The sequence below is a fragment of the Magnolia sinica genome, chromosome 17, assembly GCF_029962835.1.
Source record: "Magnolia sinica isolate HGM2019 chromosome 17, MsV1, whole genome shotgun sequence".
In the NCBI taxonomy this organism is placed as follows: Eukaryota; Viridiplantae; Streptophyta; class Magnoliopsida; order Magnoliales; family Magnoliaceae; genus Magnolia; species Magnolia sinica.
The window spans coordinates 72,486,627-72,625,365 of record NC_080589.1 but is presented as its reverse complement, the minus strand read 5'-3'; the positions used below and the strand labels follow the sequence as shown (position 1 = coordinate 72,625,365).

General features: G+C 41.5%; 4 protein-coding genes and 1 long non-coding RNA gene across 10 annotated transcripts; 1 reads left to right on the top strand and 4 right to left on the bottom strand.

Annotated features, from left to right (window-relative positions):
* The first annotated feature begins 31,546 nt into the window (after nucleotides 1-31,546).
* On the top strand, nucleotides 31,547-37,895 carry LOC131231398 (uncharacterized). The gene is made up of 6 exons (XM_058227563.1): nucleotides 31,547-32,123; nucleotides 33,586-33,688; nucleotides 33,791-33,856; nucleotides 34,836-35,003; nucleotides 35,982-36,078; nucleotides 37,694-37,895. Exons 1-6 carry the CDS (start codon nucleotides 31,619-31,621, stop codon nucleotides 37,814-37,816), a joined length of 1,062 nt encoding a protein of 353 aa, XP_058083546.1. The 5' UTR covers nucleotides 31,547-31,618; the 3' UTR covers nucleotides 37,817-37,895.
* A 2,681-nt stretch (nucleotides 37,896-40,576) lies between these two features.
* Nucleotides 40,577-42,112, bottom strand: LOC131231014 (uncharacterized). The gene is made up of 3 exons (XR_009164164.1): nucleotides 41,955-42,112; nucleotides 41,722-41,817; nucleotides 40,577-40,749 (listed from the first exon to the last, which is right to left on the bottom strand). It is a non-coding gene; the product is annotated as an uncharacterized LOC131231014 (long non-coding RNA).
* An 8,096-nt stretch (nucleotides 42,113-50,208) lies between these two features.
* On the bottom strand, nucleotides 50,209-79,657 carry LOC131230352 (uncharacterized). Of its 4 annotated transcripts, XM_058226233.1 has the most exons (19): nucleotides 79,540-79,657; nucleotides 78,907-79,204; nucleotides 76,257-76,466; nucleotides 75,884-75,942; nucleotides 75,559-75,696; nucleotides 64,998-65,072; nucleotides 64,781-64,864; nucleotides 64,575-64,636; nucleotides 64,351-64,420; nucleotides 62,276-62,351; nucleotides 62,021-62,151; nucleotides 54,817-54,876; nucleotides 54,642-54,716; nucleotides 54,070-54,174; nucleotides 53,686-53,781; nucleotides 53,125-53,205; nucleotides 52,080-52,181; nucleotides 50,509-50,606; nucleotides 50,209-50,474 (listed from the first exon to the last, which is right to left on the bottom strand). In XM_058226233.1, the coding sequence occupies exons 1-18, from the start codon at nucleotides 79,576-79,578 to the stop codon at nucleotides 50,538-50,540; spliced, it is 1,830 nt and encodes a 609-aa protein (XP_058082216.1). In that variant the 5' UTR covers nucleotides 79,579-79,657; the 3' UTR covers nucleotides 50,209-50,474; nucleotides 50,509-50,537. The 4 variants fall into 4 exon arrangements, with proteins under 4 accessions (XP_058082216.1, XP_058082215.1, XP_058082218.1 ...); XM_058226232.1 differs by having other exon boundaries at nucleotides 50,209-50,606; XM_058226235.1 differs by lacking the exon at nucleotides 79,540-79,657 and having other exon boundaries at nucleotides 50,209-50,606; nucleotides 76,257-76,473; nucleotides 78,907-79,047.
* Nucleotides 79,658-82,494: 2,837 nt separating this feature from the next.
* LOC131230837 (acyl-CoA-binding domain-containing protein 1-like) lies at nucleotides 82,495-101,370 on the bottom strand. The gene is made up of 6 exons (XM_058226845.1): nucleotides 100,198-101,370; nucleotides 98,230-98,335; nucleotides 98,011-98,114; nucleotides 92,094-92,185; nucleotides 84,168-84,265; nucleotides 82,495-82,998 (listed from the first exon to the last, which is right to left on the bottom strand). Exons 1-6 carry the CDS (start codon nucleotides 100,746-100,748, stop codon nucleotides 82,828-82,830), a joined length of 1,122 nt encoding a protein of 373 aa, XP_058082828.1. The 5' UTR covers nucleotides 100,749-101,370; the 3' UTR covers nucleotides 82,495-82,827.
* Nucleotides 101,371-117,709: 16,339 nt separating this feature from the next.
* On the bottom strand, nucleotides 117,710-125,451 carry LOC131231701 (glucan endo-1,3-beta-glucosidase). Of its 3 annotated transcripts, none has more exons than XM_058227987.1 (4): nucleotides 125,355-125,451; nucleotides 121,532-122,511; nucleotides 120,277-120,353; nucleotides 117,710-118,013 (listed from the first exon to the last, which is right to left on the bottom strand). In XM_058227987.1, exons 1-4 carry the CDS (start codon nucleotides 125,440-125,442, stop codon nucleotides 117,965-117,967), a joined length of 1,194 nt encoding a protein of 397 aa, XP_058083970.1. In that variant the 5' UTR covers nucleotides 125,443-125,451; the 3' UTR covers nucleotides 117,710-117,964. The 3 variants fall into 3 exon arrangements, with proteins under 3 accessions (XP_058083970.1, XP_058083969.1, XP_058083968.1); XM_058227985.1 differs by having other exon boundaries at nucleotides 117,871-118,013; nucleotides 120,047-120,353; XM_058227986.1 differs by lacking the exon at nucleotides 120,277-120,353.
* Nucleotides 125,452-138,739: the final 13,288 nt, after the last annotated feature.

The window sequence follows — 138,739 nt, the reverse complement described above, 5'->3', positions numbered from 1 at the left end:
TATCCATCTAATGGTCTCAGTCAGGTGTGGCACGCCAAACGAGTGGATTGGCCTGATTTCTGACATGGGATTTTCATGGTGGGCCCACCGTTTACATGGCTGGAAGCCCTGCACAAGTGACAATTTTGGCAGCAAAGGTTGGGATGCACGCTCAATCAATCAGCTGTATATGGTCAATTTGCAACCGTTACCATTTGACACTGGCAGCCCCTCAAATACATGACAAAAGCCAAAACATCACGGACCATCTGCAAACACTGACGACCACTCTCATGCTTGAGGTTTGCAACCAATCTGCACCGTTCATCAGGCAGGCTCTGCGATGAATTTGGCCTAGCACAAAAATAAGCCGATTCCATATACTCAACACATGTATGGCTCACCTTACGAGCCAACATGGGTACACTCAGCACAGGTCCACCTGATGAACGGGCCAAATCTCACACGCACTAGAGCAAGCACCACATTCACATGCGTGATATGGTTCATACACAGGCTCTTGGCACGAGAGAAGCTGGACAAAGATTAAAATCGGATCATTTGATCTGAGTGATCTTTTGAGCTAGAGACCCCACATGACAGGGGCCTACCTGATGAACGATCATGATTTGAAGTCTGGGGTATTCGGTTGATAGAAGAGAAAAAGGCACGGTCTTATGGAATTCTGCCAGTCCTCGGGTTGAGAAGGAGACAAAAGAAGAAACAAAACGCAAAAGGCCAACAAGCCAGGCAAAGCTTATCAGCATACTGGAATTCATTGCACGGCACTTTGGCCACCTTCTTGGACAGTATACAAGGGTTTTAAATTCTCACAAGTGGGGCCTATGGTTAGGTAATCCAGATGAAGTCCCACCAAACCATTACTCAATTTGAAGATGCCAACTGCCTGGACCTTTTCAACTGAAGGATCTTTTCTTAGTCATCCATACGTGGGCCACTGGTTGAAAGGTCAAGATCGTACATATTCCAGTATTGTTTTTTAGGCATGGCCCATTCATGAATGTCTAAGTTTAGATGCATAATGACCAAAAAAAAAAAGAAGCCTATTTGATTATCTGATAACCGATTTGTGGCCATTTATGGGACGGTTAAAAATGAAAAATACCCAATGGCCTTATTTCAACAAACATGTGTCCAGAAATCAGAGGTTAGGATTGGGCAATCAATCTGATTTTGGGACCGTGACTCATCGACAGTATTTCCCACCGTTCATCCATAGTCTGGCCCACCTGATGAGTGGACCTACCTAACTTTAGGCTTTGGGGACACACAATGGGGTCAGCCCCTACTTTATAGTTTCAAAGACCCCTTTTTACCTCCTCTGGAATGGTTCAAAGACAGGTTGTAAATATCAGTTTCCCATTCTAAAATAAGGAAAAGGACAGAAGGCAGGAAGTAAAACTGAAGCCCGCCAAGTGGGAATGTGTATCAGTGTAAAACCTTAGGCCCCACCAGTGACAGACAATGGACGGTCCCCTTCTCCCGGAAGATGATCCTAACCCTTAAAAAAAAGGATTGGATTCTAAAATTTTGACCGCTCTATATTTTTATTGTTCCTTAGATCTAATGGTCTGGATAGGCTGTGGCTGAACAAACTCTGCTCCTAGCCTACTTAGGGTGGGCCCACTTCTTGGACGGTTCCGATCATCGCTGCGCAGAGCCCAACTTGCAGACTACGAAACCGCACTGGTACTCTGCAGACTACAAGACGGATTGGGATGTAAACAGATGGCCGTTCTATGATTTTATTGGCCCTCAGATCGGATGTCACGGATAGTATGTTGCTAATCAAGCTCTACCCCGAGCCTAATCAAGGCTAGGTCCACCTCTTGAACGGTTCGGATCATCACAACGCACGGCCTAACTTGCAGACTAAAAATCTACATTGGTGCTCCGCGGACTACAAGACGGCCTCGTAGTTGTAACAAAGGGCCATAAAAAAAAAAAAAAAAAAAAGAAAGAAAAAAAAAAGAGAGAGGGATTTTCACGCTGGAAAATCAAATTTAAAAAGAAAAGAAAAGAAAAGAAAAAAGAAATTCTCGCCATTGAATCGAGGATTCTCGCCATTGAATGGAGGAGAAATTATTAAAATAATGAAAAAGAAAAGGACAATCGAAGAAAGGGAAAACGTCATTGGATTGATCCCCCTTCGAAATAATTCAGAAGAAACGCATCGGGGAAAATGACAATTTCACCCTCCTCTCGAAGACGCCGTGGATGCCGGCCAAACGGGAAAATCGAAAGAAGATAGACGGGGTTTCCAACAAGGTTGGGAAAATCGCCATCGAATCTCGACTCATGCAAGCTGGCCGTCGCAGATCGGCCGAGCTGAACTTGTGACACGGGCGAATCGATTTTTCTATAAATCGCCTGAGCCAAACGATCCATCCAATTAATCGTTTGAAACTGAGATTTATAGCCGGTTCGATTCAAACGTATTGAACAAACGAGTCATAGCTCGACACGCTTCTGTGGGCGAATAGATCAATGTCGTTAATATATGGTTTCCGGTTTTGGAAAATCTCAACCGTCCAGTTTCTTTATGACGATCAGACCGAGTCTAACTATTCATCTTTTAAAAACCAATTGATTTACGCCCCTTTCAACACATCTCCTTTATAAAAAAAACGAGTCACTACTTCTCATGACTCGTTTTCAGGACGATCCGGCTGTTTTTTTCTAATCTTGGATTCATCCAAATCAAAGAACGGAAAACAGAGAAAGGGAAGAAGATAAGAGATCGAATCCGGACCGTCCAATGAAGATCGGAGAAAACGCATGCGAGATCCAACCGTTCACTTCCAAAAAGGATCTTACAGCAACAGAAGTGAAAAATCGGCGGACTTCGTAGATTCTCGCGGAATAAAAGAGTAATAGAGAAGATTTTCGATTCACGTACCGAGAATTTGACGCTAGAAGACCAAATCCTCGCCTCTCGAAGCTTCGTTTTGTGGATCGGATTCTCTGTTCTTCGCTTCGGAACTTCGTTTCAGAGCTACAATGGCGGAAGATAGCGAGAGAGATAGAGAGGAAATGGTGGAAAAGCGAGCGACGTACTGGCCTTTTATAAATGGAACCGGATTAACACGGCGCACCGGCTGACGTGGCACGTGAGTGGTATACCGTGTATTTCCTCTTGAGAAACGATCCGGTGCTCGTGGAGTACTACAAGTCACCCTGCTCCGAGTTGTATCCGGAAATTTTTACAGTTCAACAAACAGATCTGGACCGTCCATTTGTTTAGATCCATGTTTTAATAAATTTGAACCGATGAAACGATCTTATGGACCTCATTTTTTTACCTTATTCTTTTTATACATTCATTTATAGAATTGATTGAATGCTTAGGTGGCAATTCTAAATTTTCATTGGGCGTAAATTTCTGTAATCAATCGTAGTCGTCCATAATATGCAACTTGGACCATTTTTAAAACCGTCCGATCTAATTGATCTTCACATGGATTCTCATGGAACATGATATGAAACTATTGAACGGTCCAGATTGATCGATTTGATGGCTTGTGTCTAACTATACAACTAAGAAACTATCATGTCTCAACCGCTTCCGAAGAGACCGGACAGCTACGCAGGTGCGTAAAAATATCCAGCTAGGTCGGGCCCACCATGCTGTACGTATAAATCCAGTCCGTCCATAATGTGGGGAATCTTTATTGAAACCTATAAATAAAATATTTTAAAAGAAATACACTGCATTGGACCACAACAATATAATACCTTTATATTATTTGCGAAGCACTATAAGTTATAGTGCTCCTAGTTGCATTGGTTCACATGGACGATCCAAATGATCAATCCAAACCGTCCATTATGTTTGGAACACATTTCATTTTCTTTGATACAAAAATTGTAGGGATTGGATGACCTTATCCATCCTCAATTTGGCCTTATTTTCTATAGCCATGCTTTTTCCAAGCTATGGGTGGAATGGTTGGATTGCCTCACAAAGTCCCTTCTTTAAAATCATAAGCAGTTCATGGTGGTCCCTAACACATGGATAAATCAAAATCTTTCCAAGACTTAATTTATGTAAATGACCTTGACCGGTCATTATTTAGGCCATTAATCCAACGGTTAATATTTGTTAGATTAGATGTTCCAGTGCAACTAGCGGGACCATGGCTTTCGTGCTTTAAAGTTGTGTGGCTTGCTTTAGTTTTGGATAGGCTGATCTCTTTATCTACCCTTTATGCAGGTGTACCATGGTGACCGTATATGCAAGGGAAGCAGTACTTCTGAGTTGTTATGCCACATAGACTGAGGGTGACAGAGATATTTTTCATAAATAGATTTAAGATATTTTTCATAAATAGTTTTAAAATTTAAGGTGTGGTAATTTGATTGGATTACGGACGCTATCAAAGTTTTAAAATTTAAAGCAAAGTAATTTGATTGGATGACGAGACGCTGTCAAACCTACATAATTGAGCACTGGATTAAGTCATGTACAGCCCACGATCCACCGGGTTAGGTGTGACACTTTAGATAGTGAGCCTAAGTCCGTGACTACATCCACATCATCCATATGTATTTAAAGCTCATTTTAGGACATGATCTAGAAACAGAAGTGGGTCCAAATTGGATGGCAAATAAGCATCCTGGTGGCTCCTATGAAGTTTTCAGTGGGGGGATTCAATCACTAATGCTCCCTGAGGTATGGTTCACATAAGATATGGATTTGCTTCATTTTTTGAGATCATGCCCTAAAAGGGTCTTTAAAAATAGTGGAATGGTGTGGATTTAAGGCACATATATCACTGTGAGCTGCACAATCAGTGGGTTCTACCCACCTCGGTGGACTGGGGTCACCTAATTCAGCCAGGGTCGCACCCACCTCGGTAATCTAACTAATTTGCTCCCATTAAGCACAAGTAACTTAGCCTATTATAGGCATGGGTAAACTTTTAAGGGCCACTATGATGCATGTGTTTTATCTAAGTTGTCCATTGAATTTTTATCTCATTTTAGGGTATGCTTGATTTACGAGGGAATAGGTAATTACTTGGTAAATAAGTAATAATTACTTACAAAGTAATTACTGCATCATTTCTTGGGTCGACGTTAATGGCTTAACTTTTTGACATTAAAACTTAAGATGACTGCCAAATGAATATAGGGCCCAATGTGATGTACATGATGTATTAAAACCGTTCATCCTATATATCAGCCTCATTTAGGCCATGAACCCAAAAACGAGGGAGATCCAAAGCTCCAGTGGACCACACCACAAGAAACAGTGGAAATTGGATGCTTGCCGTATAAAAATTTATGTGGCCCTCAGATGTTTTGGATGAAGCTGATATTTGTGTTTATCCCTTATCAATGTTTTTTAAACTTCATGAACAGATTAGATTGACAAATAAACATTAATGTGAGCCCAATAAATAAAATAACTTTCAATGGCGGACGTTTAAGGCCATTGTTTCCTATGGTATGGGCCACTTGAGCATTGCATTTGTCTCAATTTTGGAATTAGGCCCTAAAATCTTCTGATAAAACAGATGGATGATGTAAATATGTCATGCACATCATAGTGGGGTCTACTGATGTAAGTTAGATTTTTTGGACTAAGTCTGAAGACGAAAATTTCAAACACGGTAAAAAGGTATTAATGACCTTCTTCAAGGGTATTTCCCTGGTACACAAGAATCAAACACACCCTTAAAGCACAAGGTTTAGATTTAAGCATATCCAAAGCTCAAGTGGACTACAATATAAGAAATGGAGGGCATTAAATGTCTATGATTGAAAACTTCCAGCGACTATCATAGTTTTAGATCAAAATGAGATATATATATTTTTTCTCATTCAGGTCTCGTGACCTAATGAACAAGTTGGATGACAAAATAAATATCATGATGGGCCAATTCTACCCTTTCAGTTTGTTGCTTGCAACAATTTACTTTAGGCTAAAAGAAATGTGAAAGATGATGCATATGATCTTCCTTGTATGTGTTAGGCGTGCCAAAGTCATATACAATTTGAATTGAACTAAATGTAATGTGTCCTGTGCGTTTAAATAGACAAATTAAGATTAGAGAAGATTAGTTATCTACCTAACTAACAATTATAAGGAATCAAGCAATTTGAAAAGGAGTCTTAATCCTTTAGATTAGTTCTTTTTACCTTAAAAGTAAGGACTTTTTATCACAACCGTGATGGGTTGTATCGTTTAATAACAATGACACTCTCTTATTACCACTGCATGTGGTGGTCCCTGTAATGACATGAAGATAGATATTGACTTACAAGTTACATATTGGGAAAATGCCATTACAATGTAACGTGCACGCATCAAATGCGAGCCCCACAATGAAAAGGACAAGGTCATCATCTCAAAGAGAAGAACCTTTGCTTTTCACTTTTGGCCCTACATGTAACATGGGTGTGTGATACCTCTTCATTAGGGCACATTCGGGGTTAAGGGGTCCCTTTAACTAAGGGTTATTGGCAATTCGCATTCCTTGCACCTCACATGTAGACAACAAACCGCATGTGCCATTGTAACATATGTACCTTTGTCCATGTTCACTTGCTACATATATGCCATATGTGCCAATATGCGCAAGTGTTATTCTACCCAACATGTCAAATGTTGCAATGTATCTCTTGTGCCACATGTGCCACCTTATAACTTCAAGCACCTCACATGTTGCGTGTCGGAAAATCAATTTCAAACACCCTATATATGTTGCATATTTCACATGTACAAACTATTCATATTTCAGCATTCCATATGTGTCAAATGTATTGTTGCCATCGGAATCTAGCAATCATATAAAGTTAATGTAGAGTTGCACCCTCTAATGGATCTGCAAAAGTTATGGAAAATATGGTCACTCAAAATCAGAAAGAGAGAAAACAATGTAACATCTAGGCCTTAATCCACATATTTGCAATAATCTTCTATAAGCTTGGCTTATGCATCAGATGGTCCACAACCAACCACAAACATCTCCCCATTGCTCATATTTTCCATAACTTTTGCAGATCCATCAAAGGGTGCAACTCTACATTAACTTTATATGATTGCTAGATTCCGATGGCAACAATACATTTGACACATATGGAATGCCTCTATATCCTAATGTGCTACGTTAGTGAGTCATTGTTCTGACGGGATTCTTATCCCAAATATGTCGGAGTGATATTCGGACGAGATCAAGCTGGATTCTTATCTCTTTCGGATCCGAGATGAGATTCATTATGGATTTCTCATACCACCTCTCTAGTAGTGGTCAACTTGGTCAGCTTGGGTTATTGCGGAACTTGAAGCTCGGAGCCCGAGCTCCTTCCCCGTGAGTTCCTTACTTATATTATAGACATTTCTAGCGAGGTAAGTCCTTTTTCTTACGTAAGTTATGTTCTATAATAGCTCAACTTGGTAGCTTATCTCTGAGTTAAAGGAACTGCTTGTCCTATGTTAATGGCCATTATGCTTGGACCACTCCACTTTAGAGGGATATCATTTAAAGATAATTATTACTCATCCCGTGTAAGGGACCAGTTCGGTTTTCCACACAACATGTATGAATCTAGTATGTCCAAATTGTTAGGGAACCGCAGAAGCACACATAAATGAATCAAGTAAAGTACTATCAATCGCAAAACCAAGTCCAAACAAAAACAATTCAAATTTTACTGGAAAAAACTCTTTCGAAAAAAAACCATGGCACAAAGCAACGATAATGCACTATGAAAGCATAAATTACAAAAGATATTATCGATCTGAACAAGCTTCAAATTTATTACTCAAGCCCAAGCTATGCCCTTGAAACCCGTAGGAACGAATTCTCAATGACATCGACAAACCCTGTTATTTACAAATTTAAGACATCAACAATACAAATAGCTATTATGATATTTTTTTCAAGATAATTTTTGTATTTCCAAATAACTTTTAAAATAGGTCCAAATTTAAAAAAAAAAAAAAAAAAATTCTAGTAGAAAAACAAGCAAGAAAACTATGTTTCCTTCCTCACAAGTCCAAGATTTTCCAAAAAATCCTAGTGAAAAAACAAACAAGAAAACTATGTTTCCTTCCCCACATCCCAAGAAATAAAGTTTCTTGGGAAACCTTCCCATACTTCTTACAAATCCGAAAAGCCCTAAAAGTTAATGCGGTCCCATCAAGTAAGCTTTTTAGGCATGGTCCGTTTGAATTGGGACACAATGACCAATGATTTGGATGGCCCACTCCACTAATTAAAATTGAAAGGACCATCTTAAAATTCTCTATTAAGGAATAAACAAGGGAGAAATTGTTATATAATACTTAGACAACATATGAGACTTGATATGAAGGCACTTAAGAAATGTAAATGTAAAACGTTTATTTTTTATTTTTTATTTTTAATCATCCAATAAATGTCTAGCATTTTGATTGTCAGATAAACACATAAGTAAATTTTTGCTTCCCCATACATCGAAACTAGGAACTATATTCTGGAAGGTTAACTTGCATAACACATGCAATTCGTAATTTATTTTTTAGTACCTACATATCATCCATCATGCATATCATCCATCATACTTTGCCGGAGTAATAAAGTTTTTCTCGTAACCAAATACTACCCTATGTGCCATATGTATTAGTATTGCCTATGAATTATGTGGCTGTACCAGCCCAGGTTGGCCTAAAACCGCCCGATAAAAGGCCGTTGCAACTCATATCAGTTGTGATCGATATGGTATATTGAAACTAATTTAGGAACCTTGTGAATAAAATAAGTGGACCATGCAAAAGGTCTTATTCACACAAAGATGCCCACCAAAATCTTAGGTTTAGGTGGGGCGCTAGCGAAATTGATGAATGGCCAAGAAAACTAATGCATGATTGTAGGCACCTAATGAGTCGATTGATCCATTGATTGTACTTACGTATTTTGACCATAAAAACAATAAGCTTACATAACTAGGTTGATTTCCCTTCTACATCCACTCAATGAGAGTTCAGGCCAAACTAATTATAAATATCACTTTTAAAGCTGTCTACCTAAGTTGATTTACTCAAAGGGGGGAAAAAACCTCCACCAAGGCGCCATTTAAATCATGGTGACAAGACTTGGTGACTCCAATAGGCTCATCCAGTCTTGAGTTAAGTCATGACTCAGCTGAGTCTAAGTGACTTGCTGATGACAAGCAATCTTCATCAAGATAAATAGTTTGTGATTTCTTGGATGGGCTATCTTGTTTGTTGCTTGGCAAACGCTACAGAACAATTCATATTAAATAAATGTAGTATATGTGAGGAGCTTAAGATGGATGATGGCAAATGTATAACTTTCTAGTGCATGTACACATGTGGCATATGTAAGGTGCTTAAATGCAGATGGTGGCATATGAAGTGCATTTGGCATGAGTGATGCATGTGTACATAACATTCAAGTAGCATGGTGAATGTAGGTTCCATTGTAGAAAAACATTTGCATCTAATCAATGCAGCCGAAGCCAAAGCCATAAAGGAAATGACCAAACTAAAAACAAGATGCAAGAAGTATAAGCTATATGATTTGACAATATACTTACTTTACATGAAAATAATATAGAATTTTTTTCTTCACTAAAATAAGAAAAACAGAAGTATAAATTAAAATTATGTCTCGCAATAATATAGGAATTTCTCACCAAAGAATACACCGGAAGATAGATTAATAAAATACCTATCTACTTATATAAATCACATAAGAGGAAGCACAGTGAAACCTAATACAACTAGGCTTCACTATATAATAGTTGTACATAGGGACATGCATAGGAGAGGGAAAGACATCACCATTGACAAGTTCATATATCCTCCCTACGAGGCAAGGAACTAATGTAGGATGGCTCCAAAAGAGGTCATTCGATGCATCGATTATCTATTTTACCATATGTAGGAAGATTCCCACCTAGCTAGGTTGCTTTTTGTGCCCACCACCGCCTTTTTACAATATGTTCGTAGATTCCAACCTAGGTTTGCTTCATGTGCCCACCATCTTTCCTTTATTGAAAAGGACATGCATGGCACATGACCAAGACTTTCATTGATGTGGATGGAGGACTTCATGTAAATGAGATTTAACCCTATGCTATTCTCTTACCCCCTCCACATTAATCCAAAAGTCATTTGGGCCCATTGTAGGAAAGTGTAAAACCCACCTTCCTCTAAATTCACGTGATGTAGTTAATTTTAATTTTATAATACTATAATTTTTAGAGAGTACATTCATCTTGGTGGGAAGAGTCACATCAATGGTTCGAATGGCATTTATAAACCATAGTGGGCCCAATTGTCAACATTTCATCTTAATTAATGACTTTAATGGTGAGAAGAATCGCATCAATGGTTCAAATGGCATTTATAAACCATGGTAAACCCAATTGTCAACATTTCATCTTAATTAATAACTATAAGTAGTGAACCTAAGACCATGCAGTGGTTTTGAATTGTGATGGGATGTGATTGGGCCACATGCAGCTGCCAAACATATATGCGAAATATATTTGAGAAGAAGGGCTGATTTGGTGAGGTGGGTAATGAACAACTTATGCAATAAAGCCCTATTAGTGGGGGCCACCTTGATGCATGTGTTGTATATTCACATTCACAATAGCTATCTGTTTTGTCATTTTAGGTATGGTCCAACAAATGAGGCATATCTAAATCTCATGTGGACCACACATAAGTGATTGAATTCACAGCTCTATAAACTTTTTGGAGCACAGAAGTTTTGATCAAGCTACTATTTTTTTTTTCCCTATCCTGGACTGTTTGGCGGATAAACATTGCAGTGAGCCTTATTAAGTTTTTAACTGTGGGTGTTTAACCACCACCTTCTTCTTGTAGTGTGATACACCTGAGATTTGGATCAGTCTCATGTTTTGGATCCTACACTAAAATGAGTTTCCAGGAAGAATAAAATGTGTGGATATACAACAAAAACTTCAAGGTGGGGCTCTATGGGATCCATCATGATATACAATTTTTTATTCAGATTGTCCATTTAAATAATGGATCGTTTTAAGGGTCCGGATGGCAAATAAAGATAAAGGTGGCCCACAATGGGTAGTCGATCCCAAGTGAACACGATACCATGAATGGCCTAGATATCATGCATCTTCCAATAATCCAGACCGTTCGCGTGACGACTCTTACTCTGTACAATTCAACAGACGGAAGTTATTAATTGAATCATTTCCGCACTTTGATACTTTTGCTATTTTGCTTTGATCACGAACGTCCATCAAATAAACGGTTTTGTGTCATTAGAAAAACCCAAATCCAACGGATATAGAGTCTCGACTTCAATCGAATAGGTGGGATGTAGTCCCGCAAACTGCTTATGGATCCTGGCAACTGAAAACTCCTGTCGAATGCGACTGACAGTCTGTCGCCACTACATTGCGCCCATAGGGTGATTGAAGTTTTCCGGCGCCCACCGCTACTGTTCCTTCGGCTTAAAAACCATGTGCTGGACTCGCTGCGCACGCAGCCCAAGATAGCACTGACGAGATCGCGTGGTGCATCGGGACTCGGATTCGGTAGTGATCCCTTCATGGCCACGTTGGTACTGGTTGGTGCTCTCGGGGTCCACCATGATGTATATGTTCCATCCACGCCGTCCATCCATCTTTTCAGATTATTTTAGTGCATGAGCCCAAATACGAGACAGATCCAAATCTAAGTTGGACCACGATACTTGAAACAGTGACGATTAAACGCACGCCGTTAAAAACACCTTGGGGGACACAAAACTGGATCACACTTAGATTTATTTTCTTCCTTTCATCCACGTTATTAACGGTTTGGATTGACAAACAAGGACCCGGATTGCGTCCTACCCTGCCCGTCTCCAGCTGGGAACGGGCAGTGGCTTTGAGTAGCGACCCTAATTTATGGGTCTTATCTACTCCGTCCATCCTTTTTTTTATTCCTATCATTTTATATTAAATCGGCAGATCCAAAGCTCAAGTGGACCACACCAAAGGATGCAGCGGTGATAATGATTCTCACCGTTGAAACTTTTCTAGGGGCCCACCGTGATGTTTGTTTGCCCTTCAACCTATTCATAAAGTTATATATACCTGGCTGGAGAGAAAACAGACAAACACAAATGTCAGCTTTATTCGGTACTCTTTGAGCTTTTGATCCACGTCATTTTTGGGCTTTTACCCTAAAATGATATTAAACAATGAATGGGCGGTGTGGATAAGACCCATACATCACGGTAGCCGCTCAAAGCTATTGTCCGGCAAATAAAGGTTACGGTAAACCTGAGGAAGTTTTGAACGTAGACGTTCAATCACTACTTCTTTTATTGTGGTGTGGTCTACCTGAGTTTTAGATCTGCTTTATTTTTCACTCATGCCTTAGAATGAGCTGAAAAAAAAAATAGAAAAAAAAAAAGGAGCACGGATTCATCCACCCAAGTTGTTGCCCAGATACACCGAAATCGAGTCCACGGAAAATAGGTAATTTTTTTATATTATAGATGCAACTTGGCATTCACTTTTCTTTTTGAATCCGAACAAAACCTATCTTACTAATTTAGACTCCTACCTAGATGCATAGGCTTAAAAAAAGCTTATAAAGATGAAAATACTCTTACCCTTTTAGTTACATTTACTTGAAAGTTAGAGGCATTTTTATCCAAATTTTATTTTTAATACTTGAAAATTTTACTTTCATGACATAAGTTTTCAAACGTTAAAAAAAAAAAAAAAGAAGGCATAAAAGGCAAGCGTCTACCGTGCTAATTTTTTCACGGAAAACCGGTCTTCCAGACCGACATCAGGCCACCTAGATACTTTGAACCTGCGCCCCTTTCGAGTAAAAATAGATATTCTGGCAGCCTATGATCGTAAGCGTCCAAATAGTGGTCACCCATGCGGATTGTCCATGACAGCAAAATAAATATGGTTTCACGTTCACCTTTGACCGTCCATTTCATGCCCAACCATCGGCCAATCACGAGATAATATCAAAGTAATATTTTATTCATGACCCATCCAATGTAGGGTCCACTATCTGTACGGATTAAATGGAAAAAAAATAATATAGGGAGCGGATTAGGTGTTATCCCGGTCAACGCTTAGTGGATGTTTCCCGTACTGTGGGGCCCACCTGCATGATGCGTTGTATATCACGCCTTCTATCCGGCTTTTCAGCCCATGTTATGACGTGGTTCCAAAAATTAAGTATGTCCAAATCGTAGTTGGACCACGGAGATTGGTTATTGAACACCTACCGTTAAAAATTCCCAGTGCCCACTGGAAATAGATTCGTAATGTTTATATGCCATCCAAACCGTTGATAAGGTCAAGAAGACATGGATGAAGGGAAATTACAATCACTAGATTGATCCAAAACTTTTAAGGCTACAAAACGTTTTTAATGTTTAGATACCACTTTTTACCATGCTCTGGCCCATCTGAGATTTGGATCTGCTTAAATTTTAGTACAATGTTCTAAAATGATCTTAAAAGACGGATGGACGGTGTGGATATACAACAAATTCATCAAGATGAGCCCCACATAGTAATGGTAACACCCACTAAGGTGTTACCCGGGTAACAGCTAATCCACTCCCATAAATCAGGAAACGGATTGGCTACTCCCCCTGACACCCACCTATGGCTGGTGGTTGGTGCTCTGTGGGCCCCACCATGATGTGTGTGTTTCATCCATGCCATTCATCTTTTTTTACCGATCATTTTACGTTTGGAGACCAAAAATGAGGTATATAATAATCTCAAGTGGACCACATTATAGGAAACAATGTTGAATGAGCGTCAACCATTAAAAACATTTTGGGGGCCCTAAAAGTTTTGGATCAAGCTGATTTTTGTTTGTTCCCTTCATCTAGGCCTGTATGACCTAATCAACATATTGGAAGTCAAATAAAAAGTACAATGAACCTTAGGAGGATTTTAATGGTGGATATTCAATCGCTATTGTTTTCATGTGGTGTGGTCCACTTGATATTTATATCCTTCTCAAGCTATAAAATTATCTATAAAACTGGATGAACGAAATGGATGAAATACATACATCATGGTGAGGCCCACAGATCACCGACCACCAGCCACGGGGCTAGTGGTAAGGAGAGTAGCCAATCTGTTTGAAATTGGATATTATGTTGAATAAGTATGCTAAGGGGTATTGAGTTGACATGTCATGAGCCAATTGGCTATAAAATATGGGGTTGCTTCCCTTCTCCAAATGACAAAACAAACGCTATTAGCTTCTCTCTCTTTCTCTCTCTTCAGTGTAAGGAGGAAACGAAGAAGGATCTACCGCGAGGTTTTAATGGTATTGAGTAAACCTTGTTGGGCCCACTATAAATGGATGTAGTCTATCCACGCTGTCTATCCATTTTTCAAGTGCATTTTAATGGTTGAGACCAAAATTGAATAATTTTCAATGCTTAAGTGGACAATGGAACAAGAAACATTGGGAATAATAATTTCCTTGAAACATCACAGTGGGCCTTAGAGAGGTTTCAATGGTGGATTTCATTATCACCGCTGCTTCCTTCGGTGTGGTCCACTGGAGATTTGAATCTGCTTAATTTTCTGGTTCATGCAATAAAATTATTTGAAAAAAGTTATTAACAGCGTGGATAAAATCCAAAGTTCAAATGTACCACACCACAGAAACAGTGTGAATTGAATGTCTACCATTGAAAAATTCCTAGGGCCACAAAAGTTTTGCATCAAGCTTATATCTTGGTTTTCCCTTCATCCATGTCTTCATGATATCTTAAATAGGTTGGATGACAAATAAAAATCACTATAGAGCCTAGCAAGGTTTCAACGGTGGAAATTATTACTCATAGTGTTCTTGTAGTATGATCCACTTGATCTTTGGATATGCTTAAATTTTGAATTGAACATCTTAAATTAACTGTAAAAACTAATGGATGGTGTGAATAGACCACATACATTTACGGTGGGCCCAACTAAGTTTACTCCTTACGATAAAACTGTATTGAGTAAATCGGTATGCAGTCCGATTTCTGAGGAGCGGGAAGCGGATTGCGTAGTAACTTACAACATTTATTGAACTGAGTAAACTCCGAAGGTCAACCATGATTTATGTATTTTATCAGTTCCATCCATCCATTTTTCCGGATAATTTTAGGGCTTTAGCTCAAAAATGAAACATATACAATGTTCAAATGAATCACACTATAGGAAACAATTAAATTGAACTTCTACTGTTGAAAATCTCTTAGGGGCCACAGAAGTTTTCGATCAAGCTTATATTTGTGTTTTCAGTTCATCCATGTCTGTATGATCTTATTAACAGGTTTGATGACAAATAAGCATCACTGTGGGGCCTATCAAGGTTTCATCGGTGGAAATCATTATCCCCATTGTTTCTTGTGGTATAATCCACTTGATCTTTGGATATGCTTGAATTTTGGACTAGACCCTTTAAATTAGATGGAAAAACAAATGGACGGCATAGATAGACCACATACATTCAAGGTGGGCCCAACTAAATTTACTCAATACAATAAGAGCCTACTAAATAACTCAATGCAATCCAATGTCATATAGGAGCAGTAGATCCTACTAAGTTTCCTCTTTGCACGGAAAAGAGAGAAAGAAATACAGGCTAATGGAGTTTGTTTTTATGGGGACGGCGTATGTCCCGGAGCTAATAAGCCTGTGACATGTCAACTCCGTGCCTCTTAGCATGCTGAAGTTGCTCACTACACAATCCGATTCCGATAAATCAATGCCACGTGTACAACATTTTAATGCGGTGCAGGGAGTATAAAAAATTCTGCGAAAGTATCACAACATTTCTGTTGGCGGGTTTCTAGAAACTTCATCCCACGTGGGTGCTGTACACCTGTACCGAAAGAAGAGAGCAGTTATTTACATGCGATCTTATGAAAAACGTGCCCTATTTGTTTGTAATAAAAATCTGTGCTTTTATATCGCTAAATGTGAAAAATCGAATTTATTAATACTCGGGCTGTGTATAACGCTTGATACGCAGGCACTCAAAAACATATTAATTCAAATAAGCTGACTAAACTGTGTATCCGAATGACGTAACGATACAACCCCACGGCCAGATTGTTTAAAAGCAACCCTTACCTATTATTTGTGTTGGATTTATTATTATTTTTCATTTTAACCATTCAATAAATATTAACCATCCAATAGTTAAATAACTAAATAAGCTTAATTTTATTTATGACACTTATTAGCGGTGTACATGAGTCTAAGTCTACCTTTGCCTAGTTGGACTTGGCTCGGCCTGCAAGATACCTCAACTTGAGCTTGGTTTAACTCAATCCTCGAGCTTAACTGGCCAGCTCCACTCGATTCAATTGGTAGCTCGAGACTGTTTGAGCCGAGTTCGCCTGTACAATATTTTGGCAAATATACATATTATACCTTCAAAATTTTACTATATGTAGTTTTATATGTATTTCATCCAGCACTTTGTAAGTAACATAAAAATTAAGAAAAAAAAATATTTGTTTCATATACATACTTTGCTTGCCACAAACCACACTTCGTTGAGTCATTTCATCAAACACTTGGTGAGCAACATCAATACAAAAGTAACCAAGTCACCTTTCGATTTGAGTTGGGTTTGATCCGAGTTGAGTTGAGTCGAGCTCAGGCAAGCTCGAGCTCGATTCAAAATTTTTTCAAGTTAAAAAAATCAACTTGACTTGCTCAAACTTAGTTTTGAACGGGGCCAAATCATGCTTTTTAGATTTGAGTCAAGCTACCTAACCGGGCTAACTGGGTTCATGTACAGCCCTAGCACTCATACAGTGGGTAACATTATTTGGACGGTTTATTTAATTGCCGCATGTTGCAATTTCAAAATCGATTTCATAACCGGCCGGAGTATCCAACTTTTTCTTCTATAAAATAAAATAATAGACTCATTGAAAAATGTTAGTCAGAATATAAAAATGGTTGGTTCATCTTCCATTCTTTCTCATATATGGCATTGACGTACTGTTATCCATACCATCGAAATTGTGGACCCCATCATGGATGGAGCAAGTATTTATGTAGCAATGATGAAACAATCTTATCCGTCCAAATGATGGTTGACAGTAAGATAGTGAGTAGGCCAAATTTGAAGCGAAAATTCAGATGGTTAATGTTATCTTCTTGGTGCAATTTCTCAGCCGTTCAATAAACACTATTGGCCAGCGATTTGGACAGTTTGGATTGCAGTACATCTAGGTGTACGGCTAAAAACTTCTTGGGGCTACAAAACTTTTCGATCAACCTCATTTTTCTGTTTTCCTTTCATCCAGGCTCCAGTGACCTTATCAACGGGTTGGATGGCTAATAAACATATGGTGGGCCCCAGAAACTTTTTAATGGCGGGCGTTCAATCACCACTGTTTCCTGTGGTGTGGTCCACCTGAGATTTGATTCTGCTTAATTTTTGGGAACATGCTATAAAATGAGCTGGAAAATGGATAGACAGCATGGATATAAAAAATATATATCAAGGTGGGCCCCACGGTCACGGATCCACCGACCTCGGTGGTTTCTCGGATCCACCGAATCCGTGTAGAAGTCGTGCTTTCTATGATAGATTAGGTTGACTATTTCAAAATATTCTCTGCAGCTGCCCTCGTTGGTAAATGATAAGGTAGATCCGGTAGAACTGGAGTAAACTAGAACCGTCTATCTGCTGTACACATGGATATGCATTAATCCAATCGGATCCGTTCATATAGTAGGCCCTATTTTATATTTTAAATATTATATTGATGATAAAAACCGAAGATAAATTTTCTTTCTTTCTGGAAATAAATAAAGGCCGTTAAACGTTATAATTTCTATCCTCGTTGTAGGTCACTGTTTGATGGCTAGGATCTTCCCAAAATTATATTTTGAAGCATGTTATATATATTAACGATCTTATATATATAAACAACCCTTTCGGCATGTCATACGGAGAGACGACTGATTATACGGTTCTACCTGCTCCGCACGTTCTTCGTTGAACAGCACTGATTTAGATCATCGAGAAATTAGAAAAAGTAGTTGCAGACGCAGCGTGTTAAAGCGCCATATATCAATGCACTATACTTGATTCCTGGTATGATCCAGAACGTTCATCTGGTGTACTTATTGAGATGAATGATGAGCATAGATTCACGAAGAAATAGACGGTCTGGAAAATGATAACAGCGGTCAATGTACAACTTGCATGCGGATGGTCAGTTTATTAGTGGGCCCATCTAATTTTTTAATATTGGACACATGCGGAGAAGGATAATCTTATGGACGTGGGATTAGAAGGGATTAGGTGAGATGGGTTTTAAAAAGGTAATAATGGTTGTTGTTAGGAATTGTCTTAATACCATGGGTTTTCTAATTCCATCGGCTTCTGTGTCATGGTGTTTGGAGGGCATGAGAATGAAAGGTTTTTACAACTCCTATTCCGCATGATGTTTGGATGAGAGGTTTAGATGGTTGCGTTTTAACTCCCATCCCATAGGATGTTTGGATGAGAGGTTTAGATGGCGTGACAAAGACACTCCGTTCATCTTTTTTCAAATATGACAATCGGTCGGGACTTTATAACTCAGGTGGGCCACTCCATAAGGCAACCATAGGTTCGTGTACGAGGCCTCTATGTACGGAGTGGATTTCATGAATACAACACGACGGGCTTAACTGAGCTCGGATGTTTTACGCAATCCGTAAAACAGAGGTAGGTGACGATTCCGACCCACTACCGTACATGAGTTACCAGTTCTAACAGATCATGTCGCTGAGAAATATTTCGAATCACTGCTGTTATTTCTCGGGGCGGAATCCACGACGCCACCCCCTTTATGCAGAGCGTGAAACACCCTCGTTCTTTGGCGCCACCATGTTGTATACGTGAAATCCAATCTGTCCATCATGTGGAATCCTAGATGATAGTTTCTTTTCACAAAAATCAGAAAGATCCACCACTCAAGTGGACATTACCACAAGGAGCAGTGCAGATGATTTGCCAACCATAGGTTTGTGTATAGGCCAGTTATGGTGGATATCTCTCATCAAACTCGTTCATCAGATACAGCATGGGGGGCTCCAGCTTGGGTGGTTTGGGCGCTGCGTAAACCAGGTATGGTAGACTCTTCTGCTCCCAAACTCGCTATCCATGTGTTAAGAGGAATGGAAAGTAACCCTCGCAATCACCTCAATTGGTGCTCTACTCACTTGAAAGTCCTACCATCGCGCTGATTTGAACGATCCGCGTAGTAGGGCTTCTCTGAGGCGGGATTGGGTGGGATTTGCTTCCATCCCTCCAATCCTTTACAATCTCATGCATCTATCTTCTTCAATACTGGCGAGATATCCAAGAAATCCCATGAATTTCACCTTGATCCCGTCACCAAATAGTTGGTGCCTGGAAGAGTGGGATTTTGAAACCCACTCCCACTTACGCCCACCTAATCCCACCGCCTAAACACACCCTAAGGTTTAATAGCCGGGAGTTGATTAGGTGAGACGGTGGACATACCCAAGATGGTGCGGCCCTTACCATGGGGCCCACCTTGATGTATGTATTTTGCATCCACACCATCCATTCATTTCATAGATCATTTTAGGCCATTTTCCAAAAAATGAAGCAAATCCAATTATAAGGTGGACAGTACCATAGGAAAGAGTGGTGATTGACCATTGATGGACCACAAAAGTTGTGGATCAAGATGATATTTGTTTTCACCCTTCATCCAGGCATATGTCACCTTATCAATAGATTGGATTGAAAATAAACAATATGAAAACATTAAGGAGTGCCTTACGAAGTTTTTAATCGTAGGGCCTTCAATCATCACTGTTTCCTATGGTATGGTCCACCTGGTAATTGGATCTTCTACATTTTTTGGATAATTCCCAAGAGTGATCTGGAAAAATGTATGAACGAAGTGGATACAAAATACATACATCAAGGTGGGCCCCACGGTAAGGGCCGGACTGACTTAGGTGAGTCCGTGGTCTCACCTAATCCGATCCCTTAATAGCCCGGGTTTGGATCAAGTATTTTGGTGTTATCGTATCTGGGTCTAAATAATGGAATTGGGTTTGGGTATTGTCAGGTTCATATGCTCGTCGTGTCCCATCAGGTATGATTTGAGCAGGAACCATATAAGTTGGAATGAAGTTTGGTTTCGGGTCCACATGCATGGCTAGGTCTACGTTCACATTCGGGTACATGCTCCAATAAGTTTGGTACCCCTAACCCATTTTACAAAGGATACATCTGCATACATGTAACACCGCGGTCAAATTATTACTACATCATGGAGTGCCCAGTACCAGAACCACCACAGGACCGCGTTGCACAACTCGCATGAGGCACATGTGCAAAGCCCTAGAAACTAGGAATAAATGACGTCGGTGCTACTGTCACCAAGCTATGAAAAGATGACTTCACAAACATAGCTAAATTTAAGTATGATCGGAACCGAAAATGGGCCGCGGAGCCGGATCTCCCCACAATCTACTCCGATAAACTAAAGTAAGCTTAGGCCGCTCGTTAACACCTCATTAAATTCAAAACTATAAGAAATCGACAACCTCATTGGGCTTGAGGCCCATTGCGAGCGGCGACCCAAGTGGGCGCCTAGAACTACTTAACTTAAGCTGAAAGCTAAACGCTTGAAATGTGCATTTCTCCTATGCATGAAAACTGAAATTTTAAAGAAATAAGCCCCTTTACCCTTTCGCGAAGTTGTGGCTTTCCGACCGTTGGATTTCGACTAAACTCGATGGACGAGGTAAGGATGCCTTCCCCCTCGTATCAGTATAACCGCGCTCGCAATTGATCGACCATGACCATCCATCACTAATGGGGCCCTCACGGTCAATTAGAGCATCTGATCCCTACCTAAATTCGACCAATCTAAAGATCCTATGATGGGCCACTTGCCCCTTGTATAGATGAGCCAGTGGGCCTGCAAAGGGGCCCTGTATGTCGAAAATAGCCTACTAAGGGCATAGATATTAGAAAAGGGGACCCCAGGGCCATTTGTACACAAATATTGGACTAAAAAAGTCTTAAAATTTTCCTTTCCCCACTCCCATTCGAATTTCAAGATGAAACTGATAGAGGGAGTGGGCAGATAGGGGAAAGAGGGAATTTGGGAAGGCTGATTTGGGCGACCTTTCCGCCTCTGTCGACCGCGACAGGACCCACAACTGCGACACACCGTGGGAAAACAACCCTACGATAAGGGTCTATTTGGTTTTCCATAATCCAAGCAAATCCCTGTAAAGAAGTAATTATTACATTTTTTTCACTTGTTTGGAAATGAGTGAGTAATTTCACTTAGAAAACTGGTCCAAAAATGTTGACTTAAATCCATGGGCCCCACCATAATGTATATAATATATCCGTGTCGTCCAACTATTTTATTAGAATATTTTGAAGCTTGATCTGAAAAAATTAGGAAGATTTAATGTTCAATTGGCCCACATGAAAGGAAACAATGGACTTAATTTGTCCACCGTTGAAAGTTTATTCTTTTATTGGGCCCACATTAAGGTTTATTTACCATTTAACCCGTTCATAGGGTCACATGGACATGGATAAGTGAAAAATATAATCATAAGCCTGATCTAAAATTTCTTAGGGCCTCAACAATTTTTTAATGGTAGGCATTCAATTCTCATAATTTTGTGTGGTGTGGTCCACTTGTCCTTTGAATTTGCCTAATTTTTGGGCTCATGCCTTAAATTCATTTGGGATAATGAATGGGCGGTGTGGATAAGCCACACACATTATGGTGGGCCCCATATTTATTTTACAAATTCCTCGATTTAAGTGCTTAAAAAGTAACTGGTCAAGTCAGCATGGGGAGAGATGTAGGTAATTACCTTAGTAAATAATGATTACTCATTTACAAGGTAATTACACTTGAGCCAGAAAACCAAATAGGCCCTAAAGAAGAGGTAATTACCAAACCACCCTTGTGGATTAAACCTTATAGATTAATTTGTATGTGCCCTTACAACCAAATTTCCTCGGAGCGGGACGCCGACATGCTAGTCTACGGATCTCGACCTTAGAAGCGGCACCACGAATCGACAAATCACCCTTAGGTGTGGCCCATTACCTTTAGGTTGCCGATTATCGAACCCGTGTCACCATTAATGGTTTATGTAATGAATAGACGATCGCATGCGAACCAGTGTGCTTTTGCTTGATTGTTTGCTTCACGAATTTATGAATTTGAATAGTTTAGATTGAATATTTGATTGCATGTTAGACTAAAGTAAAACTTATGAAATGCTCGTAAATGATTTACTGTTTTCCCCCATGAATGCTGTCAATTTATGCCTATTACATGGTAAATTTGATATATATGGAAACTTTGCCCATTTGTTTGATAAATTGCCCAATACATGTAAAACCCTCCAGAATGTATTGCGTTAAATCAATTTTGAAACTGCGATGAGTGAAGTGTGAATTGTATTATTTAATTTGGGAAAACCGGTCTATAGGGTTGGTCAGCAAACCGTAAATTTATGAGGGCGACCCTAGAGGTTAGCTGCCCTGGGCTGGCCCGATTGATCTAGGCCGAACATGGACAACCGATAGTAATAGGATTACACGGGATGCTCGCACCCAGTGCCAGTTGCGCCGTTGTTCGCTTGGGCCAGCTAAACTAGTTCAAAAGTAGATTGACCATGACTGTTACCTTATATGATCGCGCTAACTTGAATCTGGGGCACCCTATACCCTTGGAAAGTCCACTTAAAATAGTAGTAATGTGATCCTTAAGTCTCAAGAGCCGGGCATAGTAGTACAGGACACTGTGTTTGCGTTGTCGGCCTACGCCGGGGTGACGAGCCTCCCCATAATGACCGTGAGTAATCCACTTCCCAATTTCGCCTGTCATATGAATTTATCTAGGAGTGACGAACCCAGACCGATTAAGGATTGCACGAATAGGGCCACCATGGCCACCCTGGGCCTAGCGATCGAATTAGGGTAATTGATTAAGTGGTGGTGTCCTAGCTTCCCCAATCTGGTTGGATGAACGGAACTAATTTAAACACTTGGTTAACATGACCATCTATCGCATTACATTAGCCTAGGTTGTGGCGACCTGGGAATTGTGGTCGCATGATGAGGGAGTGTTGGCATTCGCAAATGAGGCGTTGAAGTTGCAATGAGAGAGTGTTGGATTGCGAGGGCATGTATCATCTCATAACAGTATACATGTGCATTAAAGAGTTTCTATGAAGTAAATGTTTAAGTTGCGTTATCATTAATTGTGCTTGTGGAATTGATAACTTGTGTAACTTGATGTTAATGGAACCACTGAGTCTATCATTCACTCTCACTCTAGGACAATGTATTAAAACACCAACTGGACTCTATCATAGACGCAAATACCCTGGAGACCGACGCATTGAATAAGACATCCGCGGACTCGGACAAAGAGCTTTGGTATTTTCAGCTACTAGGTAGACCGCCATAGACTACTTTAGGGGCAGAAAAGAGACTCGGAGCCGAGACTCTCAACATTTTGGGATCACATGTATTTTGCGGGATACGGTCCCATAGATCGGACTTATACAGTACCACCACTTGTTTCAGTGTAGCAAACAAATTTAATATTCAAACCATCCACCAAGTGGGTCCCACCTGAAAGATGTTATTTCTCAAAAATTAGGTCATTGCACTCATTAAGTAGTATAGTGTTAGAAATAGTTGGATGGCTACAGAAAACTTCAGCTAAATTTTCTTTAACCATGAAAGTTGTGGCCCACCTAATTAGTGGACCAATTTAATTCATGGGTCAGATCATTTACATGGACCTGTGATGATGGATATATTGGATCTCCTAGCCATGTGCCATGTTGACATATAAAGTGGGTTGTATGGGAGAGGTCTTGTACAAGCAGCAAATATCGTTTCTAAGCAATGACTATCAATAAGGGTGCGTTCGGTTGCACCAAATATCATGAAATTTCATAATAACTCTACTTTGGTCCATAATAAAAGGTCTTAAGTGCAACTGGTTGGACCACTGGATATGGTCTACCTAGAGAATGACTTCCAACATGTTTAAGTGCATGTGACATCTAAACCCTCCAATAGGTTAGTTCCACGGTTGCTCGACCAGTCGAGGCCCTCCTTCGACTAGTCGAGGTTACACAGATCTTGCGTGGATTGCGTAAATTTGAGGCGGTTTTCGGACTTTCCCAAATTAGGTGTGTAAGTAGAGTTTTCTAAACTATAAATAGGGGTTCCTAGGGCTATTCTAAAGTATTCTAAGGCTTTCTAAAAGTTTTCCAAGGGTTCCTAAAAGGATTTTAAGGTTATCAAAGAGTATATAACTCCCATCCCATAGGATGTTTGGATGAGAGGTTTAGATGGTGTGACAAAGACACTCCGTTCATCTTTTTTCAAATATGACAATCGGTCGGGACTTTATAACTCAGGTGGGCCACTCCATAAGGCAACCATAGGTTCGTGTACGAGGCCTCTATGTACGGAGTGGATTTCATGAATACAACACGACGGGCTTAACTGAGCTCGGATGTTTTACGCAATCCGTAAAACAGAGGTAGGTGACGATTCCGACCCACTACCGTACATGAGTTACCAGTTCTAGCAGATCATGTCGCTGAGAAATATTTCGAATCACTGCTGTTATTTCTCGGGGCGGAATCCACGACGCCACCCCTTTTATGCAGAGCGTGAAACACCCTCGTTCTTTGGCGCCACCATGTTGTATACGTGAAATCCAATCTTTCCATCATGTGGAATCCTAGATGATAGTTTCTTTTCACAAAAATCAGAAAGATCCACCACTCAAGTGGACATTACCACAAGGAGCAGTGCAGATGATTTGCCAACCATAGGTTTGTGTATAGGCCAGTTATGGTGGATATCTCTCATCAAACCCGTTCATCAGATACAGCATGGGGGGCTCCAGCTTGGGTGGTTTGGGCGCTGCGTAAACCAGGTATGGTAGACTCTTCTGCTCCCAAACTCGCTATCCATGTGTTAAGAGGAATGGAAAGTAACCCTCGCAATCACCTCAATTGGTGCTCTACTCACTTGACAGTCCTACCATCGCGCTGATTCGAACGATCCACGTAGTAGGGCTTCTCTGAGGCGGGATTGGGTGGGATTTGCTTCCATCCCTCCAATCCTTTACAATCTCATGCATCTGAAGTCGATCTTCTTCAATACTGGCGAGATATCCAAGAAATCCCATGAATTTCACCTTGATCCCGTCACCAAATAGTCGGTGCCTGGAAGAGTGGGATTTTGAAACCCACTCCCACTTACGCCCACCTAATCCCACCGCCTAAACACACCCTAAGGTTTAATAGCCGGGAGTTGATTAGGTGAGACGGTGGACATACCCAAGATGGTGCGGCCCTTACCATGGGGCCCACCTTGATGTATGTATTTTGCATCCACACCATCCATTCATTTCATAGATCATTTTAGGCCATTTTCCAAAAAATGAAGCAAATCCAATTATAAGGTGGACAGTACCATAGGAAAGAGTGGTGATTGACCATTGATGGACCACAAAAGTTGTGGATCAAGATGATATTTGTTTTCACCCTTCATCCAGGCATATGTCACCTTATCAATAGATTGGATTGAAAATAAACAATATGAAAACATTAAGGAGTGCCTTACGAAGTTTTTAATGGTAGGGCCTTCAATCATCACTGTTTCCTATGGTATGGTCCACCTGGTAATTGGATCTTCTACATTTTTTGGATAATTCCCAAGAGTGATCTGGAAAAATGTATGAACGAAGTGGATACAAAATACATACATCAAGGTGGGCCCCACGGTAAGGGCCGGACTGACTTAGGTGAGTCCGTGGTCTCACCTAATCCGATCCCTTAATAGCCCGGGTTTGGATCAAGTATTTTGGTGTTATCGTATCTGGGTCTAAATAATGGAATTGGGTTTGGGTATTGTCAGGTTCATATGCTCGTCGTGTCCCATCAGGTATGATTTGAGCAGGAACCATATAAGTTGGAATGAAGTTTGGTTTCGGGTCCACATGCATGGCTAGGTCTACGTTCACATTCGGGTACATGCTCCAATAAGTTTGGTACCCCTAACCCATTTTACAAAGGATACATCTGCATACATGTAACACCGCGGTCAAATTATTACTACATCATGGAGTGCCCAGTACCAGAACCACCACAGGACCGCGTTGCACAACTCGCATGAGGCACATGTGCAAATCTTGCGTGGATTGCGTAAATTTGAGGCGGTTTTCGGACTTTTCCAAATTAGGTGTGTAAGTAGAGTTTTCTAAACTATAAATAGGGGTTCCTAGGGCTATTCTAAAGTATTCTAAGGCTTTCTAAAAGTTTTCCAAGGGTTCCTAAAAGGATTTTAAGGTTATCAAAGAGTATAGCAAGGGTGAGATTCGAGGTTGTTCGAATAAGGTAAGTCCTCTCTCTTGTAATTTCTATTTCATATTGGATTTCTGTCGCTTTGTACCGTAGTTTTTTCCTACAAGGATTTTCCACGTTAAACCTTTGTGTTCTCTTGTGAATGCTTGACGTTATTGGATTGCTATCCTAGATCGAGATCTAGATCTGTGTGATTCCGCAGCATAAATCTCCAACAAGTGGAGGTTCATCCGTTGGAAAAATCATCCCCATCCACTCATCGAGTCGGGACTTAGTAAAAAACAATATCTAACCATTGATAAATAGAAAAATACAAGTGTGGCCCACTTGATCAGTGAATACAGTTGATTTTTTGTTCAAGGTGATCCTCATGGTGAAGCCAGCCTATTGGATCGTTTGGATGTTGTGTGCACTTAATAGGTCGGAAGTTATCCACTTGGTGGACTGTAACTCATGGTCCAAGTGGTTGGACTTTAGCTAAACGGCCTCATTTGTAATCAGATCCAGAATTGCACCCGTCTTAGTCGGGTCTGAAATTTGGATCTAGATTTTATTAATTCAATATATCATGATATTTGGTGCAACCAAACGCACCCTAAATCATATCACGTATTTTGTTGGAAGATATTGAAATCCTTAGTTTCAATAAAAATAAAAATATGGAGGACCTCATAATTTGAGGCCCCTGCCATTAGAGTTGTACACGAGTCAAGCTTCGCATGACTTGACTCAGCTTGACCACTAGCCGACTCTATCTCAAACTCGACTTGGCTTGGTCCTCAAGCCTCGTGCGGCATTTTCTCAAACACATGGAGTATACTTTCAATTTCTCAGGGTGTGCAGAATAGTAGCGGCATTTTACAGGTAATTTCATCAAACACTCAATAGACATCATCAAAATCAAAATACAAGGGTAGTTTTTATCATGTAATGTTTCTTTTTAAAAAATTATAGTGATTTGTTTCATATCCGTACCTTTCTTGCCACCAACCAATCCTGTAGAGAATGTATGCGCTCGAAATAATACTTCATTGACTCATTTCATTAAATACTTGATGAGCAACATCAATATCAAAATAACTAAGTCACCGAAATAGTTTGATTCGAGTTAAGGTTTGATTTAAGCCAATTTGAACTCCAACAAGCTTAAACTTGGCCTGAAATTTTTTCAAACTCCAAAAATCAGCTCCACCCAGCTGGAACTCAATTTCCAATCGAGCTTTTTCAAGTCGGAGACGAACTAGTTAACGGAGCAAACTGGGTTCGTGTACAGCTCTACCTACAATAGATGGGACAAGTTGCATAAATGATGATCCTAAGTCCTAACCATCTATCCATAACCATTCAATTTGGGTTGTTGATCTTCATACTTCCAACACCACATGACAACCGTTGAATTTTCATGGCTAGGACTCACAAAAAGACATTTTGGTAGTACCCAATCACAAATGGGCCCCACTAAGAGTGGTTGAGGAAGGGTGTACACGCATCTGATTGTCCGATCCAATGGCTAATATTCTCTATTCCACCATGCATTATTGAAACGAATAAATAGCAAAACAATGTCCACATCTTATCCGTACCATCTAAGATATTTTTTGGAAGCTATTATCAATGGCCCCACCAAGACGGCAAAATAGTAAATAGGCCGATCCTTTACGGTCTTCTTTATAAGTGGGGATTCATTTGATACTCTGGATATGTACTAAGATTCATATACAGGCACTCAGAAATTGCATACAGTGCGTACATTAGCTGAAATTAAGCCGACAAAATTGAGAGTATCCCGCTACAATTAAGTCACAGTCTCAAAATCAAAATGGCCAAGCAATCCTAACCTCTGATTGGTGGACACTTGGCAATTGAAATTGGACCGTTAGATATTTTCAATTTAAACGGTCCAGTAGATGTTTGCCAATCGGATAGCCACGTCATCAAATAAACATAGTATTTGGTTCATGATGCATCTAAACTGGGACCCACAATTTAAACAGTTTAATTTGATTTAATTGTACTCCACGCTTGCAATGTCTACTGTGCTTGCGTATCATCCATGCACTCTTCCAGAGTAGTTGCTAAGCCCACACGCGTGTGCAATAAATCTCATGCACACGCCACACATGTACCAACATGGTTCAACAGGTCTTAGATCCAATCCATTCATCAGAACAGAACCAATATATTGATTTTCTAAACCAAAAATCATTTTGATCCATTGGTTATGTGGGCCACCTTACAAAAAAGGTACAGCTCTGAAAAATTTGGCTGAACTTTTCTAACTTATCCACCGGTTTACAATTTTGGGGTCCACGTGAATTTTGGACCATATTTTTTTTTTAGAACATGTAATAGTTCAGAAAAATGATGGACGGATTAGATCTTATACCTGTGTGCCATGCTGCCATATGTGTAGCATATACACGAGCTGTATTGCACACGCGCGTGCGCTTGACAAAGCTCCCGCTAGGGTATCTAATGATTGATAATGCAAAGTTTGGACTTTCAATACCCAAAATTTTGATATATCAGTACAATATTTGGATTCCAGACTGAACAAAAGTCCTATAAAATGGTATTGAGTTTGGATTATACTAACCAACGGTCGAAAGAATAATTTTATCTAGAAGATAGGTGGGCCCATGTATCAATTTTTGGTCTCTTCGTATTAGTGGGGTCCACAGAGGTGTCCGTATGGAATCCACTCCGTCCATCAGTTTTACAAGATTATAATAGGGTAGTATGTAAAAATTGAGGCATATATAAAAATTCGGTGGCCCACGCGGAAGGAAAAAGTGAGAATGGCTTGCCCTTGTTGAAATCTTCTTGGAGCCCATCATAGTGTTTATATGTCATCCAAACCGTTCATATGGTTATTCCATTAACATGATCTGAAAATAAACGAATATTCGTATGATCCAAAACTTTCACGGTCTCAATGGTTTTCGTATCCATTCTCACTGTTTTCTATCGTGTGGTCCATATGAGATATAACTAATTTTTAAGATCCTGATCTATTGTTCTCTTCCGGATCTGATGGACGGAGTGGATTTCCCACGGACATCTCTGTGGACCTCACATGGGCTCCGCCCTACTTGCGGGGGCACAGATAATTCGTCGTCCATGTTTTATCACAAACAACCAAACGCAAGTCCCGCTAAGCACACGCGCGTGTGGAACTTCCCATCCACACACAGGCATGCGTGAAAATATAGAAAACCCACGTGAGATCTGAGCTTCCATCTATTTTTCCACAATGTTTAGATCTTCAGTTAAAAAATTCACACCGTTTCACTCCTCAGGTGGGCCACAACATAGAAACTAAATTGACGGTTCAAACACCTTCTCCCTATCACTCTTTTCTTTCTTTCATCACTTAACACACCTGATGAGTAAAATGGTCTGATTTGCAGGACAGGAGATCTAGAAAGTTCATTCCATCTGGTGGAAAGCTCTGATCAATCACATGCTTGCCATATTGGCACGTGTGCCTGGATGTGGATAGGCAAGACACCTACCCACGGCGCATGTGGGCCCCTCCGCATGTTTATCGGTAAGGTTGAAAATATCGAAGCATGTCACATCTATCATAATAATAATTTCATCACCGATTCACCATAGATATTCATACAACCGGTTGGATGATAAGTCTCCATACAACCGCTAGATAAGTTCTAACCTTTTGTGCATGTGTTAAATCCAAACCATCCAATAAGATTGGCCCACCACAAGGTTCACCTGGTGCAAAAATCAAATGGTTCTGCTCATCAGGTGGGCTGCATCATTAAAAAAAAAAAAACAATAGTTTGGGCTGAAATAATAAGGAAATATGAGTGTGGCCCACTTAAAGTGTGGATTAAACTAAAATTTACATTGATGTGTAAGGTGGGCCAACCTTTTGATGGGCTAAATATTTTTAGAAACGTATTGGACGCGGTTCGGCTACTGACTCTGCCAGTACTCGGTGCTTTTTGGGCCCACCATGATGTATGTGTTTAATCCACGCCGTACATCCATTTTTACATATCATTTTATTGCATGATTCTAAAAATGAGATAAATTTAATTCTCAACTGGACCACATCACAAAAAAAGTATCGATTGAACACCCACCGTTAAGCTAGTATTTGTTTTTTTTCTCTTCATCCGGGTCTACAACACACCCTTTTTAGGCAGCGAGTAAAACACCAAACCTCTGCCGGGACCTCCATATTGTATATGTAAATCCACTCCGTTCATCAGGTGAGAACCCTTATTTTAACCATGCAGACAAAATATCGCCCCGAATTAATACCCACGGTGGGCCACAGAAATGGGAACAATGTAAAATTGATCCTAAATCCACCTGTTGAATGGGCTTGATGCAAGATACATGCCATGGTGTCCCAAACATAAACCTATGGTTGGCACCCCATCACCATATTTCCCTATGGTGTGGTCCAACAGAGTTGTGGATCTGGATTGTTTTTCTCTCCAGGGCTTAGCATGGATGATGCAGCCTGATGGACGGAGTGGATGTTACGCATACAACATGTTAGAACCCCACAAAAGTCTGGAGAGATATGAGGCTCATTATAATGTCCACATAAAATCTACTCCGTCCATTAGTTTCACCAGATGATTATAGGACGATAGGTAAAAAAATGAGGTGAATCAAAGGCCCAAGTGGACCACACCACACGAGACGGTGAGGATGGAAACGCTCGCCACCGAAATCTTCTTGGATATTACTAGACCACCCGTTCATAACGTGATTCCCACGGATATTAAGGGAGAAACAAATATAAGCCTGATCCACTTGCGTAATTAATCTCATGGTGTGGCCCACTTGCGTAACTAATCTACCTCATTTTTGTCATATAATCCTAGAATGGGCTGGAAAAACTGATGAACGGAGTAGATTTTACACAGACATGGGTGGGCCCCACAGACAGGTTGCAGAAAATCCCGTAGCTGTCTTACGCGCTGCATAAAAGCATACGTCGAGAGGATTGCCTTGCCTGTGGGCTGTGGCGCGCTTCTAACGGTCGCATTTGGCGGGCTTGTTACCTGACCGTTCAAAATTGTAACTAACTTCTCTTTTGTCCTATATAAAACCTTCCACCCCTCCCTCTATCGTCACCTGAGCCCAGGCCCATTACTCTTAGCTCCAAAATCGCCGGCCCCCCTCTCCGGCCAACTTCCTCCGTTCGTACTCTCACCGGAAAATGACCCCGACGGTGGCCTACCCCCTCCTAGGCACTGTCTTCCTCCTCTTCTTCGCCCTCTCTAGGCATACTCAGGTGGGCCACACCATTCAAAGTAGCCGTCGAATGTCTCGCGGCCGTGTGGTTTTTGACCCCTTGATTGAAGAGATTGAGAGAAGGGCTGAGGGAGGAGGATTGGGTGACCGGGCCCTCAACGCCGATCCCAATGGCTCGGCCGGTCAGGATTCCGACCCATTTTCCGACGAGCACGATGAGATGGAGGAGTTCTTCAGTGAGGAGGGCCGGCTCAACATAACTGAGAGGCTGGTTTATCTGTTCCCCCTCTTGGATAGTTGGCCAAGAGATGGACGGATCAGCTCTCAAGAGCTTGAGTATTGGGTCGTGGGCCAGGCCCTAGACCGGATGGCCCACCGGACTAAGAGGGAGATGCAGGCCCACGATAAGGATGGGGACGGGGCCGTCACTCTTAGAGAGTATCTCTCTCATCTGTCCGATAAAGATATCGGTACGTACCCCGCATTCGTTTTCTTTAACATCATGACCGTTCGTTCGATGGGCCCCACCTTGTAAATGGCCGCGACCATTCATTCGATGGGCCCCACCTTGTAAATGGCCGCAACAGTTCATTCGATAGGCCCCACCTTCTAAATAGCCGCGACTTTTCATTCAATAGGCCCCACCTTGTAAATGGCCATGACCGTTCATTTTATGGCCCCACCTTGTAAATGGCAAGGCCCAAAATACCATAACATTCAACACGAAAGCGATGGACGGCTTCCAAATTTGGGCCCAGTCTTGTATACAAGTGGGCCCACATGATGCATGGTTGGAATGCCGGCAACATGAACCATGTTGACATGTGCGGCTACACGCTGCGGCTGTCTGAGCTGGATCGGGGTCAGCGCAAACATGAACCGGCTATTGATCCGCTGTAACTCGACCCATGGCTCGACTACAGGCCCAAGCCCAGGCGGAGCCCATAGCCACCCTTGAAATCTCTTTGGGGTTAGCCAAACCTCTCATGGTTCCCAACCACACCCCATTCTCTAACATTTTTGTGCAGTGGCACCAAAAGTCAGTGTGCACACATTTCCCAGTTCGGCGATCGTAGGCGGGAATCTCAACACACATTTCAAAATCGATTTTCAAAATTCACATATCGAAATGCTCGATGGATTCCCACCTACTGTTTCAATACTTCGCGGGTGAGATATGTGGACCAGATCATAGTGACCTACTTTTTTCTTCTTTTTTTTTTTCTGTTAGCTTTGTTAGTACACAACACTGTCCGTTCACACTTCACTGTTGGCCACCTCCACTAGGGATCGATACCAAGACCTCAGGGTTGAAACAAAGTATTTTTCACTCAATCAACCACTTGAGCGATGGATCTGGGTGTCATCTCCCACTGTCCAAACAAGGTGGCTGGTAATCCAGCTCTGTATCTTAAAATCCCATTTTCAAAATAAGTGTTTGTTCGTGGGTAGGCTTTTAAAAAGGGGGTTTCTACCGAAAGGAATTTTGAGTTCAATAAAAATCCATTGGTTTTTATCAAGTTGGTTTTTAATATCTGTTTTATTAACCCAGAGAACTTGTAAAAGTACATCCAAACACACAACGAAAACAGGGTTTAACTAAAATCATGATTTTAGTAGTCAAATGCCCCTTATTGAGTTGATTCATGCTCATTAAGGCTCAACCCAATTACAACTAATGGGCATTGACTTGATTAATTGCTAAGTGGCCGAGACCGGGCCACAAGGCTTGGGCTAGAATATTAGACCCGTTTACCAAACCGGTCTGGCTTGAGCAGACCCTAGACCCTAAACCCTAAACCCTAAATGCAGCCGAATCCGGCCCATTGTCGCCCCTAAGTGGGCTCATTTAGCATACTCTTAATTTATATTTTAAGAAAAAATTACAAAATAATAATAATAATAATAATAAAATCAATGGCTACGAAACAGAGAATAACAACATGTTGCCGGGCCAAGCCGGATGGTGGAAGGAACGGTTCAATCACGCAGATTTCAATGGCGACGGAATGCTCAATTTCACTGAATTTAGGGAGTATGCAGTTCTTTTTCTTTTATTTCATTAATTTTTTTTAATTATTAATTATTAATCTTGTCAATTTTTAATTTTTAATTTTTAATTTTTTTTGAATTGCAGCTTCCTACACCCTGAAGACAGTAACAGAGAGAGCATCCGGCAGTGGTTGCAAAAAGACAAGATTAGGTAAGAATGCGGACTCTGCGCACTGAGAATCGGTACGCTCACCATTGCATACTGATTCTCAGTACTCACAATGTGCACTGACGTCAAGATTTATTTTTAAAAGAGAAAAAATTAAAAACTTTGATACTCTGGCAGAGTGGGATGCATGATATGCAGGCGTTCAAGCAACTCAAATCAAACTGTCCGAATCATGGGTCCCAGTTCAGATGTATCATGGAACAAAATGTATGATTGTTTGATCATCTGATTATTGGATTGGGAAACATTGATTGGACGGTTAAGAATGGAAAATATCCTATGGTCACATTTCACCAAATAGGTGTCCACGTATCAGAGGCTGGGATTGATTTTCAAATCTGATTTTAGGGATCTGACTTCGCAATAGTAGATTCTATAATTTAGTCGGTTTAATTTAAGTTTATGCATTTCTGGGTGCCTGTGTATCAAGCGTCATATGATGCCAGAGTATCAAATAACCACACTTAAAAGGCAGGGGGCCATCGACCACTGAATGGGATTGGTCATTTAATCGAATGGCTAGGATTGTCCAACCCATATGATTCGCGAACAGTCGATCTAGATTGGTAGATCTGATGAAGGGTCCAGATCATCGACCATCTTGCGATATTCCCAATTTGATGCACTGCACGGTTTACATTTCTCCACGAGAGGTTGTCTTCCGGATGCAACAGTTGGACCCGTGATGTAGTGTTCCACGATCTGGACCGTTCAATGGCCATGTCCACCAATCATATTCGTTCAGTGCCCACTGGAGATTTTGGATCGGCCTGAATTTTGGGCCAATCTGAGTTGCCGCACCTAAGAGACGGTCCAGATTGATCAATTGAATTGCCCACGTGTCCTAACTGAACTAGGACCACTGGATCATTTTCTCTCTAATTTCTAACTTTCTAGCCGTTGATGTGGTGATCAAAACATACGTGCTTGATCTGATGGTGATGATGATGATCATGGACAGAGAAATGGACAGAGATGGAGATGGAAGGCTGAATTTCGCCGAATTCCGCGATCGGGCCTACAACATCTACAAAAACGGCGTCGAACTCGAATATGATCACCTCGACGAACCGTACTATATACCCAGCGCCGAAGAAAAATTCGCCGAGCTTGATGGGAACAAAGACAGGTACACACGTGTGTATGATCTAAGCCACACATCTGATTAGTTGAAAATGGGCTACCGAAGAAAAACTTAGACCAAGTTCGTCTAAGTTGTGCTAATGTGGGCTAGCCTATTTTTGGCCAAGGGTATCTTCTCTGTGGGACCCAGTTGATAGACGGCTTGGATCTTGCATGCGAGAATTGAGAACGGATCACCTACAGCTGCTTGTATGCTAACTTAGCATGCAGCTCTGTTATTACTGCCAACTTGTCACTTTCTGCAGGCCATCCGATTTCGAGCCCCACGTTAAAATCGCTCGTTGTGTGGCCCACGCGTGTATGCTGATTTTGACCGTTCGATATTCATTTATATCAATGGCATAGCCTTCCTGATGAATGGATGATCCTGATTCTTTGGAAAGTGATTTCATGTCGGGACCCACCATTTCAATGGATCGGATTGACTAGAGGGGTGAGAAATTGGCGGGAAAGAGCATGCAGCGTGCTGTAAGCGATTAGTTATACATCGCACCGGATTACCACGTAGGGGTGCCTTGCGAAAGACTCCAATGTTAGTTACGGAATTTAGAAAAAATGGTGGTGACTATTCAAAGCTACACGTGACATGGTTTTACACCAATCTAGACCGTCAAAATCCCTGACCAACTCATAAGAGAAAACTCGAACTGAGAAAAAACTGCTAACCATCTGATTTTTCCCTTCGTACTATAACCACTCATTTTTTGACCTTTAACTGTCCATTTAATAGTTTATGAATGGATGGTTAGGATTAACGATCAGAACTATTTTAGATGTATTCTCCATCCACAAAGGGTCCCACGTTTGTATGGTATGGGGAGCTGTACATCAGTGCCAGATGTGAGAAGATGAAAGTCACCGCCATTTTTTAAATGGTTCATAGAAGAAATGCAAGTTAAAAAAATAAGGGGGTAAATATAAAAAAAGTCACCCACTTCATTGCTAGATTCATACATGTTTGCAGATATCTAAGTGATGACGAAATGGGCGGCATCATGCATCACATCTTCCCTGGAGAACTCGCGCTTGCATCTTATTACACCAACTACCTAATCCGTGAGGTACGGTTCATTATTCCACTTGCCGTAGGATCTGATCCATCCATATGGTAGGCCACACCATATAGATGTCCTGTCGTAAAATCCAGGCCAATCAGGCCACCATTTATGACACAAACGGACAGATGGAAACAACTGATTCAATTTTTTTCCGAGCCATCACATTGTTCTAACGATGTGGCCCACTTGATGAGAAAGTACGAATGCATTTTTGGATGGGTCATCTAGGAGCTTGTACCAACCTATTGGATGGCTTGGATCTCTCATACGTGTGCCGCTCTATCACATGTGGATTTGAAAATTGTTGGGCCCAAGCCCAAGCCCAAAAAAGGTTGGGTCTGGGCTAGACCCGAGAATTAATCAGATCCCTATTTCCGGGATGAGTGTTCCTAATCCATCCGTTAATCAAGTGGTAATAGGCCAACTAAAGTTAGTTAAAGGGTTGGGTCCGGCTTCAAAACTAGGTTTGGCATCCATACATCGGTGTGCCTGGGCCAACGATGAGTGGCCCAATTCAATCATTGAGTGGGCCACCAATATACAAAAAAGCTTGACGGATGTAAAGAAACTTGTGGATGGTTCCCATTTACATACATGTGTAGTTTAAAAACTCTCGATGGATCCAAATCCAAACTGCTTGACAATCCAACCATCCAAGAGTTTTGCCTAAATGTTGCTAGATCGGGTCCAGCTTGACATGTAGGTGTGATGTCTAGATCTAAGTGCCCTTATCGGATCATCGAGTGGGCTATGGCTAAGGATGAAGTGACTAGGGCTAGGCTAGGGCTAGCTCACTTAGCTTAAGCCCTAGTTAGGTTGGCATTAGCCTAATCATTGTTAGCCTTATGACTAACAATGATTATGCTAGGCCACCTTAGCCTGGCTATTACCACTCTTAAGAGTGGCAATAGGCGGGCTGGACCTAACAAAGTAAAATTTTCAAATGTTCCCAATCCACCTATTATTCAACAAGCTGCACATGGATGACAACACGCTCGACTAAAGTTGACCAAAGGGTTAGGTCCAACTTCAAAACTAGGCTTAGCATCTGAACGTGGGTGTGCCTGGGCCAACGATGAGTGACCCAATCCAATCATTGAGTGGGTCACCAATATATCTCTTGATGGTTCCCCTTCACCATACATATGTAATTTAAAAACCCTTGATGGGTCCAAATCCAAATTGCTTGACAATCCAACTTTTTAGAAAGTGTACCTAAATGTTGCTAAAGGGACCAGTCCCACTTGACATGCACGGATAAGTGTCTAGATCTAAGTGGCCTGGATCAATCATCAAGTATGCCACTTAGATTAGTACCAAGCCAAGACCACATGTTAAGAGACTAGGGGTAAGCTAAGGTCAAAACCTACCTTAGCTCAACCCTAACCAGGTTAGGGCTAGCTTGGCGATTGTTAGCCTCATTCAGACTAACAATGGCCAAGGTAGCTTACCTATTGCCACTCAAATTAAGGGTGGCAATAGAGCGGCAAAACCCAAAAAAGTTTTATTAAAATTTTAAATAATCCCAACTCAACTAATACTAATACAACAAGTGGGGTCCATCCGAGCTGTACTCTTGTGAAATCTCAACCATTGATCATTTTTCTTGGTAATGCAGGCAGATGATGATAAAGATGGCAACTTATCACTCCAGGAGATGCTGGATCATGAGCGCACTTTCTATGGTTCGTTGCGAGAGGAAAGCACAAATGACTATGAGAACCGTGATGAACTACGGTGATGATCGCAGGGCCCACCAACATCTTGTTTGAAGAGCATTCAAAAAGGGTGTGTGGGTCCTGGGTCTTTACTCATGCCTCAGTCATAGATTCAACACAAGCTATCCAATGCGATGATGGTTTGAGTGAGTGGGTGCATGTGTACAAAAAAGAAAAAGGGAAAAAAAAAACAAAAAAACAGATGGTGTGTGGGCCCTACGTGGGTGGGCCACCCTACGTAGGTAGAAGGCTAACGAAAACACTCATGGAATATCAGCTGTACTGAAAATCTGTTGTATGTCCATTTCTACACAAAAGCAATCAAAAGAGCATTGAGATCTGCCTTTGAAAAACAGATAAATTGCAAAGTTAATGTGATCCGCACCGATCATCAGATGGGACCCACTTTGTATGGCCATATCACAAGATCTGGACACCGATTGGACGACCTAAGTCTTGGACGGAAGGGATTTTTTATTATTATTAGAAAAGGATGGGCCTCTGAATGGTTAGGATCGCCCAATCAGTGTGATCTTTTGGGGTATGGACAATCCACGGTACCTGATGATCGGATGGGATTTTGTATAGCTTCTTCATGTCTCACAAAAGAAAGTCACTGATCTGGATTCATGTGGGCCATCTGTATGGTGGAGGTTAGGGAAGCACGAGTTGGCATGGTCCTGCAGACCACCAAACTAATCCTTTTCTAACAGTGAGCATGCTGGCACGTGTCATACCTGGGCAAGATCCGTAGATGTCCTAAGTCCTGACTAATAAATCAGGACCATCCACTCATCAGATGGGCCACGCTCATTATAAAAATTAGAAAGAAATTCACCAACGGCCTATATTCAACAAACACGTGTGATTCACCTTATATGTGTATCTAGGAGGTGGCAATGGGCTGGGCCCGGCCCGTTCAAACCTTGCGGCCCCAAGCCCGAAAATGGTTGGGTCAGCCCGGGCCCACAAACAACCATGTGGGGTCAAAAATTAAAGAAATCCCTAATTCCCCACTTGAATGTTCCTAATCTAACCGTTGATCAAGTGGGCCACACATGCATAAAAGAGGATTGAAAGCAATGTCCTACATCCGATGCATGGTTTTGTGTAACTGAGGGTTGGAATTTATAGGATGAAAATCTACAAGTATGAAGCTAGGTCAGGCAGGGTATGTGGGGCCCACACGATGCGTGAATAAATTCCAACCCGTACATCAGATGCTCATCACATTATACACTTAAATCCATAAAATCAGGCTGATTCGTTAATCAGGTGGGATACATTAGAGGGAACAAGTTGGGATGGAACATGCACCCTAGATTTGGGTGGAGGTCCCAGCATTTGTATATGTAAAATCCTGGCCATTCAGACGCTTCATCTGGTCGGGATGAAGAACAAGCAAAAAATCAGGCTGTTTCTAAATTCATGCGGGTCACGGTAAATCAAAGGCAAGCATTCCTCGAACATTGTTCTCTGTGTTGTAGCTCGATGATTTTCGGCACCTAGAGGTAATATTAAGTTAAAAGTCTGATAGACGGATTGGATGGTCCTCATACACCATGTGGGCCCACATCTGCCCGTACACCCTAACCTTAGGAGTGGCAGCGGTCACTCCAGCGCACCCGATCATGAAAGAGAAATTTCTCGCTGTAAATTTCACTTTTAATCCGCTGCCTTTTTTAAAGGACCAAAACTTTATTTTAAAATTCTATAACTTTGAGCTTTTCTTGGACGAGATACCCTTGCTACAATAAACCTATCTTTGGGAAATCTTCTCTACTCTTCGTATTTCTCTTATTTCTTCCTGAAATTATCTCTCTTCCATTTCTTCCCACCGTACCACAAACACTTCGTTTTCTTCATTTTCTTTTGTCAATCTCCACTTCAAACTTTTCTTCATGATATACCACAAACTCTTACTTCATTTTCTTCTCTCTTTTTTTTTCTTTTTTTTTCTTTTTTGGTCAATTTCCACTTCAAACCCGTTACATTGAAGAGGGACATGAGAGATAGGAGAAAAAAAAATGATACTTCCATCCAATAATTTACATTACAGATATAATTGAAGAAATTTTTATAAAACCTAAACCTTAAACCATTAAATCTAAATCATGTGATTATAGGTCAATTTGCACGAGTACTCTATAATTTTGAACGAGAAGTCCCGAATTCACCAAAAAGTCGATGAAATTGACCTGACCGATAAGTTGTTGAAATTCACCAAGAAGCCGATGAAATTGACCGAGAAAGCCAGTTCTCTTATGTGGCTTAGATTATACTTATATAGACGCGTGGGCTATGTTACACAAGATCTAGAGTACGTCATGGAGCCTAGATTCTACTTCTAGGCGTGTGGGCTGGTCCATCGGGCTTTCAGATCATCAGCCGTCCATTGATTTCGACATTAAGGAAGCCAATGAGTGGACCATGCTGATTTTTACCATAGATGAGAGGAACGCGGATTGCCTGCCAAAGAACTCCCCGCTGGGAGGTCAAGGTAAGCGAGCCCTACCATGATGCTTGTGAGGAATCCACCCCTCCATCTATTTTATCAGATCATTTCAGGACATGGCCCATTAAATGAGGCAGATCCAAAACTCAAGTGGGCTGTACGACAGGAAAAAGTGAGAATTGAATGTCCACTGTTGAAATATTCAGCCATGGCAGACATAAGTAGGCCTAGATCAGTCTCTACTTGGGCCTCAATAAAAAAAATGTCCTCAGGCCCAAGGCCCCAAGTCCAGTCCATTTATTTGACAGGCATATATAGTTGTCGGCCTGAAAATGGAGTAATAGGCCTAAAACTGGTGGGCCCAATGGGCTAACACAGCCCATATGTGCATCCACAAATTTCAAAGAACCATGTACGTACTCTTATCTCATTAAATGCCAGATCGAGTGAGGTCAAAGCTTCATTAACTATCTTCAAGCTGGCGGCTAAAGTGATGATTCCCTGCAAATAAAATAGATCAAACCATTCAGACTGAATGACCGTAGAGCCAGATAATGACATCATCCTACTCCTACAATGTAACAATAACGAGGTTTAGTCATCCCACACGTGTATAATGACCCCCCTTGCACGCAACTACATGCGCCAATGTGGCAGATTAGTAGGAGATCAGAACCATCCATCAAGCAAGACCCGCTGTGTAAATGCCATGGCCCAAAATTCAGGCAGATCCATTAATAAGGTGGGTCACAACGTTTAGAAACAAATGGATGGCTTCTATTTGTTTCGTACACTGTAGCCTACCTGATGCGCATACTGGCTTGATTTTTGGGCAGGGCATCCAAACTACAAGTACCACCTGACAGACGGCTTAGATGCTGTACCCATCTGCCACATTGGCACATGTGGTGGTGCACCAAGGGACTGCCTTGTAGACACGTGGAGTATGCAAACCTCTGAAAAAGGATTCTATGGGCCTCACTTCATCTCCAAGTCGACTATACCACAGGAAAGAGTGGAGGTATTGATGTCCACCGTTGATACCTTTCAAAGGCCCCTAGTGATGTTTATTTGTCATCCAAGACATTCATATGATCACACAGACATGGATGAAGGGAAATACAAAATATCGGCTTGATCTAAAACTTCCATGGCCCCAAGAACTTTTCAAGGGTAGAATTTCAATTCACACTGCTTCTGGTGGTGTGTTCCACTTGTGATTTAGATATGCTTCATTTTTGGGATAAAGCCATAAAATTATCTGGTAAAATGGTTGGACGGAGTGGATAAAATGTATATATGATGGTGGGGCTTGATTTTTGGGCAGGGCATCCAAACTACAAGTACCACCTGACAGACGGCTTAGATGCTGTACCCATCTGCCACATTGGCACATGTGGTGGTGCACCAAGGGACTGCCTTGTAGACACGTGGAGTATGCAAACCTCTGAAAAAGGATTCTATGGGCCTCACTTCATCTCCAAGTCCATTCGCTCGTAGATCCAAAGTTGATATGGTTGTGTTATACTTCAAAGCATCTGCAATGTACTCTGTACCCTTCGCTCCGAGCTGCAAAAAAAAAAAAAAAAAAGCTTCTGTTGTTTAAAAAGGAAAGTGTACTAACAAGCTAACCCAAAAGGGGAAGGAAATAAAGAAACAAACAAACAATGGGGCTGGAGCTAAAATGGAATTCGAAGCTCTGTTACCTGACACCAACCAAGCTTGAGTGTTTCAATCTTTCCGTGATACTTAAGAACTTCGCATAGAGCCTTTGCACCTTCGGCTCCGATGGGATTGTAGCCCAGTTCCAACTGTTCCGTGAAACTTGCATGAGTATATCAAAAGATTCCCAAAAAGAGAACTTCCATACTCTGGAAGATTGTGATGATTCATAGCATGTACAAAGTCATTGCATGCAGGCTGCAGGCAACGTGTATACCTTGACTCAGACAGACTTGTGGGCTCGATGGCTTGGTCAACTTGACATGACTCGGCATGACCCGAACCGAGCTACACATCTCTTGAGGTGAGATTTTATTAAAAATGAAGGTAGGAGTGGGGATCTGAACTTCCAAACTCAAACATGGGAAGCAATGCGTGTTGGTTTGAGTTACATTGCATATTACTCACCTAAATTTAGTTACATTTCTAATCTTTTTAACCTTGCATAACTAAATATCGAGTATTGATATTTAGGATATGGCCTCCAAACTGCAAAAAATACTTTCAAGTTGGACCTCAAACTGCAATCAGATGGCTAATTCCTCGTGAGTATTGATCGCCTACAGCCAGCTGTATGCTAGCTTAGCATGCAACCGCATTATTCCTGCCAATGTGCTAGTTGTGTAGGTCGCTCCATGGAAACGGAAAGTGTCCACATGAAGATGCTGTGGTGTGAAAGTCAAGCTGATTCACGCATCAGGCAGGCCACACTGTTGAAATCAATGGATGGCCAATCACAGCATACAGGTGTCGCCCACCTAATGAGAGGATCAGCCAGATTCTAGAGATGGGCAATCTTCATGGTTGGGCCCACCATTTACATGTCCTACACAAGTGACCTTTTGATGGGACCAGCTGTAGGTGATCAGTTCTCAATCCTCACTACGGATATACTTGGACACATCCAAACGCTGCATTCTACGGCTGCACAGAAAATAGAATCTACATTAAGTGGCCTTCTCTTTCTGCTTTTTAGGCCCCAAAACATGAATGAGATAAGAAACCGTGAGTCCTGAATATGATTCCGCATTGGTGCAGCATATCCATCATGGGAAAACATGAATACCCAAAGGCACAACCATTGATGACAAAAAAACCAACTGAGAGTACGACATACCTGCCCATATTTTGTAATGAAGTTGCTCGCAAGGTTCAAGGACGCGATTAGGAGAGTGTTATCACAAAGACCCATTTAATTTGCACGGATTGGAAGATCCTAGCCATCAAATATTTCGCCTTTTTGTGAGCCACTGACTGAAGGGGTAGCTCAATCTGGGGACTTTCGAAGAATTCCTCATCCACAGCACAGGGAATCTTTCACGTGGCATTCGCCTCTTATCCGGCTGCGTATTTGTGCACCATAGTGCAGCCACTTCAGCCATCGATCATACCATTTTTCTGGGACATGAAGGATTTCATTAATGTTAAGTCACTATTGAAAAAAAAAGAAGAAGAAGAAGAAAAAAGTAATACATACGGTACTCAACTGAGGTAAGCCAAAATTTTCATAAAAAATTAATATATTCTATTCATAAAAAAGTCACCAGCATGCAATCTTAAATAACAAGTAAAAATGAAATACAAATTAAATTTTACCCGTGAAAGTTTCTTTAGTTTCTTCCAATATCTTAATTATATCAAATCCTAAAATACAAGCAAACAATATAAGTAGAAGTTAAAGCATTGATAATTAAAATTTAAAAAGAATAAGAAAAACAATAAAATAATAATTCAATAATTTTTATTTTGAAAATAACATATTTTAAAAATAGATGTAGATGCAAAATTTAAACCAAGTAAAAATATTAAAAAATACTCACTACCAAAATTATATTTTTCATGATAACAAATTTAATTTATAATTTACAATTACTACCATAAGTTTAGAGATTTTATAGGCATCTTTTAGGCTTTGATAACTCATGAAGTTTTAATTGCATTTGTTACAATCATGCAATTCAAAACTAATGAAAAGTAAGTCGTGTTTTTTTAGTTTCTTTAAATCAATGTTATATGTATGAAGAATAGTTTGAAGTGGACCTATAAATGGGTTGGGCAGGCCAGGACGAGTTCTGTCTAAGCCCAACCTTCAAGTAAAACCTACGTGCGAGCTCAACCCAAACTTGTTGTAACACCCCGGTTTTTGAACCCTAATCACAATGCTTTTTAGCTTCGAAAACCTGAGTGTTATCTAAGAGTATCACACACATATAGCAATTTATAGTGATCCGAGTGTGGGGAATTTAGTGAACCATTTTATAGTAAATCATATCCAAATCCTAGTCCACTCAATTGGGGACTATTATTAGAAAACCATAAATTTTAAATGTTTTAAGAGTCAATAACTAGAAAGAAAATAACTGCAACTACTGATTGAGCCCATAAAATTCTGCCACCTCTTGGCGACGTCTCCTCTTCATAGAAGTCTTCTCCCAATCCTGTGGGATCTGCATCCAAGTCCACCCCATAAACACCCTCATCTACGCCTGCATTATTTGTGCAGTTATATATTCAAAGGATGAATAGCCAACTCAGTGAAAACTCCTCTCAAGATTATACATTGTCACATTAGTTACGCATAGTTTTAAATAATAAGACATACAAAACAGTTAATGACGCGATCTTTTTTAAGTGCATGGATGCATGAGTGCACATCAACTGGGGATGCACACCTAGTTGGTCAAATGAATGAACCTTTCAAACAGTCAGTCCATTCATACAAGAGAATGGGCTTTTCAAACAGTCGGCTCATTCAACTTGAAAGGGAACGAGTCTTTCAAACAGTCGACCCGCTCACGTAGAGTAGTGGGTCTTTCAAACAGTCAGCTCACTTAGATATGAATGAGCCTTTTAAACAGTCAGCTCATTCATGCCTGGGGATGGGCCTTTCAAACAGTCAGCTCATCCCTAATAGGGGAATGGACCTTTCAAATAGTTAGTCCATTTAAGCAAGAGAATGAATCTTTCAAACAGTCGACTCGATTAACTTACAAAAGAACTAGTTGGTTAAATGAATGGACTTTTTAAATAGTTATTAGTCCATTCATGCAAGAGAATGGCCTTCCGAATAGTTGGCTCATTCGTGCATGAGAATGAGTCTTTCAAATAGTCGACCTATTTACGATAAGAGGATGGACCTTTTAAACTATCGGTCCATGGGTATGGCAAATCCACGGTACCTGATGATCGGCTGGGATGTTGTATAGCTTCTTCATGTCTCACAAAAGAAAGTCACTGATCTGGATTCATGTGGGCCATCTGTATGGTGGAGGTTAGGGAAGCACCAGTTGGAATGGTCCTGCAGACCACCAAACTAATCCTTTTCTAACAGTGAGCATGCTGGCACGTGTCATACCTGGGCAAGATCCGTAGATGTCCTAAGTCCTGACTAATAAATCAGGACCATCCACTCATCAGATGGGCCACGCTCATTATAAAAATTAGAAAGAAATTCACCAACGGCCTATATTCAACAAACACGTGTGATTCACCTTATATGTGTATCTAGGAGGTGGCAATGGGCTGGGCCCGGCCCGTTCAAACCTTGCGGCCCCAAGCCCGAAAATGGTTGGGTCAGCCCGGGCCCACAAACAACCATGTGGGGTCAAAAATTAAAGAAATCCCTAATTCCCCACTTGAATGTTCCTAATCTAACCGTTGATCAAGTGGGCCACACATGCATAAAAGAGGATTGAAAGCAATGTCCTACATCCGATGCATGGTTTTGTGTAACTGAGGGTTGGAATTTATAGGATGAAAATCTACAAGTATGAAGCTAGGTCAGGCAGGGTATGTGGGGCCCACACGATGCGTGAATAAATTCCAACCCGTACATCAGATGCTCATCACATTATACACTTAAATCCATAAAATCAGGCTGATTCGTTAATCAGGTGGGATACATTAGAGGGAACAAGTTGGGATGGAACATGCACCCTAGATTTGGGTGGAGGTCCCAGCATTTGTATATGTAAAATCCTGGCCATTCAGACGCTTCATCTGGTCGGGATGAAGAACAAGCAAAAAATCAGGCTGTTTCTAAATTCATGCGGGTCACGGTAAATCAAAGGCAAGCATTCCTCGAACATTGTTCTCTGTGTTGTAGCTCGATGATTTTCGGCACCTAGAGGTAATATTAAGTTAAAAGTCTGATAGACGGATTGGATGGTCCTCATACACCATGTGGGCCCACATCTGCCCGTACACCCTAACCTTAGGAGTGGCAGCGGTCACTCCAGCGCACCCGATCATGAAAGAGAAATTTCTCGCTGTAAATTTCACTTTTAATCCGCTGCCTTTTTTAAAGGACCAAAACTTTATTTTAAAATTCTATAACTTTGAGCTTTTCTTGGACGAGATACCCTTGCTACAATAAACCTATCTTTGGGATGCTCCAGGGCATCAAAGCCTATTGCAAAAAGTAGGGGTGCACACGGGTTGGTTCGGTCCGGTTTTGGGGTGAAACCGGAACCGGACCGTTCCTAATGGTTCTGCAAATATTGGAACCAGAACCAAACCGTTAGCACCTTAGAACTGAACCGAAACTAGACCGTGAAGAACGGTTCGGTCCCAGATCGAATCCACGGTTCTGAGCTTTTAAAAAGCATTGTTGACAGAGATGCAGGTGATCGTGTCCACGCCCTTTTTTTTTTAAAATTTCATCAAACCCAAATTAGCTCTAACAAACCTGCATATCCTTATTGTAGTGATTTTCTAGAAATTCAAAAAAGAGGGCAAATTGAGGATTTTAACTGCAGCTATACTCACTTCATACCACAGATTTTAGCTGCCTGCCCGTTCCTCTTCTTAACTCCAGACTTAGTAACCTGAAGACTCTTGCGCACAGCACTTAGCCTAGCAAGTGCCACATTCTTCAGATCTGACCTGTAGTAGTTGTCTGCAACCTAGTTTACAATAGCCTTCGCCATCGTGTCCACGCCCTTAGACCGGAGGTCGGCCGCCCGCTCAACGAAGCCCGGGAGGTGGTTCTGTGAGCAGGTTGGGCTGAAGGCGCCAGGAACCACAAACAGGATCGCCTTCTTCTTGGCGGTGAGGTTGGAGACGATGACCGTCTGGAGCTCGCCGGCGGCGTTGAAGTAGGAGAAGGTGGATTCCGACAGCTTGTCGCTGACAAAGATGGCGGCGGTGATGGTGGAGGTAGAGGGCGTGGCAGAGGGCGTAAATCGTGAGGGTTTGGAGGGGCAGAGGGTAGGAAGTGCAGCGAGAGAGATGGGCAGAGGGCAGGGAGTGCGGCGAGAGAGAGGGCGGAGGGGAGGAAGTGCGGTGCGAGAGATGGCAGAGCGTGGACTTAGGCAACTTCGGGTTTTTTTTATTTTAAATACATCGGATCAACGGTTCGAATCCACGGTTCCTGTCACGGATCGGTTCTACGGTTCGGTTTATGGTTCGGATCAACAGTTCGATTCGGTTTTACAGGACCCTAAATCGGAACCGATCCGTAATCAACCGTTTTCAAAATTCGGGAACTGGAACCAGACCATTAACACCTCGAATCAGACTAAACCGGACCGATCTAATGGTTTCGGTCTGGTTACACGGTTCCAACAGTTAAATGTGCACCCCTAGTTACTCCACCTGGGGTTTACACTATATGTGAATATGTGGTGGAGCAGGTGAAAATCGCTTGTTAATTTGGTTGATGCAAGGCTATTTCCTTACCTCCACCACTCAAGTTGGCTGTAGAGGAAACGGGTGCGGCGATTCCTTAATCACTCACTAATGTGGTTTGCCTCGCTAGCATGTACAAGTCCACGCTCCATACCCATAATACAAGCTATCAAACACTCGAGTGACCCGCACTAAAGGAAATAGTAGAACTGATAAGTTTTTAACGGTAGACGTTCAATTCCCTAAATCCTATGGTCTGGTCCACTCGAGCTTTGTATCAGCCTCATTTTTTTTGTCAAGCCATAAAATTATCTGGCATAATAGATGGATGGTGTGGATAAGCCACATACATCAAGTGAGCCCTAAATATATTTCATGTCCTTGGTTTTTAAGCTAAAAAAGTAACTGTCAAATCAAGCACGGGCAACAATGTTGCAGTTACCAAAAGAAATAATCATTACTCCCATTTGCAGTGTATTTATAATTGGTTTTAAAAATCAAACATGCCCTTAAGATAGTTCAATAAGTATTATGGTAAAAGTAACTTATGTATTGAAAACTACTTATTTTAATAAGTTTTTTTTGTTTTTTTATTTTATATATATATATATATTTAATATTAATATAATTTATATAATATATATTATTAAAATATATTACTTGAGCTGAGTCGAGCTCGAGTCAAGTTCGATTCGGGTCGAGTCGAGTTGAAATACACCATGGTCAAACTTGGCTTGAACTCAACTCGAACTTTAGTAAACAAGCTCGACTCGCCTTGAGTTGGACTATCAAGACGAGTCAATCTGAGCTGGGTCGAACTGAGTCGTCCAGCTTTTCGGGCTAGCTTGACTCATGTATAGCCGCAGTAGTACCTTACTCGTGGCCATCGTATACGAAACGGATTGGCTACTCCCCCACCACCAACCCCTGGCTGATGGTTGGTGCTATGTAAGCCCCACCATGATGTATGTGTTTCATCCGTTCCATCCATTCATTTTTAAAGATAATTTTGAACGAGAAGTCCCGAATTCACCAAAAAGTCGATGAAATTGACCTGACCGATAAGTTGTTGAAATTCACCAAGAAGCCGATGAAATTGACCGAGAAAGCCAGTTCTCTTATGTGGCTTAGATTATACTTATATAGACGCGTGGGCTATGTTACACAAGATCTAGAGTACGTCATGGAGCCTAGATTCTACTTCTAGGCGTGTGGGCTGGTCCATCGGGCTTTCAGATCATCAGCCGTCCATTGATTTCGACATTAAGGAAGCCAATGAGTGGACCATGCTGATTTTTACCATAGATGAGAGGAACGCGGATTGCCTGCCAAAGAACTCCCCGCTGGGAGGTCAAGGTAAGCGAGCCCTACCATGATGCTTGTGAGGAATCCACCCCTCCATCTATTTTATCAGATCATTTCAGGACATGGCCCATTAAATGAGGCAGATCCAAAACTCAAGTGGGCTGTACGACAGGAAAAAGTGAGAATTGAATGTCCACTGTTGAAATATTCGTGGGCCCACATAATTTTTTTTTTTTTTTTTTTCAGGCTAATATTTTGCGTTTTCAGTTCATCGCAGTAGTAATAACCTTATGAACGGTATAGATGGCATATAAACATCATCATGAACCCCAGGAGGTTTCAACGGTAGGCATTTCCTACCGACTTTTTCCTATCATGCAGCCCACTTGGGTTTTGGATCTGCCTCATTTTTGGGCCCATGTCCTGATATGATCTTGCAAAACGGATGCACAAGGTGGATTTCTCACAAGCATCACGGTGGGCCCCACCTAGCTTCCCGTCACAGAAAATTCCAGGAAAAGGCTTTATCAACGAATCGGCGTCCTCTCAGGGGAAGCGGATTGCGTATCAACTCAGTAAGCTACGCATACTGAGTAAACCTTATGTGGCCCACCGTGATGTATGTATTTTATCCACTCCGTTCATCCATTTTATCAGATAATTTTAGAGTTTGAGCACAAAAATGAAGCATATACAAAGCTCAAATAGACCACACCACAGGCAACAGTGATTAAATGTCTACAATTGAAAAATTCTTGGGGGCCACAAGTTTTCGATCAGGCTGATATTTGTGTTTTCCCTTCATCCATGTCTGTGTGATCTTATGAATAGGTTGGATGACGAAAACATCACAGTGGGCCCTAGGAAGGCTTCAACGGTGGAAATCATTATTTCCACTTGTTTCCTGTGGTTTGGTCCACTTGAGCTTTTGGATATTCCTCGATTTTAGCTTCAACCCTTAAAATGAAGTGGAAAAACGGATGGCAGGCATGGATAAACCACATACATTCACGTTAGGCCCAACAGAGAGGCAATCTGATTTCCCTCTTAAGAGAGCTCAGATATTCTACACAGGTAAAACACATGTTCCACTCACTCAGCCAGTTTCAACTGAGTCATGACTCGCCCAAACTCAGGGTTAAATCAGCCCAACCCACCCAAGTCACCGGACCACCAACCTGTACCATGCACAAATGAGTTCGAGTCTACTCAGACGAGTTGCGAATCAGCCACAGTGGAAGGAAAGAGTGGTGTGTGAGAAAATTCACATACCTTTTCTTTTTTTTTTTGGAAGGTAAGGCAGAATTCATATAAGATGTTTGTATGTGAACATTTATGTTTCTTAAAATGCCCAAGCCTTCTTTTAACATGTGATTATCCGTAAGCTCGCACAATGCAGAATATTCAAGTACCGCAATTAATCATAACTTGCCCGCAACAAAAAAAACAAAAAACAAAAAACAAAACAAAACAAAACAAAATGTCGCCCGCATGAATGCATGGCCTCACAAACTGCCGGTGCAGCAATTACTGCGACTTCTATAGTTTTTACATGAGAGAGAGAGAGAGAGAGAGAGAGAGAGAGAGAGAGAGAGAGAGAGAGAGTTGAAACCTATATGGATCGGTGGAGGCAGCTAAAAATAAATGTTCACCTCCTTTTCGCTCATCTCGTAAATGTGGTCCCTGGCATCCGTCAAAGCAACCTGTCGTAATACAAAACCAGTGTTTCAAATAGTGCTCGTAGCATATTTTAACCATAACGCTACATAGCGTACTAAATAGTGTAAATCCCCTGTAGCATGGCGTACGCTACAGCTACGTAGCATGTAGCGTACACTACAATGTATATATTTTTTATTTTATTTATGAAAAAAAATAATCGTATCTAATGTTGAAGAATATGACAATTGTATTGTATTTAAAACTTTTAACCTGTGGGATTTTTATCTCTTTTCATACTTGTGACCTGTGGTTTCAATTAGACATTATTAATTAAAGTGAATTGGAATTTGATAAATGATGATTAATAACTTGTTTGAAGATGCTTATACTTGAAAAAATGAATGATCTTTTAGGCTTTTTCCATTTTGTCTTCCTGCATTTATCATATTTTTCTATTTTTAAATTAAAAAAATAGAAGTATCGTTTAGCTTATGCTACACGCTATAGAGGGTCGAGCACTACGCAACATGCTACCACTATTTAAAACACTAGAAAACTCACCAACTCAACTTGGTGACATTTTGAGCTGAGTTGCTGGGGAACTCGGTGCTGGGCTTGACTCAGACAGACTTGTGGGCTCGATGGCTTGGTCAACTTGACATGACTCGGCATGACCCGAACCGAGCTACACATCTCTTGAGGTGAGATTTTATTAAAAATGAAGGTAGGAGTGGGGATCTGAACTTCCAAACTCAAACATGGGAAGCAATGCGTGTTGGTTTGAGTTACATTGCATATTACTCACCTAAATTTAGTTACATTTCTAATCTTTTTAACCTTGCATAACTAAATATCGAGTATTGATATTTAGGATATGGCCTCCAAACTGCAAAAAATACTTTCAAGTTGGACCTCAAACTGCAATCAGATGGCTAATTCCTCGTGAGTATTGATCGCCTACAGCCAGCTGTATGCTAGCTTAGCATGCAACCGCATTATTCCTGCCAATGTGCTAGTTGTGTAGGTCGCTCCATGGAAACGGAAAGTGTCCACATGAAGATGCTGTGGTGTGAAAGTCAAGCTGATTCACGCATCAGGCAGGCCACACTGTTGAAATCAATGGATGGCCAATCACAGCATGCAGGCGTCGCCCACCTAATGAGAGGATCAGCCAGATTCTAGAGATGGGCAATCTTCATGGTTGGGCCCACCATTTACATGTCCTACACAAGTGACCTTTTGATGGGACCAGCTGTAGGTGATCAGTTCTCAATCCTCACTACGGATATACTCGGACACATCCAAACGCTGCATTCTACGGCTGCACAGAAAACGGAATCTACATCAAGTGGCCTTCTCTTTCTGCTTTTTAGGCCCCAAAACATGACTGAGATAAGAAACCGTGAGTCCTGAATATGATTCCGCATTGGTGCCGCATATCCATCATGGGAAAACATGAATACCCAAAGGCACCGCCATTGATGACAAAAAAACCAACTGAGAGTACGACATACCTGCCCATATTTTGTAATGAAGTTGCTCGCAAGGTTCAAGGACGCGATTGCCAATTCATCGTTAGCCTTTAGAGCTCGCGCCAGAGCAAATGCTCCATTATCCTGTTTATAGATGTGAGTGACTGAGCATTAGTGCAAGAAAGCTAGTGTAAGGGCAGCACGGTCAACCATAATGACAAATCTCGTTGTCAGCAATTTCTTGGGAGATTTTAAATATTTGAGGTTTTTCTCAGGATATCATTAGGAAAAACTCGCCAAAAATAAAATATTTATTGAAATTAAAATAAAATTTATATATATATATAAACAAATTCTTTAAGGCTTTCACTATTTTCGAGTTAATATAGCGATAAAAAGGCGATATTTTAAAATCTGCTGATATTTTGAAAATATATTGATAATATCACGACAGTATCATTTGGTGTATTTTTCGCAAGATCTTCAAAATCTCAGCAATATTTGTCACACTGGCATCAACTATAGTTTAAAAACCGGTTTTGGCGGATCGTATTGCACACAACCGATATGGGGTTGCATCGTCCTGCGTTGCTGTGCACCAGGCAGTTTCGGGCTGAGATAGCCACATGGTTCATGGACAATACCGGTACATACCGGGCAATATGTACCGGTTTCAGACAATACTTTAGAACTTGTGTCAACCATCCAGCCCGAGGTCAGCCCAACCTAGCCCATTTATTTTTCAGGCCCATATTCAGCCATGGCAGACATAAGTAGGCCTAGATCAGTCTCTACTTGGGCCTCAATAAAAAAAATGTCCTCAGGCCCAAGGCCCCAAGTCCAGTCCATTTATTTTTCAGGGCCATATTCAGCCATGGCAGACATAAGTAGGCCTAGATCAGTCTCTACTTGGGCCTCAATAAAAAAAAATGTCCTCAGGCCCAAGGCCCCAAGTCCAGTCCATTTATTTGACAGGCATATACAGTCGTCGGCCTGAAAATGGAGTAATGGGCCTAAAACTGGTGGGCCCAATGGGCTAACACAGCCCATATGTGCATCCACAAATTTCAAAGAACCATGTACGTACTCTTATCTCATTAAATGCCAGATCGAGTGAGGTCAAAGCTTCATTAACTATCTTCAAGCTGGCGGCTAAAGTGATGATTCCCTGCAAATAAAATAGATCAAACCATTCAGACTGAATGACCGTAGAGCCAGATAATGATATCATCTTACTCCTACAATGTAAAAATAACGAGGTTTAGTCATCCCACACGTGTATAATGACCCCCCTTGCACGCAACTACATGCGCCAATGTGGCAGATTAGTAGGAGATCAGAACCATCCATCAAGCAAGACCCGCTGTGTAGATGCCTGGCCCAAAATTCAGGCAGACCCATTAATAAGGTGGGTCACAACGTTTAGAAACAAATGGATGGCTTCTATTTGTTTTGTACACTGTAGCCTACCTGATGCGCATACTGGCTTGATTTTTGGGCAGGGCATCCAAACTACAGGTACCACCTGACAGACGGCTTAGATGCTGTACCCATCTGCCACATTGGCACATGTGGTGGTGCACCAAGGGACTGCCTTGTCGACACGTGGAGTATGCAAACCTCTGAAAAAGGATTCTATGGGCCTCACTTCATCTCCAAGTCCATTCGCTCGTAGATCCAAAGTTGATATGGTTGTGTTATACTTCAAAGCATCTGCAATGTACTCTGTACCCTTCGCTCCAAGCTGCAAAAAAAAAAAAGCTTCTGTTGTTTAAAAAGGAAAAAGGAAAAAAGGAAGAAAGGAAGGGGAAAAAAAAAGGACACCCAGATCCATAGCTCAACTGGCAGACTGAGTGGAGATACCTCGTTTCAACACTTGAGGTCTTGGTATTGATCCCTAGTGGGGGTGGCTAACATGGAGTGTGTGTACTGACATGGGTGTGTACTAACAAGCTAACCCAAAAGGGGAAGGAAATAAAGAAAGAAACAAACAATGGGGCTGGAGCTAAAATGGAATTCGAAGCTGTGTTACCTGACACCAACCAAGCTTGAGTGTTTCAATCTTTCCGTGATACTTAAGAACTTCGCATAGAGCCTTTGCACCTTCGGCTCCGATGGGATTGTAGCCCAGTTCCAACTGTTCCGTGAAACTTGCATGAGTATATCAAAAGATTCCAAAAAAGAGAACTTCCATACTCTGGAAGATTGTGATGATTCATAGCATGTACAAAGTCATTGCATGCAGGCTGCAGGCAACGTGTATACCTTAAATTAGAGCATGGAAACACTTTAGATGGGCCATAACCCAAAAATCATACCAAATGGACACTCCTAACTTGCTGATTGGTGGGCTGAAATGAAAAGTATTCAATGGTCTGAATTCAACCAGGAAAAAAAAAAGAGTATGCGAATCAGAGACCAGGAATGTATGACAGATCCAATTCTAGGGTTATGCTCCATCAATGGTGGGTCCCACTATTATGACAGTTTGGATTTACGTACAAGTATGTCATGTGTACAGTGGCCGAACGCATGCATATGGCTATCATACCCTGCCAGTCTATCAAATAATTCATCCAAACATGGAAATGGTAGATGACTCACAGTGGTAATGACATTGTTATCTTTCAAAGCTTGGGCAATATTGGCAACACCCTTTTCATGGATATTATTACCGCCCTGGAAGAATCCCGTCAACCAATATCTTGAGAAATGGTCAAAGACCTTCCATGAAAAATAAGTAAATAGAAGAGGATAATAACGTAAATCATGTCCTCACCAAATCTATAGTTGTTATTGTCCGGTTCTGCCTCAAAGCGTCCGCAATTCTTTCAGCTCCCTGCACAACTCTAGGTGTCACATGTTGCGAAATAACGAACACAAATTCAAAGAAGCCACATCATTCAGGAAAAGAAAAAGAAAAAAAAAAAAAACAAAGGAAAAAAAAGAAATAGTAATCAATCAAGGACTCCAGAGTCCAGTCCAGCTCATCAATAAACATCCAGTTTATTTAGAAATATCGTGCAATATGACAAATATCGCTAAAATTTTGAAGTATCGCGATAATATCAAGAAATTTTCAAAGTCTCAGCAGTTTTAAATTTCTCAAAATTATAGTGGAAATATTGTTTAGAAATTAAAGTAATTCAGTTTACACTTCTATATTCAATTATTAAAATTACCTAGTAATCTATCATATGTATTTTTTTTAAATAAAAAATTTCCGGCAAGATTTTCCCAACAATATCACGAGGAAAATGTCAGAATCTGAAATTCTCTTGAGAAATTCCCAAGCCAAGAAATTGCTGAGAAGAAGACTTGTCACTATGATTAAAAGCCTGCCAATAGCAGCACAAAATGTGGAGATGAGGGCAGTGTGACAAATATCACCGAGATTTTGAAAATTTATCCCGAAAAATTCACCAAATGATATCATTGTGATATTTTTTTAAAGGATAATAGATTTGTTTTATTGAAAAGCTGCTAAGAAAATTCAAAGCAGCAAAAAACACAACCCAAGCATGGGAGCAACTACAAAAATATTTACATTTTTAATCCCAATTGCCCATTCTAAAACGTCTCTTGGACTTCCATGGTACTTCATCCCACGAGCCTTGGTTGTTCAAAAATCATCGTCTATTTAGCTCCTCCCAAATATTCCATAAAACTGTTAGCAATACTAGATGCCAAATGTCTAACTTTTCCTTAGGAAGAATGATGCCATGCCATGCCCAACATAGATTTTCTACTGACTTCGGCATTACCAAACCCACTTCAAAAGATGCAAGAACTGTACACCACACTTGCCGAGTAAAGAAACAATGGATGAAGAGATGGTCGATTAATTCTGCATTGTTCATACACATAAGGCAAGGGTTAGGAGGGATCATCGCCCTTTTCTGAAGATCGTCTCTAGTCAAAATCCTCTTTCTTTCAACCAACCAAGCAAATAATGCCACCTTAGGAGGGACACCATAGAACTAGAAGCCGTGAAAGAAAATATTTCTTCACAAATTTGGAGTCCGAATCACCTTGCAGAAAGATCACACTTAGAACTTCCAAGATGGAGAAGCATTCCATACTAAGTCATCTAAAACCAGGGATGGATGGATGTTGTGAAGCCGCTCCAACAAAATGGCAAAATCTGCTGCCTCCTGATCGGATAAGGCCCTATGGCACGGAGGGCACCAAACACCTCTTCCACCAACAATGGAGAAGCAACTAGCCACTGACATGTTCTTCATAAGAGCCAATCTTGCCAAGGAAATTCTACTTCCAAAGGCCTATCCCTACAACAATCCTCCCAAAAATATGTGTGATCCATCGCTAGGAGAAGGATATTCCAGCCTTGAACATTGAAGCCATTGCATTAATGGCCTTCCATATCCCGAATGCCCAATAATACAAAGATTACTTTACCTACCATCACCCCACTCAGACACCATATTTTTTATGCAATAACCTTTCTCCATAGCATGCTTTCTTCATGTCCAAATCTCCATTGCTAGTAGTGCCATATTCAAGGATTCCAACACTCTAATACCTGCACCACCATCGGAAAAAGATTTGCACACGTCTTCTCATTTAAGCAAATGGAATTTATGCTTTTCCTCGGCTCCTCTCCATAAAAAATCACGCCTCAACTTTTCCAATTTGCCCATCACTGATTTCAGACACTTAAACAATGACATAAAGCATAGGGGAAGGTTAGATAAAGCCACTTTGATAAGAGTGATAAATTTTCCTATTGGTAGATGTTGACTCTTCTACCTCTACAATTTCCTCTCAAACCTTTCCACCAACTTCCTCTACAAATGCTTTGTCGGTTTACCTAAGCATGGCAGGAGGCCAAGATAAGTAGACAGGAAGGATCACACACCACACTCGAATACATCGGCAAGTAGAAACTTTCTCCTTAGATAACCCAATGCTGAGTATTTCACTCTACATTGACCATAAGACCAGACACCTCTTCATAACATCCCAAGATTTTCATCAAGTTGTCCACCATTACTGGATCCGCATCACAAAATAGAATTTTATCGTCGACAAATTGCAAGTGAGATATTCAGTCCCCACTTGTGATCCTTTGAAGTCAAAATTCAGACCAGTCTCTTGTCCACTTACTAACATTCTCCTTAGTGCTTCTGCTACCGCTGCGAACAAAAATGGAGAGAGTTGATCCCCCTGCCTTAAGCTCCTTAAGGCTTTAAAGGAACCTTTTTGGTGACCCGTTCACCAAAACTGAGAAATGTGCCCAAAAAAAAAAAAAAAAAACACACTCGATTATCCACTAGATCCATTTGCTCCCACTGCCAATCCTCTTCAACATGTACTCGAGAAACTCCCAATCAACATGGTCAGATGCCTTCTCAATGTCTAGTTTATAAACCACTCCTTTCTTGCCTCCTTTAGTCCAGAATCTATACATTCATGGGCCAACAGTGCACTATCTAAAATCTGCCTATTTGCCACAAAAGCTCCCTGGTTATCCGATATAACATTCGCTAGCACCATTCTGAGTTTGGGCACAAGAATTTTTGCCACGATCTTGTAGGGGCTACCAATTAAGCTGATGGGGCAGAAGTCTTTTAAGTGACTTCGCACCACCTTTCTTGGGAATAATGGTGATGAACGATCCCCCCATCCCTGTAGAAAGCCAGCCCTCCCCCCCCCCAAAGAATTATTGGGGTGAATATGGGGCAGAACGAGATAGCCTCCTTCGCAGAATTTTTCAACTACTCAACAGCCAGTCTCCCGACATCTTTTGTGGGCCTCCCTCTGTGCATTGGTAAACCCCCAAAAGCTCTTTAAGATAAGGTAATTGATATGTTTGATAACTACCTCGCCACTTGGAAATGCAGATACTTATCCCTTGGGGGTCGGGTCACTTTAATCAAATCAGCCTTATCAAACCTCCCTCTGTATTTTATGTCCATGTTCAGATGCCCAACGACGGTATTGGCTACCCTAGAGAAATCTAGACGCGATTTCCTGTGGCATGGTAGAGAGGATAATAAAAAATTACATCTTGTTAATTGGAAAGAGGTCTGCAATCACACCCAGGTAGGTGGAGTGGGGATAAAAGACCTAAAGACTATGAATAGGGCCCTCCTTGGGAAGTGGGTATGGAGACTTGGATCAGACAAGGGACACCTTTGGAACAAACTCATAAAATGCAAGTATGGAGAATCTTCGGGTGGCTGGTGGACCAAAGACTCCTCTCTCTATAGGACCTCGGCCTTATGGAGGGGCATCCTAGCTATGAAAAAAGAAGTCTTCAAAAATATTGTTTTCCAGATTGGTAAGGGAGACAAAGTCCGATATTCTGGGAAGAGAGATGGGCAGGTGAAGCTTCTCTCGAAGTGGAATTTCCAAACATCTTCCGCATCGCTCAAAATCAAGCCATTACAGTTTATATCTCTCTATATGGAGGGAACATCGTCTGGAGCTTGGAATGCAGAAGAAATCTCTATGAGAGGGAGATTGCAGAGTTCGCGTCCCTCCTAGACAAAATTTCAAGCTTCAAGCCAACCCTTCTTCGGAAGACAATATAGCTTGGACAGTCGATAAATCCGGTCTGTTTTCTGTCATGTCTTTCTACAGATCCCTCGCCTCGGTCCCCACTCATGAAGATCAAATCTCGACAGCCCATATCTGGCAATATGAGGCCCCTCCTAAGATTATTGTCTTTGGGTGGCTGGTGGGAAAGAGGAAAGTGCTCACGGTTAATAATTTGAGAAGAAAGGGGATGATTCTCCCCAATGTCTACCTTTGTTGTATGGCTGCCGAAGAAACAGTCGATCACTTATTTATACATTGCCCGTATATCTATCAGACTTGGTCCCTCTTCCTAAACCCCTTCGGCATCTCATGGTGTGTTCCAGATACTTCAGCTCGTCTTTTGAAGGCATGGCATTGGGTAAATCTTAGCAAATACCAGACTCCAATCTGGAGGATAGCCCTCGCTATTTGGTGGTCCATTTGAGAAGAAAGGAATAATAGATGTTTTAGAGACAATTCCAACTCAGCTGATTTTGTTGCAAGCAGAGCTAAAAAATCAATATCCGAATGGGTCTCCTACGTCGATTCCCTGAGGGGAAGCAACCTCCTTTTTTTGGGTTCCTAGTTCGCATTCTGCTGTTTGGGCTAGCCCTGAGTTTAGTTTTAGGGTCGTTTTTTGTTTTTATTTCGAGTGCAACTGTATCGCTATCTCAGCGGTACAGCTCCCTCTCTTTTTTGTTTCTCTTTCTTCTTCAATGAATCTTCTGTTATCTTTCAAAAAAAGAAAAACTAGTTACTAGAAAACTTGATAGAAAACCAATGAAAAACCATCTAGGTCCGAGACCTTGTCTCTACCTAAAGTCTATAGCATTTTTATTCCCTCTTTCGACAACGGCTTCTCAAGAGAATCCCTATCCAAACGTAATAGACAATCGAACAGCAAGTTGTCCAACGTAGGTTTTTTCCAATCATCACAAGACAAGGTTCGAGAAAAATTGCACGATAGTCAAACATATTTGGTTTTTGTCTTCGATTCTTTGGCCATCCACCACAATACTACTAATCCGGTCATTCCTTGCCTAGCACTGGCAATGTTGTGGAAAAAGTGAGTTTTCTTGTCACCTTCTTTTAGCCACAATGCCCTTGTTCTTTGTTGCCATTTAATCTCTTCTTCGCTTAGGGACTTAGAATAATCTTCCACCAAGGATATGCATTTATGACGTTCTTCTTCAGATAACTCGCCCACCTCTTCCTTTGTGTTGAGTTCATGCATTCCCCTACCCTCCTCTCAATGTCATCATTAATATTCCTTAAAAGCTCCGTTCTCCATCCATTCAGTTTGCCCTTAAGAAGTTTTAGCTTTTGAGACAATCTAAAGCCACCGATACCATCAATCTCAAAAGATTGCCACCAACCTTTAACTAGATCTGCAAGACCTTCCACTTCCAACCACATTAAATTCAAACCAAAATGGCCTAGGCCCCCAATTGTCTTCTTCGACCTCCAGCAATATAGGACGATGATCAGATATAGATCTGGGAAGACGCCAGTACAGTAAGCAAATGAAATTTATCAAGCCATTCAGCAGACAACATGAATCTGATGGTTTGGTTACCATGCGTACATGCAGGACCATGGTTTGGTCACTTTAGTGATCCAAATAATGGATCTGATGGAATCAGCTGTAGATAGGGGATGCACTGAAGTGCCGAAAATTGCCTAGATTGGAAGATCCTATATTCCTAACCATTCAATGATCGAACTATTTTCCATTGACTGTTTGCTTATTTTCCATTGAATGTTTACTGTTGCTGAATTTTCTCCGTAACTGCATATTTGTATGGCATTGTCAAAGGCCAGGATCTTACAATCTAGAAGATTTTCAAGGCATCCCCTATCCAAAGCATAGTTTAAAAACACGAAAAAATTACTCGACTCAGTTTCACCCGGTTTGGGTCAACTCGACTGGATAGTCAATAACTACCAACTAGAAATAGTGGGAATGGTAGCAAACATTTAAATTAGTTGTATTTGGTACATGTATGATAAATAAGAAAGCAAGCAATAAGTTGTTCTATAGCTTGATGGTCTGGTACTTTGCACCTCTAAAATAGGCCTTGGGTTCGAATCCTCCCCCTTTGTCGTTTTTTTAACCTTTTTATTAAAAAGAGGCCCGACGAGGCAAGTGACTCAGCCTGAGTCAGAGTGAGTCACGTCAAGTCAACCATAAGCGAGTCGACTTGACAAGTCTAGCCATGAATCAGTTTCCAATGACTCAGCTTTAAACATTGCCGAGTAAAGTTGACTTGGCCAAGTTTTGAGTCAAATAAGTGAGTCTAGAACTATGATCCAGAGTTAGGCACACCAAATCAACACTCTGGATCAACCAGCAATGATCCCACATGTGCAGAATCTTGTGTGTCAGCAAACTGTCCTTTTGCTGATGTCCAGCACCTTATAATTCCACAGATCAATCGGGCAAAAACATGATAACACAATTCTCACTGATTGGTACACGTTCACGCATGACAAGTCCATATGTCCTTCCATACAATTATGCATAAGTATGAAGTATATGATCCTCGACCCAGGATATGCATAGTATACTCAGGTTTTCAGTTTGTAAAAATGGAACCTGTGGTTTTAGTGGACGCAGAAACATTGGCCTGAGACCCGGTGTGGATGGGTCATGACCAAAAATATCCGAGACTAGAAGATCTGTCACCAACCATAGGCTTTTTTCAGTTGTAGACCATTTCCATACCTCTCTTAAGCACCCATTTGCTGGCCACAAATTGAAAGGTTAGGATTGTCTCATTGAGGAGACTCTTTGGCCATGGTCCATCCACCCAAGAGACTAGTCCGGCTGAGTCATTGGCCCACTAAAATGAAAACCTGTGCATAAAGAGCACACCATCAGGATGAGGATTATAAAATTCCTGACCACGATATACTAGGAATTAGTAAGACACAAGCTTCGGAAACAATTTAAAGAAGAAAAAACAAATAAAGAAGATGGCAGATAATAGAATATCCAAGAAAAGTTACACCATGTGAACTGTCCTACAAGAGTGAAAACTTCCAGAACGAATATTACGAGGGATTACATAATGCTCGGGCAGGTAGTGTACAGTACCATTCGGGTTTTCAGTTTGTACATGTCGTCCCATTGTTCAGTGATCCAAACCATTATGGGCCCTGCTGTGAGTGGGACAAGCACCAAAAAACTTCTAATAGAAAGATCCTAAACCTATCAATAGGTGGCAACAAAGAAACGGGTAAGAAAGAAAAGACCAAATTTCTATGGTTAGGATCTTGAAAAGTAGAGGATTTTTGGTGCACAGGCCATCCACGGCGAGTCCCATCATATCAACCTTTTGGATCACTGAACCATGCATACCACCTTGCACAATCTGAAAGCCAGAACATGCTGTACAATCCTGCGGCTGATTACTGCATGATACCTCGAAGATTAATACCTCGTCACTTATGTCATTCATGTAAAGATTCAGCCACAGTAAGCCTTTACTTTTCTTGATAAACTCAGCAACATGAAAGGCGCCTTTCGAACCAATCTCGTTGTTGCCAATGTCTACAAGTGTGATTTTCCCTGCAAAGCAACTACTTATGTCAGATCAACAATCAAGTAAGAAAGTACAGAAATCGCGGCATAGGAAAATTTATTAGAAATACACTCAAGCAAGAGGAAAGAATTATAATAGTAAAATACGAACCCTTGTGTGCAGATAAACCTGACATCAAAGCCCGCACACCTTCATTGCCAATACTATTTCCATGCAAATGAAGCTCCTGCACATGAATTTTACGACGGAATTTCTTACGCCTTGAAGGAAGTCTTCTTATGCATGTTTTTATAAGAAAATGCACAATGCTGTCAATGGACCAGGACAGCAGGCCCACCCGATGCATTCAGAATCCAAGCCCAAACCAACCCCTAGTGACAGCCCTAACATGCAAGTGCATGCTGTTTACTTGGAAAATGCAAATACATATATGATAAAAAGCCCGTCTTTCATTAACAAATAAGGAAATTCCAATACTGTACCCTGTGAATAGTGTCTCAATTTGGCATGCAAGGGCAGTACAGTATGCGCTACTTGGTTAACTGCAGAGTAATTATTCTTTATTCTTCTCTCTTTTTCATTTTGCTTATTTTTTTTTGGATAGTTAAGACGGGCCTGAACCCCAAGACCTCAATGTTGAAGCACACCCTGTCTACCATTGAGCTACAAGCTCGAACCCACAGTAATTGTTCTTTATCGCCTATTTATCAATTCTGATCCACTGTAACTCACTACTCAAAACCCAGCAGTACAGTAGTGACCGTCTACAATGTTCTCTTTGAAGTGCTACGTGTTTGAGGAAATGTTGTCAGTTGTTACCAATTACTATTGGTGCTGATTCATTCAAGTTTGGACCTAGGGAGTTTTTGAAAGCCAAACTTTCTCAGTCGGGTGTCATTTTGCCCTAAACAAGGGCCACAGTGGGTTTGCTCCAGAGGGGACAAAACTCCTGTTATCCACCATTTTTTAAGATATCTTTTGGAGTTTTTCCTTCCCCCCTTTTGACTGCGCCATGTACTATTGATGCATCAAGAAAGAAGAAGAAAGTTTCTCTCAATCTAGCTTCATATAATATCATCTTTCTACCATTTCAAATGTATGTACAATATCATCTTTCCATAAGATCTGAATGTAGCAGCCTTGTGCACCTCCATGTCTCAAGTAACTTGACATTTTCTTCCCTTCTCTTTATATATAACTAAATCTTAAGTATCAGAAATAACTGATCATTGATGACTTCCAAGTTCCGTCACTATTCTATGCCTAAACAACTGTTAGCAGCAGTTAAAACTTTAAAATATGTGAATAAATGACAATACCATTCGTTGGAAGTGCAGATAACATTCATAAAGGCATCCCTTATAGCTCTCTGTTATTGGAGGTTTTTAGTCCCACATTCCATTCACGAATCATTGTATCACTAGGAACACACGGGCAAATAGGCTGGCAGTTCATCAGAGTTACCCACACATCTCAAGGACAGGCAGAACTAACCTATGAGAGGACACACCCAGATCCATAGCTCAACTGGCAGACTGAGTGGAGATACCTCGTTTCAACACTTGAGGTCTTGGTATCGATCCCTAGCGGGGGTGGCTAACATGGAGTGTGTGTACTAACATGGGTGTGTACTAACAAGCTAACCCTTTTTTTATTATTATTAAAAGTATGAGAGGACATCCTTATATCTTGGGGCTTCCCATCTCTCAATGTTCAATCAGCGTTCACCACTATCCTTCAAGATATTTAGTTTATTTTCCAAAACCATGTACGACAAGCTCTTACTAAGATGAGTAAATACAATGCTCAGGCTGCGAGTGTGTACAGTATGTTTGGGTTTTCAGTTTGTTCAAGTGGGGTCCATTGTTTAGTGATTCACACCTTCCATATTATGAGCCCTATTGCAGATTGCCCCATGCAGCAAAAACGCCCCAAATAAAAGCCCCATATTCAATGGTGGGAATTTTCCAATTTGGGATATATTTGGTACACAGACCAATCTCTGTGAGGCACACATATCAATGGTTTGGTTGAGGATCACTCAACCATGCGATCCACTTGTATAAACTGAAAACCTGAGCGCAATGTCCAAACTCTTGGCCTGAGCATTGTATAATACCACTATATAGATGGCCATCATATAGACCTTACCAAACAGCTGTAGTGATTCTTACATACAGATTACACAATCAAGAGTCTTGAAATTCGAGTTAGACAAAGTGTACCCTCAAAGACTTGTTCCCTTCAATCCCTTTAGCTAGAGCTGCAGCCCCGAGAGCGCCACCATAATTTCCACTATAACAGAATAAATGCATTATGAAATCTTCAAAAACAAGCAGAGAAATACATCAGAAAGTTTTCAATAGACATAATATGTTCATCCATACAATATATGAATGGAAATTGCATTAAGCTAGCAGGAAAGAGGTGTGGGAGAACTATCACTCACTTGAGATGTATTGATCGTATAGTATTGTTCTCGAGAAATGCCCCAGCTAAACTTGTAAATCCCTACTTCCAATTCCAAAAAAAAAACACAAAGTAAAAGGCGTTCATGTACTTACACTGCTTTTGCTTCAAACAACACACACACACACACAGAAAACGAGCAGGAAGAAGAAGATACTAAAGAAAAGGGAATAAAGTAGGGCATACAGAATAGTCAATCATATTGTTGTTAAGCTCTATAACCCGCAAGCTTGAGTTTTTTTTCAGCATCTCTGCAATAGCCTTTGCACCCTGTATGGAAAACCGAGTGAGCATACAGATAAAGAACCAGAAAAAAGCCAAGATCCATCCATTTGAAGCCAAAGTTCCAAAGTTCAGTATATTGATTGTATTCCAATATGGGTTTATTTCTTAAGAAGCAAACCTCATCTCCCAGCCCGGCACTATTCAGCTGAAGCTTTTGAATACTGCCATTCCCCATCAAAACATCCGACAGGTACTGTAAACACAGAACAACACTTAGTTTACATGCAACACCAGTTCACAAAAGTAAACACTCTTTTGCAAAGATCAAGAACTCAATTGATAGATCTAAGAACCTAAACATAGATTCAAGAAAATGTAAAAGTTTATCTGACATGCAAATTTAGCAAAAGGAATGATGAAAATGCAAAGATCTGCTGCAAGAAATTGATTTGCTGAATCATTTATAAACTGGAATGTAACTAGATACAAGGAAATGAAACGGATTACCGAGTTAAGAAGTAAAAGAGCTTTACAACTTTACTAATTGGGAAAAGGACCAAACACCAAACACCTTTCATCTATGCCTAACAACGAAATCAAAAACAAATTCATAGTCTACATGAACCTTTCCACAACATATTCTATTAAAACTAAACTGATGCAGAAAGAAAATAGGGATTGTGCAGAAACAAGGCTCTGAGGATTATCGGGAGTGACTTGAGGTGTTAAAAAGAGGCCACATAAACGGATAGAACTTTAAGCTCATGTTTCCATTTCATGCGGTACTTAGTTATTTCTCTAACAAAAGCTAGTTTCAGTGAAGTTATCCACACAAAACTACTTTGTTTGATCTTGTCTTTCAGTGTACCATTTTTGTTATAGGATTATACATATAACTGTCATTTTCTATTAAAAGTTTAGTAGGCTTACCATTTCGGTCTAATTGCTTATTGTAGCTTCTATTTTCTAATGGATTTCTTTCAATTAGAATCAATTTCTAATTTTATTTATAGTTAGTTTTGCTGTTTTCAGTTTTACTCAGTAATTGCAACATTTGATTTGTTATAAACAGAATACTTATTTTGCATGTTTGAACATGAAACCCTAACCACCAGGAAATCTCCTCTGAATCATTTTGTACCAGAGCAAGTTTCTTCCATTGGAATTATGTTATAACGACTCTCATGACAGTGGAAATTGATTGAACTCGGTATTTTAGGGTTTGATGGTGAATGAGTTCCCAACATGCAGTTCAACTAGTGTTTCAGCTGGGTTATGAAATTCCTGGATTGTTGAAAAATATACGGCACTGTTGGGGAAATGGTTTTGGAGTTTTGGATCAGAAGAAAGAAGCTTGACGCAGTGTTTGATCTTGTGTAAAAACAGTGTTTGCACTGGAGGATGTTTACTAGGGTTTCATCTCAGCATAGGGCGTCAAGTTTGCGGAAAGCACAGCAGCTAAGGTGCCTGTGAATACCATGAACATGGTGCGGTCTACTCTGGTGAGGAGGACAAACTCGTGTGCGCTGGTTGTCAAAGATCACAACATACAAGGAATACCTGCCTAGACATTGGTGGTGGCCCATCAAGGACCAGTTCGATTTATTATGCTACTAGTGGAGAAAAAGAGAGATCTACTCATGACATGATTCTTAGTTTTCCTAACTCTAACAATAATGTTATTGTTAGGGCCAAGGTATTCAATAGCGGTAATGGTAACCATAACAGCCAACATTATGGCCATTACAATACGAGGTTGTAATGGCCTATAATGGGTTGAATTTTTTTTAAGAAAATGTGAAAAAATATTAAATGTTTTAGAAAAAATGGAAGGATCCCAAATATTTATTGTTTCTGATTATGGACATGTATATGATGGTGTAACAGGTCATTCTTTGGTAACTATGCTATCTCGGGCTGCCTAAGTTCTATTTACTTGATTGACTCTAATACTTCTACATTTAATATTCTAAATAACGGGAATTCATCCCACTTATGCATATCCCTAATCATTATATACTATTTCCCACAAGAATTTTGAGGAGAAAATTAAAAATAAAATTCGGATGAATAGCAACGGCCTGATTTGGGTACAATTGAACAGCATGAAATTGGACCGAAATTCATGTGATCCATGGGATTCATTCCTGTTATGCATATCCCTAATCATTATACACCATTTCCCTTAATTAATTTGAGGAGAAATTTAAAAAATTATTATTATTATTAAAAAAATCGGATGAATAGTATTGACCTGATTTGGGTACATTTGAACAGTTAGAAATTCGTGCAATCTGTGGAATTCATCCCACTAATTGACGCAGGACAGCCCTAATTATGATGCATGCTCATGGAGATAATTAAACAACGAAAATAAAAGAAATGAATGATCTAAAATTCTAACAATAATCATCATAACTGAGAAAATCATAAAGGAAACATGCAATGGAGCGGGCCATCACTACAACCATGGAGTATGGAATTCAATTACTACTTAGGTTGGATCCGGCGAGGGATGAGACCTCCCGATCTTGCATGGTCACACCCAATCGATCAATGAAGATCACTAGTCCGAAGAACCAAGAAGTTTCTCGGATTAGGGATTTGAGAATTTGGGGATTTAGGGTTTAGATCGGTTCTTAAGATTTTGATCGAAGAGGAATTAGCCAAAACAAAAAAAATAGAAGAAAGAAAGTTATTACCTTGAGGAAGTTGGAGGGGCACAAGAAGAAATTAGAAGAAGAAGATCAAGGGGAGAGAAGAAGCACTATTAGAGAGAAGAGAGGAAGGAGGCAACCAAAGGGTTTGCTTTTCATTCATCAATAGTTGAAATTCGTGTTTAGGGCTTTACCCCACTTAAATAAGCACATAAAGACATAAAATTACTAAAATACCCCTAGGATAAGCAAATAAAGATATAAGATTACTAAAAGACCGCTAACTAAGTCAAAAAACGTGCAAATAACATAAGTATGGGAAAGTTTGGGCGCTCGGTCCTCTTTCTCCAATCTTCCTTCACATGTGTCTTCCCTAAGTGGGGTCTTCTATATGTCCAATCACATGTGAAAGGTCTTCAACTCCTCAATATTCGCCTATCCACAAGGACGGCACTTGTGGTTGGCGCTTTCTTCGTTGGTACACCTTGAATGCACCTGTGTCCGCATCAATTCCCCTCGGGTGAGAAAAACTCGACCCCGACGAGTTGAAACTTTTGTAACGCTCAAGTAGATCTGGATCAATACCCTGCAATGCGTCGCCCGACAGCCACGTAGATTCAGACGATGGTTTGTTCTTCCACTTGACAAAATACCTTTGGAAACCCCCATCTCTCGTGGATACTATCTCGTCATCCAAGATTTCCTCAATTGCTTCTTTATGGGTAATGGGTGGAGGAGGGGGTGGAAGGGGTTGGGTAGCAAACTCAGAAAAAGGCCATGAAAGGGATGATGTATCAACAATGGGAGTATGGGCACGGACTAGATCTTCCACATTAAAAGTTGGATTAATGCTCATTTCAGATGGAAGGTCAACCCGATACGCGTTGGACCCAACCTTTTGTAATATCTTGAATGGTCCAGCACTACGCGCTTGTAATTTCTTTGCAGATCCTTGAGAGAATCGCTCTAGCCTTATTCGCACCATTACATAGTCTCCTTCTTGAAATTCTTCCACTCTACGATGAAAATCAGCTAAAACTTTATAATCATCATTGCTCTTATTTAACCGCTGTCTAATATGTGTATGCAAATCATGAATATGGCGTGCGAATGCATCGGCCGACTCAGAAGACCTTTGGGTAACAGACATAGGTAAGAGATCTATGGGCATTCTAGGTTTATAACCACTTACAATTTCAAAAGGACTCAACCCTGTAGATCTATTAACTGACCCATTATAAGCAAGTTCAGCAGTTGGTAAAATTAGGTCCCAAGTCTTAACATGTTCACCCACTAGACAACGTAGAAGATTTCCAAGGCTACGGTTTACCACTTCAGTTTGACCATCTGTTTGTGGGTGGTAAGCAGTAGAAAATTGCAAATGAGTTCCCATAATGTGCCACAGTGTCTTCCAAAAATAGCTAGTAAATCGAACATCACGATCAGACACTATGGTTTTAGGTAACCCATGGAGACGCACCACACCATCAAAAAAGAGACGAGCAACATGAGACGCATCCGACGTCTTCGAACATGGGAGGAAATGCGCCATTTTAGAAAAACGGTCCACAACGACAAAACGGAATCGTGCTTTTTTATAGTCTTGGGAAGCCGAGCACGAAGTCCATACTAATGTCCTGCCACGGAGCATGTGGCACGCAATGGCGTGTACAACCCAGATTTTGCTTTCTTTGCTTTGCCGGTTGATAAGTTCGACACTGCCCTAAAACTTTGGCTACGTCTCGCTTGAGGCTTGGCCAATAGAAACGATCTTCCACGAGGGCAATGGTCTTATCACGACCAAAATGGCCAGCTATCCCTCCTGAATGAAGCTCCCAGATGAGGAATTCACGAAGGGACATACGGGGAATACAAAGTCTGTTTCCCTTGAAAAGAAAGCCATCTTTAAGAACATATCCACCCATAATATGCTGGTCACTAGAGAGCGACGTGTAAGTACCCCCAAAATCAGGACATATGGGGTATTCATCTTTCAGTTGCTCAAATCCGACTACCTCTACACTCAAAGAGTTGAGCAACGCCACTCCCCTACTAAGGGCATCCGCTGGTTTGTTTTCAACCCCGGCCTTGTGTTTCAAAACAAACGAATATTCCTGAAGAAACGCTACCCACTTGGCATGCCTTGGGTTGAGTTTATTCTGAGAATGCAAATATCTCAAAGCCATGGTCAGAAAACAAAACGAATTCTTGCGGTAGGAGGTATGGTCGCCAATGTCTCAGGGATTGCACTACCGCATAAAATTCTTTGTCGTAAGTGGAGTATTTTTGTTTTGCCTCATTCAGTTTTTCACTGAAATAGGCCACTGGGTGTCCTTCTTGACTCAACACTCCACCTATACCGACACCAGACGCATCGCACGCTACTACAAAGACTGTAGAAAAGTCAGGTAGACGCATGACAGGAGCTTCCACCATCTTGCCCTTAATTTCTTTAAAAGCCTTGACGGCGGCTTTAGACCACACGAACTCTCCCTTTTTCATGCACTCAGTAATGGGAGCCATGATCGTGCTAAAACCCCTAATGAACCGACGATAAAAAGTTGCTAGGCCGTGAAAACTTCGCACCCCATGAATGTTCCTTGGTTCTGGCCACTCAACTATGGCCCTGACTTTTTCAGGGTCTGCGCGCATCCCTTCAGATGACACTATAAATCCTAAGAACACAACTTGGTTAGACATGAATGCACATTTCTTAAGATTAGCGTACAACTTTTCCTTCCTAAGGACACTACAGACCTTCTTTAAATGTTCAAGGTGTGATTCCTTAGTGGTACTATAAATAAGAATATCGTCAAAGTACACCACTAGGAATTTTTCCATGAACGGCCTCAAAGCTTGGGTCATCACCCGCATGAAAGTACTGGGTGCGTTAGTCAAGCCGAAGGGCATGACCAACCACTCATACAACCCATCTTTCGTCTTAAACGCCGTCTTCCACTCATCTCCTGGGCGTATATGAATTTGGTGATATCCACTCTTGAGGTCTATCTTAGAGAATATAGTGGACCTGGCCATCATGTCAAGCATATCATCAAGTCTAGGTATAGGGAACCTATACTTGACAGTAATTTTGTTTATGGCACGGCTATCCACACACATGCGCCACGTGCCGTCTTTCTTTGGCGTCAACAATGCAGGCACGGCACACGGGCTCATACTCTCTTGGATGAAACCCTTTTGCAGAAGCTCATCAACTTGCTTCTTCAACTCTGCATGCGCTGTAGGGTTCATCCTGTAGTGAGGAAGGTTCGGTAGAGTAGACCCTGGGACAAGATCAATGGCATGCTGTATGTCCCTCATAGGTGGCAACTCATTCGGTAAGTCTTCAGGAAATACATCACTGTATTCCTTCAGGACCGAGATCACCTCACGGGGCAACTCTGATGGAACCTCAGGTGTAATTTCTCTAGCCACAAGGGCATACACCATAGAATCCTCCTTAGCCTCTTTTTCAAACTCTCTTGCGCTGATTATATGTAAAGACTTAGGTTTTGATTTCCCCATTTCTCTAGGCTCACTTGCCTTCTCATCCTTCTTCTTTCCTAGTGTATTCTCAGGTGGCATGGGATTAAGTTTGATCTTTTTACCATTATACATAAAAGTACACGCATTCGAACGGCCAAAGATCGTGACATCATTATCGAATAGCCACGGTCTACCTAGGATAACATGCCCCACATCCATAGGTAAAACATCACACCACAGGGACTCTTTGTATGACCCAAACTCGATGGGCACTAGACATTGCTGGGTGACAGGTAGGGATGTCTTGTCAACCCAAGAAACTTTATACGGGTCTGGATGAGGTGTGGATTTCAGTTTTAAGCAATCCAAGGTACTAGTGGAAATCACATTCTGACAACTTCCACTATCCACTATCACCTTACAATTCTTTTCACCACACTTGGCAATAGTGTAGAAGATAGTGCTTCGACGCCAGTCAGCACTACTTCTAGACTGAGCTAACACACGCCTTACTACTGCAAGCGTTGCTTCTCTATCCACTTCTTCATCAGTAAGTCCTCCTTCAGGGTGATACTCTTCAACTTCATAATCACCCTGGTCATCTCCACCCTCGTGGGATTCGCCTATAACTAAGGCTCTCCCACGGCTCTTCGTAGGACACTGATTAGACATGTAGCCAAGGTTGCCACACTCATAGCACCTCACTTGGCTCATGTTACTAGGACCGGCACCAAGAACCCCTTTGCCCTTGTCCTCCCTAGGCCTAGGCGGAATGGTCGCCTGTGCCCTAGGTTGATTACCAATATTAGGTCTAGTTCCTTGGGAACTAGATCTAGTATTGGAGTCTCGGGACTCAAAACGACGAACGACAGGAGCCTTCAGATACTGCTCTAACTCCTGCACGACTTGATATGCTTCATCTAAGTCCGTTAAGGGCCGAGTGATAAGCTCGCGCTGAAGATCCGCACAAAGGCCCGTCTTAAAACGCGAGAGCGTTACTAGAGGGTCTTCTCGGATATCACATCGCATCACATACTCTTCAAATTTAGCGATGTAGTCAGCGGCAGACATTGACCCTTGGCGTAAGGATTGCCATTGGTCAAGGAGCTTCTGACGGTATGAGAGAGGAAGGTACTTCTCCTTCAACTTCTCTTTCATCTCATACCAATGTGTGATAGGGGCTCTACCAACTCTCTCTACCCTACGCTCGGTGTTGGTCCAGAAGAGCTTGGCTTGACCCACAAGCTTCATCTTAGCAAACCGCATTTGACGGTTTTCTGACATGCCATACCACTCAAAGTAGTGGTCCATGTCAGCAACCCAGTTAAGGAATGCCTTGGGATCCAAGCGTCCATCAAAACTCGGGGCCTCAACTCTCACACTCTTCATCGCACGCTCATCTGGATCATAACGGTCTTGATGACCACATGTGGTTCGTGCCTCTAGCACCACACCACGACCGTTACCACGATCTCTATCCTCACTACCACCACGTGTGGCAGCACGTTCTTCAATGATTCCTTCCACTTGGGAGTGCGCATCTTCCCCTACAGCGGGTTTTTCCTTTTGGGACGCCTCTAGTTGCTCCACCTTAGTCATGGTGGTGGTAATTTGGTTCTCAAGGCGGGCAAACTCACGCCTTTGACTCGCTTCTAGGGCGGTTATCTTTTGTATCAATTGAGCAAGTTGCTCAGATAACTGCTCGTTATTCATGGTAGGTTGAAGTCCGAAACCTCTACCTCTTCTTGTGGGCATACAATGAAGACTTGAACCAAACTCTACCTAACTAGACTACTAGGTGTTATGACTTTCAAGATGAATGCAATGAATGCAAAACTACTATGAACTGACACAATTAAGTTGAAACAGGAAACAACTCAAATCTGAAAATTGTCCAGATTAGAAACTTTCTAAAATTAGAAAGTTTCGAAAATTGAAAACTTTCTAAACTTGAAACTTTCCCAAGTTAAACCTAAAAATCAAAACCCTAATTTGATAACTCGATCTAGATAAAAACCATGCAAGCCTAGGCTTTGATACCAAATTTGACGCAGGACAGCCCTAATTATGATGCATGCTCATGGAGATAATTAAACAACGAAAATAAAAGGAATGAATGATCTAAAATTCTAACAATAATCATCATAACTGAGAAAATCATAAAGGAAACATGCAATGGAGCGGGCCATCACTACAACCATGGAGTATGGAATTCAATTACTACTTAGGTTGGATCCGGCGAGGGATGAGACCTCCCGATCTTGCATGGTCACACCCAATCGATCAATGAAGATCACTAGTCCGAAGAACCAAGAAGTTTCTCGGATTAGGGATTTGAGAATTTGGGGATTTAGGGTTTAGATCGGTTCTTAAGATTTTGATCGAAGAGGAATTAGCCAAAACAAAAAAAATAGAAGAAAGAAAGTTATTACCTTGAGGAAGTTGGAGGGGCACAAGAAGAAATTAGAAGAAGAAGATCAAGGGGAGAGAAGAAGCACCATTAGAGAGAAGAGAGGAAGGAGGCAACCAAAGGGTTTGCTTTTCATTCATCAATAGTTGAAATTCGTGTTTAGGGCTTTACCCCACTTAAATAAGCACATAAAGACATAAAATTACTAAAATACCCCTAGGATAAGCAAATAAAGATATAAGATTACTAAAAGACCGCTAACTAAGTCAAAAAACGTGCAAATAACATAAGTATGGGAAAGTTTGGGCGCTCGGTCCTCTTTCTCCAATCTTCCTTCACATGTGTCTTCCCTAAGTGGGGTCTTCTATATGTCCAATCACATGTGAAAGGTCTTCAGCTCCTCAATATTCGCCTATCCACAAGGACGGCACTTGTGGTTGGCGCTTTCTTCGTTGGTACACCTTGAATGCACCTGTGTTCGCATCACTAATGCATATCCTTAATCATTTATACTATGTCGCTAAAGAAATCTGAGGAAATTTTCCTTAAAAAAAACAAATTTGCATGTTATTATTCATCCCAAAATGGCCTGTTACAGGTATAAAGGCCATTACAGGCCCATAAAGGCCTGTTACTTGGGGCCATTATTTTTGTTGTGGCCGTTATGGCCCTGTATTGTGTACCACTACCATCATGTAACCATTTTTGAACACCATGGTTAGGCATATCAATGTGTCATGTTCAGGTCGGGTCATAGAATAATTGTACCTGGCCTAATCGGGCTTGGCTTGCTGGGTCCAGGCCTCATTCTTTAGGAACCAGACCCTAATCTGATCAGGTCTAGGTATCGAGTACCCATCTGTCTTTGGAAGTTCATTTTGAGTTGCCTCTGGGTCAATTAAGGGCATTTACATGGTTAGGAGTTAGGACCACCCAATGGATGGATTAGATTGCACATACATGTCTCTTTTGACACATGCTTGGTGTGCAAATGGGCTCCCTTATATACACGAGAACTACTAAATCTCATTCTATTGCTAAATTAATTAATATATATTTCATGTATGATGTATATAATATTAGAATAAAAGTAGTTAGACCTAACCTAAACACAACCCGAACCTGACTAGACCCAATTTTAAATTTAAATTGAGTCCAAAATGGTAGAACCCAAACCTGAACCCAACCTGATTTCTAAAAGGTTCTAGAAAATTGGACCGGACCCATAAAAATCGGGTCAGGTCCATTGGGTGCCCACTGGTCCAGGTACCCATTAACAACCCTGGTTATTGCTCACGGGAAGGAGATAGTTGAGCTAAAAGAGCAAGTTCCTCTTCTCAAGGGTGATTGATCCTATACATTGATCTACTTTGGAACTATCATTTACCCGTGCACTACCAATTGTGTATTCATGTCATCATCCATCAATATTCAATTGCCAAACAATGATATGGGGCAGAGGAACAACAAGTATGTCTTCAAAGGACTAAACAAGTTTGGTGACAAATCTATGCAACCATACTAAATTCCTGACTTCAAGAGACCACACCACCAAGGTGTTCCAAAACAAGAACGGTGGCCGTAACGGTCACCACCATTACCGTTATGATACGGGCCACAACGGCCTTTGCGGCCCCCGTATGTATCAGCCATTACGGCCCTTTTTTATTTTTTTGAAAAAACTGTTACAGGACCATTACGGCCTGTTTTTTCTGTAATGGCCGTTTCGACCCCGTAATGTGTAACGGTTATGACTGTTACCATTACGTAACCGATTTTGAATACCTTGCACACCACTAAAATATTCCTATACAAAATTGGGTATGGAATCAACTTTAAATGGCTTTTCATGAGTTTTCTAAAGAGGTTGCTATAAATGTTCTCATAATGTTTATTTGAACAACTGATTATTGTTGTTCTATTTCCTTGAAGAACGCATGTTTCCTCTTGAACTGTAAATGGATATTCACAAAAGCTTTGACGTTCATTTAACCTTTGGCTATGGGAGTTGAACATTATGTCTCTTGTTTCCTTTTCTTTTTTTCCCTTTATACATGTTGAACAAATGGTTTTTCTCAATTTCCACAATGACAGTACACACCCATATGCATGAATAATGACATGCATTGCTACAGAAATCTTCTCTTCAGACCAAGCAATGGTACAAAAAATAGAGCTTAGACAACCTTAGCTCCTTCATCACCAATAGAGTTTCCAGAAAGATTGAGAGTCTTTAATACAATATTTGACTGAAGAACACCATCAAAGGCTTTCAACCCAGCTGCAGTAATTCCATTTGCAGAAAAGTCCACTTCCTCTGCACTCTGAAACAGGATGATAAGAAATACATTTAACATTGACTTTGCATTGGGACTAAGAAAAGAAGCATCTGCGACTGAACCCATTTCTTTCCATGTAGATTTTAAGAAAAAAGGGCTACACCTAAAGGAAACCGCCATATTGGAATTTGAATATATTTGAAAGAGTTAAAGACGTAAGAGAAGATGTAACCTGATTGTAGCCTAAGCTTTCAGCAAGAAAGAATAGACCCTCATCCCCAAAGTTGCGACCTATTTTCATAGAAACAAGACAGTTTTAAATCATTTCTTTCAAAAAAAAAAGTAAAAGAATGAAGATTTCTAGCTGCCACATTTAGGTCTTCCAAATAGTTATGTTCAAGGAGATTGTGTTTGTTAATAAGATAAATTTGATTAATGAACCATTTAAACTAGTCTCAAAAATTAAAAATAGGCCATCCAGCAATCTATAATCTTATAGTAAAAACTACTCATGCAACTCTAACTAGAAGAAGAAAAAAAAAAAGTTCTCGGCCAGCAAGAATAACAAAAACCATTTACATCGCCACAATATCTAACCAAGATACCTGATAAGTCAACGCTTTTGAATGACCTAAGTTCTTTGGCAAATTCATTGAGCTTCTGTCTGGACTCCCTTTCAATCTTCAAACTAACACCCGATGGCAGATTTGTTCCTGGAGCAAAGGACCATTTCATTCCTGATGAAGATGACTTATACTCTCCAGAAGGTCTCCCTGGTTTCGATACAAGTAATTTTTCCACCAACTTCCATAAAACTGTCAGCTGAAAAAACACATTAGTATACTAGTTGAGAAATATTGTTGACATTTGAAAAACAAGTACTTGATAAATGACTCCCAACACGAATCTATTATTACAGTATGAAAATTTGATTTGTAAATAGAACACAGTCACTGTAAGGCCTAAACATGTAGTTCAAAATCCCAGAGTTTCCAGACTTGGCAGAATGCTCGAAGAGATACAAATACCTTTAGGTCAAAACTAACAAAATATAGAGACTAAACCTGATAATTAGCTCAGAGTTACAGTAGCAGCAAAATCCTTTTAGAAAGTTACGGAACATATAGGGAAGATGAATATTAACGATCACTTGAAATAATAATGAATAAAACCAATCAGCATCTCAGCCTTTCTCCAAGCAATTTTGGTATGACTTTTAAGTAAGAGATTGGCAAAAGTTTACAATCTGCCCACCCGACATCAACCTTACTCTTTTATCCAGCCTCTTGGAACAGGCCTCGGCAGAGGTTCACATTGAAACCAAACAAATGCCCGCACAATCACCTAGCAATAGTACTGATCCCTAGCTCAGCTATTATATGCACACCCCCAAGGGAAAGCTAGCAATGTAGGTTATGGAGGGACAGTTGCTAGGCAAACCGCTAAGTATAGAGCACCCACACGCATGAAGGGTCATGGCGTAGTAGTTGGCTGCTCGAAATAGCAGGAATCCACCAAAGCATGATGACCAACACAAATCACATGTCAAAAGTCAACACAAGCTAGCTCCACACCGCACCTTAGCACAAATTTGGTGTGCCACCCAGAAAGGCAAATTTGCAAACAGTTCATGTACAGAGCATGCAGCCAGACGAGCCTGCTGAGCAGCTGAGCATGGAAACACAAGCACCCAAATTGGCTCTAAGGCACATGTACTGCCATATGACCAAAAGTGGGAACATCCACAAGTAGTTCTCTGCAGGGAATAGCAGAGGGCCCACGGATATGTGATGACCATTCATGTACAGAGCATGCAGCCAGACGAGCCCGCTGAGCATGGAAACACAAGCTTCCAAATTGGCTATGAGGCACATGTACATATGACCAAAAGTTGGAAGACATCCACAAGTAGTTCTCTGCAGGGAATAGCAGAGGGCCCACTGATATGTGATTACCAAACAACACTAACATGCCAAGTCCAAGTTGAATTTTCAGCCCAAATAATCTACTGCTCTCTCCTTTTTGTCGGTATGATTGTTTATGGAGATTGTGGAATTCATATAGACAATTCATCCCTCTGTGACACTAGTTGCACAGCTTGTTGTGGTGCATTGCGATCGCGCCCGCGGGGGGGGCGGTTTGGGGTTGCTTCTGTGACACTAGTAGGATTATAAAATCATGGACATTTATAATCTATATTCTGTGTTTGGGTTGTAATTCTCCCTGTCGTAGCCTTGCTTGGCGGTTTTTTAATAAATTGGTGTTACTTTTCAAAAAATAATAATAATGATAATGTGCCTCACTAACAATCCTAGGTTGGAGCATGGTATTGCTTGATAGATGCTTTTGGCCACTCGGAACATCACAGATCGATCAACCGAGCAGAGATTTAGGGCCACAAAGATAAAATAGTGGAGATCAAATTGAAGATAAAGACTAGAGACGACTATAATGAGGAGGACATTGACTAGGGTTGAGGGCCTAAAAAGAGAATAAGAGGGAGACCTAAAAGGACTTGGGCTATGGTGGTGATAATGTATAAGAAATCTTGTTCAAATTACCAGGTTTAGGGCCCTAGACAGGATTGACTGGCGAAACAAGATTCATGAAGCTGACACCAAACAGCCGGGACAAGGCTATGTGACAACAACTATGATGATGTGACGGAGATTTAAATGGAAACCGATTCTTTGAATGAATGAAAAGAAATTCCTAAAAAGAAAAGTTTGCATGCAATCCAATCCCCACTGACAAAATCCAAAACTTCATAACAATTGTAGGAAACAATTTGCATGTGTACAGAAGCAATTAACTGAAAATGTTCAAGAATTCAGGTTTTTAAGACAGCTGATGAGTCTTAAAAGTATGTGCAAATAAATGGACAGGCCGCACTCGACATGCAGTATCTATGCCCTATGTCCGTTCATTAGCTAGGAAGCAATGTTAGCATGCCCCTACCCAAATATCAGTCCACTCATCTGGTGGGCCACTCTTATATGCAAAAAAACAAAAAGTGTACTATTAAGGGCGAAATGTGACTGCCTACCAATGAGTTGTTTAACCTGATTTTTGGGCCATTGCATGATCAAAGTGCGACCCACCTGATGAACGGCCTAGATCTCACATATTCCTGCCACATCGGCAGGCATGACCTTAGTAACAGATGGAAGCCTGCAACCAGACACCATTTCAAAAAAATACAAGCACCAGGACTCCAAGCAGTGATGTGATTAATTCAAAGCATATGAAACATACCAAAAGTCACAGCCAAGAACACGCCAGCCGGTGCAGCAACTGAGATGAGCTGCTTCGCGGGGCTACTGGGCAGCGCTTGGGACTGCCGGTAGGCTCTCCGAGCCTGTGAGCCCCGGCTCGAACTCCCGTCGCGCCCAGGCACCGATGCCGCAGCAGCAATGGGAACTAAGCGTCTAAGTCCAGAGGACAATCTTCTCCTCCTCCAGGCGACGGATTCCACATCTGGTGGGTGGAGGAAAATCCTGTGCGCAAGATAGCACGAGCAGGAAGGGAGGAAGGCGCCGTTTCGGAGTCCAAACTGAAAAGGGCAGAAGCGAAGAGCAGAGAGGCATCATGCAATGCTGGGCCCACGAGTGGGGCCCATGATTCAATCATCCAAACGGTTGATATTGTAGGCCCTACCAAGCTAGATGGGAGAATCCTAACCCTTGTGGCAATCAAATAGACGGTAATCAGAAGTCAACGTTCAACCAAAAATTGGAGGGGGGGCAAAGATTCTGCGGTCAGGATCTCCCAGTTTGGGGGACTGTTGGGTGCAGGAAGCATCCAGAGCAGGGCGAACTGTACCAACGGTTTGGATGATCTGGAAGTGGGCCCCACCTCTACGGAAAAAACAATGGGTGGGAAGCGTACCTTGGGATGATGACTGGATAAAGGGAGGACGGGAGCCATGGATGCGTATGTGGTGTTGGTGGAGGTGGATTAGATGCGCATGGAGGGACAGGTTCTTATCCTGCGCACTTATAATGTTCAGAGAAGAGAGAAGATAAAAGGAGGCTCTGCTCTTTTCCGCCTGCTTACGAACTGAGTAGAACAGAAGGGACAGAGAGAGCAGCAGGGGGTCTAGGGGTGGCAATGGGCCGGGTTTGAGTCGGACCCGATCCCGAATATTGATTGGGCCAGGGGAAGACCCGACCCGAAAATTGAACGTTATTATTTCCGAATTCCCACTCGTACGGAAGCGAATTGCGTCCGGCTCCCGCCCGTCTCTAGCAAGGAACGGCCAGATCCGTGTGGAACGCGGTTTGCGTCCTACCCCTGCCGTCCCAGGGTCCGACCCGTGCCCGTCTCCAGCTGGGAACGGGCAGGAGCTTTGAGTGGCCACCGTGATTAATAGATCTTATCCACACCGTCCATTCATTTTTTTCTTATCATTTTAGGGTATAAACCAAAAATTTAGGTACATCCAAGGTTCAAGTGGACTACACGATGGAGACTAAACTCTTACCGTTGAAAACTTCTTGGAGGCCTCAGAAGTTTTGTATGGAGCTGATATTGGTGTTTTCTCTTCATCCAAGTCTATGTAACTTTATGAATAGGTTGGATGGCAAATAAACATCACGTTGGTCCCTGGAAAAGTTTCATTGGTGAGAATCATCATTATCACGGCTGCTTCCTCTGGTGTGATCAACTTTAGCCTTGGATCTGCCTCATTTTTGGGCTTATTCCCTAAAATGATAAGAAAAAATGGATGGACGGTGTGGATAAGACCCATACATCACGGTGGCCACTCAAAGCTCCTGCCCGTTCCCATCTGGAGACGGGTGGGGGTATGACGCAATCCGCGTCCATCTGTGTGGGGGTTTATGTATCTGTTTACTGTCCATTCCTTTCTCTCTCACCATTTTAATGTTATGAGCCCAAAAATAAAGAAAATCCAACGCTCAAGTGAACCAATGAGCGTCCTACCCAAATAGGATTGTCGTCCCAATGCAAATAGGTGAGTTACACCTGATTAACGGGTTCGATACATACCACGGTGGCCACACACAAAAACCTGTGGCTGACATCCCATCTCCATTGCTTCGCATGGTGTGGCCCATCTGAGTTGTCGACTTAGATTATTGTTGGCTTTAGGTCTAACATCGAGTATAGAACCTGACAGTACACCGCTGTTTCTAACTCACCATGTACGGACGGATGGATCTCCAACGGTGACATTCACCCATGGAATTTCTGGATGAACGATGGCCGTTCATCGCTTGGTTGGGCAAGGGGCAAGATGTTTTCAGGGCAATCCAAGGTGCCATGTGCACAGCGATTACACGCATGGGCATGTTAAAAGTTGAACCGTCCAAACCACAGAACCCACTTATATATGGGTCAGGCCTAGCTGAGCACAAAAACCTAACTAGCCGATCGAGGGCCCCGGCCTCACCTATTTTTTTATATTTCATTTTGGGTCATAAGCTACCAATGAAAAGGAATATATAATCCCAACTTGACTGAACCAATTATGTGGGTGGGAAGTAGGCCCACCTTGATGTATGCATTGTTTAACCACACCGTCCATCTGTTTTGCCAGCTTACTTTAGAGTCAGGTCTCCAAAACGTAGTAGATAAAAGTTTCAAGTGGACCACACCACCGGAAATAGTAGTTATTGATCACTAAAGACTTCTGTAGGCTTCAAAAGTTATGGATCAAAAGCTTATATTTGTGTTTTCCCTTCGTTCAGGTCTGTGTGGGCATTAAATAAACACTGGTTTCTGTGGTGTGGTCCACCTGAAATTTGAATCTACTTCATTTTTGGGACCATGCTCTATAGTAAGCTGGCACGACGGTGTAAATATACAATGTATACATCAACGTGTGGGGCCTGGTTCCTTTGTGACAGCTAAGTAGCGTCTGGGTAGGCTCCATTTTCTTCCCCTGCCAGAGTGCGATGCCCCATACTCATGCATACATCTAATGCTGGCATGATCATGCTTCTCATACAAACGGTTAATTTTGGACAGCCCCATGAGGAGCCAAACACCTTGATCCAGTCCGTTCAAATATTTCTGATCCATTATGGATGGAGCAAACATGACAACAAGACAATCTTAGCCGTCTCATTCAAACCTAACCATCCACTTGGGAGGTCAAAGACTTCAGAAAAGTTGAAATAGAAGCACTGATTGAGATCTCGGACCGCCTTGCCATGGTTGGCTAATGGATGCTTGCGCTGCTGTATGGGTCCACCCCAAACCCCACCCCCTTTTACAGGGAGATCCTAGCCATAATCCTTTCAACTTTTCCAGTTGAATGCAGACACTTATTTTTCTCTTCTTTTTTTTTTTTTTGATCATCCATTACAGGCCCCTGGTCAAATTGTGAGGATCATCTTATCAAATGAAGAATCCTGTGAAACAGAATCTATGAAACCGACGTTCACCAAGGAGGAGGGAGACGCAAATTTCCTGTTACCCCTATGCCCTATAGCAGGGCAGGGCCCACCGTGACCTGCGTGATATCCATCAGTTTCACCCGAACATAAGCCCAAAAATGAGGCAGATCTAAAACTCAAGTGGGCCACGCAACAGGAAAGAGTACCGCCCAACATTGAAACCTTGAATCCAAACTGTTCATATGGTATATCCCATCAGGATAAAGGAAAGCAAATATATCAGCGAGTACTAGCAGGTTTCCAGTTTTCAAAAGTGGCGACCATGATCATGTATGTAATCCTGTTCTTCCCAAACCTTCTCGCTGGGACAATCTTAACCTTTAGTGGGCTACAGAAAGGTGGAAAATAGGATGATAGTCCCCAATCAACTGAAGAAAGCTGCAAGATCGGTAGCAGGGATCTTCCAAACTGGAGCATGGTGGGACACAACACAACAACAAATCTAAATTGCACAACAGAAAAACCGGTGGCAGGCCAGCACAATAAATTAAGAAAACATCTGCCTGCTGAAAAGAGGTTTCCCCAATAAACTTTTAAGTCCTCAAAATTCTCGGCTGCTTTTAGTGTCCTCTCCATAGATAGAGATGGGGGTCTTAGGATGGAGAGAGAAAACACAGCTATCAGTTGGGGATGTGGTAAGCCTATATGGGTAAATGGGTGCAGTGCGGGCCTATTGGAGGAATTTAAAATATATACATATGTGATGGGTGGGCTTCATAAGATTTCATTCCTAAAGGAGAAAAGAAGAGAGTGATCAATTATCGGGCCGCATCCACTTCCAGGCCGCCAAGTCACAGATATCGGATGGGGACTCACCGTCTTTGTCCTTTAAATCCCGGTCAGCATTTTGCTTAATGAGGAATTCAGCAATGGCTTCTCTCTCGCACAAAACAGCATAATGCAGCGGAGTTTGGCCATCATTATCCTGGTTTAAGTGGAAAATTAGCAATAATTAATAACTAATAATTAAAAAATACATGGAAAGAAATCGCTGGTTAAAATCTCGACTGTGTTTTTTTCTTTCTTTTGGCAATTTTTCTTTGCAGATAGGGTTTTTTTTAAAGAATACTGTTAACCACACAAGAACATATATATTTATGGTGCTTAAAAAAGATGATCAATCCAATATATAGTGTTAAGGAGTCATTGGGTGCCATGCATCATAATGGAATACTGACATTATGTGTCCAGCCCGTAGAATTGGGCCCACCGTTAGGTGATCCAGATCATTGCTCTGATTGGCTGCAATGGATAGGGACACAAAACTCTTCCAGATTGGTGGCTCCTAAACATCCAATCATTTGGCCTTTCTTCCAGGCCCCTTTTTTTTGTATAATTCACTGATCGAGGGGTTAGAATCGTCCAATCTGAAGGATTTCCATGACATCTCACACAGCGGGGCCCTTCAAATTAGTGATCTCGTCACTGAACCATGGGCCACACATCTTCAGACTGGGTGCATCTGATTACGAGTAACTCTCCAAATCCCGATACATCAGTGCCTTATAATTCCTCTATGATGCATAAGCCAGATAAGGGTGTACAGTACAACGATCCCCGTCAAATGATTAATTGATGGCAAACAAATGGTGGAGCCCACAGCGTACAAGATCAGTTTTCTAATCCACACAGTTCTGAGTAGATGGAAGGCTCCAGCCATCTATGGTTGAATCATGATCGGATTCCAACTTTTGACCAATGAACGTCAAACACTGGATGATAACACCTATGACCTAACAGCATATACATGTAACTTTTCAAGCGAATGCCTACACGGCAGTCTTGGCACAGCTACAAAGGTAACAGTACTTCATGATAGGATCAGACCAGCTGAGATGGAAAGTCTAGAAAATCAACTGAATTTTTTATCCATTTCAGAAAAAGGATGCAACCAACTTAAATGCAAGAGTTCAAATTTGAAGTTGCATTTTGCATGGGAAGTGTGGAATCGCCACAGTAATTGAGCAGAATGGACAAAGTCCATCAGACCAGCTCCAAATGGCGATGGAACACACTGAGGCAAAGAGTAGCTAAATTGAGCACAATGGCCATGCCAATCTATACAAATATAGTGATTTATAAATGCAGCCTTACCTGAGCATTCACATCCGCATTTCTGCTAACGAGCCACTCCACAACATTCTGGTGGCCACGATCTACAGCCCAATGCAATGGAGTCCTTCCCTCACTGTCTGCAGTACAATTACCGTAGACAGAAGCACATCAGTTAATGGAAAGTACAGATTCCCAAGGGGAACAAAGCCCCTCCAATTGGAGGCATTTTCCTTAAGGATATGCTTTCAAACAGCACGCTTGCTAGTGACATATATCGCCAAGATTTTGAAAATCCCAACATAATATTGTGATACTACGCGATTGTGATATTTTCAAAATCTTGGCAGATTTTAACAGATTACACATGATATTAACTCAAAAAAATAGTAAAGACAAAGGAATTTGTATGTGAAAACCTCAAAATTTGAGACAAGAAATTTCCAGGTGGCCAAGAAATTGCTGAGAATGATATCTGTCACTATGATCCTTGCTTGAGACACACCGAACACAAGATCATGACATGTGCTGATGTGTCATGAGTGTAAAACCATGCATTTTATTAGGAATCCGACAGTCAATGTAACTAGCTAAAAATCAAACCAGTTATCTTGGTAGGCGGGCCACGTGTGTGCATTAATTTTGAACATTGGTTTGGTTATCATTTTGTCCATCCATCCATTTCTTTCATGCACATGCAGCAAACCTGAAGAGTGTGGGCATGATTTTTGGCCCATGGCACACTTGCCAATGGTGCCTACTTGATGAATTATGTGGGTCTCACACACGTGTGCCACATCGATTTGGTATATATGGAGTGCTTGTGGTCAGAGTTTGCAAGTAGCATTCTCTCTTTCATAAAGACAGAAAACAGATGATGACGTGAAAACAAGGGAAAGGGTTTGCCACAATTTTCTATTAGTAAAATGTTAGGGCATGTTTTGTAAACGCCTAAAAATGAGTTGATTTCATTTTAGTTTAGTAATTATGTATTAGAGATCTTGATCTCTAATACATAATTAGAGTTAAGATGAACTCATTATATATTGGAGATCAAGATTCCTAATACACAATTATTGTTAGCTAAAATGAGATGAACTCTATAGAATTTGAAGATTAGAAAGGTGAAAGAGGAAAGCTTTGGGGAAGAAAAGAGGAAAGGGGAAGAGAGAGAGAGACAGAGAGAGAGAGAGAGAGAGAGAGAGTACTTCCATTAGGAACCGTTGATTTTTGCACAAACCAACATAGAATACACTAGGTTTTATGATGGGTACTTGATTGCACTTGATGGAATGAGAAAAGAGAAGGTAGAGACAGGTTTTATGATAGGTAATACCTTCTCTTTTCTCATTCCAAAACAACCCGACAGTACGATGGAATGGTTAAAGGGTCGCTTGTTTGCTAAAGGATATACTCAAACACTTGATGTTTATTATATTGAAACATTCTCTCCACTTGGCAAGTTGAATTCAATTCGTGTTATTCTCTCTATGGTTGTTAGTCATGCTTGGCCCCTCTTCCAACTAGATGTTTAAAATGCCTTTTTTTGCATGGTGATCTCATACAAAAGGTATATATGGAGAAAACACCTGGATTCATTTGTTTTTTTTTTTTTTTTTGGGGGGGGGGGGCGGGGGGGGGGGGGCGGGGTTTTAAAAAATAGCTATAGCAGTCCTAAGTCAATTTAAGTGTTTTTAATAGCCAAAGGCAAATTAAATTATTTAACCATGGAGAACCAAATGAGAGTGCTAGTACATATAATCAATGTATCCAGGATAACGCTCACATTATGACCTAGTTGTCGAATAATATGGAATCATCGATAAGTGAAAACGTAATCGGATATTACGACAGAAATATAGTATGCATTGCGGGAGTTTTTTTTTTAAAAAAAAAGTCACTGGATATATATAAAAAGGAGAAAGGGATACAAAGCAGGGGAGAAAATGGAGATCACCGAGAAGGCAATCAACAGCTAGACTCCAAGAAAAAGAAAATCTACATCCTTAAGGCCTACTACATAAACAGCCCATTCGATCAAAAGACACTTAGCCTTGCTGGCGATAACTGTTTCCGAGTTTGAGATGTCCCTGAAACATCTATTGTTTCTTTCTTCCCAAACCGACCACCAGATGGCAATGATTGCCATACGCCAAAGCCGCATCTTATGCTTGCCCAGACTAATCCCATGCCAAGCTTTGAGAAGGAGACTGACCGAACCAGGAAAACACCACTTCAAATTGAAACAATTGAGAAATTCTAACCAGATCGAAGAGATAAACGGGCAGAAAAGCAACAGATGGTCGATAGATTCTTCGTTCTTCATGCAGCAGAGACAGATATTGACAATAGGCATGCCCCTTTTTCTCAGATTATCCACCGTGAGAATCCTCTTGGTCCCCACCAGCCAGGCGAAAGCTGCGTATTTAGGGGGGACCAAGTATTTCCAGAATTTGAAGGGAGGATGATCCTTAAGGGGAATCATCCCATGGCCCAACTGATAGTAGAATGATTTGACTGAGAAACTGCTGGATTTATCCGCCTTCCAAATTAATTTGTCTGGGCTGTGGATGTTTGGCGTACTCCTATATATGTGCTCAAGAAGACCCATGAATTCTTAGACTTCCCAATCCCGGAGATTCCTCCTACAATCCACTTTCCACTCAAGCTTATTGTCCAAGATAGAGAAACAGTCGGCGACATGAATAGCGGGGTGGGGGGCGAGACGGAAGATGTTTGGGAAGACGATTTTCAGAGGAGCTTCACCCACCCATAAATCTTCCCAAAACCGAATCTTGGCTCCATTACCTAGGCTGAAACCGATGCCCGGGAGCACATCATTCTTCAAAGAAAGGATCCCCTTCCAAAGGGCAGAGGCCCTATATCTAGAAGAATCCTTGGTCCACCACCCACCGATCGACCTACCATATTTACCTTTGATAATCTTATTCCAAAGACTATCATCCTCGGTGCCAAGTCTCCAAATCCATTTCCCTAGGAGGGCTCTATTCATCCTCTTAAGGTCTTTAATCCTTGCTCCACCATGATTGGTCCACTTGCAAACTTGAAGCCATTGGACAAGTTAGAACTTCTTTATATCTTCCTTGCCATTCCAAAGGAAATCTCGTCTAAGTTTTTCAAGTTTAGTTAGAACAACTGCAGGGCATTTTAGAAGGGACATGAAGTAGACCGGCAGGTTGGAAAGGGTTGCCTTTATAAGAGTAATGCGGCCTCCAAAGGACAGATATCTACATTTCCATCTGGCCAGGTATCTTTCGAACCTGTTGATGACCTTATCCCAAAGGGATTTTGGAGGCGAACCCAGACATAACAGAAGACCAGCAAAGGAAACCGGTAGTGAGACGGAGGAGCACCCAAACAAATTAGCAAAGTTACCAACCTCTTCTTCCTTCAGATTTACTCCAAACATCTTAGATTTAGTCAGATTGATCCTTAAACCCGACACTGCCTCAAAACAACGGATCGTGGTGCGAACGTTATCGACCTTGACCAGATCAGCTTTGCTGAAAATCAAAGTGTCGTCTACGTATTGGATATGGGAGATCGGCGATGACAAACCACTCATTCTGATGTCGCATAGGATGCCTGCCTCTTGACCTACCTAGATCATTCTGGAAAGAGCTTCTCCAACAATAAGAGGAAAAGGGACAGTGGATCCCCCTGACAAATGCCTCTAGAACTCTTGAAAAAAGCCTTTCAAGGTCCCATTAAGGAAGATGGAGAAATGGGCCAACCCTAAACACTCTCCAATCCACTTACGTCGTTTGTCTCCAAAGCCCATACGCCTCATCGTGTATTGAAGAAATTTCAAATCCACATGGTCATAGGCTTTTTCAATATCAAGCTTGCAGAAGACAGATTTCGACCCATCTTTATGACTGGAATCCAGATGTTTGTTAGCAATTAGCGCACAGTCGATGATCTGTCTCCCTGGAATGAACGCGCTCTGGTGGCTGGAGATGATCTTTCCAATGATAGTCTTCAAACGGGAGGCCATGACTTTAGCCAAAATTTTGTAGGGGCCCCCAATCAGACTTATAGGTCTGAAATCTGAGAAAGAGCTTGCACCCGGGACTTTAGGGATAAGCGCAATGAAGGATGACCCCAGGCCTTTGGATAATTTACCTCTATCATGAAACTCTTTGAAGAAGAGCATAATATCATCTTTGATGACCTCCCAGAAGAAGATGAAAAAGCAAATAGGGAAGCCATCAGGGCCCGGAGCCTTATCTCTACCTAAGGAATTCAAGGCCAATCTCACTTCTTCCATGGAAAACGGAGCTTCTAATGCATCAGCGTCTTCAAGGAGCAGGCAATCCATTTAAAGGTGGTCCAAACCCGGTCTAGCCCAACGATCTGCACTAAGCAAAGAGCTGAAGTAAGCTATCGCTTCCTCTGCGATTTCATCTGTCTTCGATACGGCGCCCATTTACGGAGATGTTGCTGATTCTGTTGCTCCTAACGTGCATACTGGCTATGGAATGAAAGAATTTGGAGTTTTTATCCCCCTCTTTAAGCCACTTGGCGCAGGATCTTTGTTTCCAGGCTATTTCATTATCAAGAACCCTGGCTAACAGAGACTGAATAAGCTGGATTCTTTTGGAAAGGATCTCTGATGACATGAGACCGTCTTCAGCTCTAACATCGATCGCCTGCAACTCTGCCTTAATCGAGTCCGTTTCAGAGTCCCTCTTAGAAAACACTTCCTGATTCCACTGTCTGAGTTTGTCCTTCAGCATTCTGAATTTACTGCAAAGTCTATAGCTTGCGAAACCTGCAACCTGAAAGCTACCCCACCAATTTGAAACCAACTGGAAAAAAAAAAAACATTAGAATTTAACCAGGAGGATTCGAATCTAAAGGGTTCGGGCCCCAATTATAATCATCAAAAGACAACATAACCGGGCTGTGATCAGAAGTTGATCTTGGGAGGGCAATCTGAGTGACAGGGGGGATCCTTCCAGCCAGTCCGAGGAGAGTAGGAATCTGTCTAATCTAGAATGGTAGGGATTCATTCTGCAATTGGACCAAGTAAACCTGGAACCAAGAAGAGGGAGATTAACAAGCTCGTGATCATCGATCCAGCTGGAGAAGGAGCACATCGCAGGAGACACATTTCTGCCACGAGATTTTTCTTTAGCATATCTGGTGATGTTGAAGTCACCAGCTAAGCAGCAAGGGCTCGAAATTTTCAACCTAGATGAGCTCAGCTCGGACTAGAAATCTGCCCTTATAGTGTCAAGAGTGGGACCATAAACTGAAGAAATGAGACGCTTCTGATTAGAAGAGATGTCGAGAAGAATAACTAAAACTGAGAAAGACCCAGATCAATGATCCACCAACTTCCATTTGGAGGATCTCCACGCAATCATGATACCACCAGCACTTCCTATAGCATCCAACGTAACCCACTTGACATCTAAAGCCTTTCACAGAGAACTCATAATCCCGTCACTAAAATTCCGGATTTTTGTTTCCTGGATACAGAACATATTGGGGTTACGGGAACTACAGGAGTCATTAATCAATCTCTTTTTCTATTTCGAACCCACCCCTCTGACGTTCCAAGAGATGATCTTCATTGGGGAACCATACTGTCACCAGAACCGTGCCAGTCCGCAACATTGATAGGATCCAAAACTAGGCCCATAAAGGAGGTAAGACGCTGTAATTCTCTATTGCTATAAGATTTAGACAGACGAGGCTTGGGGGATTTGGAGGCGAACAGAGGTCTACCACGAGATTCCACACATTGGAATAGCGCGATATAGTCCTCGGGGCAGTCCCCGAAAGATAAGCCAACGGCGCTACCAACGTGTCCAATCGCGTCTCTGATCCACTTCTTCTTCTGAATAGTTTCTGCCGATTTCTTTTCCATAGATAAGCCAACGGCCTACCAACGTGTCCATTGAAGGAGATGTATTCATCTGGCAAAAAAATATGTTGTGCATTCCAACTATACGAAGAGATATTTGGAATTCAACGGGGGGATAGAATCCTATGAGAATATTACTCAAAACTTAAAGGAATGTGGGAGAAACTAAATGTTTATCAACCTCTCATTACAGATTTGGACAAACAACGTCAGCAAGGTGAAGAGTTTTGGGTAGCTAAATTTTATTTAGGTAAAACATGAGTATGAACCAGTTCGTGCATAGATTTTAGGTAGTAAAGAGGTGTTATCCATGAATAAGGTTTATGCATGTCCCCAACGTGTATCTCTAGGGTCTACCAGCGAAACCAATAACAACTCCACTCTCGCATCTTTCTTTGGACGAGGTAGTGGTGGTGGTCATAGTGCTAGAGGTAATCAAGGAGGCCATGGTCAAGTAGGAGGTGGTAGAGATCATAGACCTCGGAAGTGCACACATGGCGGTCTAACGAACCATTCATTTAAGATGTGTCAAGATCTTCATGGAAAACCAGCATGGGCAAAACGAACATCTCATATTGGAGTCAATGGGTCTCAACCAGTTAGTTCCACTTCTATAGGAAAACTGCCAGGTACATATGAAGAGATGGTTACATGTACACAAGAAGAGTATTCAAAGTTGAAAAACCTGTAGAAACAACCCACTCTTGCGATTTCTGCCCCTGCAACCATGTTCGTGACCTCAGGTATGGCTTGTTTAGTATCCAAGTGTTCTTCTTCATGGGTCATCAACTCTAGAGCATCAGACCATATGACAAGTTACTCTATTGCTTTTTCTTCCATTAGTACAACATTGACCAATTCATTTGTCACCTTGCCAGATGGTATCCAGTCCAAAGTAAATGGAATGGGTACCGTTCATCCAAGCCATTCTCTCTCATTATCATCTATCATCTATATGCTTATATTTTCTCTTAATCTTCTGTTAGTTAGGAAGCTCCAATACCACCATGTAGAATATGACGATTAGAAAGAAGAAAGAGAAGAGAGCTTTGGAGAAGAGGGGTGGGGGGGGGGGGGGCGCGCGGTGTTCCAACATACATGGAGTGGGTACTGTTCATCCGAGCTCCTCTCTCATTATCATCTGTCATGTGTCCCCAAATTTCCTCTAAATCTTCAGTCAGTTAGCAAGCCCTAATACCATGTAGAATAAAGAGGAGAGCTTTGGAGAATATAAGAGGAAAGAGAGAGAGCATATGTTTTGGACAGGACCAAACTTTATTGACAGAAAGAGCAAGAAATACAAGGAAGCAGTGGCAAGAAATAGTCTATGATGAAAGAGTTTGGCTCAGGTTTGAGAAAGGATAACAAGTTTGACAGCTAGAAGCTTAGACAACAGAACAAAAAGCATGAGACACTAGAACAGCCAGAGAACACTGTCTTAGGTGATTTCCAACTCCCAATATCAGATGTTACCTGGTATTCATAGCTTAGAAAATTAATAAATCGACACACTAATTCAGACACGGACATGACTGCCGAAATTTACTCAGCCTCTTTGTCCGCTTTTCCAGACTTTAATAGAGTTTTGAGTTATCGTTCAAATAACAGAGAAAAAAGGTGTCTGTCCTTGCAACATATGGGATGGTGTTGTTATTCATACTATTTTAAAGATGAAATCATTTTTAAAAAATTTGAAGAGCTAAAAAACAGTCTAAATATAGAGGAAAACGTATTATCTCTTTATATTTCATATTGTACTCACGTTTTTATGTTATTATTATCGCATAGTCTGTTTACACATCATACAGCAAAGAATAGACTATAGAGTTAAGAAACCAATAGGATATGATAACATTACAGCTGTATCCCATAAACATATCCATATCATCTTCCGGATACATCTCCAGGCCTATCAAGGTAGAAGGTATCATAGCAAAAAAAATCAAGAACTTGGAAAAACAATGGAATTGATGAGCGACAATGTGTAGTCATAAGAGAAATTGTAATAATTATAATCCTGATGACACTTTAAAGGAAAAGCAGTCTGTTTGAATGATTAAATAGCAACATACCTTTCAAGTTCACTGAAATGCCGTCCTCTATATATTTTAGTAAGTTATCAATCTCTCCTTCTCTTGCAGAGGCATGTATAGCTTCCATCTTCCTGCCCCAGAAAAAACGAAAAAACAACAATGTTAAGAAAAAACAATAATTGTAAGTTATCCTAACGTTCATTTTTAATAATTATTTCTCAACAGCCAAAGCTGCCAAAGGACCTTATTAACCAGAGTGCTAGTATATTGATACAAGATATCCACGGCATGACTTTGTAACCAAATTAAACAACCCCAGCATCCGCCAATGTTAAAGCGACGCGGATGTAGTCACTATCTTTGAGATAGTTCATGCCCCTGGGTAGAATCGACTGGTGCAGCGGGCTCCCAGCATGCAGTCCCCAAGATTCAATTGCCCAGAGGCTACTTTCAGAGGTTGTTGAATGAAGGAGTATGGGAACTTCCAAAAAAAAAATGATGCAGTATGGAGATAGAAGAGCAGACTCGGTTCTTGGGGGTTGAATCCCTAGGAGCGCGTATATTACCATAGAAATCAGATAGGGGAAGGAAAAGTTGCCTTAATGAGGATGAGGAAGGCAACCTCAATCATTTGAAAGGCTTGGGAGACTTTAGAGGATGTTTTCAAAGTGAATGAAGTGGAGATGTGCCCCTAGAATATGGGGTGGTGTCATCACCGCGTGCCTACAAAAGGAAATTTTTACAAGATGGCTATTTTATTTTTTTTAAGAAGTAACGGGCTTATATTAAATAAAAAAGGAAAAGAAAAAAAACAAAGACTACCGAGATGGCAGAAGCAAAAAAGAAAAACTCAGAAAGAAAGGAAAGAAAAGAAACTAGAATCCTAAAAACTGAAAATCAAAACCCTTGAGCGCTGAGACATTTGCAGCCCATTCGATGAGTAATTTCTTCGCCCAGGAACCCACGACTAAAGCCGAAGATTGAGAGTTGTTGAAGCATCTCTCATTTCTTTCCTTCCACACCGCCCACCAGATAGCGACGATAGCCATTTTCCAGACCCTGGATTTGCTTTTGCCCAATTTAAATCCATTCCAGTAAGCCAGTAAGTGAGAAGCAGAGCCCGACACGCATCGAATGCGCTGAATCTCGACAAAAAGTCCTCCCAAATCTGGGATATGAAAGGACAGTGAACCAGCAGGTGGTCGACAGATTCCTCGTTTCCCATACAGCAGAGGCAGATGTTGGGTAGTTGCATTCCTTTTTTCTTCAAGTTGTCGATCGTAAGGATCGATTCTTAAACACGAGCCAAGCAAAGCAGATGAACTTGGGAGGTATTGGGTATTTCTAGATAAAAGGAGAGGCTCGGGAACGAGGGGATGAGGTAGGGGTTAGAAGCGCATATAAAGACTTGACAGAGAATCGACCAGATTTATCTCTGGTCCAAATGATCCTATCAGGCACCGTCTGGTTCGGGGAAGCTCTGGAAAGACAATCGAGAAGATTGGTGTAGTCGCTTATCTCCCAATCGTAAAGATTCCTGCAACAAGATATGTTTCAAACAATGCTTGAGTCGTTGGCGACAGGAGTGTCCTTGTTGACGGCGAGACGGTAGATGGACGGAAATCTGTACTTGAGACTCGACTCCCCCAGCCAGTGGTCTTCCCAAAAGCGAATCGCAGCATCGTTCCCCAAATCGAAACCCATGTTCTCAACCACAATGTTTTTAGAGCAAAGAATACCTCTCCAAATGTGTGACGCTCTGTAGGCTAAGGAATCCTTTGTCCACCATCCCCCCGGAGAGAACCCATATTTGCCTTTGATCACACTGCAATATAAGGCGTCCGGCTCCGAACCCAGCCTCCATGACCATTTACCCAAAAGGGCTCTATTCATGGTCTTCAATCTTTTAATGCTCGCTCCTCCATCCTGAAAATGGCAGCACACCTCCTTCCAGTCTAGAAGGTGAAGTTTCTTCTGATTTTCCTTCCCGCACCACAGAAAGTCTCTTCTCAGCTTGTCAATCCGACGCAGGACTGAAGGTGGGCATGATAGGAGGGACATGAAATATATAGGGATTATAAGGGTGAGTCTGCCCGCCATGGATAGGTATCTGCATTTCCATGTGGCTAGCGATTTATGAAATTTGTCCACTACCTTGTCCCACATCAATAACGGGGGGGACCAATGGCGAGTGGTAACCCAACGAACGATGTTGGGAATTGATCATAAGAACATCCCAAAGAATCAGCGAGAATAGATAAGTCCTGCTCCAAAACGTTAACCCCATACAAGATGGCTATGTGACCAAATATACTACATGGGACAGGGTGTTGAATGGAATAATCAGAGATTCAGCATGCAGAAATGAGAATACTGAGATGTTTGAGTGGGAAAAGGAAGGATAGAATCAAGAATGTGACCATCCAAAGCAGCCTAGGAGTAGTCTCAATAACAAATAAATGATGGAGTAGCCAATTTGAGATGGTCCAGTCGTCATGTGCAACAAAGACCGTAGATGGCTCTAATCAAGAATATCATCACCGCATGCCTACAAAAGGAGGTTTTTACAAGATGGCTATTTGACCGAACATACTACATGGGACAGGGTGATGAATGGAATAAGCGGAGATTCAGCATGCGGACATGAGAATACTGAGATGGTTAAGTGAGAAAAGGAAGGAGAGAATAAAAAATGTGACCATCCAAAGCAGCCTAGGAGTAGTCTCAATAACAGATAAATGATGGAGCAGCCAATTTGAGATGCTCCGGTCGTCATGTGCAATAAAAACCGTAGATGGCTCTAATGAGGGGAACATTATCATGTATAGCGTATAGACGATCTAAAAGCACCTGGATTGTGTTTGTGAGAAGGGATGTGAAGGCTAGTTAAGTTATCAATGATAGGGCCTTAGATAAGATTCATTGTCAAAACTAGAATCTTAGAGTTGACCCCAAATGCTTGGGGCATGACCATGTGATGCAGGACAATTAACCACTTGCTCTGAAAGCAAGAACTAATAGAGCATGGAGAATTAATCCCTTTATCTCATAACCCAGGCCCCACATCCCATGGGTTAGGACCTCGACCGAACCCCCCTCATGGGTCTCACTTCACATGGGTTCTACTTCACACAAGCCACCCGCCTCACACGAGTCGCCCACCCCGAGTGTGCCCCTGCATCCCACAGGCCACCCCACTCGAGCCTGGTGTGAAAATGCCCCTGCATTAGAAAGCATGTTGAGTTGTAAGGTTATTTTAGGTGCTGATACCACTTTGATGCAGGACAATTAACCACTTGCTCTAAAAGCTCGAACTGATAGAGCATGGTGAATTAATCTATTTATCTCATAACCCAAGCCGCACATCCCATGAGTTAGGACCTCGGCCGAACCCCTTTCGTGGGTCCGACTTTACATGGGTTCTGCTTCACATGGGTGGGGCCCGCCTCGCACGCCATGAACCACCCTGACGCGGGGATGAACATGTTGAGGTCGATCACCATCTTCGTCAAGGATAACTACTCCAAATCCACGGAGCTTCTCTGGACTCCTCACAGAGACTTCTCGAATCCACGAGGAAAAGGCAATAAAAATATAAATTACTTCTATAAAATTCGTAATTTGATTAATTGATAAAATAAACGAATTCAAAACCCTTTAAATAGGGATACTAAGCAATGGAAGAAATTTCATAATCAAACTACAACTAAAACTCCTAGAATTCGCAACTTACTATAAATAGTAAATTTACTATTTATAGACAGTTGTGATGTCTACTAGTGCGCAAGGTTTTCGGTCAATAATAGTAAGTGTCCTATTTGGCTTCACCACGTTGTTCTCCTAATTATTCTAAGCACTTTTCACATTGGGCGCAACTCCTAAAGCCCAACGGATGAAGAGTTATAATCAAACTAAAACTTACTATTTATAGTAAAAACGGGATTAAAATAGGGAAACAACCGTCGATCTAATGGTATTTCGCAAATTCAGCGTGCGCAACCCAATGTAGCTGGGTTGGGTGGCTAAAGTAGCTCGTCCTACCCCAAAATCATATATTGTACGCCGAATAACTCATTCTGGATTGCGAGATACGCCTGATTTGAGGTCTTGACGGTCTGGATCACTTCCGCTTGCGATCGGGCCTCTTCTAATCCATCTTGGCCATGAAACTGTCCGCAACCCGCTCTACATCACACCCGCCTCACACTGGCCGCCTACCCCAAGAGTGCCCCTGCATCCCACAGGCCACCTCACTCAAGCCCAATGTGAAAATACCCATGCATTACCATGTTGTTGGTGGTGACATGATATGATATTCCAATATCTACAATTTAAAGGCTTGACGTAGTCCAATCAATGTAACTCAAAAGCGAGGGCATGGCATATCAAGTATACTAAGGCAAAGAGATGCAACCAAATCAAATAAAGAGAATTATCAATTTGGATATGTACCTTTTTTCTTGAGAACTTAGACCATTGAATTTCTCCATGGATGGAACGAAAAGATTAAAAAACAATGGGGAGGCAAGCCTATTAGCTGCTATGATAACACTCACAATAAACTACCGCTCCTCTTCTACTGTAGGCAACATGTGCCAAAGGAAGCACTACATGCTATAGCCCAAAAAGAATATCTTTTCTATTCCATCATAACTCATTAGGAAAGAGTCTTCACACGCACACACGCATAGGGTTTTGCTAATGGCCCCCCATCTTTGTGGGGACGTTAGCAATGTCCCCATACCTTTTCAATGGCAAATGGGGTGACCTATCATTCATGCAACTAGGAGCAAGCCATGGATGCAAGAATCACACCGATTAGATAATCCTAACCTTTTGAATGGGGCCATTTGTTACAACCATCCATTGTTTATGAGCCATAAATCACATGGTTAGAATCATCAAAATAGAAGTTTTACTTTAGAATTACAAGAAATAAATGGTGGGATCTAGCTAGTACGATGTTTCAAGATGATGTTTGGACCTATTTTGTTTCTCCAATCAATCCTAATTGTCTATCTTCATGCTATTGATCGAAAGCTTCGGATCACTCAATTAGCACGATTTGACACCATGGCTTGCTCCTAGTGGTCTGAATGAATGAACAGTTCGAATAGACACTAGGTCACCCAGTGTGACACTGAAAAGGTTTGGGGACGTTACTTACATCCCCCAGAGTACTGATGTTTTCCATAGCACCCATAAGGGCCATTGATCTTCCATCCGATCAATATAGACCCTCAAAGTCATTCAAATCTTTAATCTAGATGGCCAGATAGACTAAATCCTCCTTGATTTCACAACCCTTAGATGGCCCGATCTTTATCGGCCAGCTTGTGTGGCCCGGATAGATCAAATAGCCAAAAAGGAAATATGGTTGGCTGACTTCAGAGGGGGAAACATTCACTGTGCACCCATTGTAGGATCCAAATATTTTTATCCAATGATGGCTTAGATATTTATTGTACGCAATGCAATTTCAAAGCATTTTTCCTGACATCAATACGTTATTAATCTGGCTCTACTTGTACTTTCATGGTGACTGATGAACCAATATTGATGACATTCCATTCCCTTACAGATGTAATCAAGCAAATATCCTCATGTACTCAAACGAAAGATGAGAATTTTAACTCATTAAAAGTATGGCATATACAAAATGTATTCCAACTAAAGGCTCGTAAGGATTTCAACTTGTTACAGCCACGTCATTCAACAGATGCTTGTTCTTTTTTTTTTGAAAGATAATGAATTTTACTCAAAAGGCATCATCAACAGATGCAGTTTTTTACACCCATGATAATCATCTTCAAAAGGAATAGGCAACATGCAAAAATCTCACTTATTTGATGTCTTTATACTAATACAACTACAACAAATCTTTGGCATCTAATGCTTGAATAAATAAAAATAAGAGACGAGTCACCAAAAATACCACAAGTGTTGAGAACCTTACAACTCATTGTCAGAGCCTTCCTCATGAACAAAGGTGCTGAAAACTGGTCCAACTGGTCCTTTAGCAGCTGAAGCAGGTTCCCCGCTATCTCCTCCTTTGCTCTTCTGAGAATTGGCATGTTTTTGTGATCAGTGCAGAGAAGAATTATGGGTTTTGTGAGAAAATCCACCAATAAAAAAAAGGAACCTACGAACGACGGGTAAACGACTGGAAACTCACAATAGCAAGGCCAGCTGCCCATGAAGGATATAGCTCATTGACAATCATGATGTACTTCTGCATAGCTTCTTCAGGAGGCATAGCACCCAATCTCTGCCAGGCATTCCTTGCAAATGTCACCAAAATTTGACTCTTCTATTACTTAGCTGTGCAATAATGCGGTCTAACATAGTAGGCTTATTCAAAATAAATGCATGTCAGACATGCAAAACTTTCTTTGCAATTTGAAAGAACAAACATCAAGATCTTAAAGCTTGTTGACAAATTCAAAGAGGTTCAAATCATGCAAGGCATCATCGCTATCAAGATGAATATTCTGATGAATTCAGATCCAAAAACCCATGTTGTACAGTAAGACAAAAGGATTGAAGTTCAAATCTGATAGAATAAAAGGATCTAGAACTGGAAAACCTGTGGTTTAATCTGTGTATAGGATTGAGATAGGAAGTGATCTTTATTTTTGGGGAATATTGTTGTTGTAATTTTCAAGGAATGGTACTGTTATTGATCTTTTTTAATCAGTGCTTTCAATGATCGGTTGGGTTCCGAATCTGAAAAGATGTGATTTAGATTCCTAGGTGTGATTTTGAATTTTGAAGTCTAAATTTGAGGTGGTTTTTGAAAGTTTTTTGTGTGAGTGTTGTCAATGTGAGCCTCTGCTGGAGATTTTCTTTTTCTTTTTCTATAAGCTGTGGGCCTGTATATCAATATGTCATTGTTGGTTCTTTCTTTCTGGCATGCCCGGAGCAGAGTGACAAGAGGGTCACCTTCTGCTTTCACGCTGTTTCTTTGTTTACCTGCCTCTTGGGCCTAATTGAAGTCTTCCCGGGGAGGGTCAGCTGATTATAAATATTTTGCCAATCTACCATCTAAAACCCAACCCCAAACCAAGCTTTGACCGATGAAGCCCCATCAGGCCTCGTTGAAGTCAATGAATTCAAATGGACCAGAAAAAAGGAGCTCTGTCTCACATTTGAGGTCTCTCACCAAGCCCCATACACCTACTGGGCTCGGTTCCCAACAGATTGCCATCCAAAATAGGTTAAATCGCATCCAATACAATAAATATTGGATAACACATACTGGATTTTGTTAGAGAATGAAAGGGACCAAGGCCCAGTTCGTTTGTACAATGGAACTCTCATTATGGACCTGGGCCCAGTCCTCTTGTATTAAATAGAAGAGGGGGAGAGGACATGAAACCCGAACATGTCCTTCTCCCCTCTCCCCACATCCTCCTCTCTCATCCTTCTCTTTCTTCTCTTCTTCTCCTCTCTTCTCACTCTTCTCCTGCTACGCCACTACAACAGTCCGTGCATAGGTCAGCCCATCATGCTGCCCATCTTCACTCAACAGAAGAAGTTTCTTACATTTTGGTAAGAGTGATGGTATGAATGAAATAAAAAATTGTTACAACGACACACGCACGTGTGAGTGTGAGTGTGAGTGTGAGTGTGTGTGTGTGCGCGTGTGTGTGTGTATTTTATATCACCCACATTCCCTCCATTCCTCCATGAAAGTTTGTATACAATTATATGCATATGCCTTATTCATCTTATAAACAAAGCATCCATTATTCATATGTATTTTTCATGTTCTTTCATTATTTTCCTCTAATTCATATATATATATATATATATATATATATATATATATATATATATATATATATATATATATATATATAATATTTCAACAAAAAGAAGTTAAAGTGTATCGCATGCTAATTATTGTTTTCTTTATCTGTTCAACAACTTTATCGCTTCATTGGTTTCAGTCCTTAATTGCAAAACTAATCCACCATATTTGCACAGCATATTCTAAGCAGATTTTCACAACAATGAGCATGCAAAACAAATTTCCCTCAAGCCACTGATGCATATAAAAATCACATTGAAACGGCATTATAATAATTTATTTGAACACTGAAAATATATATTAAAAAAAATAGCCATCTCAGAGACATACCACTTGGCACGAGCTGAGAACTTGAGAGCAGAGGGCTGTGAGACAGTGCATGGGCCCTCAGTGGCAATCTTATAAAACCCATAAAGCTGCAACTGTACATCGTTAGACACTTTCTCACGATCAGCAGCAGCAGTAGCCACAAAAGCAGAGGCAGCACTAAAGGCCTCATCTAGCTCCGTACTCTCAACCCCTTCCCAGTCATCGTCATCATCCTCATCGTCCTCATCGTACTCGCCCAAACGGCCCTCACCCACCATGTTCTGCTTCTCAGCAACGCCTGAATCTGCGTCTCTAAGACTAGATTTACCTTTGTTAGAGATTCCAGAGTCAGCGACAATCTGCTTAGAATCGGTTATACTTTCCACATTGGATGACTTTGATTCAGGTTCGATGGATTCAACTGGAAGATTGTCTTCGTGTACGATTCTAAGGTTCTCGTCTCTGAATGAGATAACCATGGAGATTAGCTTTGCGACAAGGAACGAGAAAATGAGCCCTATGAATACGGACTGCGCAAGCTCCTGCCACTCCCCCATCATGATCGGCTTCATGAAAAAACGAATATAGAAAGCACAATAACCCAATTTTTGCAGAATGGAGTGCTAATAACTGTGCATGGAAAATTTCAGAGATGGAGCATAACCTTATAAAAGAAAAAAAACAGAGATGGAGCGAAAACCCTAGAAATTTGCAGGAGTGGAGAAAAACCTCAGCGAAAAATCCAAAAAAAAAAACAAACACGGTTGGACAAATTTTCCAGGATTTGAGCGACAAAATCCAAAAATTTGCAGAAATTACGCAAATCGCTGAAAAGAAACAGAAACAGAGACTACAAACACTAGAAAATCGAAGAGGGGCAGCAACAACCCTAGAGATCCGCAGAAATGAAGAAAAGCCTTAGAAAATTGCGGAGAAGGAGCAAAGACCGCAGAGAAAAGCAATGATAGAGAGGAAAATAACTATAAATTTGCAGAGATGGAAGAAAAAAAAAAACCCTAATAAAATTCAGAGATTGAGCAGAAGCAGCAGAATATCGGAGAGATGGAGTGAGAAGTGGAGAAGAGAAACCCTAGAAATTTTAGCAGAAGGAAAGGGAAGAGCAGCTCCCACAAAATCAGAAAGTCGATAGCGGGGTCTTTCTGAGGAAGGCTGGGGCGATTCGCTCAAGGTGAGATCGAAGGGGGCGAGTTCGCTGCGTGTGTATCGCGACTCGGGTTCACCAGAACGTGTCGACTCAGCGGGACCACATGTTAAGATGGTCTATGATCAAAACGGAAGCGGACTGCGTACTGAGTAAAACTCTGTGGGCCCAATGTCATTTTTACATTTTATCCACTCCGTCCATGTCTTTTAACATATAATTTTAGGGCTCTACCCCAAAAATGAAGTGTAATCCAATCTTCAAGTGGAGCACACCACTGGAAACAGCGTGAATTGAACATTTACCGTTGAAAATTTATTGGGGCAAAGAAGTTTGGATCAAGTTGATATTTGTGTTTTCTCTTCATCTACGTGATCATCTCTGTCTGATCCTATGAACACGAATGGACGGTATGTTAACCACATGCATTTACTCAGTACGGTCGGAGCAAACTAAGTAATGCAGTAGGCGCTCCGATTTCGATTTTTTTAGGAAAAAAAAAAAAAAAAAGGGCGTGGCTTTCGGTGGAACCACCGATGGGACGCGGATTACCTAAAGAAAGCGGGAGCAGCGAGATTCGATACTAAATTGACGTCACCAAGTTATGTGGGCCCTATCATGATGTATGTTCTGTTTCACACCGTCCATACATGAAAAACAGTGTGACCCTGACACTTACCATTGAAACTTGATAGAAAATTTCCGTAGCATCCGAAGAGCTTTTAAAAGTGGGCCTTTTGTCTCACACGGAGCTCACTGAGTGCGTGTCTGGGAGCGTGGAATTGAACCCATGGATTCTTCCGACCCCAGGATTACATATCCGTGGACTTACAATACTGCCGATGTGTTTGGCACCCAATAGTGTAAATTAACTTTAACCCAAAAGTATTAATTTATGGTATATTTATGGGGGTTTGAATTTAATTACTAAATTAACTTTAATATATCTAATTAGTGAGATATGTAATTTTTGATACAATGGTTGTGATAAGCCCGCTGAAATATATAATTTGCCCGAAAATGATGAAATTTCAAGTCTTATATGAGCCACAAGCACAAGATCATGTCTGAGTAGAGCTGTGCATATCTGACCCGATCCAGTGGATCCGACACATTACGAACCGAACCGACGGCCTGGATCTGTGCGGATCGGGTAGAGCCATTCAAATTCAATATTTTTTCAGATCAAGATCGGGTCGTGATCAATCCGGACTGATCCGATCCGACCCGATCTGAAGTGGTTCTTATCAATAATTCTACTTTTTCTTGTAGTATGGTCCACCTGAGCTTTGGATATGCATCAATTTGGAGTTCAACCACTAAAATGATTTGGAAAAACGAATGGACGACGTGGATAAACCACGTGCATTTACGGTGGGCCCCAACAAAGTTTACTCGGTATAATAAGAGAGGATTTGCTGGTGTGTCATACACAATTATATAGTTGTTGTAGGCTGCCCGTAGCTGTAGGTACGTGTCGTGCGAAAACGAGCACTGACGCTCCTCGAGCTCCGAGTTGTACGAACTGTTCAAAGGAGATCAAAGTTTTATGGGCCCCACAATGATGTATTTATTATATCTACATCGTTCATCTATTTTTAGAGATCATTTTAGAGTATTATCCAAAAAATGAATCATATCTAAAGATCATCTGGACCACACCACAAATAGCAGCGGAGAATGATTTTCACGTTAAATAATTCGTAGGGCCCACTATAACGTTTATTTTCCATCCAATTTATTCATAAGGTCACAAAGACCTGAATTAAAAGGCAAAACAAATTTCAAATTGATCCAAAACTTATGTGAGACTGTGACCCTAAAAAGGGTTTAAATGGTAGACGTTCAATACTCATTGTTTTTCTCAGTGTGGTCCACTTGATAGTTAGATCTATCTTATTTTTTGTCTCAAGCCTTAACACAATCTCACAAAATGTATGGACGGTTTGGATATAACACATACCTCATAATCAGACCTAAAAAACTTGCTGATGTCGCTACAGCAAGTACGTGGTAACGTGGCGTGTTGTAGCGCCTCAAGCTCCGAGTTGTACAAACGGCTTAAATGAGATCAACATTACATGGGCCCCACAATGATGTTTTATTATATCCATACCGTTTATCCATTTTTCGTGATCATTTTATAGTATTTGGAAAAAAAAAAAATGAATCATATCTAAAGCTCAAATGGACTACACCAAAAATAGCAGCGAGGATAATGATTTTCACCATTAAAAAATCTGAATCGTACCCAACCCGATCTGACTTGGTTTACCTGACCGAGTCGGACACGGTTCGGGTCAGGCCAACCATGCATCAAATCGGTTCGAGTCAAATATTTCGAACTCGATCCAGGATCGGATCGAGTTAGGGTCAGCCCGGCTAGATTTCGGACCGAATCGAGTTGGATCCAATCCGATCCGACTCGGTCCGATGCCTAGCTCTATGTCTAAGTGACTAACCAACTATTTTTAATCTTGATTTACATGGGCAATGTTTAGACGATGCTGGACAATATTTAGACGGTGCTGATTTACAAGGACAATGTTTTGACGGTGCTGGACAATGTTTGGATGGTGCTGATTTACATGGATAGTGTTTGGACTTTGTTGATCATCATTAGTGGGCCATCTATCCAATAGAATGACAGTGAATAGTGACACACATGTTACACATGCAACTATTGAAATGATTTTAGTTGTAATCCAAGTTCTCGCTGTGGATTGGAAACCCCCTTGATTTAAAACCCCCCTCAAATCCCCTCTAATCAACGGTGACAAACAGCCCCTTAAGCTTTGAATATGTTTGTTCTTTTGCTCATGCCCCAAAATGATCTTTCCACATGGATGGACGGTGTAGATACAATACATGAATCATGTTGTGGGGCCACGTAACTTGGTGACGTCACTTTAGCAGCCTTGTCAGTAGCTAATCTGCACCCCACTGAGGCGGGTGGATCCATTAAATTATGTGCCTTACATCCAAGCCTGACCGCTTAATATTATAAATCATATTCCTAAAAGTGAAAAAATTTGTTAATCCTTAGACGAGTTGAAGAAAACCTTAGATGTCACGCCCCAAACTCGGAAAACGGGCTCACAAAATTTTTGATCGCCAAATCCGGTGCCGACAGCCTCCGTAGTACCCCATTCTTGGCTCTCAGCGCTCATACGCTAGATTCCGATCCTGGGATCCTACAAGGAGAATTTTCAGTATGAAATTTTTTTTATAATGGACCATAACTACAAGCATAGCCAAGTCACAAAATAACAACACCACATATCCACTATATCAAAAACTTTAAGTACAATGCGTAAGAAAGGAAAATACAATATAATGAAAGTAAAAGAAACTCGAAGCTAGGCACGCTCGCAAGCTCAACGCCTGCTAACCTACACCACTCCTGCACGCATCTTCGTGCATAAGCTTATAGAAAGCTTAGTGGGTGGTTATTTTGTGTGTATGGCGTGTGACTAGTGTACTATATCTGAGTTATGCGGATATATGCGGTAAGTCCATGAATGCTATCTTCGATATCAAAGTTATGTGATGCAAGGCATGAATCTAATCGGCCATACCAAGGCCATGCGATGGAGGCCTATGTAGCCAAATGTCATGTGAGAAGTAACGAAAGCATGACAGTCCTCATCAAATCAATACAATTCCTCTCTGGATATCACGGTCTAAATTTCATACAATATTCATACTCCTCCCTATCTTAAAACAAAGCACGCAAGTGGAAGAGACTACATTATCTTTCATATTACTCTAATTCATCAATATCATACTGTTATATGAATAGCTGGACTCATTTACGTATATAGTCAAACTCACTAGCTTATAGCTTCACAAAAAGGTTGATAAGGTACACACCTTTCCAACCGTTTCTTTATCTGTTGGAGACGCTTTGCTTCATGGTATTCAGTCCTTATCGGCGCTCATGTATCCACTGTTTGCCAGCGATTTGGAGCATTCCTGTACCAACAAGGTTCTAGGACTTTCACCCAACACATGCTAAGTGAAAAATCACTTAAAGCATTTTGTAATTATTTGAACGACAATCCACGATGTAAAAAATGGAGCCACTCCCGATCCACTGGGCGTGCTGATCAAGTCAGACATATGCGAGATGCATGCATAGGGTCCATCAGGCATTATAAACCCATAAATCACGCGATCATGTGGGGCACTCCGTCTCTCAGGGAGTCCTAAATCTCAAGCCGAAAAGCTTATGCTATGATCAAACATTCCTCATATCAGCATACATATGATGCGTATGGGCATGAATCCTGGAAGTGCACTAAGCATGTTATCAATGTATCCTATCAGGCCAAGTATAGGCCTCTCAATGGGCCCTAAGGAGCGTTACAATGCGGACATTTAACCAACATTGTACTTATAATGTGGACATCAAATCAACATTGCTCCCAAGGTATGGCCCACCATAAAATATTTACACGATCCATAGGGATTCACACATTGCAATGTCCCTAAGGACATCTCTAAGGTTCTCGTCCTCATGGGCCTTAGATACATCAAATGGGCCATATCACAATGGGCCTTACATTCATCAAATGGGCCGCATTAATGGGCGACACCAACGAGCCTCATATGACATCGCATTGGGCCATATCCCATGGGCCTTTGAAGAACATCACAATGGGCCTTGCATATATCAGGATGGGCCTCATGGATGCCTCATGGATACATCAAGGTGGGCCTCCTCAAATGGGCCTTACAAATATCGAGGTGGAACCACCTCGTATTTGCCATATGCATATCAATGGGCCTCAGCCGAAAATACAAGTGGTGGTAATGATTTCCACCACTAAATTTCTAAGGCCCACCCTAATATTTATTCCTCATTCAATCTGATTATAAGGCCTCACATACCTGAATTAAAAGGAAAGACCAATATCATATATGGTCCCAAACTTAGTAGACAAGGGTCTTAATGGTGGGCCTTTAAACCCATTACTTTCTATAATGTGGTCCACCTATTCCTAGATCTGTCTCATTTTTTTGAACTCAGGCTATAAAATGAGCTTTCAACTGGTTGGATGACTTGGATGCAACACATGCATCATGGACCATGGATCTAGAAATTTTAGCAGAAGGAAAGGGAAGAGCAGCTCCCACAAAATCAGAAAGTCGATAGCGGGGTCTTTCTGAGGAAGGCTGGGGCGATTCGCGCAAGGTGAGATCGAAGGGGGCGAGTTCGTTTCGTGTATATCGCGACTCGGGTTCACCAGAACGTGTCGACTCAGCGGGACCACATGAATGCATAGAGGTGGGTCCCATGGGGGCCCACCGTAACTGTTTATCTCGCCAATCTTTTATGTGGTCACATCACCCACCGTCCGAAGAGTAAATATAATTTTGGCGATTGATCCAAAACTGAATGGACCCAAAATGGGTTTCAAGGTATATGTTGAATCCCATTGTTTCCTTTATGTGGGCCAACCGAGTTTGATTGGGTCGATTTTGGGTCATCACAATGGGTCCCACCTAATGGACGGATTGGATGGCAAATATACATCACATGGGGCCCAGGTGAGCATGGGTCACATGGGGCTTTAATTTTCAACTGGAAATTAATACTTCTATTTCTTCGGTCCGCTTGCATTTTGGTATAATTATGGGTTTAAAACCCGTTAAAATGGGATTTTTCATACGTGGGGCCCGCATCATGCAGATCCATCCTAGACCATTGGTCTCTAGGGCCACATACAAATCAGTAGAGTCCAATATTGGATATTTTAGGCGTGAGTTAGGATTCAAGTGAATTTAGAGCAAGAGAAGAGATGAGGATGGCCCACGGATCGTAAGGTCGCGGCGCGAGATCTTGCAGGTGTGCCTGGAAATGGACGGTGTGGATTAGTCCCATACATTAAGGTGGGGCCTACATGAACACCTCTCCATTGCTTAGAATCCAAGCTAATATTTAAGTGTGTTTTCTCTACACGGAGCCCGGGGGGTCGGGACGTTAAGGGCATGCAAATATATTTAGGGTGGGCCCTCTGGTGGGCCATCACATGGTTAGGGTGGTGTGGAACATACACATACATACAAGTGGGCCTCACCTATCAATGACTTGGAATCCAATACATGCTTCGTGGTGGGGTCCATTCAAATGGGCCACACTAGCATTATCTATCATAAATATAAAAAAATGGAGAGAGAAGAGGTTAGTGAAAGCATGAACACAAGATCATGTCTGAGTAGAGTTGGGCGTATCTGACCCGATCCAATGGATCCGACACATTACGAACCGAACCGATGGCCTAGATCTGCGTGGATCGGGTAGAGCCATTCAAATTCGATATTTTTTCAGATTAAGATCGGGTCGTGATCAATCCGGACTGATCCGATCCGACCCGATCTGAAGTGGTTCTTATCAATAATTTTACTTTTTCTTGTGGTATGGTCCACCTGAGCTTTGGATATGCATCAATTTAGAGTTCAACCACTAAAATGATTTGGAAAAACGAATGGACGACGTGGATAAACCACATGCATTTACGGTGGGCCCCAACAAAGTTTACTCGGTATAATAAGGGAGGATTTGCTGGTGTGTCATACACAACTATATAGTTGTTGTAGGTTGCCCATAGCTGTAGGTACGTGTGTGCGAAAACGAGCACTGAAACTCCTCGAGCTTCGAGTTGTAAGAACGGTTCAAAGGAGATCAAAGTTTTATGGGCCCCACAATGATGTATTTATTATATCTACACCGTTCATATATTTTTAGAGATTATTATAGAGCATTATCCAAAAAATGAATCATATCAAAGATCATCTGGACTACACCACAAATAGCAGCGGAGAATGATTTTCACTGTTAAATAATTCGTAAGGCCCACCATAACGTTTATTTTCATCCAATTTATTCATAAGGTCACAAAGACCTGAATTAAGAGGCAAAACAAATTTCAAATTGAACCAAAACTTATGTGAGACTGTGACCCTAAAAAGGGTTTAAATGGTAGACGTTCAATCCCCACTGTTTTTCTCAGTGTGGTCCACTTGATAGTTAGATCTATCTTATTTTTTGTCTCAAGCCTTAAAACGAGCTTGCCAAATGAACTGACGGTTTGGATATAACACATACCCCTTGATCATACCCATTGAACATGCTACCGTCAATAGTTGTCACTTTCGTGCACAGCACGTTGCAGCTGCAGCACATCAACACAGCTGTAGCGCCTCAAGCTCCGAGTTGTACAAACGGCTTAAATGAGATCAACATTACATGGGCCCCACAATGATGTTTTATTATATCCATACCGTTTATCCATTTTTCGTGATCATTTTATAGTGTTTGGAAAAAAAAATTGAATCATATCTAAAGCTCAAATGGACTACACCAAAAATAGCAGCGAGGATAATGATTTTCACCATTAAAAAATTTGAATCGTACCCAACCCGATCTGACTTGGTTTACCTGACCGAGTCGGACACGGTTCGGGTCAGGCCAACCATGCATCGAATCAGTTCAAGTCAAATATTCCGAACTCGATCCATGATCGGATCGAGTTAGGGTCAGCCCGGCTAGATTTCGGACCGAATCGAGTTGGATCCAATCCGATCCGACTCGGTCCGATGCCTAGCTCTATGTCTAAGTGACTAACCAACTATTTTTAATCTTGATTTACATGGGCAATGTTTAGACGATGCTGGACAATATTTAGATGGTGCTGATTTACAAGGACAATGTTTGGACGGTGCTGGACAATGTTTGGATGGTGCTAATTTACATGGACAGTGTTTGGACTTTGTTGATCATCATTAGTGGGCCATCTATCCAATAGAATGACAGTGTATAGTGACACACACGTTACACATGCAACTATTGAAATGATTTTAGTTGTAATCCAAGTTCTCGCTGTGGATTGGAAACCCCCTTGATTTAAAACCCCCCTCAAATCCCCTCTAATCAACGGTGACAAACAGCCCCTTAAGCTTTGAATATGTTTGTTCTTTTGCTCATGCCCCAAAATGATCTTTCCACATGGATGGACGGTGTAGATACAATACATGAATCATGTTGTGGGGCCACGTAACTTGGTGACGTCACTTCAGCAGCCTATCAGTAGCTAATTTGCACCCCACTGAGGCGGGTGGATCCATTAAATTATGTGCCTTGCATCCAAGCCTGACCGCTTAATATTATAAATCATATTCCTAAAAGTGAAGCATATTCGCAAATAATAGGTGGCACCACTGAAAAATAGTGGTGATTGAATACCTACCGTTGACAACTTTTTGAGCTACTAGAATGTAATCGATGATAAGGTCATCAAGAATGAGTGAAAAAACAAAAATATCAGCTTGGTCCATAACTTTTGTAGCCTATAATAAGTTTTTAAGAGTCAATCACCACAATTTTTTTGTAGTGTAGTTTACCTAAGATTCAATTATTTTTTTTGTTCATGCCTTAAAATAAGCTATCAAAATGGATGGACAACCTAGCCCCACACCTCGTTGGATATGATCCACTGAAGCCACACCCCGAAGGTCAGTGGTTTCCTAACTGCGGGGCCCACCTTGAGATATATGCCTTACATCCACGAGGTCAACCTATCTTGACAACTCATTTTAGGGCTTGATTTTAAAATCAACGAATCCAAATCTCAAGTGGACCATATCATGGGAAACAATGGTGATTGAATACTCGACAATAAAAATTTTGCCGGCCATTGGAGTGTTTATTTGCCATCTAACTTGTATAAGATTGGATAGACTTGGATGGAAGGACTACACACGAATGTCAACTTGATCTAGAACTTTTGTAGTCCAAAATAAGTTTCTAATGGTCAATCATCATTGGCACAATGGTATGGTTTACCTGAGATTTGGAGGTACTGCTTTTTTTTAGATCATGACCTCGAATCAGCAGTCAAAACATGGATGGGTGGAATGGATTTACGGCACATACATTATGATGGGCCTCACAGTTATATTACCTAAGATTTAGAATTTTTGAAATTTTTGAAATTTTCCACCATCGTGAAGTCAAAATACCTAGCAATTAGAAAATTTCGTGTACCTTCCTCTTCAGCCTGCTATTTGTATTCCAGCGCACTCCAAATTTTTTTCGCTGATGTGGTCCCCGTGTTCAAATCGTACAACCAATCAGAAAGAGCATTGAGGATGTGGACACGACACAACAATTCATCTTCTCGTCGCTTGATTCTAGCAGCAACCTGTTATGGAGTGTGAGTGTCCTTTGCTTTAGGTAGAGACTAGAGAGTCGGGTCCAGGATGTAAAAGATTTTCAGAGCGGTCAGCATGAATTTCAATTTGTCCTGCCATCTAGTGAAATTTGAACCATTGAATCGGTCTAATCGGATCAGATATTGGTTCATCAGTTTGACTAATGCAACACTTTCGGTGTCCATGAAATCACGCTTTAAGATTGTTAAAAATTTACGTTTGGATACACCAAAAATATAAAAAAATAAATCGAAAAAATATTTCCCTAGGCTAGATTACATATAAAATACATTGTCCTTAAAGTGTGATTCGCCTCATTAACAACTGCTGATGGGTTACAAGCGAATTGCTTGCAGGATAAGATAAGCCTTATCTGGATCCAGCGTGCAGCAATCACAATAAGTCCACTGTGGAACAATTTTAATGCAGCATATCTCTTCTGGCAAACTTAGACGGGAGAGATGATAAAAGTAGTATATGATGGAGATATGGATCGTATTTGATTTGATGGGAAAGATGGTGTGTTGAGATGATGAAATCGGACTAGAATGGTCCAGTTTATATAGGCATCAGGTATAGCACCGTTGTTGTGTGGTATTCAATGGTTCGGAACGTTTGAAAACGTTTTTGGCCGTTGTTAATTAATCCCATACGTTTTTGGTAGTCGGATCAAAGGATCTGACTGTTGGATCATCATGGTCCGTCCGTTTTCGGACTAGTTGTCTTTCAAGGTAGAGAGACATTTTCAGAAACTAATGAACATTTTTTATTTATGATCCGACCATTCTCAGTCTTCTATAAAACTCAGACCATTTCAGACCCCAATTTGCACTTTACACGTGCGCATCGTGTCGCAGAGTGGTCGTTCCCTCGCGAACTCGGTGCGATGGGTCTGGTCAGAGCCTTAAGGCGGTGTTGATGTGAAATGTTGAAAATGAGCCTGGGTTTTATAGGTAACTGAGAACGGTCGGATCTTAAATCCGAAACGTCCAGCCATTTCTAAAAAAGGATAGCTATTTTAAAAGCCACAATGGTCTGAAAACGAACGGGACAGGATGATCCAACGGTCAGATTTTCTGATCTAATGACCAGAAACATTTGGGATCTAATTGACAATGGCCATAAACGTTTTCAAATGTTCTGGACCATAGAATACCACACAGCAATGGTGTTATACCTGATACCTATATAAACTGGACCATTCCAGTCCGATTTCATCATCTCAACACACCATCTCTCCCATCAAATCAAATACAATCCATATCTCTATCATAGAATACTCTGATTATCTCCACCCTCTAAGTTTGTCAGAAGAGATCTACTGCATTAAAATCGTTCCACAGTGAACCTATCGTGATTGCTGCATGCTGGATCCTGATAAGGCTTGTCTTATCCTGGAAGCAATTCGCCTATAACCCATCAGCAGTTGATAATGGGGCGAATCACGCTTTAAGGATAGCATATTTTATACGTGATTCAGCTTAGTGAAATATTTTATTTTCGATTTATTTTTTATATTTTCGGTGTATCCAAACGTAAATTCCCAACAATAATCGCACCCAATCAAAACCGTTAACGATCTTAATTGTACTCTACATGAGCTAGACCACTATCATTGCACGGCATCCGTGACAATAGATGTGAAATGAGAAAAGGCAATATAATTTAAACAGGGGTATTCTATATCAATAATGATGTTTGTAATGGTCCCCATCATTCCTAATATAGGGGCTGTTATGACCTCAGTAATAATTGCAAAAAAATTACATGAGCATTTTTGGAAAAATATTTTTAAAATATATAATAATATAAATATTTTAAATATGTATTTGTTTTTTGTTTAAAAATTATTTATGGTGTAATGGCCCACTTTTTTATAAGATTATTGTATCGGGATGCGATTATGTGTCTCTAATGTTTACATATAGTAATCAAGCATTAGAATCAAAAATCGAAAAAAAAAAATTTGCCTACGCTCAGCTTCTTTTTTAAATGGTCCTTGGAGCTTTTATTCTCCTGAATCACTTCAATGTATGATTTTAATCCCAAAAACCAAAGTATGAGTGGTCAAAATATGTTGTAAAATTATATATAAAAGTGTTTAAAATGAGAATAGTGAAAATTTAAGAATAAAAGTAATTTACATAGAAAAATAAGTGGCTATTTTTCTATCATTATGGGGGTAACAATCGTTATACCCTATGGTAGCCATTACGACCCATGTAACAGTCAATATGATCCAAAAAAACTAATTGTCAAATTTCACCCCTGTATTGGGTAACAATCACAGCTATTACCTATGGGCCCGTTTGGCCGGTCGGATTGGAAGGGACTGGATGGTATTGGAAGGGATTGGAAGTTAAATCCCGGGATTGGCTGGGCGTGCCAAACAGAGTCGGTGATCTGATCCCAATCCCATGGATCTAAAGACAATCCACTGACAACACCATCATTACCTTTAAATCCCATCCAATCCACCCTAATCTGTTCAAATTTTCCTGGGGCGTGTTTGGTTCGAGGGATTGGAAGGGATGGGAAGGTTTAATCCTGTGATTGGCCGGGCGTGCCAAAAAGATTGGATATAGCAATCCCATGGTAGCCATTACGACCCATGTAATAGTCAATATGATCCAAAAAAACTAATTGTCAAATTTCACCCCTGTATTGAGTAACAATCACAGCTATTACCTATATGTATTGGCATTTACAATGGATACGGAACACCCAGATTCTAACCAGTCACATAAGAGGACTCAAGTTTAACGATGACCCTTCCCATGCCCACCCAAGTGTGGGTTGGTGCTGGAAAAGCCCAGTGGGCCTACCATGATGCTTGTGTTCTATCCACATGGACTATCTATTTTGCCAACTAATTTTTGGGCATAAACCTATAGATACCCCACCAAAAATCAAAATCAAATCCTAATCACTGACTTCAATTAGGATCTCGATCAAGGTACTTATGCAGCAAAAGACATCTCTGAACACGCATCATGGAATCGGATTGTCAGCCGCTAGGGCACACAGAGGGCAGGTCCGAAGCAATATATAGCATGTTTACCACGGATGAAGCAAATAAAATATTTAAAAATACCGCCTATTATAGCACTAGGTTTGGGAAAACCAGCACATAAAAAGACCAGTTATGGGAAAAGGTCTGACCAAAATCAATTCCACACCGAAAACGGTCAACACATGACTGTTTTCAGGGGCTTGTTGTGCTAGTCCAATCGCAACACTTGATAGATCACATCGCTGGCTATGAATTCGCATCCCTCGCGAGGATTTGCCAGACATGAGGCCAATTCACCCACAATGCTATTTAGCCCCTCTGCAAGCAAATGGAAAAAAGAAGAAAAATAAAGGTCCAGAAAGAGATGGTGAAATGACGAAAAAAGAACGATGAATTCCGAAGTTGCAAAGAAGCTAGGAGAAGGAAGGTGCTAGGAGACATCCATCCGATTGGATTCTCAAAGCCAACTCCGTTGCAGAGTTCTCTTTTCCTTTTCATTTAATTATATCAACTGGAATTCCTCTATGTTGTGCCAAGGCAAATATTATTTACTTCTTCAAATGAGAAGTCAAAAGTCAAAATAAAGCCGAAGTGAATGAGCAGGGTTGGAACTTGAGACCTTTATCATCCATTTTGTAATTAAAAGGGTGTTTGATTTCCACCCTTCCCTCTCACGTCTCGAATTGGACCGTATTTCTCTGTCCACATTCCCCGCATGTCAACAACACCTACACCAACTTACACTTTTATTATGCATTCTTTCCTTTAATTTTCAGGTTAGCTAGGCCTTGCAACCTAGCTAGTGCAATACAACTTGATTATGTGACATTAGAAGTTCTCATGAATCCCCCTAAAAAAATGTATAACCCCATAAAGTATAGACCGTGTGTTGCACATACGAAAAACACGGTGTATAACCCCTTGTTCTTCTTGTTTTTTTTTGCAAAAATGAGACCTTTACTTGTAGTTCACAATGCATATCAATGCCTGAGTCACTCAAGCTGATAATTCTTTGCATTTCTCATTCTCCGGGCAATTCCATATAGTCCAGCCAAGTGTGAATTCTAAAAGCCATATTTTGGCTAGCGGTGACTCCAAAACACTCAAAATATTCCATTATGTCAAGCTTGTAAAATATATTGCACAACCAACTAAATGAAAGCAGACCAAACAAATCAATCACACATTGGGGGATTATGCCAAAAAGAAACGAAGTAGATGTGCGTGTAGGAAGGCGTTTAGAAGCCCAAAAATAAGGCATGACCTAATATAAACTAGACCGCACCAAACAAAACCATGGTGATTAAACGCTCGTCGTTAAAACTCCCCATGCCAAAAAAGTATCGGATCAAGTTCTATTTGTGTTTTCATTCATCCAGGTTCGTACAACCAAACCATCAAGCTCAATGAAAAATAAACATTCTAGTGGACTCAATGAGGTTTTTAATAGTGTTTAATCACTATTGTTTCCTGTGGTGTAGTCCACCTGAGATTTGGATAGGCTTGAGGATGATTGCTTGCGGAAGCCTTGTGTAGGAACTTCTTTCAACTAGAGGCTAGGTTGGGCCCACCGTGATATTTGTAAGAAATCCACACCTTGTCTATCTATCTTTCTACATGATGTTAGGATATACTTGGGTCCTTGCTTTTGCTCCGGTGGTAGACTCAGGAATTTCAACACCTGGTCAAGGGTTTGAATACCCATAGGCGGTGAAATCCCACTATGGTGTGAGTGTGTGTGCAATTTTATTTTATTTTTTTAAATGTTAGGATATACTCTCAACAATGGGGCGGATTCAAAACTCTAGTGGGCCGAACAATAGAAAAGGCGGGTAGGAAAATGCCTACCACGGAAACCTCCTCAAGGTCCACCGTGACGTTTATATATATTGTCCATAAGGTTTTTCATAACGGGATTAATTGAAGAAATAAAAATATTAACATGATTCAAAACTTGTGTGCTGCATGAATGTACATTCAACCCTCATTGCTTCATACCATGTGGCCTATTTGAGTGTTGGATCTACCTTATTTTTTAGCCCATGTCTTGACATGATCTGGAAAAACAAATGGGTGAAATGGATTTCTCACAAACATCACAGTGGTTCCCACCTAGCTTCTTATCAAGGATGTCTTACAAAAAGTTTTCATAGGCAATCCACAATGGGATTTGCCTCAATTATTGGCCTCATGCCCTGAAAGAGCTGGCAAAGTAGACGAACAACATGAATAAAACATGTACATCATGGTGGGGCCACAGAGCATCAAGGGCTCATGCCCCGAATAAGCTGGCAGAGTGGATGTACAAGTGAATAGAACACCTACATCATGGTAGGGCCACAAAGCACCAGGGCTCATGCCCTGAATAAGCTTAACGTGAATAAAACACATACACCACGGTGGGGCCACAAAGCACCAACTACTGCCCAGGTCCATTGGAGGGTCACCATGGAATTTGAGTCATAAATAAGAGGTTTAATGGGAGCATGCATTTGATTTGCATTGGAATTACAGTGTATTTTGAAAAGTAAAAGGGTTTTGGTATCACACCTAATACAGTCACCCAAACTCACTAATGGGTCTGTTTGATTTTTCACTATACATGTATCATGGTAAATAAGTAATTATTACCTTTTTACTTAATTTGAAAATGCGAGAGTAATTCCACTTCAAAATCAATACAAAAATGTTGACTTAAATCTATGAACCCTGCGTAATGCATATAATATATTCGCACCATCTATATATTTTATTAGAACATTTTGGGGGCATGAGCCGAAAAATGAGGGAGATCAAACACTCAAATGGCTCACACTAAAGGAAACGGTGGCCTTAATTCGTCCACCATTGAAAGTTGTTTTACTGGGTCCACATTAAGGTTTTCTCATCATCTAACCCGTTCATAAGGTCACACGAACATGGATAAGAGAAAAATACAAATATCAAGTTGATCCAAAACTTTTAAGAGCCTCGAGAAGTTTTTAATGGTAGGTGTTCGATTCTCGCCGTTTCCTGTGATGTGGTTCACTTGAGCTTTGGATCTTCCTCATTTTTCTTCATGACATAATTTAACTGGCATAACAAATGAGTGGTGTGGATAAGTCACGTACAACGCGATAGGCCCCACATTGAATTTGTAAAATTCTCTATTAGAGTGTCTAAAACAGATGCCATAATTACAGTTGAGCTAAAAAGTCAAACAGGCCCTAACTTTGCTAACTCAAACCAATTGCCACCAAATACACACTCTGGTAAAAGTTAAAGTGACATCGACTTCATAATATACAAATCCATTACACCTCTTTATTTGGTTTAAAAAAGTATTAGAAAATATTTTTCTTTTACATCTAAATTTATTTTTATTGTAGAATGGCTTATAAAGAACTTCCTTACAGGGGTTTCACCAAATTTACCATTTTAAAAGTCACTGCATTTTAAAAACATAAACTGTGACACGGAAATTATAATTTCGCTGGTGGTACAACGTTCATGCTTGCATTTGATACATTTGATCGTTAGCATGTGTTTTTTAATTTTTTTTGTACTTAAAGATTAATGGAGTAGATGTGGACGATTACACACATGCGAACTTTGGTCGTTGAAGCCCTAAGCAGGCTAAAAAGGAAGTGGCTCTAGCTTCGCACGTGAAAAGTTTCAACGGTGAGAATCATTATAACTGATTATTCCTATGGTGTTGTCCACTTGAGCCTCGGATCTGCTCATTTTTTGGCCCATGTCTTAAAATGATTTTTAAAAAAATAAAATGGATGGACGGTGTGGATAAGACACATACATTACGGCGGACACTCAAAGCTGCTGTCCGTTCCCCGCTGGAGACGGGCGGGGGTAGGACGCAATCCACGTCCGTTTGCTGGGCCCACGCGCACTTTACATGCAGCGCACGTGCTAACCGGCACCTATGCAGAAACATCTGAGGTGGGCCCCACGTGAAGATTTTCTGACACAAAAATCAGGTCAGTCAATACGTGTGCATTGTGCGGACAGATATCAGGATAACCGTCCATTGAAGCGCTCAGCGATCATACACGATCTGGCCACGTAACCAAATCCACAACACCGAATAGCGAGACCCGATGCACACCGGGCATGGACCCGAAACCCGTCAGTTAGATCCTCACGCTGCCCGATAAATGGTCATTTGTTCATCGAATCCGGACCGATCAGCCCTTTCTTTCCTCAACCGTCCATCAGACATCCACCAATGCACCAGTTAGGATCACACATCCAACGTGATTTTGACTTTTGAATCGGGTCCCATTTATCTAAAGATAATGTTACAACATCTTACATCAAAGAGCTTATACAAACCATTGTGAAATGCAACATGAGCATTATTCTCATCGCAGCACCACATGATCGTTCAGCTCTGCCGTCCTTTACATCCTGACCGTTGTTTTCAAGAGCCGTACTCGCAGTCTCCATAACCTACACAGGAAAACCACCGCAACCTTTTTTAGGAGTCTAGAAGAGAGTACACTTGCATATAGGTTATTCATAGCTTTGCCAGGTTCACACGCACCCCTACATGAGAACATACAGGTCGGACAGCAGATCTGGTGGGACCCACTGTATGTGATCTAGCTACAAGATAGGGACACGCCACTTCATCAGGTGTGCCACTTGTATGGCAAAGATCATGGACTCAAGGACTTCAACGGTCCATAATCAATTTCCATGCGGTTCTCTTACAGATTAGTCCGGCTGGGATTTTTGGTCTAGGTGCCCACCTGATGCATGACTTAGATGTTCACGCACGTGCCATGTTGCAGCGTGCGAAGAAGTGCGTATAGGTTTTGCTATTTCCACGCGAGTGCGGAGCTCTGCATATCCACACGCCAGCACACGTAACAACATGAAACGCGCGTGCGAGATCTGAGCTTTTCATTCGGTTGGAAATAGTGTGCAGCAGGTGGCCTGATTTTTAGGCGACAAGTTCTAAAGCAGTGTGGCCCCATATGATGGAAATAACCGATCTCCCACACGTGTTCCATGTTGGGCACGTGTGCCGGTGTATGGCTGGGCAAGGCTCCCACACTCGCTTGGGTGCAGTCACGTGTCAGATCGGACCCATTCATTAAGCTATCCCCACCTAGTAGATTCCACGTGTTTAAAATCAGGAAAATACGATTCTCCTGTGGGCCACACATGTACAAGGAATTTGAACCATTGATCAACTTTTTCTTAACCGTTCATTTGTTTCTTACAGGTGTGTCCCACTCGATGATCATATAGGCTTGAGTTTTTAATTCTACGCTGCTGAGATCGTTTAACCAGTGGTTCTGATCTGACACACATGTTCCTGGTTCTGGTCCGTGGGATACCTACAATAATGGTTCGAGTGGTGTGGTCCATGGCTCAATAATCCAGGCCATTGATCTATTGAATCCCATCAATGATAGACTATACGCCCCAAACCTCCCAGATTGGATGATTCAAGCCGTCAATCCTGGCTGTTCATTCGATGGATCGTGGTACCTTTCCGGCCATAGATCGGTGGGATGCTACAGATCAGTGGTCTAGATTACTAAATCTCTGGCCCCACTTCTTGGAACTAGAACCAAAAGGAATAAAACGAGAGAAAAACATTGATACTCTGGCAGATTGGGATGGACGATACGCAGGCACTAAGAAATTACTGACATACGAGTAATTTTGAAACGCTGCCAGAGTATCAAACAACTCTCCAAGACAAAATATTACGTAATCAGCAACTGCGGATGTGCCAGTGAGTGCAATTGGTGCCCGGGGATCAGTAATCCAGACCGTTGATCTGATGGGGCCCATCCTTGATAGGCCATGCCCAAAGTTTTTTCTTTTGTTACAGTTTGTAGGATCTTAGCCATTAACCATCATCTTAGCCGTCCATTAGCAAGGCGAATCCGCTGTGGGGCCTATTATATCAATGGCGTGATTGCTGAACCATGGGCCCCAGTCACACGAACTCAGAATCCAAGGGGAAACGGATCGGCTACTCCCCCTGCCACCCCTAACATGATGTATGTGCCTCATCCATGCCGTCCATCCATTTTTTAAGATAATTTTATTGTATGAACCCAAAACTGAGGTATATCAAAATCTAACGTGGGCCACACAGTGTTGATTGAAATCTCACCATTGAAAACTTCTCGGGGCTACAAAAGTTTTGAATCAAGCTGATATTTGTTTTTTGCCTTCATCCAGGCCGTAGGAGGCTTTTAATGGTAGACGTTCAATCACTACTGTTTTCCCATGGTGTGGTCCACCTGAGATTTTTATATGCATAATTTTTGGATTAAATTATTAAAATGATGTGTAAAAATGGATGGACGGTGTGGATAAAACACACAGATCATGGTGGGGCCCACATAGCCCCTACCACTAGCCACCTGGTCACTAGCCAAACCGCATCCGATCCAAGGATATGGTGCACATCCTGAGTTGGATGATCATGTGATCTCTACTATTAATGGAAAACATACTTGGATCAACGGCAGTGATCATCCCAGTCTGCTTAAAGTCGCAGTCGAACGGATGCCGTCCAGCCACCTGGTAGTAAGCATTCATGGCGTAGGACGCGTGGGCCCGGACAGTGTTCGGCAAGAAGCATGGCCCACCGGCTTGGATGGGCCCACAGTCAATGCCCTGACCGCATATGTAATCAATGTTCGCCTGCAGTGTCTTCTGTTGGGCGCCTGGTTTCGGTACGCACCATTGCTGTCCGTTGATTGGCGTTGGATTCACGGGGCCCACCACCGGGGTCGGATTACTACGCGTCGGTCTCCTACGCTGCTCTTGGCCGAAGTAGGGCAATCGGATCACCGTTGGATGAAAACGGTAACCAAAATTGCATCCATGGACGGTTCTTTAGTTAGCCACGCATTACAAGATGCTCTATTGAAATAATCCAAGGTTTTTAGTGGGACATGTGGGGCCCCCTTGGGCAATCTGTGCCGTTGATGTAGGGCACCGATCACGCAATGTCTCCCACGGCCTAATGCGTACCACTTCTGATAGGAGCCCAATCGGATGGCTAAGATCATGTAGGGGATGGTGGGATTTTTTGAGTGTCACCCATCTACAATGGGTCCCATCATATGAACGGTTTGGATATACGTGATTAAAGCATATAGGCTAATCAACTTAGCCCTGTTTTCACGAACGGTCAAGATAAGGCGTGGATGTGCAGCACGTAGCAAGAAACATCTCACACGCAGCTATACGGAGAGTTTGTGCGACTAGTTGCTTGTTGGCCCACTGTGGCATTCGCATGCCATAGAGCCATGCTTTGAAGAATCGGATCCCGATCTTGTTCGGTCCGCTGAGTCACCCCGACTGGACATGTTTCAGCTGGTGACCCAACGGCATACACTAGCTGATATCAAAGGCCTGTGGGACCTAAAACCATGTATGTGTTTTATCCATGCTGTCCATTCAATTTTCAAGATCATGTCCCGGCCTGAGTCCAAAAATGAGGTAAATCTAAATCTCAAATAGACCACACCACATAAAACAGTGTTGATTGAACGCTCAACATTAAAAACTTCCTAGGACCCACTGTAACGTTTATTTCCAATCCAACCATTTGATAAGGTGACACAGACATGGACGAAGGGAAAACACAAATATCAGTTTGATCCAAAACTTCTATAACCCCCAAAAAAGTTTTCAACGGCCTGCATCCAGATTTGTACCCAATCAACTGGTTGGATGTCAAATAAACATTACAGTGGGCCGTAGAAGGTTTTTAACGGTGGAATTCAATCATTACTATTTTCCTGTGGTGTGGTCCACCTAAGATTTAGATCTGCCTCATTGCTATATTGAAACTCTAAAATGATATGGAAAAATGAATGGACGGCTTGGATAAAACACATAAATCATGGTGGGGTCCACGTATCAAATTATGATGCCATGTGAGTATATGTTATATCATGCAACTAAGACAATGAGATCACGAGTCATACCACAGGCTTTTGGATGCCGACGTCATACACCGGCGTCATATCCGGCCGGAACAGCCCGAAATTCCTCTCGATCGTCGGCCCGGGCTTAAGATTCTCATTGAAAAGCGCGAATATATACGTTTCAAACGTCCGATTAGGCATCAACGGCGTCCCGAGCCCTGAATTCACATGCTGTATGAGATTCCGATTGTAATCCGCAGCACTTTCCACACTCACACCGATCTGGCCCGGTTCACCTTCTGATGGCCATCCCGTTTCAGCAATAACAATCTCCACATCAGCAAATCCCAGCCGTTTCATCGCTGTGAAAATCGCATCCAACTGTCCATCTAACATGTTAGAATACGTGAGCCGTGTGTTCTGATCATACACGCCCGGGTTAGGTCGGAATAGCGCGTAATCCAAAACGTCGCGCTTGAGTCCGAAGAACGGGTATGGATTGATCATGAACGGTGATCCAGTAGCATTCAAGAACCCTAGCAACGGCTCGAAAATGGCGATATCATACCGTCGTCTGAATTGCCCGTTGGACGGTGGGTAGGAGGTGGATAAGATGCCTAAGGAGTGTGGTGTGGACACCTTGATCTGATTGTCGAGAGACTCTGCCACGAGTGCTGTGTGGAGATTTTGCATTGCAGGGACGAGGCCTGCGATTAGGGACTTGTCAGCCGTTGATACGACTTCGTTGCCGACTAAGATGCGGATGATGTTAGTGGTGGGAGTGTAAGGGAGGATGTTCGATCTTAGCCATTGATTTGCGAATTCAAGGTTGGTGAGTTGAGGGATCTGATCGTTGGCTACTGTTACAGTTACTGCGATGCCGGTGTCGGCGAAGGCTTGTAAGATGGTTGGGTTTGCGTCGAAGAGCTTGATGCGGTCGATTGAAGTGCTTTGGAGGAGGAATTGAGCGACTCGAGCTGGTGGGGGAAGGTTGTTGGCTACAGTGCCGTAGTTGATGCCTAGGCCCATTCCTTGAACGGCTGAGATTCATTGTGCCATTGAGTGATTAAAACTAATCAGTTGCGTTGATGTTATAAATCAAATATCGAATAAACATAACAAATCTCTCCTTCACACAAAGGTGTGTTTCGGGTCACAACTTGGGGACGCGGATTTCCTGCCAAAGCCTTTCCCAAGTTCCTGTGAAAGGAACTTAGGTGGGGCCACCGTGATGTTTTTGATAAACCCATTCCGTTCATTTGTTCATCTATTTTGTGAGATCATTTTAGAAAATTATGAAGCTGAAAATAAGCAAGATTCAATACTTAAATGGGCTGAAAATGTAAGAACTAAACTTCCATGGTTGAAATATTTGTGAGGCTACATAAGTTTTGAATTAGGATGATATTTGTTTTTTAAACTCATTAGTAGGGATGACCTTATGAACGGTAACCAAGGCATGTAAAGATCTCCACCTAGGTTTCAACCTTAGGAATTTCCTTGCCCGCATTTTCCTTTAAGGCAGCACACTTAGGGTCTGTTTGGGCAGTGGGATTAGAAGGGATTAGGTGGGATGGGATTCATTTGATCCTGTGCCAATTCCACTCCATGTTTGGTAAGAATGGGAAAGCTTGGAATTACATTAAATGGAATTGCATTCGGTCCGTGCCAATTTCACTCAATGTTTAACAAGTTGTGTAGGTCCCACCATGATGTGTGAGCTATATCCACACCATCCACCCATTTATCGAGATTATTTTAAAGCATGGGCCAAAAAATCAGGAAAATCTAAAGCTCAAGTGGACCCCACCATAGAAAGCAATAGGGATTGAATACTCACCATTGAAAACTTCTTTGGGGCCACATAAGTTTTAGATCTACCTCATTTTTAGGCCCATGTCATAAAATGAGGTTACAAAACAAATGAACCGTTTAGATATAACACATGTGTGTTATTCCCAATAATTTCAAATAATGGTGGGTATACTCATCCAATGTACCACCGTATTATCAACAAAGCATGGCATTAATTTTATCCCACGGTATTAGGGGTCAATCCCTGCCATGGGTAATAATTAAGTTTTTTGAATCCCATCCCACTTAATCCCTTCTAATCCCACTGCCCAAACAGACCCTTAGTCTTGGATATGCTCAATTAATTTTGGTCTAACTCCTAAAATGAGCTCACAATATGGATAGTTGAATTTCTCACAAACATCAAGCTGGCCCCATATTGGTTTTCAGCATGGGAAATTCGTGCCAACGGATTTCGAAGGGAATTCGTGTCCCAAAATGTGGAAGACCTGGCAAAAGTATCAAGTGGATTGGTTCATCAGGTGGGCCAAACACACGTGAAAGCAATGGACCGTTTAAAAAAATTAGAAAACTGTACAAATTCCACATGAGCATGTGCTGGCCTGATAGAGGTGCACGCTAAATTCGCAGTATCATCTACATGATGGCGGCCCCACTTGATTGTGGTCTGGTGACTAAATCATGGATGATGCGGACCTAGTTGATTGGGATATCCCCAATGAAGCCACGTGCAATTGTCAAATATGCATTGTGTGTTTGAAAGCTATTTAGTAAATTTATTTTTAACAACATCATCTTCAATCAAATCACATCATCATTATGCAATTTGCTTTCCCGAGTGCATATACATCCTTGGTAACCGGCATGGTAGAATTTAATTGAGCCATTTGTTACTGTTAGAGATGAGTCTCATCAAGGCCTAATCAAGTCCACCACGTGTCGTTAAGGATACCACGGTGTGAGTTTGGAATGGGTGGATCCCTGACTATGGGGCCCATTGTGGTATATGTGCCTTACATGTATGTGGTCCATTAGTTTGATGGCTCATTTTAGGGCATGATTTTAAAAATGAGGCAGATTTAAATCTCAGGTGGACCACACCACAAGAAATAATGTTGATGGACCATTACAAACTTCTTGTGGGTCATAAAAGTTATGGATTAAGCTGATACTTGAGTGGTCCTTTTATCCAAGTCATTGTGACCTCATCGTGAGGTTGGATGGCAAATAAACATTCCGGTGTTCAATCACCATCATTTTCTGTTGTGTGGTCCATGTGAGATTCAGATCTACTTCATTTTTAGGATCATTGCCCTAATTTAAGTTATCGAAACGGATGGACAGCATGGACTTAAGGAACATACATCAGCATGGCCCCACGATCAAGGATTCACCCACCTCGCTGGATCCGGGGATCCACCTAAGACACTTCCCCTTACCCAAGGCTCGACATTAAGGATGTAAATGGTCGGGTTAGGGGCAAGCTTAGTTAAAACCAAACTCGTCCTATTTACTAAATGGGTCGTTCTATAAATTTTAGACCCAAACCTTTTTACTAAAGCATATCTACTCATAAAATATAAGTATGGGTATGGTAGGAGGAGATTTACTTAGATCCATTTAAATGAGTTGAGTCTTACGAGTTTGGTTAAGAGATATCTAGATCCTAAACCATACCCACTTATAATACGGGTCTAACGGGTTTTGATCACCTTGAAATCAATGGACTGGTTGCCAGTGTGGGTGTGGTTCAAAAATTCATCAGATACCACTCGTAACAGCAACCGTTTTAACGGAACGGAATGACACGCTGCATCAGATATAAGGCCGAGTCAGACCGAGTCGAGGCGAGTCATACGGTATGGCAGCTGTTTAAGTTCTGGTCCCAAATAGAACGAGTCACCACACCAATATAGAAACGAGTCAGACCGAGTCATATGGTAAGATGAGTCAGACCGGTCAGAAATGGATTGAGTCACAAGGTTTATATAAAACCGAGTTAAATCGACTCATACTAGTTTTCGAATCGCTACTTAATGAGAGAAAGGAAAGTGGGATTTTTACATACCTCCAATGAGGGAGATGGTGGTAACGATGAAAGAGATATTAGCCATGGTTGTAACAGCTACGGTGGCGGAGGAGACGGTTTTTGCCATTTCTGCCGAGAAAGGGAAAGGAGGAAGAGATGGAGATGCAGGTTAGTAGACATTTATAAAAGATAATAACTTGCAAATATTCCTTTCTTTGGATTGAAGCGTTGTTAATGCCATGTTCTTTGTCTGAAGATCTTCTTAGGATTGTGCTTGCTTTTATGTTGGGACTTTGTAAATTAGCTTTCGTATCTTCTTTTTTGGATAGCAGACGCTTGTCAACGCCAGGCTCGAGTTGCTAGCTCACTACAGCCGTGCATGGCTCAGGTCTGGTGAAGGGCAACCTAGACCTAACTCATTTAAGAACAGGCTTAGAATTTTGGACCAGAACCGTCATTTAATTTTTGGGTGGAGTTGGGTCCTATCGCTACACGTTTTATTCAATGGGTTGGGTCTGGTATAGGAAGGTTTATAAACTGCCGGTTCATCATCTGGTTCAAATTTATGCGGTGGTCCATAGGATCAATACTGGTGGCTGATGGGATTTTGTCGCAAATTGATCATTTAGCGATGAGGTAAATGTAGATAGAGGTATTTGAAATACACAATTTTGGTGTGTTACCAAATTTCATATTTTTATTCAGGTGAGTCAATTACCAGATAAGAGTAGCATGCATAGCAAAGATATCACTAGTAGGGCTGTACATGAACCGAGTTAGCTCGGTTAGCTCACTCGACTCGGCTCGAAAAAGCTCGATTCGACTCAGTTCGAAGTTGAGTTCGAGTTGAGTCAAGCTGATTTTTTTAGCTCAAAAAAATTCAAATAGAGTTCGAACTTGCCTAAGCTCAACTCAACTTGGATCGAACTGGTTCGGTGACTCAGTTACTTTGATATTGATGTTGCTCACCAAGTGTTTGTGAAATGACTCAACGAAGTGTGGTTGGTGGCACGGAAGGTATGTATATGAAACAAATACTTTTTTTTAAAAAAAATGTTGCTTAGAAGGTGTTTGATGAAATACTCGTAAAACCACGGTTGTTGTTTTACATACGGTGAGAATTTGAAGGTGTGGTCCATGTGTTTGTAAAAATGCTGCAGGGGCAAACTCGGCTCGATCTCGGCTTGAACTGGCCGAGCTATTGACCGAACTGAGCCGAGCTAGCCAGTTAGGCTCGAGGACTGAGCCAATCTGGGTTCGAGCTGGGGTTAGCAAGCGGCCAAGCTGAGTCGAGCTATGCCCAACTCGACTCGGTTCGACTCGTGTACAACTCTAATCACCAGGCTACTAATTTGCTTTAAATATGGCATGTTTATGACAGGAAAAAAGTATCCAATTATCGATTACAACACTAAAATTACATCAGAAGAATGATCCAAACTATCTAAACATTAGCCATTTCAGTGGACGATTAAAAGATATTAATGAGTTGCTCATTGTGATCCTTGTGTTAATGGCCTACTCGAGTCTTAAAATTTCATTTTTTTTTTGTTATGGTATACATCTGAATGAGCTTATTATAATTAAAGATGATTTAGTTAATCAAATTTATACACTACAAAATTTCAATGCATTCCAAATATAAGTTCTTGAACAAGATATTTAAATTTAGTGCATTGCAATAATAAGCTACCAAACGTTACTTGAGGCTACTGAATCACGATTTCTTTTAATATAATCGTGATTTAGATTCCAATACATTCCAAATTGCACCCATTTAAAGTTGGGTCTTGGTTTGCTCGAGTCTAGATGAATATTATCGGACCCAAGCCTGATAAATGTTGAACTAGACCCACTGATTGTTTGGGTCAACTCCAATGACCCGTTTGGTTAACCCATTTGCTATATTGTCCAAGTACTTGCTAGCTTGCACACATGCACCAAGCAGGCAGGTGAGTTTCACGCATGAAACAATGTGGCACGTGCGCACGGGATCATGCCTTCTCTTTAGAGTTGTACACGAGCAAAGTTAGCTCGGTAGCTCGCTCGACTCGACTCGAAAAAGCTCGACTCGACTCAGATCGAAGCTGAGTTCGAACCGAGTCGAGCTAATTTTCGGAGCTCGAAACAAGTTCGAGTCGAGTTCGATTTTGCCCTGGCCTGACTTGACTCGACTTGAATATTGCTCAAACTTGTCTCGACTCGTTACAGGATATATATACCCTATAAAAAAAACCAAAAAAAAACCTACCCTACCCGTTTTTTAAAAAATCCCGCTCGGCACCCCACACGAACCCTAGACCCTAACCCTCTCTTCCTCCCTCTCTCTCAGTCCGGCGAAGCTCACCTTCCTCTCTCTCTCTCTCTCATCCTCCCTTACCCTGAAACACCCCAGTTTTTCAGGAGTCGTGTAGGAACTCGGCCTCCAAAATCCCGGGTGTTGCTTATATCTTATTTATGGTAATTTATACATATATCAGTTTAAATGAGCAGTAAAGGAATCGGCTAGAACATAAACCACAACCACAACTAATTTACTGAAACAAATACGACTAAGAAATACAAGTTTATAAGAATATCAAACTGGTGGCACAAGGCATCGCCTGATAAAATTTTTATAAAATAATGTCCAAAAGAAATGGTGCACTAGATCCACAACTCAACAACCCATAATCAACCCGCACAGTCTACGGTGACCTGCCTACAAGCTGGAAGTAGGAAGCCCCTCTTCCTCGTCCATGCTCACCTCACTCGGCTCGTCGAGCTCCGCTTCACTTACATCTAGTAAAGGGTCTAGTTGGTGTTTTAAAACACCATCATAGAGTGAGAGTGAGTAGCTAACTCAGTGGTTACTATTAGCCTTAAGTTACAACAAGCAGCAATTATATGATGAATTTAATGAAAGACATACATTCACAGATCCCAAGCTAGTCTTATTAATGCGTGTACACACATTATGATATGATGCATGACCTCGTAACAACACTCCCTCGAGCGACTTCGTTTAATGATCGCGCATGACCAACACTCCCTCATTGCGACCTCAACTGCCGAGTCGCCAAATCATAACCAATGCGATGCGTGAATAATATTAGCCGAGTATTTAGTTAATTTCATTCATCCAACAGATTGGGAAAACCAGTACAACCCACGTATCATTACCCTCAACTGGTTATAAGGCCAAGACCCCTCAACGTGCGAGGCTAGGACCCCACGATCCTTGATCCTATCGGGTTCTCATCCCCGATTCAAGCACATGGGGAGTGCTGAGAAGAGGGATCTCTCGCTGTAACTACGAGGAGGCTCGTACCCCAGCGTAGGCCGACAACTCGGACACAGTGTCCCATTCCACCATGCTCGGCTCTCGAGTCAGTGGATCGGTTTCAGATGGTTATCAATGGGCTTCACTGGTTGAAGGGTGTTACAGGTTCCATACAAGCGTGAGCAGACATGGTTAACAAACATGGTTGGTCAATAAGTGGACTAGACCGTGCGAGTTTATATGAGTATGTGACAGACGACATCAGGTACAAGCGACCCATGTAGTCCAACTACTGTCGCCCGTTCGTATCCGTCCAAATTTGTTGGTCTAACCTTAGGATAGTCCTACTAACGGGACCACCTTCTCTCACCTTAGTTTCTTGAACAACCTATGGATTTGATGGTATTCAATAGCACTTCAACAAATTAGGGTTTATCACATAGCACAAGTGATGTCAAGTGGTCATACATTAAACATATAAATTCAAGTTTCTCTATAAATGCAACTACTAATATTATTGCGAAATAAATGTGCAAGTGTGTTATGTGGTTAGTAAGGAAGCTAAGAATTTTATGTATCTCGTAGTACAAAATACACAAGGGTTAATGCATCATACATGTTATAAGGAAACATTGTACAAAAATCAAACAAGGAATGAACAAACAATCATCAAATTCATGCCCAATCACATTGAGGAACAACAAACATTCTATAATCATTCCATGTTAATTGAGATGATCTAAAATGTAAGGTCTTGCCTAAATTTTCTCTAGATTATCCAAATACATCACCCAATCAAGCATAATTATTAGATTAATATTAAAATTGGTGCTATGCCACCTAAAATTAATAGTCTGCACCTTTAAGAAAAAATCTCTAATTCTGAGCTCCTAGTGTTAGGTTTTTAGAGAAAATTATTGAAAAATCTCAAACCATTGTCGAGAAAGCTCCAACGACGACTCCGGCTATGGCAAGACGGCTAAAGAGGGGATGAGAGGGCGGAGGTGCACCAAGACCCACACCCCAAGGTCTCTCTCTTCTCCTTTCTCCTCTTTTTCTTCTCCTTTTCTTCATTTTTTTCTCTTGATCTAGGGCATGAAATTCGTATGGGAGGAGAGGATGCCCAAATAAGGCCTTTATATAGTGCCAGATTTGGTGTAAATGGCTCTAAGGGTTGGGTTTTTACTATATTAGCCCTATGAGAGGATTTTTCTAGCCTCTAAGGCTCAACTATAGGGTGTACATATTGATATACACCGTAGGATAGTTAGCCCTAATGATGATCTACATATGGACATGTTCGGCCCACCATTTGGATGCGTCGATTGACAGATATGATTAGAAGTTTGTTCAAAGTCAAGCTAGCTCGAAAATCTCGCTCGACCCGGCTCGAGTCAGCTCGGATTGACTCGGCTTGAATGGCCGATTCGAGCCGAGTCAAGCTAATTATTTGTAGCTCGAGTTGAGTTCAGCCAAGTTCGACCAGGGGGCATTTCAACTCGACTCGACCTGAAGCTCGAACTCGAGCTCGACTCAGCTCAATTAATAAATATATTAAAGTTATGGGGAATGCGAAGAAAGTTGAATTAGGATCTCTTTGCTTTCACCTCAACAGTGAAGAGTTTGATGTTAGTGTTGACGAACTCTTGAATCTAAAATGGTATTTGTATGGAGCACTCACATGAATAGACATTCCCTTTCTTCTCTTTCTCTACCCATTGCCAGCCGCACGCCTGCCCCGACCACCACTATCAGTTTTCATTTCAGCTCCAACAATAATATGATTTCAATCTCTTGAGATCTACTTCTTAGGTGAGAAACCCAAGAAATTCGAGATGGGTTCTTCTCAAATTTGTTAGAGCTTCAAGGAAATCTAATGATCTGATTGGCTAGAGCTCTTTATTTGGATTTCTGATATGTGTTCTGCTCTGTTTCTTTTTTAGTACTTGGATTTCTGCTGAAAGGTTCTTATAGGTTTCCTCATCCGATTCGAAGCTTTGTTTGGTTTTTTCATCAGGTTTTGCTTTGATTCTCTTAAGATTTTTGAATTTTTCATCAATGGAGGAGGATCAAGAATAGAATTCATTACTCTCTCACCCAACAAGCTCGAGCTCGACTCAAGGTAAACTCGACAGCTTTGACAAACAAGCCAAGCTTCAATGTTGAGCTCGACGCCAAGCTCAAGCTCGAACTCGAGTACATTATGGACAAGCCAAGCCAAGCTTGGCCCACCTCGACTGAATGCGTCAATTGACAGATATGGTTAGAAGTCTGTTAAACGGTCACCGATGGTTGATTGGGGCCGCTGTTATACAGGTATGAGTATGGAAATATCCTTACTCCACGTGTGAAGTTTGGTCATAAATCGACAGTCCGAAATCCTCAACAATGTATAAGAGTAGACGGCTCAATTCACTTAAGTTTCAGCCTATTCCTTTAAGGTATTTGCACTTCTCATGCACTCGTCCTTTGGCTCAAATTGAGCGATTCTAGACAGTACCCAAGTTCGACTCCCGCGATGGATGTCAAGCCTAGTAAGACGGACATTATTCTATAGTTTTGGAACTAGTGGCCCAACAACTAGCGGTCTAGAGCTTATTCGGAAAATCGGGACATTTATGAAATGAATTAGGTAATGAGAATTCTCGTGGGCAATGATTAGGGTTTGGATTAACTATATTCATAGTGTGACCTATTTATAAGTAGTGAAAGTGAATATTTGGTCATGTTTACTCTAAACCATCGGTTTTAGGCTAAAAGAGTAATGGGGTTGATTTAGTCTATTAGTCAAGATTCTGGCCTTATCTGACTCGGCTTCGGTTAGATCTTTAATTTAGTTATAATTGTCTTGATTATTTAGTGATAGGTCGGTTAAATTTGGGCCCTACGTGAGTAAATCACGGGGCTAAACTTGATGTTCAAGTGATCGGGCGGATTCGTTGGCTTCCTACGATTGATTAATCGGACTTGTGCGGTTCTTTACCGGTATCACCCGTGTATAAACTAACATTGAGTGTTAATGGTCAATAAGTGATAATATAAGTTAATTACATTAAAAATTTCTTTAAAGAATTTTTTAAAATCCAAAATAGTGAAAATCCAGGATGTTACATACCCGCATGGTTCCATTGACGCACAGCCGTCCGATCTCCCTATTCAATGGGAAAGAAAAATACCTCTATGGGAAAGAATCAGGATTTTGTCTTTGCATGGTCAATGCAGGGTGTCCTGAAGTATCACAAATAAGTAGTTGAGTATTTCAACAGCCAGAGTGTTTTTGCAATTTTTCTACTCCGGAAAAGTCTTATGCGTAAGACTATTTCTATTCTTACAAATTCTTATAACTGAGATGTGAAGCTACTCAATGACACTTATAAATCCCACGTCCATTCACAAACTGAAGTCTCTCTCTCCATCCAATACTCTTTCATCTTCCTTTCATTTAGATTCCTCATAGCGATTATAAAATGCTCTTGGGACGAATTACCTAATCTGCAATCCCAATATATGTCTGGGGCATTGTTGTCAAAATCGTGTGATTTGGGACCCAAAAATACGCTTAACCCGCACGACCCTGCACGACTGCACCGACTCGAAAACTCGACCAAGCCGAGCACGAGCTGCTATTCCAAACTCGAAGACCGTGCCGAGCTGAGACTCGAGCAGTCCGAGTTGAGCACGAGTTGAGCAAAGCTCGGCACGGCTCAACTCGTGTACCCCTATACTTCTCTTGAAGTTGATATGGTGCCAATTACCTATAAGAGGTGTTATTTCATCTAAGCTAGAGCTCCATGGGGCCCACTGCAATATCTATGTGAAATCCGATTCTTTCATCAGCTTTGTTAGTTCATCTTAGGTTGAGAAGAAAAAAATTAGCCAGTTACAACAGTCAAGTGGGCCACACCGTCAGAAACAGTGGGACCCACTTCTATAATGGGGCCGAGGACGTTTTGGATCAGGATGAAACTTAAGCTTACCCTTCACCATGATGGGAATCTGAAAAGGGTCGGATGGCATATAAACATGGCAGTGAGCCGCAGTAAGGTTTCAACGGTGAGTGTTTCCATCCTCACTATTTCCCTTGTTGTGTTCCACTTGATTCTTCACTGCGGCGTCATTTTCTAGCCATTTTACGAACATGAGCTAGAAAAGCTGATAGACGGAGTGGATTTCACAAGGATATCATGGTGGGCCTCATAGAACTGTGAGTTAAGTGAACTCTTTTGGTCTACGTTGATACGCTCGGATGCCTGCACCAGGTTCTATCAAGGCTCGTCTGGTCTATTCAATTGAGTTAATCTTGGTCTAATTTATTTGTGATACCTCACTATGAGTGGCTTAAACGAACGGTCTGGCAAATCCAACGTTGACGCCTCGGGACACTGTCGTTGGGCGAACATTACACTACACGATGTTCAAGTGATTGGGGCGGATTCATTGGCTTCCTACGGTGATTAAATGGACTGGTGTGGTTCTTTACTGATATACGCTTAAATGGTTATTAAGTAATATTTAGGTTAATTAAATGAGTAATAAAGGAATCAGCTGGAACATAAACTACAACTACAACTAATCTACTGAAACAAATACGACTAAGAAATACAAGTATATAAGAATATCAAACTGGTTGCACAAGGCATCGTCCGACAAAATTTTTATAAAATAATGTCCAAAAGAAATGGTGCGCTAGATCCACAACTCAACAACCCATAATCAACCCGCACAGTCTACGGTAACCCGCCCACAAGCTGGAAGTAGGAAGCCCATCTTCCTTGTCCATGCTCACCTCACTCGGCTCATCGAGCTCCGCCTCACCTGCATCTAGTAAAGGGTCTGGTTGGTGTTTTAAAACACCATCCTAGAGTGAGAGCGAGTAGCTAACTCAGTGGTTACTATTAGCCTTAAGTTACAACAAGCAACAATTATATGATGAATTTAATAAAAGGCATACATTCACAGATCTTAAGCTAGTATTGTTAATGCATGTACATGTATTGTGATATGATTCATTACCTCGCAACAACACTCTCTTGAGTGACTTCATCTAACGATCACGCATGACCAACACTCTCTCATTGCGACCTCAGCTGCTGAGTCGCCAAATCATATCCAATGCGATGCGTGAATAATATTAGCCGAGTATTTAGTTAATTTCGTTCATCTAGTAGATTGGAAAAACTAGTACACCTCGCGTATCATTATCCTCGACTGGTTGTGAGGGCAAGACCCCTCAACGTGTGAGGCCAGGACCCCGCGATCCTTGATCCCAACGAGTTGCCCATCCCCGATTCAAGCACGTGGGGAGTGCTGAGAAGAGGGGTCGCTCGCTGTCACTATGGGGAGGCTCGTCACCCCAGCGTAGGCCGACAACTCGAACACAGTATCCCATTTCACTATGCCCGACTCTCGAGTCAGTGGATTGGTCTCGGATGGTTATCAATGGGCTTCAGTGGTTGAAGAGTGTTACAAGTTTCATACAGGTGCAAGCAGACATGGTTAACAAATATGGTTGGTAAGTAAGTGGACTAGACCGTGCGAGTTTAAGTGAGTATGTGACGGACGACATCGGGTACAAGTGACCCATGTAGTTCAACTGCCGTCGCCCGTTCGTATCCGCCCAAATCCGTTGGTCTAACTTCAGGATAGTCCTACTAACGGGACCACCTTCTCTCACCTTAGTTTCTTGAACAACCTATGGATTTGATGGTATTCAATAGCACTTCAACAAATTAGGGTTTATCACATAGCACAAGTGATGTCAAGTGGTCATACATTAAACATATAAATTCAAGTTTCTCTATAAATGCGACTACTAACATTATTACGAAATAAATGTGCAAGTGTGTTGTATGGGTTAGTAAGGAAGCTAAGAATTTCATGTATCTCATTTTACAAAATACACAAAGGTTGATGCATCATACATGTTATAAGGAAACATTGTACAAAAATCAAACAAGGAATGAACAATTAATCATCAAATTCATGCCCAATCATGTTGAGGAACAATAAACATTCTATAATCATTCCATATTGATTGAGAGGATCTAAAATGTAAGGTTTTGCCTAAATTTTCTCTAGATTATCCAAATACATCACCCAATCAAGCATAATTATTAGATTAATATTAAAATTGGTGCTATGCCACCTAAAATTAATAGTCTGCACCTTTAAGAAAAAATCTCTAATTCTGAGCTCCTAGTGTTAGGTTTTTAGAGAAAATTATTGAAAAATCTCAAACCATTGTCGAGAAAGCTCCAACGACGACTCCGGCTATGGCAAGACGGCTAAAGAGGGGATGAGAGGGCGGAGGTGCACCAAGACCCACACCCCAAGGTCTCTCTCTTCTCCTTTCTCCTCTTTTTCTTCTCCTTTTCTTCATTTTTTTCTCTTGATCTAGGGCATGAAATTCGTATGGGAGGAGAGGATGCCCAAATAAGGCCTTTATATAGTGCCAGATTTGGTGTAAATGGCTCTAAGGGTTGGGTTTTTACTATATTAGCCCTATGAGAGGATTTTTCTAGCCTCTAAGGCTCACTACGGGGTGTACATATTAACATACACCGTAGGATAATTAGTCCTAATGATGATCTACATATGGACATGTTCGACCCGTCATTTGAATGCGTCAATCGACAGATATGGTTAGAAGTCTGTTCAACGGTCAATGATGGTCGATTGGGGCTGCGGTTATACGGATATGAGTAGGAAAATATCCCTACTCCACGTGTGAAGTTTGGTTGTAAATCGACGGTCCGAAATCCTCAACTTTATATAAGAGTAGACGGCTCAATTCACTTAAGTTTCAGCCTCTTCCTTTAGGGTATTTGCACTTCTCATGCACTCGTCATTTGGCTCAAGTTGAGCAGTTCTAGACAGTACTCAGGTTCGACTCCTGCGATGGATGTCAAGCCCAGTAAGACGGACATTATTCTATAGTTTTGGAACTAGTGGCCCAACAACGAGTGGTTTAGAGTTTGTTCGAAAAATCAGGGCATTTCTGAAATGAATTAGGTAATGAGATTTCTTGTGGGCAATGATTAGGGTTTGGATTAACTATATTCATAGTGTGGCCTATTTATAAGTAGCAAAAGTGGAGATTTGGTCATGTTTACTCTAAATCGTTGGTTTTATGCTAAAAGAGTAATGGGATTGGTTTGGTCTATTAATCAAGATCCGGGCCTTATCTGACTTGGCTTCAGTTAGATCTTTAATTTAGTTATAATTGTCTTGATTAGTTAGTGATATGTCGGTTAAATTTGGGCTCTACGTGAGTAAATCATGGGGCTAAATTTGATGTTCAAGTGATCGGGCGGATTCGTTGGCTTTCTATGATTGATTAATCGGACTTGTGCGATTCTTTACTGGTATCACTCATGTATAAACTAACATTGAATGCCAATGGTCGGCAAGTGATAATATAAGTTAATTACCCTCCCTCTCTCTCTACTCTCTCCATCATCCACCCTTACCCGCACGGCCACACCGACGCATGGCCGTCCAATCTCCCTGCTCTATGGGAAAGAAAAATACCTCTATGGGAAAGAATAAAGATTTTATCTTTGCATGGTCAGTGCAAGGTGTCCTGAAGTATCATGAAGAAATAGTTGAGTATTTCAACAACCAGAGTGTTTCTGCAATTTTTCTACTCCGGAAAAATCTTATGCATAGGACTATTTCTATTCTTACAAATTCTTATAATTGAGATGTGAAGCTACTCAATGACACTCATAAATCCCACGTCCATTCACAAACTGAGGTCTCTCTTTCCATCTAATACTCTTTCATCTTCCTTTCATTTAGATTCCTCAGAGTGATTATAAAATGCTTTTGGGACGAATTACCTAATCTGCAATCGTAATATATGTCCGGGGCATTGTTGTCAAAATCGTGTGATTTGGTACCCCAAAATATGCTCAACCTACACGACCTTGCACAGCCGCATCGACTCGAAAACTCGGCTCGAACTCGACCGAGCCGAGCACGTGCTGCTGTTTCGAGCTTGAAGACCGTGCCGAGCTGAGCATGAGCTGAGACTCGAGCAATCCGAGTTGAGCACGAATTGAGCAAAACTCAGCTCAACTCAACTCATGTGCAGCTCTACTTCACTTGAAGTTGATATGATGCCAATTACCTATAAGAGGTGTTATTTCATCTAATCTAGAGCTCCATGGGGCCCACTGCAATATCTATGTGAAATCTGATCCTGCCATCAGCTTTGTTAGTTCATCTTAGGATGAGAAGAAAAAAATTAGCCAAATACAATAGTCAAGTAGGCCACACCGTCAGAAACAGTGGGACCCACTTCTATAATGGGGCCGAGAACGTTTTGGATCAGGATGAAACTTAAGCTTACCCTTCACCATGATGGGAATCTGAAAAGGGTCGGATGGCATATAAACATGGCAGTGAGCCGCAGTAAGGTTTCAACGGTGAGTGTTTCCATCCTCACTATTTCTCTTGTTGTGTTCCACTTGATTCTTTACTCCGGCCTCATTTTTTAGCCATTATACGAACATGAGCTAGAAAAGCTGATAGACGGAGTGGATTTCACAAGGATATCATGGTGGGCCTCATAGAACTGTGAGTTAAGTGAACTCTTTTGGTCTACGTTGATACGCTCATCTGATGAGCCACGTCTACCGTAACGGCGACGGATTCGGTCAGGTCCCGTAAGACCGTGTTAAGTCAGGCCATGATCGTGGGACCACCTTGATGTATCATGTATTTTTTGTATATCCATACCGTGTATCTGTTTTTTCAGTTCATTCTAAATCAAGGGCCAAAAAATGATCCAGATCCATGTCTCACATGGATCACACCACAGGAAATAGTGGTGATTGACCCTTAAATATTATAATCTTTCGCATGTTTTCCCCTTCGTGCAGATCCGTGTGACCTTTGGATGTCAAACAAACATTACGATTGGCCTTAGGAAGTTTTAACAGAGGGCATTCAATCACCACGGTTTACTTTGGTGTGGTCCACCTGATATTTCGATCTGCTTCATTTTGGGGTTAGACCATAAATCAAGATAGCAAAGCAGACGGATGGTGTGGATATACAGCACATACATCAAGGCAGGCCCACGGTCGCGGCCTGACCGGACACGGTGTTGCCCCGATCAGACCGGATCCGCTATTAACCATTGACGGTTTGCCAGGTGGATCCTCGGATCCATCAAGGTCGGTGGATCCTTGACCGTGGGCCCACTGTGCAGTATTTTATTTACATCCACGCCGTCCATATGCTTTGATAGCTTATTTTAATGATGATGTACTAAAAATGAAGAAGATCCGAATATTATTTGGACCACAGAAAAGGAAACAGTGGTAATTGACCATTAAAAGCTCATCGTGGGCCACAAAAGTCTTGGATCAAGCTGATATTGGTGTGGTCCCTTCATCCAAGCCTTTGTGACATTATCAACAGGTTGGATGGAAAATAAACATTTTGGTGACCCAATGAAGTTTTAATGGTGGCTATTCAATCACCACGGTTTCCTATGGCATGGTCCACCCAATATTTGGATCTGCTTCGTTTTTTGTATCAGGCCCTTAAATGATATGTAAAAAACGATGGACGGTGTGGATACAAGGAAAATACATCACAGTGGGCCCCACGGATTGATGGTGCGGATGCAAGGAACGTACATCACAGTGGGCCCTACAGTCAGGATCCACGGAAGCCGCGCCCCAAGTTCCCACGCACACAAACGGGCCACCTAATAATCATACATGCCTGATTCTCTCCACACAAATCCACAGTCTGATGAAGGGCTTGGATATTCCACACGAGCACAACACAGTCACGTGTAAGTGGCCAGCGTATCTCCGGGCTGGACGCGGATTGCGTCCTACCCCCGCCCGTCTCCAGCTGGGAACCGGCAGATTTGAGTAGCCACCGTGATGTATGGGTCTTATCCACACCGTCCATCTATTTTTTCATATCATTTTATATTGTAAAAACAAAACTGAGGCAGATTCAAGACAGATGTGGACTACATAATGGGAATTAAACTCTTACCGTTGAAAATTTCTCGGGGGCCATGAAAGTTTTGGATGGAGCTGATATTTCTATTTTATCTTCATCCAGGTCTATGTAACTTTACGAATACGTTGGATGGAAAATAAACACCACGGTGGGCCCTAGAAAGGTTTCAACG

Coding starts and splice junctions, on each gene's coding strand:
- LOC131231701 (XM_058227985.1), bottom strand. CDS start 125,442: ATGGCAAAAACCGTCTCCTCCGCCACCGTAGCTGTTACAACCATGGCT. Junction 120,354..121,531: donor TCGGCATCCAAAAGCCTGTG/GTATGACTCGTG, acceptor GGCCAAGAGCAG/CGTAGGAGACCGACGCGTAG. Junction 118,014..120,046: donor GATCACTGCCGTTGATCCAA/GTATGTTTTCCA, acceptor TTTCCTGTGTAG/GTTATGGAGACTGCGAGTAC.
- LOC131231398 (XM_058227563.1), top strand. CDS start 31,619: ATGACCCCGACGGTGGCCTACCCCCTCCTAGGCACTGTCTTCCTCCTC. Junction 33,689..33,790: donor AATTTCACTGAATTTAGGGA/GTATGCAGTTCT, acceptor TTTGAATTGCAG/CTTCCTACACCCTGAAGACA. Junction 35,004..35,981: donor CTTGATGGGAACAAAGACAG/GTACACACGTGT, acceptor ACATGTTTGCAG/ATATCTAAGTGATGACGAAA.
- LOC131230837 (XM_058226845.1), bottom strand. CDS start 100,748: ATGAAGCCGATCATGATGGGGGAGTGGCAGGAGCTTGCGCAGTCCGTA. Junction 98,115..98,229: donor GGGCAGCTGGCCTTGCTATT/GTGAGTTTCCAG, acceptor GCCAATTCTCAG/AAGAGCAAAGGAGGAGATAG. Junction 92,186..98,010: donor GAAGGCTCTGACAATGAGTT/GTAAGGTTCTCA, acceptor TTTCTGGGGCAG/GAAGATGGAAGCTATACATG.
- LOC131230352 (XM_058226232.1), bottom strand. CDS start 79,578: ATGGCTCCCGTCCTCCCTTTATCCAGTCATCATCCCAAG. Junction 54,877..62,020: donor TGAATGACATAAGTGACGAG/GTATTAATCTTC, acceptor AGAGTTGTGCAG/GGAGCTGAAAGAATTGCGGA. Junction 52,182..53,124: donor TGGCATTTAATGAGATAAGA/GTACGTACATGG, acceptor ATCTATAAACAG/GATAATGGAGCATTTGCTCT.